Here is a 144179-nt window from a genome sequence, read left to right as displayed (position 1 = left end):
TATTCAATTCAAAAGTTCACATTTAAGGAACATATTTTATAAAGAAAACAAAACATTCTACATTTTAGGACTGATCTTACTCTGTTTTTTGGTATTTTTAGGACTATAATATAGGACTTTTTATATAATTAACTGTTTTAAATATTCTTTCACCATCAGAAGTTTTTAGAAAAGAGATGTCAAACTAGTGGTCATATTTATTACAATGGAAAAGGCTTGCTTAAAAAAAAAAAAAAAAAAAAAAAAAAAAAGAGTGTGCAAAATAGTATGAACTTTTGGCTGTGACAATAAGGCAAGGATGAGGTATGTGAGAGGAGATTAATGAATGTGTCCAGAAAGCAATGAGAAAGAATGACTTTAAAAATCTCTTTTTCCATGTGGTAGTGTGTCCTGTTGAAGTTATGATTAGCATCTTAACCTTACTGAAATTAATAAAGGTTTTATCAAATCAAATGGAGAATAGTTTTCAGCCTAATTGTGATGTCATAATGTCTATACGATTGGCACAGGCTACTGCCTTTGCAATATGAGAGCCTTTCCCAGTAGTGGAAATTCATTGTAGACTAAAGTCTTCATATATAATATCCTGGGACCAAAAGCAGCCCAACTTTACCAGCACACTGCTGTATCTGAATTTTGAATCCATGGTGGGAGTGCTATGCCAAATCATATGGCCTTTTTGTCTTAGACAGAAGCTAAAAAGGTTTCTGTGCATTGCACTCCACTCCAATACTCAGTTTAGTCATGCCTTACATGTGAACTCTTAACTACTACATTCATCATATTTAGGACATTTCATAAATATCAAGTAACATACATGGCTCTTTACAAACTCCTAAAATCTCTGTTGTATGCAGTTATAAAGACTGACCACACTAGTATGTTTTGGCAAACACCTCACTCAAAAATAGCTTAAATGAATCACAGAATTACAAAATGTTTGAGTATGGAAAGGACTTTTGGAGATCATCTAGTCCAACCCCTTTGCTCAAATCAGGACTGGCTGGAACAGGTTGCTCAGGTCTGCATCCAGTTGACCTCTGAATATTTCCAAGGATGGAGACTCCTCAATCTCACTGGGCAACCTGTTCCAGTGCTCAGTCACCCTCAAAGTAGATATATACATATTTCTTAATGTTTAAATGTAATTTCCTCTATTTAAATTTGTGCCATTGCCTCTTGTCTTCTCCAGGCTAAAGAATCCCATATCTCTCAGCTCTCTTAACATGTCTCTCTTCTCATGTGAAAGACACTCCAGTCCTTTAGACATCTTAGTGCCCCTCTGCTGGACTTGTTCCATTATGTCAATATCCTTCCAGCACTGGGCACAGCACTCTAGATGTGTCACACATGGTCTGAATAGATGGGAAGGATCACCTCCTCTGACCTGCTCCTGGGCCTAATGAAACCTGGGATGCTTTTTACCTTTACTTCAAGATCCCATATTCAACTTGGTGTCTGCCAGGTCCCTCTCTGCAAAGCTGCTTTCCAGCCAGTTGTGCCCCAGCCTGTGTTGGTGCATGGGGCTATTCCTCCCCACGTGCAGGACTTTGCACTTCCATTTATTCAACTTAACAAGATTCCTGACAGTCCACTTCTCTAGACTCTCAAAGTCCCTCTGAATGTCAGCACAACCATCTGGTCTATCAACTGCTCTTCCCAGTTTTGTATCGTGTGCAAGCCTGTTTTTATAGATTGTCCCACCATTTACGTCAATAATGAAGACGTCTAATAGGATTGAATCCAGTACTGACTGTTGAGTTGCATCATTAGTGAGTGGATGCTGTCTGCCAACCGTTCACAGTGCTTTGAGGCAGGCAGTTCTGCCAGTTTTCCATCCACCTCACTGTTCACTATCTAGTTCATACTTCTTCAGTTTGCCCTTGAGTGTGTTATAGAAAACAGTATCAAAACCTGGCTGAAGTCAAGATAAATATCTACTACTCTACCCTCATACAATAAACTAATTATTTTGTTATAGAATGCTACCAGGTTGGTCAAGCATGATTTTTTTTTTTAGTCTATTTATTTATTTATTTTAATATATGCTAACTACTCTAAATTACCTTATTGTCCTTACTGTATTTGGAAATGATTTCCAGGAATATTAACTCAATTGTTTTCTCAGGGACCAGGATAAGGTTTATTGACCTTCCCCTCCTTCATTTCCTGAAGATAGGAGTGAAGAAAAGAATTTGGGTTGAGGATTTTGGAATGAGAATAAACTATTATCCCCAATGCTACAATATATTTCAAGACAAAAAGCAGCATTGTAACTAAACCTGAAGCTTCTGCTTATCTTTTTCAACTGTAAAATGTTATTTATTTCAGATGAATAATTTGAGTCAACATAAATATCAACATGTATAACCTACTATTTCAAATCTCTCAGATTGCAAAAAATAATCCATCGAATTTAAAATACTTGCATTATGTAAGCAAATATACTCTTTTTTTCTCTTGAAGACTGTAACAGTCATTTAATTTAGTGTCATCACAAATAGCTTAGCCTTATGATATTACTGAATTCTTTCTTTAAAGATGACTTTTTCTAGAAGAACATGCCTTGCAGATAGAGAAGATTTATATGTCCTGTAGAACTGCTGCCCTATAACAACAATGGCTATTATTTCTAACTAATGCTCTGATAATGAAGAAAAAGACGAACATTATAAGATAATATATACAAATGGAAACAAAATACAGACTCATTTGTACCCTTCTGACAGCAAATAAGAGCCAGGGAACAATGACAAGACAATCCAGGGTCTAAGGAACATCCCTCCAAGAGTTTAATCTCATCCAGCTTTAGACATGTAAAAGGATAGCAAATAATCTAGCCTTTCTCTAGATCTAGGGTAAAAAAATAATTTTTTATATATTTATTATATATATTACATATATTTATTATATATGTATATATATACACACACACATATATACATATGTATCATATATATATATGTAGCATTGTCTCTTTCACAGACATATCTATTTTGGAGTGGACTCAATCACATTCTAGCTAAAATTAGAAGATATGAATCTCACCCCTCTTTTGCAGCTTCAGGGAATTGTTTGTATTTCTTTATATTAAATTTAGAGCTATATGGTCAGGATAACATATTTTGTCTCAAAAGATCGGGGAAAATATGTTAAAATGTATGACTTTTTAATATAAATATAGTGCATCCAAGATGAAATGAGAGCTGTTGTTAGCAGAATCCTGCATAAACCATTCAATATGTGCCAGCAGATCCAAATGCAGGAACAGGACCAAAATTAATACCAGAGGTTGTGATGGTACCAGCTGTGCTTTCAACACTTTTATATTTACACACAAGCAAGATGAGTGAATTACAAAGGCGAAAAATAAACCATTACATTAATAACAGGCTACAAAGCACTTAGACTGCCTAAGGAAATATGCAGTTGATGGATGATGTAGATTTCTGATGACAGATGAATTGTCTACATTTCCATTCTAGATTATGTTTCCTAGGTAAATGAATACTGTCACTGATTTGTCTCATCAATCCTGTCAGTTTGATGAAACTGGCCACAGCAGGAACTTACTTGGCGAAATTTTAAAAATATACCTGAAGCTAGTTGTACTCTCAGATATATAACTCCTTCTGAATTCTGCCCTAGTTGCTCTTGTGTTTTTCAGGAATTAACTTTGCCAAGAATAAGATATTTTACAGATATTCTATAAAGATATTAGTTAATTTTCCTGTGCATTTTGTTTATCTTTTCAGTGTGTGATATAATAAGAAGCAAAACAAAAAATAAGTCATCAAAACCAGACTAGGCAGTGGATAAATCTCCCAATCCAATCTATCTAATCTATGGATCCAAGATGATCCAATGCGATCAACTGAAGCCCTGAGATGGCACTCCTTAAACATAAATTTTGGAGACAGCTCTGTTTTATTATTCAAAATGCAAGCAAATACACTGGGGAATGCTGTTTTTGAGACAGCTTTCATAACTACCCCCATAACACAAAGAAATTCAAAAATTCAAGCACTTTGTATTTGGAAAGGGTATTTCTAAGCAATTAATCCAGATGTGTCATTCCAGTCTCTTTGCTAGGTAGGTATGTTTTGTTTAAAAATTCATTATTTCTAGGCTTTTTTACAATTTTTTGAAAGTTGATTTTTAATTATTTTTCAGGATCAGTAAAGAGCTGTTATCTGCCCCAAAACAAACTTTGTGTTGCCTTCATTAACCTCTCAGATCCTTCTTCCCTCATTAACAGCATCTGTTTCCCTTTTGTATTTTTTATGCTGAAAGTCATCTTCCTCACTCCCAAAGATTCAGTAGGTAAATCAACACAAACCAGGGGATCAAACAAGCTGGAAAGAGAGGAGAAAACCGTAGCATGAGAAGATTCTTCTGAAGCTTCAGTACATTATCATTGTTGGTCCAGAATGTCTTCAGTTTCCGACATCACTCTTCTGTTATTTTGGAAATGAAAATGAGCACATATTTTTCTTTTTTCTACCTTTTTTTTTTTCTTCAATATACTCAAACAATCTGCATGTTTTCCCAGGCTTTTTTGTTGTTGTTGTTTTTTTTTTTTTTTTTTTTTTTTTTTTTGAGTCTTTTAAGAGGCAGAATGATATAATGATGGATAAGGAGAAAAATCAAACACTGCATTATGTCATAGAGTCCTTAACAAGATGAGACCTGATGTAGACAATAATTATTGTCTGACCAATAATTAGTTGACCCATGTTCCAGATGAAGCTACAAATGAAAATGAAGCCTAAATAAATAATAATAATAATAAAACATTTTACACATTTTCCATTAAATTAAAGCTCTAAATGCAACTCCTAGGAGTTGGGGTCATTATATCAATACTTGATATTCTCTTGGGGAGTCGCAGTTTATAAACTAAGGAATGAGACCCAAATACTGTGCACAACTTTAATCTGCGGCAATTAATCTGCCTCCAGTATTTTTCATGCTCTTTAATAGAAAGCTGTATCCATATTATTTAGTTTGGATCTTTAAAGATCAGAAGCATTTCTCAGTGTGATTAAACTGTGAAAAGTATTTGAAACTAATTGCTTCTGACAACTGCCATTAGACATATATTTGCAAATACATTTTTTAATTCCTTAATAGTGAGAAATGTCTGTTATCTTTTGAACTTTTGAGCAATGAGAAAAGAACACTTTTGTTTTAACTGTTTAAGCACTAGCTAAGAGAATAAATGATAAACTTCTATCAAAGGAAGCAGTACCGGACAAGCAGAATGTGCTGACTGACTATATGTTGGTGACAATGAGACTATGAGAAGACAGAAGAAATGACACCTATGTTTTTACAAAAACCTGTTTAAAGACTTGCTCAATACATAAGTCTAGCAATCCCATTTTTAATATTGTACATGCAAGACAAACTTTGCTGTTTTGCTACTATTTATCAATTTAATAATTCAGAATACATTACATTCTGATGTCTCATAAAATATTTTTACACCTTTTGCCAGGTGATGCACCAAACCATAGTATGCATTATGGTAAATAAGCACTACAATTAAATTACCAGGTGATATTTCTCAAATGAAGCAATCATTCATTGTATTTTCTGAAATGGAATTTCTGTACTTTGTTAATTTCTTGTGCTGAACTTGTAGAAGACTGGGTTGCACAGTTACTTTAAAACCTCCCCAAATTTACCAGCTAAGGTTTGTTGACATAAGTATAAATTATTTAAAACAAAACAAAACAAAACAAAACAAAACAAAACAAAACACAAAAGTTATCTTCTTCAAAAATTTAAATGCTTAACTAATGAAACAAACAAACAAACAAAAACAAATATACACCAAAGGAAAAACAAACAAACAAACAAACAAACAACAAAAGGTAGAAGAAAGGGAGAATTATCATTCACATTTGAATTACATGGAATGAAGCTGAGGAAAAAAATGTCATTATGAGACAAATAATGAAACAACCTTTCCAGATGCTTTTCTCTCCCCATTGATTCTAGATGACTTTGATTAGTTGCCTTACTTTTAGATGGCAATCATTAACTGGGGTGCATCTCATTAAGTGATTTCCCCTAAATCAGAAAGTTTCTATCTCTACCAAGTATTGGTTCAATACCTGATGCAGCCTTGCTCTTTACTCACAGGTCTTTCTCTTTACTATTTTGTCTCTAAACTGTTTCAAGTGATGAACCAATGGAGTGCCCTTCATCACAACTTCTATTGAAGCTAAGTTACTCTACAGACAGATTGGACATTACATGAAGAGTGATAGTGCCAAAAGAATGTAAAGTGAATCCCTTTTTCAATGTGCACTTAAAAAGCCTAGATAAAATAAAATGGGCATCCTTGCTTCCTCATTTCCAGAGACCTTTATTTAGGTCATAAGAATACTAATTTTCTTTGGAACAAGCAGCGATAATCCTCAATGAGAAGAAATCTATTTCATTGCCAAGCTTCAGATCCTATCCAGGTTATTCAAATAAAGCAAATATTTCAAAAGGAAAGATCTCTTTCCATCCTCTGCCCAACCTTCTCATGTCATTCTTTAAGTAGCATTTGTAATGAACCTGATGGAGAGATGTATCTTGAGTCCCTATGGATTAGGATCAGCAGGAAGGCCAACAAGGCAAGCATCCTGGTGGGGGCCTGTTATAGACCGCCAAACCAGGATGAGGAGACTGATGAGGAGTTCTATAAGGAGCTGACAGAAGTTGCGCTTGTTCTTGTGGGGGACTTCAACTTCCCAGATATATCCTGGAAGCACAACACAGCCCAGAGAAAGCAGTGTAGGAGGTTTCTGGAAAGCATGGAAGATAGCTTCCTGACGCAGCTGGTTAGTGAGCCTACCAGTTTAGGGAGGCTCACTACCAGGAGGGAGGTGCCCCCGCTAGACCTTCTGTTCACAAACAGAGAAGGACTGGTGGGAGATGTGGTGGTTGGAAACTGTCTTGGTGTCGTGGTTCCGCTCGAGTGGGCAGCCGAGCTCCACCACAGCCGCTCTCTCACTCCCCCTCCTCAAAGAGGAATGGGGAGAAAATATGTGAAAAGGGCTCAAGGATTGAGATAAGGACGAGAAAATCACGCAGTAATTATTGTAACGGGCAAAACAGACTCGGCATAAGGAGATAGTAAGATTTATTGCCTATTACTAACAAGCGAGAGAAGTGAGAAAACAAAGGAAAAAGCAAACCAAAAGCACCTTCCCCCCCATCCACCCTCTTCCACCTCCTCCCCCTGAGCGGCGCAGGGGAACAGGGGAATGGGGGTTATGGTCGGTCTACAGCACTTCTTCTCTGCTGCTCCTTCTCGGTCACTCTCGTCCCCTGTGCTGTGGGGTCCCACCCACAGGATGCAGTCCTTGATGAACTGATCCAACGTGGGCTTCCCACAGGCAGCAGCTCTTTCAGAACTGCTCCAGATATGGGTCCGTACCACGGGGTCCATCCCTCAGGAGAAAACTGCTCCAACCTGGCTCCCCTACGGGCAGCAGCTCCTTCCGGGTCACCTGCTCCTGCGTAGGCTCCTCTCCACAGGCTACAGGTCTGGCCCGGAATCTGCTCCGGCAGGGGTCTTCCACAGGCGGCAGCCTCCGTCAGTGCAGGGCCACCTGCTCCACCGTGGTCTCCTCCACGGGCTGCAACATGGAACCCTGCTCCACCGTGGTACTCCATGGGCTGCAGGGGGACATCCTGCTTCACCATGGTCCTCACCACAGGCCGCAGGGGACTTCTGCTCCGGCGCTTGGAGCACCTCTCCCCCTCCCTCTACACTGACCTTGACATGTGCAAGGCTGTTCTCTCACTCCCTTGACTCTCCCGGCTGCTGTGTGGCGCAGCGTTTTTTCCCTGTCTTAAATATGCTCTCACAGAGGCGCAAAACAACATCGCTTATTGGCTCGGATCTGGAAAACAATGGGGCCCTTCCCAAACATGGGGCAGCTTCTAGATCTTTCTCACAGAAACCACCCCTATGGCCCTCTGCTACCAAAACCTTGCCACGTAAACCCACTACACTTGGGCAGAGTGACCATGAAATGGTAGAGTTCTCCATTCTTGGAGAAGCCAGGAAGGGGACCAGTAAAACCCCTGTATTGGACTTCCGCAGGGCCGACTTTTAGCTGTTCAGGACACTGGTTGGTCGAGTCCCTTGGGAGGCGGTTCTGAAGGGCAGAGGAGTCCAGAAAGGCTGGGCACTCTTCGAGAAGGAAATCTTAATGGCGCAGGAGCAGTTTGTCCCCACGTGCCCAAAGACGAGCTGGTATGGAAGAAGACCGGCCTGGCTGAACAGGGAATTGTGGCTTGAGCTTAGGAGAAACAAGAGGGTTTATAATATTTGGAAAAGAGGATGGGCCACTCAGGAGGACTATAAGGATGTTGTGAGGCTGTGCAGGGACAAAATTCAAAAAGCCAAAGCTCATCTGGAGCTCAATCTGGCTACTGCCGTCAAAGACAACAAAAAATGTTTTAACAAATACATCAACATAAAAAGGAGGACTAAGGAGAATCTCCATCCTTTACTGGATGTTGGGGGGGGGACTTAGTTACAAGAGATGAGGAAAAGGCTGAGGTGCTTAATGCCTTCTTTGCTTCAGTCTTTAGCAGCAAAACCAGTTGCTCTCTGGATACCCTGAACTGGTGGAAGGCGATGGGGAGCAGAATGTGGCCCTCACTATCCATGAGGAAATAGTTGGCAACCTGCTACGGCACTTGGATGTACGCAAGTCAATGAGGCCAGATGGGATCCACCTGAGGATACTAAGAGAACTGGCGGAGGAGCTGGCCAAGCCGCTTTCCATCATTTATCAGCAGTCCTGGCTATCGGGGGAGGTCCCAGTAGACTGGCAGCTAGCAAACGTGATGCCCGTCTACAAGAAAGGCCGGAAGGTAGAACCGGGGAACTATAGGCCTGCTAGTTTGACCTCAGTGCCAGGGAAACTCATGGAGCACGTTATCTTGAGTGTCATCACGCGGCACTTGCAGGGCAACTAGGCGATCAGGCCCAGTCAGCATGGGTTTATGAAAGGCAGGTCCTGCTTGATGAACCTGATCTCCTTTTATGACAAAGTGACGTGCTGGGTGGACAAGGGAAAGGCTGTGAATGTGGTCTACCTTGACTTCAGTAAGGCCTTTGACGCCATTCCCCGCACCATTCTCCTCAAGAAACTGTCTGCTCGTGGCTTGGACTGGCATAGGCTTTGTTGGGTTAAAAGCTGGCTGGATAGCCGGGCCCAAAGAGTTGTGGTGAATGGAGTCAAATCCAGTTGGAGGCCGGTCACTAGTGGCATTCCCCAGGACTTGGTACTGGGGCCAGTCCTCTTTAATATATTGATCAATGATCTGGATGAGGGGATCGAATGCACCCTCAGTAAGTTTGCAGATGACACCAAGTTAGGTGCGTGTGTCAATCTTCTTGAGGGTAGGAAGGCTCTGCAGGAGGATCTGGATAGGCTGGACCGATGGGCTGAGGTCAACTGTATGAAGTTCAACCAGGCCAAGTGCCGGGTCCTGCACTTGGGACACAACAACCCAAAGCAGTGCTACAGGCTGGGAGATGAGTGGTTGGAAAGCTGCCTGGCTGAGAAGGACTTGGGAGTATTGGTGGATAGTTGGCTGAATATGAGCCAGCAGTGTGCTCAGGTGTCCAGGAAGGCCAACAGCACCCTGGATTGCATAAGAAGCAGTGTGGCCAGCAGGTCTATGGAAGTGATTGTCTCCCTGTACTCAGCTCTGGTGAGGCCGCATGTTGAGTACTGTGTTCAGTTTTGGGCCCCTCACTACAAGAAGGACATTGAGGTGCTCGAGTGAGTCCAGAGTAGGGTGACAAAGCTGGTGAGGGGTCTGGAGAACAAGTCTTATGAGGAGCAGCTGATGGAGCTGGGATTGTTCAGGCTAGAGAAGAGGAGGCTCAGGGGCGACCTTATCACTCTCTATAAGTACATTAAAGGAGGCTTTGGCGAAGTGGGGGTTGGTCTATTCTCCCATGTGCCTGGTTGAACTTAGTGATATAGTATAGTGGAGGACTTGTTAGTGTTAGGTCAGAGGTTGGACTCTATGATCTTGAGGTCTCTTCCAACCTAAACAATTCTGTGATTCTGTGCTTCTGTGATTACCCCCATTGTACCCCTATTTTTTATTGCTTTCTAATCCCTATATAGAAGAACATAACTAAATGTGTATACAATGCTAGTACTGATACCAGAATCTACTTCAAACTAATTTTTATTTTTAACCTTTCATTAAATAAGTCATTAACATGTTGGACAAAAAACACTAAAATGGTTTCATCCCATGTAAATCTGAATTTACCATGTGTAGATTTGAATTTTTCAAGTATCCAGTGTCTGATCACTGATTCTAGAATATAATTTTGTTTCAGTTCAGTAGAATTTTCTATGAGCATTGGAACTAATAAAGCTCAAATTATTTATTAATCTATGTCTTTTCCCATCTCATTGGATTATAATATTCACATGTTCTTTCCTCTAACATTTTTTCTAAACCTCTGAGTCATTCTCACAGGGTATTTCCACACCTGCCTTCAACCCAGCCTCTATTTCTCTTCCTTCTATATTCCTGACTGTTAAAACTTTTCTCACTTCTATGTCTTTTTTCTTTCAGAAAAGAAGATATAAAGAATTGTGGAGACGTGAACTGACTCGTCAGCTAGTATTCTGATCATCCAGCCATTTTCGCTTAGAATGAGTAACAGCCAAATTCTTTGGACTTTTCTCCATAGAAACATTAATTTAACCCTTTATTTTAACCAGCTGAAGACATTTATGAAATGTGTGGTAACTGGTATCTCTGAAAATTATATGTTAGATTTGCTTGAACTTGAAAATAGGGTGAAGTGACAAAAAGATCTTAGTATCAGGCAAACCCCATTTTTAGACAGTTGGACTAAAAACCAAGCAAGCAAGAAAGCAAACACAAAAATAGCTTCCCAAAACAAACCACTCACCCTGTAAAACAAACAACAACAAACCAGTTAAAAATCACCAGAATTCTCTGTTAATAAAGCAATTAACAGTCAATTTAGCAAGAAATATGCCAGGGTTTGGAAATTGTTATGTATTTAGGAGAAATAATTTTGATGCTTGCATCTTGGTTTTGGCTGGAATAGAGTTTTCTTCCCAGTAGTCAGTATGGTGCTGTGTCTTGGACTTAGGATGAAAATAATGGTGATTACACACCGATGTTTTAGCTGTTGCAGAGCAGTGCTTACAGAGAGACAAGGACTTTTCAGCTTGTCATGCTGCCTTGCCAGCAAGGAGGCTGAGGGTGCAGAAGAAACTGAGAGGGGAGAGACCCAGACTAACCAAAGGGATATTCCATATGATATGGTGTCATGCTGAACAATAAAACTGCAGGCAGTTGGCTGGGGAGAGGTTACTGGTTCTCAGAGGCTGGCTGGACATTAGTTGCATGGTGGTGAGCAATTGTATATTGCATCACTTGTTTTGTGTATTTATTTCTTCCCCCTCCACTTTTTTTTTTTTTTTTTTTTTTTTTTTTTTCTGTTAAACTGCCTTTATCTCAACTTACAAGTTTTACTTGTGTTCTCCTCTTTCTCTTCCCCATCCCACTGAGAGGGGCTGGTGGATGGAGTGATTGAATGGCTGTGTGGTGCTTAGCTGCCTGTCAGGTTAAAATGCTATAGTTTAATATTGACAGAATGGAGACATGAAAAAATGCAAAAGATTGATTTGAAGAAATCCAAAGATTGAACGATAGATTCCTTTAAGAATTGCATGGAATAAACCCTAAAGGGAAGAGGCGCCCAAGAATGGTGGTTAATATTCAAGGATCCTCCATTCGTGAGACTGGTCCCTCTCAAGAAGCCAGATGTCAGTCAAAAATTCCGTGAGGCCTGAATGGAAGAACAAGAGCTCCTAGCCAAATTCAAACATAAAAAGGAAGTATACAGAAGGTAAACATCAGGGGGAGAGTCTAGAGCCAAGAAGATATACCCTTGTGTAAGGGAATCCGGTCAGGAAACACCTGAAGAAAACTGGAATTACATAAGCCGCTGCGCCCTGATTGAATAAATCTACAAGTGTTGAGGCAGCTGGCTGATGTCACTTTGGGCCATTTTCAATATCACTGGGATATCCATGTAATATTGAATATTCATGAATATCCATGACTGTGAGAGGTGCTCAAGACTGGAGGAAAGCAAATGTCACTCCTTGGGGAGCTGGGAGTTGGCCTCTTCTCGCAAATAACTAGCAACAGAGAGAATGGCCTCAAGTTGTGCCGGGAAGGTTCCAGTTGGAAATTAGGTGAAATTTCTTCTCAGAAAGAGTAGTCAGGCAAAAAACAAACAAACAAACAAACAAACAACAACAACAAAAAACATCTTAAACATATAATATTGAAGAAAAAGCACTAAAGCACTAGAACATTTTTTTCTTTTTCCAAACAGATTCCAATTCTCAACATTTTCATTAATATGAACTTTATCAACTACACACATTAGTTCTGTGCATAGTTACATATGTGGTGAAAGCACAAGACAGTCTGACCTAGGGTAACATGCATTTGCCTTCACCTCACTTGCAGAAGTTATTTTTGTTTGTTTCTTTTTATATCTGTTTTAACATAGAGTCTAGAAACCTGGCATAGTATAAACTGACTTAATTAAGTTTCATTTATGTCAGCTGCATCTGATATTGTAACAGACTCAATTTATTTACTGTGAAGTAATCACATTCAGATTTCTGGAACATAATTCGCAATACTTTCTTTCCAAAGAATTTAAACTGTCACCCATCCTCTCCCCTGCCCTCCGCCCCCCTTGGGATAATAAGAGGGTTGGCCTCTTATTGCAGATAACCAGTGATAGAACTAGAGGGAATGGCCTCAAGTCATGCCAGGGAAGGTTCTGGTTGGAAATTAGGAGACATTTTTTCTCAGAAAGAGTAGTCAGGCATTAGAATGGGTTGCTCAGAGAGGTGGTGGCTTCACCACCCCTGGGGGGTTTTAAGAAGAGGTTGGACTTGATACTTAGGGACACAGTTTAGTGGGTGATATTGGTGGTAAGGGGATGGTTGGACCAGATGATTTTGTGATCTTGGAGGTTTTTTCCAAATTTAATGATTCAATGATTATATGATTCTATGATTCTTTATCCTTCCTTCTTATTTATCCAAATAAAAGGCTTGATGCAATGTAGCATATTAGATTAAAAAAAAAAAAAAAAAAAAAAAAAAAAGTGAGAAGTAAGTAATTTCAATCTATTTGACCAAACAATAAAGTTCTTGCACTTTTTTTAACCTGTCTTTAACGACGGTAACCAATAGAAAGTACACACTTCTCCAATGCTTTTGTGAAACTGATAACATGTGGATCCTTTTTGCAACTTTAAATTTCTTTCACATCTTATGTGTGCTGTCTTATCAAGTCAGCTGCACAATAGCTGTGTGAAAACATCAAATTAACTGGATTTCAAACATTTCCCAAAGCCTGCTAATCACATCCTTTATGAAGCAGTCTCTTTGTAAGCATGCTTAAATTTAATAAATGCTCAAAATACATAGTTTTACCTATTGAGTTATAGAATCATAGAATATCCCGAGTTGGAAGGGACCCATAAGGATCATCAAGTCCAACTCCTGGCACCGCACAGTTCTGCCCATGTGATACATAGAGTTTAATCAGAAAAGAGGATGGAGTAGATGGCATTAATTCAGTATGACCATAACAATTCCTTGAGCTTTGCAATATGACCACACATATCTCTTCTATACATGGTGATCCAAGTGGGGAGCTGTGCAAAGATGAACTGTCAGGGAAGCTGTGGTCATACTAGCTTTAAGTGATATGTATGAAATTATCTTCCCTACTCACTAAGACTAATACTGAAAATGAAATAAATAGGTTGATAAATAGATAAATAAATAACATTTATTTACAAGAACTAATTCCTTTTATTCACAAGAACTAATGCCACCTTTGCCTTTCAGTTAGTCCATCCTAACAGTGAGCATCTGGGGACACTCTACCACAATTCCTTCTAGAAGTCCTTCTAGACTAGACCAGTTCCTTTTGTTGGCCATCTTCCTTTTGACTTCCCATTGCAAGGGATGATAGTGTGAACTTGGATAGTCTTGCAGATTACATTTATGGCAAATAGAGACCAGGCCAACTCACTAAAAAGCTGTAAGAAAGAATATATCACTGAGTAAAAACCCACAGTGAAAGAGTGACTGCTTGCCTGGTTAAAAAAATAAAAAATAAAAAAATAATAAAAAAAATCATTTCTACCAATGAATGTGCTTAAATGTAACTTTTTAGCAAACAACTAACTCAATCTCCCTTGTGGGAGCCTCCTCCCAGTGCGATATCTGTCTCCATCTCCTCCATTTTGTGTAATTAAGCAAAATACAGATCCTTGGGAATCTCCTGACTTTACATTTCATTTTTAGTTTCCATTATTTCAAATACACTGTTTTGGACTTCTCTGTCCTTTTCCACTCTGTTATTTTCTGTTAAAATCATATCCAACTGAATATCCACTGTATGCAAAATATTGTCTGTTTGATGGCTATTTGGATGGATATGCCACCCTTCCCACATCTCTTATTCTTGTCCAGTCTGTTTCTTCCATTCTTCTTCCTGCAACATCATTTTTATTTATGTTTTTTCTTTTCTAAGCCAGTTTTATTTCAATTCTTTTCAGCTTTTATTTCCCACATTTCTTCCTTGGTTGTTGTGATTCTTGTTCTTTATTATCTGCCTTTCATCAATGACTTGAAGCTCTCGTTTTGTTACAATCTTATCAGTCTTTGTGGAATACTCTGTCATTTTACTTTTTTGCTTCCTTTTACCCTTACTATCAAACAGAAGAATTAACATAAGAGACAGCACTGTATATCCATCCTGTTCTTGTCTCTCATTTTTAACATCTTTATTCCAGAAAACAAGTATGTCACTGCATTTTTGCCTTTGTTAAGAATATGTCTTTTCAAGGAACAGCAAACCCACCAGCTTGCTCTAAAATCATCCAATCTAACCTCCTCCAGTTACATTTATTATTCAAATACAAAGAGACCTAAAGGGCCCAGAATCCTCAGTCTTGATTGTTTTGGATTGATTTTTAAGTAGACATTGCAAAAATACAGTCCCGTATATATATAGTCCTTTGAAGGCCTGAGAAGATGAGCATCGCAAGAGAGTAAAGGACATGGAAACACCTTACAGGCACATGCACACATATGCATCCATACCTACACAATCAGAGTCAGAGCTAACAAACCCCATTATCACAGTCAAACTTTGTTCTCAGAAACACCCTGTGTTGCAGCAAGGAGGCAGAAGAACTCTCAGCAGATAAGACAACATGAGTACAATCCCTTTAAACATTTTATGCATTGGCTTTTGTTCCCATCTCAGCCTACTTGAAATTGTGAGTAAAGTAGCAGTAGATAACAATTAGAGAGCAGGCTATTTGCTACTATATGAGAAAAAATGCTAACCCTTCCACTTCTCTACTTTTCTGAGTAAAGGCTTCCTCTCCAGACAATATGGTGAAAAAGTACATGACCAGTAATATTAGCAATTGTAAAAGTAATAGTAGACTTTATAGACAAAAGAAACATCATGGTTAGCATGTTACTAAAAAGGGGGAAAAAAGGTAATTTATGATCCTAAAATTACTCATCTAAACATGAAGAGGTGATAGAAAATAAAAAGAAAACTCAAAACAGAGAAATAGCAAATATTTCTAATAGGCAGAAAAAAAAACAAAAACACATCGGTTTTGTTGAAGGAAAAGAGCACATTAGTTTTCTGGATTTATAATCTCATAGCACTAACTGGTCAGAGGAAAAATATCAGGCCCCTGGTGATGGACAATAATGTTCATTTTTTTTGTTTGTTTTGTTCTGTTTTTTTTGTTTGTTTGTTTGTTTGTTTGTTTTTCTTTTATTTGTGTCTGAGAAAAATGGTGTTCTTTCATTTAAAACACAAAGTTGTATTTAAAATCATAAAATTCCTATGCCAACTAGATTTTTTTTTTTTTTTTCCCCAGGATAAACTAAATTGCTCCCTCTCTTTCCGTCATGGCCCTGCTGATGTCATATCTGCATTTGCACTGGCAGCTGTGCTATTTTATGTTGTTTGTGTGACAAGTGAGGCACATATCCCAGCGGTCAAATACACGCAACTTCAAAAAGCAGCAGAGGTCCTTCAAATATTGCACCTGAGCTAGCCAAAGGTCCTCAGGGATCCTCTGCCATATGTGTTTACAGGTATGGTTAAGAGTTTTATTAAAGGGCATTATTTATTATATATTTCATGATTTCTCAGAAATTGGCTTGTGCTGTTCTATTTCTTTTTGTTGATTGTGCTGTGTTGGTATGCCTGACATTAACCTTATTTAGTAGTCTTCCTTTAACACACAAAAAAATCTTGCATCCATCTTTAATAGACCATTTTCAGATCTCAATATTTCCTTTCTAGGTACAGTATCTTTGCTCTTCAGGGCAACTGGAGCTTTATTTCATATATGTATTACATATATTATATATTTATTGTATTATATGTATTACATATATTACATATTTACAATAGTAGCAGCACTCCTGAAAGATGTTGTTCTTCAGATAACAAGCATAAGAATCTCTTGTACCCCAAAGAGATTCTGGTCTGCATTAACTGTTCTTACAGTTACACACAAAAGACACACTAAAGGAGGCAAGTCCGAGTAAAACACTGAAAAAAAAAATGAACTAATTGTGCATCTCAGAAGCTGTATATCCCACTGTTATAATGAACATCCTGGCCCTTCATATTTCACTTTTCCATCCACTGAGCTACCAAACCTGTTTTCAAACATGGCTGAATTCTCTCTATGCCAGGAAATGTGCCTGCATATCCACCTGACTGTGGATATGTATTCAGTAAAGAAAGGTGAGGAAAAGAAAGGAGAAAAACAAGTTTTACTCTTTGGCTTCCAGCAGTGCATTACATTCATCAATATAGATTCCCAGTATAGCACAGTATTTCCTCTTCTTAGTCCCTTTACTTTAGGAGGAGATTTGTCAGAGAATTTGTCTCTGCAGCTAAAATCACAGCAGAGCCTTGTCCCTGTTGCAAGGCCAGTACAAAAGAGTACAAAGCCCTTCCATTCACGGAAATGCAACTATGTTGCCAGGCTTAGGATCTTTTATAAAGGTGAGACAATAACATAGTGATGGATATATTGTTAGGCTACAACACCATGTTCTGGAAAGACTGGGAACAAGAACAGGAGAATTAGCTGCAGGACTATACATTGTTGTACTATACACCATTTAGTACATCGTTTAGTATTCTCTACTACTAATATAGGATACTACCTTTAGTATCCTCTACTTTTTTTTTTTTTCCTGACTTATCACCAGAAAAGGACTATTCATAAACTAAGTACAAACCAATGCAAATGACTAATATAAAAACAACAACAACAAAACAGCTGTAGTTCAAAAGGACAATGGCTTCTTTTGCTACATCTCCTAAGTAGAGCCCATCATCATGTCCAGTGTAAAGTCAAAACAGGTATACCTATGCATATTTCTTCAAATCTTTGCATCTGGGTACAAAAGAAAGACAGGGATCTCCTGGAAAGAGTCCAGTGGAGGGCAACAAAGATGATATGGGGCCTGGAGCATCTCCACTATGAGGAAAGGCTGAGAGACCTGGGTATGTTCAGCCTTGAGAAAAGAAGACTGAGAGGGGATCTTATTAATGTTTATAAATACTTTAAGTGTGGGAGACAAAGGGATATGGTCAACCTTTTTTTCAGTGGTATGTGGGGACAGGACAAGGGTCAATGGCCAAAAGTGGATCAGAGGAAGTTCCACACCAATACGCAAAAGAACTTCTTAATGGTGAGGGTGACAGAGCACTGGAACAGGCTGCCCAGGGAGGCTGTGGAGTCTCCTACACTGTAGATATTATATATACATATATAGATAGATAGATAGATAGATAGATAGATAGATAGATAGATAGATAGATATAGATATCTATCTATCTATCTATCTATCTATAGATATATGTGTATATATATATATGTACACATATACATATATATTTATATACATATATATATAGATATAGATATATACATAGATATATAGATATAGATGATATAGATAGATATAGATATAGATAGATAGATATAGATATAGATATAGATGATAGATATAGATATAGATATAGATGATATAGATATAGATATAGATAGATATAGATATAGGCACCCACCTGGATACCTTCCTGTGCAACCTGCTGTAGGGAATGCATTTTGGCAGGGGGGTTGGACCAGATGATCTCTTGAGGTCCCTTCCAACCACTAAAATGCTGTGAGTCTGTGATTCTGTGATACTCTATACACTTATAACAGTCTTTTCATCTTACCTATTTTAGCTTTTTCCACCTAATATTCTTATGCATTGCCATAATAATCTACCACTGCAGTTTGTTTCATGATCTCCTCTGGCATCACCAACCATAGAACTGGTTTCTTCTGTATGTAGAAGATTTCTAATTACATTTAACAAACTTAATGGAAACATTACCATAGTCCTTTACTCCTTCATCAGCCATCAGAAACAAATGATTCTGAGAACTACTTCCTAATATGTATATATATAAGTATAAATAACTATTTTATCATTAATTCTATTTTCTCAGCCAAAGTGGATGAGTGACCTGCCAGAACAGGAACTGCATATAAAAAATAATAATAACAATAAAATAATAATAATAATAATAATAAGAAGAAGAAGAAGAAGAAGAAGAAGAAGAAGAAGAAGAAGAAGAAGAAGAAGAAGAAGAAGAAGAAGAAGACGAAATAAGAGTAATAGTTAAAATCAGTGGAGAGATGGATAGATGTTTAATAGATGGTTTGGTGAGTTTCTAGTTTTAAAAATTAATCATAATTTTTGACTGTACAAACAATAGTGTGAGAATGATAAAATTTTATTATTATCTAATTACTATCTAGATTGTTGTATTCTGTTATGTTTGAATAGCAAACTTTCAGTCTTAAAATGTAAATTTGCAGTATTTAAGACAATAAATAGTATTTCTGGACAAACTGGCAAGCCTTGTCTACTGCTAATGATCATCTTGCATTAATACGAAGGGTAAAGAATTGAAAGTTTTGGTACAATATGCCCCATTGTTAACACAGTCATGTCTATGAAACTGTACTCGAACAACATTATTTTACATCCAATGTGAAAGAAATACAATGGTATCACAGCATGACCTTATGAAAGTATTTCTCAGATTTATAACACTAATTTATCAATTTATTCTTTTTGAAATCACTCTGTAAAATAATTTATAAGTAGACTTCACAAATACTAAACTAATTTTGCTATTTTTTTTGTCACATGACCTTCTTTCTCCAAATAACTAAAGAATAATAAGACCCACAAAAAGAAATCCTCACTTTGAAAGTTCACTTTTTTTTTTTTTTTCTGTTTGCAAACTTAATGTAGCCTTTGTGAGTGTGTTTTTGTTAATTATTGCATACACTGATTTTCATAAAAAATATGATTTAACCATCAGTAAAAATATAAATTCTTTTTAACACCAAGCTCCACACATATTATTTCACTCATGATTCAGTATCTTACTTTTTGAAACTGATGTATTGGTCCTTTTACACTAAAATCTCTGAAACGGCAAATATTAAAGTGCAATAAACTAACTTGAAATGACACCTTAATAGATTGTAATTGGCATGTACAAATGTCTCCTGCAGGAGTGGCAAGTTCTACAAGACTGAGATATTGATCATTAACACAATGATCCATGTCAAAAGCACCTCAGTTTATCATAATTTCATTTCCCTAATGACATAAGTAAGCATTTTAATTCAGCAGATACTCAATAAATCAGTGTGATACTGCATCTGAATGCTGTCAGAAAGAACATGACTTTGTTGAAGGAAAAGGTAAAATAGCTTCAGCAAACACTATGAGAATAGCAGAAAAGTACGCCATAATCATGATAAGATGGTACAGTTAATAAATGTCTCTATTTTAACCAAGGAATTCCAGATTTTTTTCATGATAGTACAACTCAAAATTTGATTCTTTGTCTTTTTATTTTTTTATTCTCAGAGAACCACTTGAAGTTGTATAAATCGGTGTATCTAAGTGATAACAGCAGAGCTGTGTGTAAATAAACATTTTTATCCTTATAACTGCTGCTCAGTCACTTTGCAAAATGGCTTCAAGGGTGAAAAAAGAGTTGAGGGTAAAAATGCTATGTCTAAACATCAAGAGTAGGAAAAAACAACAGTAGTAGTAGGGGAAATCCCTCTGCTCAGATTTACACTACACTATCACTTTAAAATGAGGAGATAAACTGCACTGTGATCTGTGCTGAGGAAAGAAGAGGCAAACAGACTGATAGCACAAAAGGGTGTACACAGAGGTGTGTGACCAAAGTGAAGGTTTGTCACCAGTGGTGCTCTGACAAGTATCCATCATTCAAGAGAGGACAAGTGTTAGCCCTGCCAATAGGGAACACTCAGACATAAGAGATTGTATGAGAGAGTGAAAGCCACAGCAAACAGGCATTAGTTGAGTAAAAACACATTCTGTAGAGAGTGAGTGAGCTGTTCAGAGAGAATCGTCTTGTCAGAAAGCGATGATTCTCTGAAAATACTCACTTTAACACCAGTTTACAGATACTGAGATTATATGTTTCAGCAAGTAAAACTAATAAAAATTATTTCAACCTATTGGGAAATGTTATCTTCAGACTCTCCAGTTTTACATGATGTTTTTTTCATTGATTACAATTATGTAGTGTTTTTGTTTTTTTTTTTTTTCTCTCTCTCTCTTTTTTTTTTTTTTTTTTTTAATTGTAAATTATTTACATAAGGAACCAAAAAAAAAGGCAGTCAGCCCTAAATCATCTTGTTATTGCTGTGTATCAGCAACTTTTTAAACATAAATTCTGATAATTATAAAATCCTTTGTTTATTTTTCTTGTTTGAAAACTATTAAGCTATGGATTCATAATTAAAATCAGAGTACATGTATTAGATAAAATTGCCATTAATATCAAATGGCATTTTTAAATTCTGGTGAAATCTTTACTTGCATCCTTTTGAATTCAGTTAAGAGCAAAAGTTTCTTGAGGAACTTCTAGAGATAACCTTGTTAGGATCTCAACAGTGGACCTAAATACTGTTAAAAACTTTCATACAATACAGCTCAGAAAACATGTAAACATAACATGCTAAATTGTATTTAACATGCTAAGCTGTGAAGAGCTGCAAGTCTATTGATTGAATTGTTCCCACTGAAAAGACCAATAAGCTCTTTATGGACTTTCAATTGTATTATCAACATGAAAAAAAATTGTGAAACAGTTTCAGAAAGAAAATGGCATTTCTAATCTTGCACTGCTGAGGACAGAGATTTTCAATTTTCCGCATTATACTAACTTCTTTAAGTAAGCTCTGCATTTAGGCTGGCAGGATGCATGAGCACCAATTCTCTATTGCTCAGAAATTGTAGTTAACTCTAACAATACATGTTTCCCAGCTATTGATTTCTGTGCACTTGGATATTCAGACATAGAGAGGACCTATAAACTGTTGTCATCACAAGCTCTTTATATGATTTTAGTTCTTTGATAGAAGCCTTTGTAAATATATATATATAAATAAAAATAATAAATAAAAATAAAAAAAATAAAAAGAAACTTATATGGGTGGTATTTTGTTACAAACTTATTATTCTAAAATGAAAATAATTTATTTATGAAAACATAAGAAAAATGGCATGCAGTTCATTTACATTCTATAAGTGCCAGGGAAAGACTTGGAACATCATTAAGTTGGTACTTTCATTTTAATATGAAAATATAAATGTGTGAGACCTTTATTTTAAATTGAACTTCTCTTTCTTTCTTTTTCTTTCTTTCTTTCTTTCTTTCTTTCTTTCTTTCTTTCTTTCTTTCTTTCTTTCTTTCTTTCTTTCTTTCTCTCTCTCTCTCTCTCTCTCTCTCTCTCTCTCTCTCTCTTCCTCTGTTTCTCTCTTTCTTTCTCTCTCTTCTTTAAGATTTGTCTTTTTACCTCTGTAGATGATATTTAGCTGAATTGACCTGAAGGTATAAATATATACCTTTTTTTTTTTTTTTTTTCTAAGTATGTGAAAGGGAGTGTTATAAATCCTGAGTCAATTTAGCTTTATAAAATTTATTTATGGGGTCAATAAATTCAAGTAAACAGCGCTTGGTGTGTGGGGAGTCAGGGCTCCTCCAACACACACACACGTTACATCACGTTGCTGGTTTTTATGCTCCTATGCTAATACGTATTCATTACTACTTCTAGAAAAGGCAGGGTTATCATTAGTTCCCAGAATCTGAACCCTCCCACTGGAGCATGCGTATCAGTCTCCGGTGGTCCCTCTGTGGGTCTCTCATGCTGAAGGCTCATAGTCTTCCTCCCATGCTTTGTCCTTCTCCTTTGTACATCTTGGCTGGATATCAGAGACTTGCGCAGCGTCCCTTGTAAGCTTTGTCTTTTAGTTGTCCTTCAGCTTTCCCCTTCTCCTTAATCTCTTGGCCAGATATCAGAGACTTGTGTAGTGTCCCATGCAATAGTCACAATAGTTAGCTATTTCAAAACCCCCCAGATATCAGAGACTCAAGGTTTACCCTTCAATTCCTCTATTGACATGAATTGCTGGAACATTCTTTACAGGAGTAGATTATATTTAGCAATATTGTTTTCCAAGTTGTCTTTCTTTTTTTTTTTTTTTTTTAATCTATATTTTTGAAAGGTTTAAATACATTGCTTCAATCAAAGACTGAATATTAATTTTTTGAGGCAGCTCCTTTTCATATTTCATTCTTGCAATTCAGTGCAAATATTTCATAAAAACTTATACCAAATCTATTGGAAATAAAATATAAATAAATTATAAACAATTAAAAAAAATATGACTGAGCTTCATTTCTCTTCTCTGCACACATTCTAGCAACTCAATATCCTTGTAGTGAGGTGCCCAAAACTCAGCATGATGTTCAAGGTGAAGTCTCACCAGTGCTATATGCAAGAAGACGATCAAGGGAAATTGAAGTAGTTATGGTATAAGTAGTTATGGGATAATTAACCCCATAAACACTTAGGAATACTTCTTTCCTGCAAAAATGTGCCTGCAGCTCTTCATGAAGTAGCATCAAATAACTCTGAATAACAGACTGTAATGTTGCCTTGCAGGGAAAGAAACAAAGCAGAAAACTGTTTTTCCAAAGATTTTTTTTTTTTTTTTTTTTTTTTTTTTACTGTGCATTAAGAGCATGGTCTGGCTGATGTGCTGTAAACTGCCATAATTCTTGAACATGAGATAATTTATTTATGTGCCCAATCACTTAATGATACCTGGAAAACCACACACAGAATTCAAAATCTACTGCTTCCCAAAACAAACAAACAAACAAAAAGCAACAGGCTGCTTCTGAGTGAGAATATCTTATACTTAATTATACTTACTTATAACTTGTTATACTTTATTATAAAATTGTTGCCTGTAAGACCTTCTGATGCCGTTGGCACAATGCCCTGGTTTCAGCTGGGGTAGAGTTACTTTTCTTTCTAGTAGCTTGTATGTTTCTGTGTTTTGGATTTCATATAACACACTGATGTTTTAGTTGTTGCAGAGCAGTGGTTACACAAAGCCAAGGAGTATTCAACTCCTTGTGCTGCCCTGCCAGTGAGGAGCCTGGGGGATCACAAGGAACTGGAAAGGGACACAGCTGGCCCAAATTGGCCAAAGGGATATTTCACCCTTTGGTGAAATGACACCATATGGTGTCATGCTCAGCAATAAAAGCTGGGGGGAGGTTCCTGGGGTGGTGATGGTGGCAGCAGCAGCGGTGGCGGCAGCAGTGGTGGCGGCGGCAGTGAGGGTGGCAGTGAGGGTGGCAGTGAGGGTGGCAGTGAGGGTGGCAGTGAGGGTGGCAGTGAGGGTGGCAGTGAGGGTGGCAGTGAGGGTGGCAGTGAGGGTGGTGGTGGTGAGGGCAGTGGTGAAGGTGGTAGTGAGGGTGAGGGTGATGGTGAGGGTGTGGGGCTGTGAGAATGGAAGTGGGATCTGCCCCTGCTGGGGAACTGTCAGGGCATCAGTTGTTTGGTGGTGAGCAATTGTATTGTGCATCACATGCTGTATTTATTCATTTTGTTGTTGTTGTTTATTTTCTATTTCTTTTCAAACTCTTCTTATCTCAACCCACAAGTTCTTGCACTTTTCAGTTTTCTCTCCTGTCCCACTAAGGGTGGGGAGTTAGTGAACTGCTGTGTGGTGCTTAGCTGCCTGCTGGCTTAAACCACAACACACAAGAAATTAAGCTAAAACTAGGCCAATGGAGAAAGAAAAGGACATTATCAATGGTACAGTGCTTCCTCAATATGTGGTTCTTACATCAAGAAAGACCTTTGTATAGTCTCTTTTGGTAATCTTAATCAATTTTAAAATTCTGCTTTAACACTACTTTGTTTTGTTCTTGACCTCATTCTCACTCATTAGAGTTAGCTCTGAAAATAATTCTTCGATGCCAAATAACACTTGTAGTCTGTTGTTTACAGATGTCCAAAAAAAAAAGGCCATATGGTTGATTCTGTCTGTGCCATTTGGGAAGTATATTATACCTGGACTCTCTTGCTAAAGAAATGTCTTCAATTTTTCTATTTGCTACTGTTCTATTGAAGAAAGAGATTTCCATTTCTAGTAACCCCAGACAAAAATCCATGGCCTGTACTCCAAGAAATTAAACTAAATCAAGCAGTGTTCTTCATGTATAACTGCAAAATATGTGAACTTCACCCCAGACAATTTGCTCACCAAATGTCATCCCATTTAAATGGAAATACACAGAAGTATCCTGTCACTCTGCAACATCATGTACATCTTGTCAAGCAGAGCCCTCAAATATTATCTACTTTATTTACTTCTCAATAACTTCACTAATGCAAGTGAAACTTCCATAAGCAAAATAATGAACAACATATCTATAAGAATATGAATTTTCTTCTCATTTTTGAGAAGAAAATCTTTCATCAGATTGCAACATTCAAAGCAATACATTTAAGTCCTGTAGATACATAGCATTTAACACCTGTAATAATCCACTGTTATCCCCTTTCTCAAGAACATTTCCTACCTACCGTTTTGGGGATATATAACATAAAAACAAGCGTCAAGCCAAGTGGATTAGAAAGATAAACCCATCCTTAAGTCCCACTGATTTTCAAGTTCTTACCCTAGAACAAAGTCTCATATCTTGAATATCACTAGCTACAAGAACAGAATGAACCTCTGCCTCTAGCAGTAAGTGATAGTGAAGAACTACAGGGAAAAAGGAAAAAGGAAAAAAAAAAAAAAGAGAAAAAAGAAAAAGAAAAAAAAAATGTGTTTTATGCTATCTAACAAAGAATAGTAAAAAAAAAAAAAAAATGTTTGTTGTTTGTTTGTTTGTTTTGCCTGGCCATTACTATTCCCTCCCAGCTCATCTCATTTACCCTTCTGTCCCTCTCTGCTTTCTCTGTTTTTCATTTTTTAACCCCTGATTCCAAATTAAGAGTTTTGATTTTACTCATTTATTTTTTCCATAAACTTTACAAGTGCCTCCTGATCCCCAAAAGGAAATCTACTTGAAATCCATTTGTCTCCTTGTATCTTTTCTCTCTTTTGCCGGAGGCAGTGCATAAGACATAACATAGTTTAATAGTTAAACAGCAGAAACACCTTTAATTCTGACAGGTTTAGACCATGTAGTGTTATCAGAATCCTTGTGTCTTCTCTCTGTTATCTCCTTTAATTTGTGATTGGGAGAAACTAACAATTCAAAAGAAGAGCTGACCCACACTCATGCCAATATCCCTAATTCAACCTGGTTATTCTTTTATTCTTTCTCTCTCTTTTTTTTTTTTTTTTTTTTTTTTCCTGAGACTACTGTTTTTTTGTTGTCATTGTTGTTGTTTTCCTAAGCTCCTATGCTGTATTTCTGATCTCTCTTCATAATAATCAATTCATAGTGGTTTTGTGCTAATCTCTATCAATCCTTCTATATATTTCCTTCCTTAGACCCATGGCTGGTAATCACATATTTTAAAACAATAAATGACTGATGTTTCATCAGTCTTTAAAATCTTTTCAGAATTATCAGATAGTTAAAAAAAAAAAAAAAAGAAAAAAGAAAAAAGAAAAAAAAAATAGTGGCTAATAATATGATCATTTTCTTTTGTATAACCTGAAAGATCAGTTTATTCTATATGCTTTCACACTGTTGACATTTTGCTAACAACATTTTCTTTTCTGTGGCCTTTTTCTGAGAACAAACGTGTGTTTTTTTGGCAAGGGTTGTTATTGCTTTAATTATCTGGGTTTTCTAAATGCTATTAGGACATGCAAGCACCAACTAGAGAAAATGCAAGAAAATCCAAAAGAGATCCTTTGCAGGACGATCAGGATTTCATTGATGGTAAATGTAATTCTTTATGTTTTCTAGAATTCCATACTAATTTGCCTATATTGATCTCATTTTTGTTTGCAAGCATCAAGTACTGTCAAAAGTCTATGCAGCAGTGTAGCAGTTTTCAAAAAAAAACTTTTATTGTTCGTAAGTTATGAAGAGGCCTGATATGGTTGAATCCCTCTTTTATCCCTTAGAATATATTTTTTATAAGTAGTAGATAAATTTTCTTTACCATATAGTCAGAAAATAACAAGAATAAATCCTCAATAAGTAAAACAGACTCAAAAAAATATGAGGGACTTTTTGGCAGTTTGGTTGGTTTAGTTCATTTTGGTTTTCTTTGTTTAAAAGGAAACCAGTCCATACAACTTAAAAAGATTAAACTTCTCCTCTACAGACAAGACCCAGAGCTGATACCAAGTAGGAATTAAGAGTGCTTTATCAATCTGGACCTGGTGAAAAGATCCCATTACATTAACAAAAATAAAAATAAAAAAAAATAATATTCATTGTCTCACTTGGTGCCTTGAATTCCTGCTAACAGTAAAGATGAGATTGAAAGCATACACCTGACTTAGTCTTAATTGACAAGTGTCTGAAATACTGTGTGGAAACCAGAGAAGATTTTTTACTTCTTTTTTTAAAAAGGGAAAAAAAATCAACAGTATCAGACGGTGTGTAGTAATTTTGGATTTTTTTGTCTCTTGTCAACTTAATTCCAGTTAAATTATTTCAACAAGTTCCCCACCTTCCATTGCATAATATGAGCATCATGAGATAAAGAGTTGTTAGGATTTTATGTTTTTTTTTTTTTTGTTTGTTTGTTTGTTTGTTTTTTTCCCAGTTAATGACACATGTCTGCTTAGTTGAGATAATACAACTCTATATTAGCAGTGAAATCAGTTTCTGGCTGACAGTCTAGTATTAGCTTTTTTTTTTTTTTTTTTTCCTTAGCAAATTGATCCATTTCTTTTAGGGGGTGCAGCAATCCTGTTCCTGTATGGATAGTTAAGCAAACCTGCCGTTGTGCCATTAGCATTATGCAAATTAAGCTAAAACTCTTAATGCAATGACACGTTGACTATAAAATGTGCTGTGGAGGGGAAAAAAAGGAAAGGAAAGGAAAGGAAAGGAAAGGAAAGGAAAGGAAAGGAAAGGAAAGGAAAGGAAAGGAAAAGGAAAGGAAAGGAAAGGAAAGGAAAGGAAAGGAAAGGAAAGGAAAGGAAAGGAAAGGAAAGGAAAGGAAAAGGAAAAGGAAAGGAAAGGAAAGGAAAGGAAAGATGACAACAAAGCAAGCATATTCAGGGAAAAAGAAAAAAAAAAAAAAAAGAGAGAGAGAGAGAAGCAGTTAAATAGTTAAATTCACTTTTTTTTTTTTTTCCTATGTCATAACCATACTATGTAAACTTCCAAACAGGCCTTCAAAGTCATACTTTAGCCTAATTACACTATAATAAGTTTTCATGTTGTTAGTGCTTTCCATTAATTTCTAAATCTTACACAAAGTTGAGTTTCACTGGCAGTAAACATCTTCCTCTACACTCCCTGCACTCAAATCAAAACAGTTTTAGTTCAAAGGATGGTCCTTAAGAGCAGTATGTAAGGACGAATTTTTACTTCCTCTTCTGCCTGGTTTTTGCTTGCTGGCTCCACTATGGCCTGAATCTTTGCAGAACATGCTGCAGCACCTGTGCCAGTGGAGGGCTCTGACACTTCTGTGGGGTAGTGGTGGTGACTCTGTGTAGTGCTGCCACAAGCCTCACTCAAGTCTTTATTTTTTGCTAAAAATAAAAATCAAATAGCTTCTAACAACAACAAAAAATCCTTTCCATTACTGCCATTTCACAGATAAAGTTAATTTTTTTCAGTAGCATAATTTTTACAGAACAATTTTACCCTTATTGATCTTGGAGAATTACATTCTCACTTTAAAGCAGTGAGTATGGAACAGTAGAATAAGTCAGGTACACTATATGGTATTATCTGTGGAGCTGATTGACCAGCCTTGTAGTGCAGGTTACCATCTGTCTCTTTCTGATATTTTATAAGATAAAGACAATTATGATTTTACTCTACCTTCAAGCTCCTTTCTGTTTATTAATGTCTTTCCTGATGAGAAATAACCAAAACTCTAGGCAAGTGCTGAGCAAAAGGGGATAATGCCATCCCTCTATGTACTAGCCGTGTTCCCACCAGTGCAGACCAGAGGGTGTTAGTCCTCTTTTTTTCCCAGGTACTTCTTTCTCATACTCAGCTTGCTGTCTGTGACAGCCTCAGGGGCTTTTTTGCAGAGCTGTTCCCCAGCACTCAGTCCTCTGTCTGCATTGTTGCAAGGGACTTCTTCTCCCCCAGGTACATTGACTGGCATTTGTCCCTGTTGAATTTCATGAGGTTCCTGTTGGTTAGTTCCTCAACCCTGCACAGGTCCCTCTGTATGGCTGCCCTACCTGCTAGTATACTGACTGGTTACTACAGTTTGGTGTCGTCTGCAAACTTAATAAACAAGTACTATTTTACCTCATCAATTATGAAGATGTTAAACAAGATTGGCACAAGGAGAGACCCATGTGTTGCTTCACTTGTTTTGGTCTCTGAAAAGAGAGCTCATTAACCACTTACTCTCTGTGTCCAATTATCATGCAATCCATCTAGTTGTCCATCTATCTATCTACACCATGGATGGCTCATCCCAAAATGGATAGAAGAATATTGTAGAAGGCAGCGTAGAAAGTCTTAAAAAGTGACATGACAAATGACATCCCTTGCTCTCCCTTCAATCACAGTTCCATCACAAGCCGTTTATCTTAGAACACAACCAAATTAATCAGGCATGATTTACCCCTAAAAAACCCAAGATTTTCATGGGGACTGAAATAAAACTGGCCTGTCTCTGGTTTCTCAGACTGATCGGTGGATCTTTTTTGGAAGATCAGTGACAAATCTACATTTCTCCCAGTCATCAGAGATCTACTTAATCTCCACATATATCTGATAGAGAACTTGCAAGGACCTTGTCCAATTCCCTCAATTTTCTTGGACTCAACCCATCAGATCCCATGTACTTGCAAAGGTCCATGTGAATCTTGCTATCAAAAGGTTTTAATATAACGTTAAAGTAGAAGCATACTTCTGAATATTTTCTCAAAAATGTTAGATTATCTCACTTTTCCAGTGATTAAAACTGAAATATGAAGCTGTGACTTTTTGTTGTTATTGCGTTTGGGTATTTTTATTTTATTTTATTTTATTTTATTTTATTTTATTTTATTTTATTTTATTTTATTTTATTTTATTTTATTTTATTGTTTTTTGTTTTGCATGTTTGTTTGTTTTGTGCATTTTTTTGCATTGTTTTGTTTTGTTTATTTTTGGATTAGAATTGGAAGTGTATCATAGAATGGAACCTCATGAAGTTCAACAAGGACAAGTGCAGGGTCCTGCACCTAAGAAGGAACAACCCCAAGCACCAGTACAGACTGGCGGCTGACCTGCTGGTGTGCAGCTCTGCAGAGAGGGACCTGTGAGTCCTGGTGGACAGCAAGCTGACCATGAGCCAGCAATGAGCCCTTGTGGCCAAGAAGGCCAACAGTATTCTGGGATGCATTCTGAAGAGTGTTGTCAACAGGTCAAGGGAGGTGATCCTCCCCTTCTAGTCAGCCCTGATGAGGACACAGCTGGGGTACTGTGTCCATTTCTGGGCTACCCGGTGCAAGAGGGACATGGAGTTCCTGGAGCAAGTCCAGAGGAGGGCTACTTAAGATGATTAGAGGCCTGGAGCACCTGTTATATGAGGACAGGCTGAGAGAACTGGGCCTATTTAGCCTGGAAAAGAGAAGACTGAGGTGAGACCTCATCAATGTGTATAAATATCTGAGGGAAGGGTGTTGAGAGGATGAAACCAGTCTCTTCATTTGTGCCCAGTGAGAAGATGAGAGGCAACACATACAAACTGAAGCACAGGAAGTTCCGGCTGAATATGAGAGGGCACTTCTTTACTGTGACAGTGACAGAGCACTGAACAGGTTGCCCAGAGAGGTTGTGGAGTCTCCTTCTCTGGAGATATTCAGTACCTGCCTGGACACAAACCCCTCCCGGTACAGAGTCCGTTTTGTACTTCACTTGAGCTACTGAATAGAATTATACCAGTTTCCCTGCTAACAGACAGTATATTAAGAACCTTTAATAAGAAATTTGTAGTTCATGTTCTGTACTCATTTTTTATTATTTTACAGTACCTGTTTACAAGTATTAAAATATAAAGTTGTGTGTCAGGAGAAAAACTACAGAACAAGAGGCTGGCTTCATTGAACCATTAATTTAGTACTTCAGATATGACAGTTCTCAGTGAAAATCATCACATGCAATAGAAAACTCGACAGAAAATGACAGTAATAGTTTGTCAGAACTTTCAAAAACTGTTTCTGTCCTGCATTGGAATGGCTACAAATGTTCTAGTGAGAACAGATTTACATAGATTTTATATACATGTATATATATAATAAATAATTATATATATATATAATACACAAGGGTTTTTTGTTTGTTTGTTTGTTTGTTTGTTTGTTTTTAATTCATCTCTTTTTCGCTTTCTTTTTCATTAAAGGTGACCAGGCAGCCCTGGACTGCAGAAAATTTCCCTTTGAACAAATCATTGAAACCAACATGCCTCTCAGGAACCATTTTGGTTTCTATAAAATTGCATTTAGTCACAGCTATTCCAGCCAGCTTTAATATTTTAATAATGGTACTATAGAAGAGCTGTCTAGAACTTCCAGCATAACGATGGAACTAGTATTTATAAAAATTTGAATTTCTCAGACTAATAAGAGGAATAGAAGCTAGAATAGTAAGAAAAGCAGGTGGCTTAAAATAAGTAAATCTATATCTGGTTTCTAACACCACATAAATGAAAGAAAATAGTTTATTTAGTTTGTTTATTTATTTATTTATTTATTTGGGGGGGGGGGAGAAGAGAGGGGGATGGACAGGTTATATCCACAGGTTTACACATTCTAATAATTTTTCTGAAATGTGAAAGCTTTCAGCATTGAAGATTTTGATTTGATTTTTAAATTAAATGAAAATGAATTAGTGAGTGACAGGGTCACTATGAGTTTCTTCATATAACTGATTTCAACATTTCAACAATTAGCTAACTTGTTGTATATTGAGAGTTCTGTACTAGAAGAAAATACCAGAATGCCTCATGATCGTATGTGTAAATGGTGTAGGAACTTATCACATTCTTACCACACAGCATAATATGTTATGAGCATAACTTGAGTGTACCACTGGGAATTTTCTCCCTTACATGTGAGTTTGCATATCAGTTCATATATTCATATCATATCAGTTCATTTATCTAAAAGTAATTAAAATACTTTTTTTTTTTTTTAATATTCTGTTTCCACCAAAGAAATAAAATGCAACCTATCTCCAGGTTAATGTTATTTTAGGAAACATTATTTTTTATTTTTATTTTTATCATAATCCCAGTAAAATCTTATAATGATTGAAAACAATTTGTTTTGAAAATATTCTTCCTGGATAATAACCTCATATTGTCATAACTTTAACAGTGCAAACCAGTGCTGGACTGATGGAGCATTTCTGTTATAAGCTTTAACTCTTACTTGTTAAGGATTTGGGCAAAATTTCTTTTTGGTAAGATATTTCTTATGTCAGAATGAGATGTAACTTTCTTCTATGGAATGTTCAATCAAATCAACTTCCAATTATGTACATGTATTAGCCAGTAAACTTAAGAGAGTGAGATATGTGTTAACAGAACTTGAAAATGATAGTGAAAAGGGGAGGCTGTATTATTCATTGATCTACACTTGATAAGAAAAGAAGTATAAATCTCTGCTAAAATAGGATAGTAATAATGACAATTTTTCATTCAGTTTTTCTGAAGAGTAAGGCAGTGTCACGTTAAGGGGTGTAGCTGATTAACTGTTAAGGGCCCGGTCAGATTCAGGGTACTGAACCAGTCAGACATTCACCAACAACGCGTTAACCGTCTGGGGGTCTGTTCAGACATTCACCAACAACACATTAACCATCTGGGGGTCTGGTTGGATTCAGAACACTGAACTATCACAGATAACCACACTTACTCTAGTTGCACTTAATGAGGGCTATCACAATGCAATCAAGTATGGTTTATTACAGCAACAGATAATCAGGTTCTTTTGGATTGCCAGCGATAGTGACTGTCTGCAGAGCAAGCTAGCAAGCATGAAATACACAGGTGTTACAGGTGTTACGGGTGTTACAGGTGCACGGCCTGGAAATAAACGTGTTAAAAAGATCAAAGACTCTAGAGAGATTTATAAACAAGTATTCAGATCTCACCCAAAGGCGTCCCAAAGGGGGGGGGGAAGAGAGGCTCAGCCCGTCAACTGATCCCAGGAGTCAAGAGGTCCTAAGGATGTTGTATTTCCTCGGGATGGTATCTCCACTGACGGTGGTATCTTCCCTGACATCCCCTCTTTCTTGGGCCAATTTATATTATTTTCTATCTTTTAGGTGGAGCCTGAGTGGCTCTAGTTAAGCATATCTTAGTTATGACTGGTATAAAGTTCTCCTGTCTCCGTTTAAAGTAATAGGCTCCAAGAAATTCAGGGTGCATGCTCAGTGAGGGCTGGTTGAACCTTAGAGGTGGATAGCTTTTGGGATGGAGATGTGTTTTGGTATTATAATGATATTATAATGAGCAAAAAGTACACTAGGGTACAGCATTTGTCAAAACATGACAGGTCTTTGGCTCAGGGTGGCAAAAAGTGCAGCTTTGTGCACAAGAACAATCGAGTCCCCACCTGATTACAGAGCCTAGCTGTGGCGTCTCCACTCCACTCTACACTCTGTGCTGTTCCTTAGGGCTAGCACACCAACTTTCCCCAGTGCGATAGCATCTCAGGTTGGGAGCCTAGGGAACGCTCAGGTAATGCAGTTATGCCCTACCCTGCAAGCCTCTTCAATGCTGTACCTTTTCCTTAAAAATGTGAATGTTTTATTTTCCTAGTTACTTCAGGCAATTACACCACAGGCAGTAGAAATTCTGACCCTTAAAACTTATGTAAGTAACTCTGTGCTCCCCTTATATATGTGTGCCTAGATCTACTCCTTGCAGAATACAAGTCTTTTTCAGTCCTGAATTATAGACCCTGGATCAAACCATAGACTTATGTTAGCTGTGACTGGTCATGTTAGTCCCTGTTTGTCCAAAAAAAGGCTACAAGGGCTATAAGTGAAGGGCCTAGAGGGGAAGACATATGAGGAATGGCTGAGGTCACTTGGCCTGTTCAGCCTGGAAAAGAGGAGGCTGACAGGAGACCTCATCATGGTCTGCAGCTTCCTCACGATAGGGAGGGCAGGGGAAGGCACCAATCTATTCTCTTTAGTCACCAGTGATAGTATATGCAAGAATGGTGTCAATCTGAGGCAGGGGAGATTTAGGCTAGACATCAGGAAGAGGTTCTTCACTGAGAGGATTGTTGCACACTGGAACAGGTTCCCCAGTGACATTGTCACTGCACCAAGCCTGTTGGAGTTTAAGTGTTTGGACTGTGCACTTAGTCACATGGTCTGAATTTTTGGGTAGACCTGTGTCGTGCCAGGAGTTGGACTCGATGATCTTTATGGGTCCCTTCCAACTCAAGATATTCTATGATTCTATGAAAATGATAGGTGTTTGTACTAGCTGGATTTAATGTTGTTCTTTACAGAAAATGACTGAGATTTTAATTGGCAGTAATACTGATGAAACCATATGCCTTAGTACAATGTTTTATACCAACAATATTATGAAATCCTTTTCATTTAATTTCTGAATATCTGCAGATCTGTCTAACATATCACATGTGACATTTCTAAGAAGCAGAATGTCCTCCTTGCTGTTCTCTGGCAGACTTTGCAGTAAGCAGACAATGAAATGATGAAATATCTTTCTCTCAGTACTCCTATGAATGTCATCTTTCAGTTAGTAAACAGCAGTCATTTTTCTTGTTTCTCCTTATTTCTATCAGTTGTTTATTGATAGAAATGTACAGTAATTTCTTACTTATGTATTCAAATAAATACATCTAAAGTAAGTAAATTCAGTAAATTTTAAGGCAGGGCCTGAATACTTGGAGATCAAAAATAGGGGCCAGCTTGTAGCAGTCCTTTTTCATATAGAAATGGAGGCTACCAAAACTACATTTTGGGGTAGATTCAAACAAAAAAAAGAAGGATTTTCTTCTAATAACTTGGAAAAACGTTATGGTTGCCAGAATTCTTACAACACTCTGCAGGAATTCAAGCAAATTGTCAGGTATCCACTGTGGAGTTACAAAGTAACAAATATCATGCTTAGAAAATATCCAAAGCTGACAAAAATTAAAGCCTTGAGAAATGTAAGGGGTAAATATCACATATGTTTTTTATTATTCCCTAGACAAATAATAATGACCACTTTTGAAGGAAGAAGTCTTGGCTATATGTATTTTGATCTGGATCACTATAACAACTTTTGTGTATTTGCATATGAATTTAAGAAAATCATGTTTTCAATTTCTGTTTCTGAGGAATTTATGAATATCAGTTTTATTTTGTAAAGAAATACATTTTAGTTTAGGATTTTTTCATGGAATTGAAAATTTCATATTTCACTCTTTTTTTTTTATTTCTTATAGTACTTAGACTATTGCTGAACTGAAGGCTCAGATAGGTAGATGGATGTTCATGGCAACAAAAATTGAAATTTTTGATTACTACAGGGTATTATACAGACAACACTGTATCACAAAACCACACAGCAACAGGTCAAAAAATCAATTAAAAGTAATCCACAGTATCTGTCTCTTTGTCAGAAAAGAGCCAAAGAGAAAACTTGGTTTGACCAGGCTTGAACATTTATATCCAAGTAGAAGAGTAAATGAAAACTACAGTAAATAACAGGAAACAGATGTAAAAGAGGTACTTGCAATCTGTGAGATTGCTGACTATCAGCTGAGTAAAGTTGATGCGAATTTGCATGACAGAAGTAGGTAAATTTTTACTTGCAGATTGACTTTGATTTTATTGAGTATTTGTAGATCATAACATGTAGCAGCATAGTAGAATACTTTAAATTGTGGGTTACCACAAAAATTTATTCATATTAAACTGGTAAGAGATAAAGACCTCTGATTTCTGTTTTCCTCTGTTATTCATTTCAGTAATTCTCTTTGACTTTCATTGAAATTGTGCTGTGTTATGCATTTGCAGTGAGCAATCACACTAGTAAAAATAGCAGAAATTTTGAAGGAAATTGAGCTCTGGTGAACTCATAAGAAATTTACTTAAGAATAACTAGCATACTTCATCAGATCTCACTTAATAAGGGAAATGGTTCAGAAGGATAACAAGATACATAACATAGCTTCTACAGTAGAGACCATCAATATGACAAGGATAGAAAAAGATGGACAAAAAGTATTTTAGGAGGAAAAAATGTTAAACTCATTACTAGAAATGTATTGGTTTACTGAAAGCACATTCATGGCCATTTCTCCTTCTCCTTTGGCTTTTCTTATATAGGCATCTCAAATGGTAGGTAATAAGAGGCTGATGTCTGTCTGCATCTGTGACACCAACAAAACTGTACCGGGGAAGAACAGAAAGTCCAGCTGCCAGTATTCCAAGTTATTTTCTCTCCCGTATGAAACATTTCTATCATATTAGCTCTTTTCTCAAACACATCAGAAAATGGATACAGGCTATCCCAAAAACACACCAATTTCTAGAGAGCTAAAAGCATGAGGATACTCCACACAAACTCAAGAAAGAAACCTGTTGATTCCCTTTACTATGCATTGTATCGGATATTTTTAACTTTTCCAAGTAAAAATTATCTGGTCTAATTACTACAGAATCAATATTAGTTCTTCTTGTTAGAAAACCTTGAGAATAGTATATCTTACTTGAATACATAACATTGTAGTTTACCTGCCTTTGGAACTGTGATTCTTTAGAATAAATGTCTTCTTTTCCTGATATTTGTCTCTCAGTTGGGGATACGTTACTGTAGTAGTAACAGTTCATTGTAAATATAGAATTAAATAATAATTCAAGAAATGGTTTTGGAAACAAAAATTTTCAAAGGACCAAAGAAAATACTACTCTAACATAAGAGCACTTAAAATAAGCAATCTACACTTCTAATACAGATAGCTTGCACTAGGAGTTGGTTATAAGAAATGTGGAGTGACAGAACTGTGTACTCTGGTACTTCTTTCCCAAATATCACAAAAATATCCAGCATACAAAAAGAAGTTCAACAGTACCTGTGGCATAATACATTATAAAAGTAAGGCCCCGGTATTTTGTCTCACAAACAATCAACATTAGATTTCTCAGCTTCCAGAAGTGAATGTTAACCGTTGTGCTTCAAAACATTACTACAGATTATTGTGTATGACTACAGAATATTGTATATTAAGCCAATGTTATATATGACTTATATGCTGACAATACTGACTTATATAAACCAATATAATATCATATATTAGTTTAATATGGAGGAACAGATGACTTAGAGAAAACTGTAAAATTGCCATAATTACCCATTAGTTAATTCAAATAAAATAACTAATTTTTAATATTAGTTTAATTTTAGAATGATAAGACATTTCAGAAATTATGTGATTTTCCCCATATAACTACGACTACAAAAAAAGAAGAAAAATAAAAACACCACTGTCTTACTTGGCATTCCTGAGAAGAAAAACGGGGACCACATGGTAACAATCAAAGAATAACTTCTGTGTCACTGAACTTATAGTGTGAAAATGAAATAACGTGAATGTACTGATTTAAATAATAATGTGTCAGGGCTCACGGCATGATAAAAACTCGTGCTGTGAGTATTCTGCCTTAACATTTTCCATGCCAGATTTTGTTATAAGAAAAAATAATTTTAAAAAAAAAAAAAAGGCAGGTGACATGAAGGTAAAAAGATTTTTTCCATAAATCTGTATTACAGATATAATGACAGGCTGCAGATTTGACAAAAACATTTGAGTAGTACATGAAATTTTTAAAGATTTATTTCTGAGATTATTTTTAATTTCTGGATTATTTAATTGCTAATAAATCACTTGCACAGAGGAAGAAGGATCTATAATGAGATGAGAGCAGAAAAACCATTGTGTTTTAAAGGCCTTGGTGCGACTCAGCTTTCAGGAGAGGGTTGACAACAGTGATTACAATTCCCACCCAAGGAACACAATCCTTTTCAATTATTAATGTTTCAATTGTTTGGTGTAACCGATACACATGTTACCCACCAAAGAGCTATAAAAAATCATTTGGTTGACATTAAGTCAACTGATTAAATCAACTGCGCTGTCTGGCTCTGAGTTTCAGAACAGGTTCTCTCTCTTTTTTTTTTTTCTTTTTTTTTTTTTTTTGTGTGTGTGTGTCTTTATTTCTTTTCTTTATTTCTTTTACTCTGTAACTGTGTCATACACACTTACATATTCTGTGTACATATTGCCTTACATATTCTGTGATTTTCTCACAAATAGATTTAAAATTTTAATGCCTTCTAAAAGACGTTAGAGGACCTTATTAAGCAACATTTAAATAATACATTAACTCTTATTATAAGGAAGTTTCATGGGACAATATAATCTCAAATGGCTTCCAAGAGAGGTCTCTTAGATATAGTTTGTTACAATCTAGGATCAACAATTTTACCATTTCTAGATTTTTGACACAGTAAATAAGGGTGGGTGTGTGAATCAGATTTCAACATCAAATTTTAAAAGAAAAATAAAATAGACGAATTAAACACGTAAAATATTTCTCTCCTTCAAGTCCCTCCTCACACATGCACAAAAAAGAAACTTCCATATTTTGTATTTTTAAAGGTAATCTCTTTATGTATTAAGTTTTTACTGTGGCAAATCTTGTGTAGCGCAGCCTGAATGGAACACAAAAAGGTGCTGAGTGGTTTCCTTAAGGACTTAAGCCCTCCCTTCCCTCTCCTCCCCCCCCCCCTCCCGCCCCTTCCCGCATATGTTTAAAAAAAGTCATTTTAAAATCTTACTAGCCTTATATTGTGACTTCCTCTTGGCATGTTTATTGAATTATTTTCCACAGACATAGACTACTTTCTAGTAGACTAGAAAATACCACTTTTCTGGTATCTTGTGTCATTTATTTCACAGAAACAGCCTTATTTAATGTCCCTAATTACTAAAACTACTTTGAATAAAGAGATATGAAACTTATCTTTCTTGGCATCCTCACTTGTTCAAGGACAACCCCCTGCAGTCAGCAGTTTTGTTGTTGTTGTTGTTGTTGTTTGTTTTGTTTGTTTGTTTGTTTTCTTTTTTTTTTCTGAGAAGGCCAGTAAGGCAGACAGCACCTGATAAGGACAGGCTTCTAGATGCAATGTGGAATGTGCCACTGGAGTCTGGTCTCTGTGCAGAACTGCATTAAAACAGTAATACTTATTCTTCTTTTATACTACAGCAGCCATTTTAAAGGACAACACTGCTCACTTTTCTTGAGAAGGGGGGAAAAAACAACATTAAACATAACTCATTACATAATTGATTTGTTAGACATCTGGTCCTAACATTTTTTTTAGTGATACTACTACTACTACTACTAAAAATATATATCATTAAACAAACACTAGGTATACCTTTGTGAAACAAGTTTATCGTTTCTGACTGTGATGGTACACCAATGAACAAGGCACTCATTGAAAATAATTTGCAAAATATTGTATCTCGATATCTGCATTATGTGGAATTACTCCCAAGAAGATTCAGTTTGAAGAAAGATGGTGCAAATAAACTTTTTGCAAAATTAACAGAAAAAATCTGGTTGGGTTTTGCAGGTAAAATGTTAACTGTTTGCTGGGGGAAACAAAGTAGTAACTCAACCTTTACTTAAATTTAGTGCTGTCTTGTTATGAAACCATTGCCACTGCATTGTTTACCCATCCATAGTCATAGATGCAGAAAAAAATAAAATGAGGAAAGCCTACATAAAAAAGTAAAGATGATCTTTAAATAAACTAGTTAAATGTAGCCTAAATACAAGTCATGAACTTTGGTAAAAGGTAGTCGAAATTTGTGCCAGATTAACATTTTAGGGGGAAAGGATATGTAATAATCTAATCCAAAAAACCTCCTAATCTACCATAATTTCCTGAGGTTGAGTCAGCCTGTCACTTTACAGAGACATGTGCAGTAGTTGTTTCTGTGAAGACAAAAAAAAAAATGAAAAAGGGTTGCTGAAAGAATGGTGTGACAAAAGTACTTCTACGATACACAAGTGTCCAGCATATGCATAAATGAAAGAAAACAGAATATCATTCTACAAATCAACAGGAAACATTAAACTTTGTTGAAATTAATTTAGTGGAGAAAGAAAAGTTGAGAAAGAAATTCCGATAACTTACCCACTAAATTGATATCTACTTGAGGATTTGTAACAGGTAAGAAATTAAGTGATACTTGAAGATGCAAACAACATCCGTCTAAAGAAAATGGAAATCATTCATCTTGAAACAATCATTGTCATAGTTTGTTATCGACTACAGCTGGAAAAATAGCTGTTATACATACGCAAAATTGCTGAACTGATGAATTTGCAGCAATTGCCTTACAGAAGTTAATGTAATTTCATTCTGAACATAGTAAAATTGGTAGGATTTCTCTATATGTCTGCATATCCAAGAGAAGTGAGTACAATAAAGGCCAACGTACAGAAGGTCTGATCTCATTAAAACTTCAGTAAGTCAAAATATTTCAAAGGTATTTGTTTGGCTGTAATAACTATGACAATGTCATTGTTTCTCTTCATACAGGAACGAAAGTTCACGTTCTCTATCACAGAGATGATTTCCAGGATCTTTTGCTACAAATTTAAAGAAAGTACTTGTGAATCCTAGTATTATTTGGTTTCCTTTTTCCATAAGTTCTCATATTTAGAGATATGGGTTGTGGCACCTAGACTGAAATACAGGGTAGAAAAACTTGCAGCAGGTAGGAAAAAAAAAAAAAAAAAATGTTAACACAGACACCCAGTGGAGGAAATGAGAAACATGTTGAATCCTGAAAATCATTGAAAATACTGATCTGGACAGCACAGCTAGAAGAAAAGTGTTGCTCCTCAGGGCAGTGAGAATGGGGAAGATTTACATTTCTTCATCTACCTGCAGAAAGACTTTGTCTACCTGCAGAAAGATCTGAGAAGTTAAAGTAAATAATTAAGAAATTATCTTATTTCTTAATTATTTAGATAATTATTTTAATATTTTAAAATTTAATTATTTTAATAGCATGCTATTTTCTTTCAATAAAAAGTTAACTTTATAATTTTAATAATTTTTATAAGCCTTTGCTGTCTTGTGTTCACTCTTGAAAAAAGTTGTAAGTTTCCTTCTAAGTTTGAGCTGAGTGCAGGTTATTTTTACATATGATATATTTGTTGACATGATTTCATGTGTAGTAACATAAGGAACAATGCTTATAATGCTATAAATGGAAAGGATACATGTTGAATCTGCTAACAAGATTGCTATTTAACACAGTGTTGCTGTTATCACTTAATGCCTACAAGATAGAGACCATCTATTGTTAATGTAATAAACACCACAATCCATGCAATTTATATTTTGCAGGAACCAGATAATCAGTGACATTATAGAATGTTAACAATGAAATATTACAAAATTCTAATGTGACTGTCATGACAACTGAAGCACAGATAAAATAATGAGATTATGTACTTGATTTGCTTGAAGCCATCTTGATAAGGATCAAGGCAGAGCAAGACACTGTTTGAATGAGAAAAATCTGAACACAATAAAGACAAAGAATGTTGCTTGCAAGGGCCAAAAATGTTGTGCAACAGAGATTAATTGGTTTTTTTAATGAAAAAATACAAATTGAAATACACACAAAACAGAATGAGAAATACTGAAATTAAAGAAAAAATATTCTGGTAACATCTAATTTCACTTTTAGTCTGTGGTATTGTATAACTTGTGGCCATCACTTCTCTCTTCTTAAAGTTCATCTGCTCTGCTCCATTGAGGTGTAAGCATAAAAGCATTAGAAAAAGTCATCATGGCTTGGAATGATCACCAGCCCACATCTCCCTGAAACAGTATTTAATGTCAGGGACTGTAAAACTAAAAGACCTTCTAGGTCACTGAGCTCTATTTCTGTATTTATTTATTTATTTATTTTTACTTCTAACTCTCTACCATATAATTTCTTTTATAAATGGCTGTTGTTTCATCCTGAAAGCAAAAGAGGTTTATTTCTTCCTGATGAAACACTGGTCTGGATGTTCGCTGCTTAAGTAAGTAAAAGTATTTTTTTCACTGTCCTTGATTAAATTCTTGTGCCAACACTTTATACAATTCTACTTTTTTGCTGATATTTATTTAATTTACATTTAAACACCACAGTAATATCTAAATATAAACATAATCCTTTGCATACATCTTGAGGCATGTGCTGAAATCGTGCATATTTATTTTAGTTCTTGTATCTTCCCAGCATTCACTTTAGAGTGGAAAGACCATTATCTTCATTGCCTATATCATTTGAGAAGAACATGCCTGTTTGAGTGAATGATCATGACGACCAGAACAACATGTAATACTCCAGATGCCATTTTATAATAACTTTTTCCAAGAAAAATATCACTGGCATGTCCTTACCTTTATTGGTGGAACATCTTGGGTTTGTGTGTTGCATAACTACCTCACTCTTGCAACTGAAATCTTTCAATGAAATTGCACTTATTTATGTATTTGTTTGTTTGTTTATATTTGAATGCTCATTATACATACAATAGACTTATCAAAGTATTTTGAAGAAAACAGGAAAAAGAAAATAATTCACTGAGGTACTTATTTAAATATGCATTTTACATACTGATGACTGCATATAAATATGTAGAAAATCTTATATATTTAACAAGGCTTTTATATACATCTGTAGTCACAGGTTAGATAATGAGAATTCTAGGATCCTAATTATACAAATCAGAAACTTCATGTCTAATAGACTTGAATCAAAAATGACTACAGAGTGAAGTCAACAAGTCCTTGAAGAGTAAGAATTTAATAAAATATCACCATGACCCACTAGAGTTTAAAGAGGCTGTGATGTAGCTTAATCTGTCCTGAATGCTCACCAGTATATAATACAATGGCTAATATGAAATCTAATGTCTTTCTGTTCTTTTGCTTCATAACAGTAATTATATACTCCCCTGCAAATATGATCTACATCTAGTTTGGGCTTCATTTGCAATTGCAGCCAGACCAAAAGTTATCATGATCAACATGTTACAAAACATAATAGCAATCATTTATAGTCATGTAGAAAGACCTTTTGAAAGGCAGTACAAACCTCTTAAGACATTAATTACACAGAGACAAGTGACCCATGTGTTTCAACAAAAGGAAATCCTGACCTCCTGATCATAAGCCTGGAAGCTACCTGATTAGAACTAACTCAGACCCTGAACTCATGCTGAACAAACTTCATCTATATAGTTATATATGGATATGAGTCTTTTGTCCTATTCAGTAACTGATCTGTCCAAGTACTAATGACAAATCAATAAGCCATTTACCAGCCTGGAGATAATATTGCTACATTAAATGCAAAGACGTCTTATTAAGGCACCTTCCAGAGGAAAAAGGAAGGAATTAACAATTTGTAACTTCAAGTCACTGCTTCCTCAGATCAGCATTTCTAAATGAATGTATTGAACTTAGAATCACAGAGTCACAGAATGACTGAGGTTGGAAGGGAGCTCTGAAGATCATATAGTCCAATCCCCCTGACAAGAAGGATCACTTTGAGCACATAAAATTTATAGATTTTTCAGAGAATTTAGTCACTGCACAATCTGACCTTTTCACAAAGGTCACAGCATCAGCTGTGTTCATCTTGCAAAGTGGAGGCTTTCCAAGAAAACCCTACACTTCCCTGTGGTCAGCCAAACCATGATGGATACACTATACATGAGGTTGAGTAATCCAGTATTAAATGCTTTGGCAGGATTCACACACACTAAGTCCTACAATAAGTTGGAGACAAATGAACCTTCTCAGAAAAACTGCTCTAACTACTGCGATGTTCTTTTTATCAAGACAGAGCCCAGACAGCAGGCTACAACTGTGCTCCTGACTGGTATGTCTATTTCACACAGCAAAGAAAATAATGACTGAAGACTTCAACATAGAGTCACACTAGATGTCTTCAAATTTGCTGCATTTAGTGAGAAGTTTAGCATCATTAATTGACCCAGGAAGACAGCTGTTACAGGGAAGCTATTTTTGGTCTCCTACCTGAATCATTTAGAGATTGCTTAGGCATCTTTGCACAGCAGTGATCGTAGATACTTTAAGTCTACCTTAGGAACACTTCCTTCCTTTTTGGAAGAACTGAAACTGAATCTTTGGCCTGTCTGAGTTATGTTTGTGCAGCAGCAGATTTAGGATACAAAAGTGATTTCAAGCTGCTTTGACCCCACAAATGACATGTCATTTTAGATGCCCAGTTCAGAGTCATCCCATCAAATATATTCTGCTATTTGAGGTAAGGAAGAACATCCTCCCCATTTACCAAGTACAGTAAATATATAAAACAGATTAGAAGTCTCATTCTTCAGTAACTGGTGTTAAATAACACACAAATTGATGTGTATCCACTTCAGATCATGGAATGATTGGGTGTGGCTAGAGGCAGGCTGAACATGCAACTGCATTTTCAATGTTATTAGTAACCTAAATACACTTTTAGATTTTGTTTGTAAATTGCATGCACAAGGAATAATGATTACTTTCAAAACACCCTTTAGCATCTTTATTTTAAATTATATTCCAAGCAATATTAATTGCTACCAGTGATTAGAAAGTTACAGCATCACTTTGACATTTTATTTGAACATTTTTTTGCTAAGGAGAGTGAAAAGAGGAAAAAATTACAAAACAGCACATTTGCAGATACTCACAGATACAATACAACTAGTAGGAGAAGCAGCACTATAAAGCAATTGTAATTTCTAATTATCTAATCCAGACATGAGTTTATTTATTTTTAGCCAAAAAACATTCATTCATATACAGTTTCTGAAGACAATAAAGAATGGGCTTAACATTTTGTGACTTCTTCTCAGCAGACTGTTAACCTGAAATTCATAGTGAGCCTAACATTGATGTAGTTAGCAAGCCAAACACTGATAGAGAAAGACTTTAACTCTAAAAGTCTGCTGTGGTAACATGTCTACAGTAAATTACAAAGAATTTATTTTCCGCTGTGTGTTTTCTTTCCCTCTAGTGGACAAGAAGTCCAAAATAGAATGGTGTGAAATTAGGAAAATAGTTATCTACAATATTCTAAAAAAGCATGCACTATTTCATGAGCTTTATTTTGCACTGCCATAAAAAAGTGTCTGAGAATTTGGCTGACAGTATCTAACCTATACCAGCATTTTGAATGATGGTTAAAACTGTTCAGTTAGTAGTTGCTCTTTTTAGAATTTTTATCTACCAGAATCAGAACAAAAAAAAAATACCCAAATTTCTGATTTTTTATGGGAAAAATAAAATAAAATAAAATAAAATAAAATAAAATAAAATAAAATAAAATAAAATAAACACATTGCTTTGAATTCTAGCCTGATTTCTGTTTTTCTACAAAAATTTCTGTGTGAAAAAAAAATATTATTACTAAATAAAAACATTATTTTATTATGCAAATGGAAAGATTTGACATGCAAATATCATTTAGTTTACATCTCTATGACCTATAAAAAAGACATCGTTTTCTGTTGATGGTCAGAACTTATCTTGAAAACTGCATCCCTGTCTTTGGAGGGATATTGCAACTTATTTTATTTATTTTTTTAAAGTAAGAATATCTTTTCAAACATTTTTTTTTCTTTTACAGAATGCTTTTGACCTTTTAAAAAAGTATTTGTAGGACTATGATTCAACTTTAAACTTCGTACATTAAACTTCCTACACTGGCATATTTTAAAGTTAATACTTAACATTAAAAAATAGTTCTATTTCTAGGCATGTAATTCAGTTGCATTTTTTACGTGTATAGTTACTTTTCTATAAACAAATAAATTATTTTCTTAATTAATAGTAATTTAAATCTGAAGCAGTTCTATATAACCTAAACTCTAAAATCACAGTATTGTAATTTTTAAACATATTACGTTTCACTTATCAGTTGTCTTTTGAGTCATAATAACTGAACGATAATATATTGAATATATCTTGAATAATAATATATTCTCCAGAACTATACAATAATACTAGATTTTCTCTGCAATTGATAATAATGATAAAAATAATAATAAAACAAACAAAAAAGAGGTACAAATAGATACAGGAACAGCAGTACAGGTTTAGAGTTTTTTTATTTGTTGTGTTTATCTTCATCAGATTTGCTGAGTATCATTTTAAACCTCACTATTAGTTATATAGTTTACTTAGTTTAAAATTGCTTAGTTTAAAATTACATTAATATTGCATTTTGTATCTTTTTGTTAAGGGCCATGTTTTATTCAAATGTATTTGCTTTATGTTAAGGATAGAAATCAATGTTATTAACTTTATTATGCTATTAACTATTTGCTTTCACTAGTAGCTTTCTGAAATGCTCATCATACAGATGGAGACTGTTCATCTTTTCCCTCTTAAAAACAAGGGAATGATTGAACTGTAGCTCCCATGCACACAAGACCTTTTTTTTTTTTTTTTTTTTTTTTTTTAAGACTTCATCCATTTCAGTGAACTTACTGATTACTCAAGACTGAACTTTTAAGTAAATGTGTTTTTAAGTAAAAACAGTTAATGTTGAAGGTGCCAACGTGGTTTCAAGGCCTTTCTTTATTCGACTGACACCCTGATGTGGAATAAGAAATTCTAACTTCTGATCATCAGTAGGGACAAAAAAAAAAAAAAGAAAAAAGAAAAAAAAAAAGATTAAAAAAAAAATTTTTGAAAAAGAGGATGAGGGGAAAAAATGAGGACATGTTAAAACTTTAAAAAATTTAGTGGACCAAAAATCATTTTGTAAAACACAACTAAAAGTAGTACTTGGAGTACTGTGGGTGTCTGTATATGATGGAAAATAAGCACAGTGAATAATGTCTGCCCAGCAATTTAGTGTCCATGTGCCAGCATAAACAAGAAAATAATCTTCCTGTAAATCAACATACAGTCATGTTATAAAAACACACATGAGTAAGTGTAGTAAAGGGCACTGGAAAAGGTCATGATTTTTTTCAGGAGAATGTGTTTTTTTTCTCTTTTTCCTCTGAAAATGTCAGTTTGTCAAAACCCAAATCACTTGTGTGGGAAGATTTGTTTTTGTGAATTTTCCATTTCAATTTTCTTCTTAAATTAGTTTTGACATTGCTGAAATAACACATTTTATCTGTTTGATGAAAAGTTTTGGTTTGGAATCCTATGACTATTTAAGGACATATATTTATAGTGAAGATGAAAAAAATGACTATTTAAGGATAAATATTTACAGCGAAGATGAAAAAAAAAATCAAACAAATTAGACTCCTTTGAAATTAAAACGGATTTATTTTTTTTCATTTATCTGAGGAGATGAGTGGTTTGTTCCCCTGAAAGAGTCTTTTAGCTTGAATCATAATGGAAGAAAAATCCCATACAATAGGAATTACTTTTTGCTTAGTCTATGAGGAAAGAGATTATGATTCTCAGAATCACCGCTTGATGTGACTATCCCTTAGTTTTGGATTAGACCTAGAGAGTACAGTACACACAAAATTTGTAATTCAATTAGTTGATTTATTTATGTATTGATTTATTGATTTTTAAAAGGGGGAAATCAGTGAACATTGCAATTCACTACATCCAATAAATCCACGAAGTAATGAATGAGATTGTACACATGCAATCTTTATTTGGGTGGCTGCTCAACTTGCAATAATAATCATTTTTAAATGTCTTTTCCAGGTTGATCTGTACAGCCCATATGCATATTTCCAGCAGTTCAGCTCACTAGCATATGGATAAATTGCTTCTGACAACAAAAGTAGGAGAAAAAGGACAATGAACTTCTTTGGCTTCGACAGCAGCAGAGCTGCTCAATCTTTGCAAAAAGAATGTGGAATTTATTCTGCCAATTAAACATTTAAAGAGTTGCAAATGTATGAGAAAAATGAAACTAAGTGAATGGGAAAACATTGGCAACTTCAGATTAAAAACATTTTGTCATGCTCAGCTACATAATGTTCACAATGGTTCATTTCATTCTTCTCTGTTTATGTGAAATGAAGGGAATGTTCACCCCATGAACTATGCAATGCTAAAAAAAAAAAAAAAAAAAAGAGAGAGAGAGAGAGATTTTTTAAGAGAGCAATTATCAAGACAGTTATTTAGCCTGTGTTATACATGTAATGAAACTGGAAACTTTCACTGCTAAAGATTCTGTTTAACGGGAGTTATCCTATCCTATCCTATCTGATTCATGCAGATACCTGGAGATTTTTTATACACAGAGACAGAAGATTCGGCTTGTCCCTTCATGTGGGCAGAAACTCAAGAGACGAGAAAAAGACAATTTAAAAGGAAACAAGAAATATTCTGAAGAAAAAGTTGAAAGATTCCTCTCAAGAGGGCTAGAGGAAAATCAAAGCCAAGAAAATTTTGACAGTTAGATAGGTCAGTAACTAAATCCAGAATTTTTATACACATATTTCCTAAAATTCTGAGACAAATGCAACTTGTATTGAAATCCATGTATCTGGTTCATAGCTCCTTTGATTCAGTTATTCGTATTTCCCATTTCAAAGTTCATGATGAATATTTAAAACAAATGTAATGTTAACTTTGCACATATAAATATTTGTATACCTTCATGCACAAATATTCATAGTTTATTTGTATCCTGTCAGAGTAGAGCAAAAATGCCAGTTGTCCACCAAAATCAAAAAGCAAGACATACAAAAACTTAACATGAAAAGTACAGGGGGGAGAAAACAGGAAGATCAGGAATGAGAGAGCTCTGCGTCCAGACTAGGAGATTGCTTACTGATTACCATCATGGGTAAGAGAGATTTGACTTGGAGAAAAAATGATTTAATATATTGCCAACTAAAACAGGTAGTGATTAGTGTAGTGAGAGGCAAAAAGACAGACATTAAAATAACACCTTTTCTCCCCACTTTCCCTGTTTCCACTTCTTCACTCCTGGCTCCTTTACACCCTTTCCTCCTGAGCTGTGCAGGGAATATGGTCAGTATATATGGTCAGTACGTACAGTCAATACACAGTGGTTTCTTCTGCCCCAGCAGCATGGGTTGTGATGAATATCTTCTCTGGCACCTGGACATCCTCCTCTTCCTCCAGTATGGGACAGCACCAGCCTCTCCTCACAGAGAAGCCCTGTAGCCCTGCTGCCAGCACCTGGGCATGGACACACAATACAGACTCCAACAGTCTGTTGATTTATGAGAGAGCAATCACTGTCTTTAATTCAACAGTTTCATACTGCAAATATACTGTTCTACGCACTTAGCTTAAAATTGGTCACAACTAATTCACTGCAGAAAATTACACAAAGCTCTGCTATCAATAACACTTTAACCTTGTTATCTAAATCACAGTCTGCTGGGATGAAAGAGGCTACTTGTTCTTTTGAAAACTGCTCAGCTGTAATCAGCTTGTTAACATGCAACAGAATAACAATAGTTCTTTCAAACCTTTAAATATAAACAATGTGGATATTATTTTTTTTTTCCAGGGGTAAGAAAGTTTCCATGTCCCTAGAAGGGGGTTTGTGATAAATCTTTCATAACACTATTCCATTGCCACTTGATCTGATCTGGTACAAGAATCAGTAGACAAGGCAATCTGTTGAATTTTTAAACAAATTGAAGAGTTTGTTGGTGGTGGTGGTAGCGGTGGTTTGTTTGTTTCAGAAATAACACCTCATCATGGTAACAGCAAGGGGAAGTTTCTGTGGATTTTTTATTTTTTTTTTTCTATACATAAAAAAAAAATCCATACATGGATTTTTGTGTGTTTGTTTGTTTTGTTTTGTTGTTGTTTGTTTGCTTGTTTGTTTTCAATTCAATCAACTTTTTCATTAAGAAATGTTTACTTTTTCCTGGAAAATTTCAGTCTTTACATTTTCAGTCAAAAAACAAATCACTTAAACTAAACCTTAAAATACTTATCTTGAAAACGGTCTTATTGCTAAGAACGCCAGTGTTCTGGTAGCTCATTAACTGCTCTCTCATTTTGTTCTCAAATGATAAATAAATAAATAAATAAGTAGATAGATAGATAGATAGATAAATACAAAATGGTGGACAGATTTGAACAATGTGTACCTAGTATACAGGAGAGTGCAAAAAAATCATATCTTATAGCTGTCTGAATTAGCAGTTTAACATAGTCAAAGAGTATGTCTAAGTATCTATAAGTATATGTAAGTATCTATATTGTCGTTGCCTGAGATTTTGATTTCACTCACATGGAGCTTGATAGCAATGTTTATTTAAATTGTTTCCAACTCTGTTGTATCACCTTTTATTGTGCCCACCACAGTGTGTTTGGGGGATGCTAAAAGGAAATATTACCATACTTTAGGCCATTATTATTTTAGGCTTGATTCAAATATGTTGTAATTTGAAATCATGGCCTTTAGGACTATGTGTCTGCTATATTCCATTCTGAAGTATAGAGGTACCAACAATGTTTATTTTAAGACCTATGTAAGTTTTTGTCACATGAAAAAAATGTAATTTTTTTGGTGGTGGTGGTGAGTCTTTGTTTGATTGGTTGTTTTTGATGGATCTGGAAAAGTTTTCTGCCTTTTAAAGTATATTCCATTGTCACCCTAGAGAATCTGCTAATGCAAACATAGCAGGCTCTTTTACTGAGAGCTAGTCAAGGAGAAAAAATGATGATGTTTGATGCTATATTTTTTGCTTGATTTCTTGAGTATAACCAAAGGATGTCTACATATTAGAAATGTTTCCAAACATAATTATTTATTAGAAAATAAATTTTGGCAACTCAGGTAAAAAGAAATAAATTATTTTCAACCCCAACTATAAAGTCTTACTGTGGAATCATAACAAAAGTATGGAAGATAAAATGTAAGTTTAACAGCCATTGGAAGTGATTAGAAAAAAATAGACATCGTGGCAAAACCATGATCCATTCTTATTTTTTCATTATTTGCTATTATGCATGTAATCAGAAGTAATCAGCTTCTTCAGTTGAAATATACTATATGTTACACAGCCACGACTGTAATTTGTTTCCAATCAGTATGTTTGAAGTGCTGTTAATAAGGGATTGTTAATAAAAACATTCTGAGAAAAGACAAACACTCGACCAGGTTTTATAATATTCATGAATAGTATAGTAATTAGAATTATAGACTGATACTTTCCTTCTTTTTTTTATTTTTATTTTTTTTTCCTCTTTAGAGAAAGCAATGGCATGGATTGTACCAGTAACATTTCTGTAAAACTGAAGCACATTTATAAGGAACACACAAAATGCACTTTCAATCTAAGACTTAAATTATCTGAGTCCCCAGCTGAAGCCTCACTGAAAGGACCCCCACTGACTACCTGCTGACTAACAATTCTCCATTGTCTTTTTATGATATGGACATATCATTTACGTGTCAATGGTTTAAGATTACCAAGTTATTACATTCTCTTTCCTTGTATCTTTCCTTGTAACGGTAGCCATCTTATGTCACATAGTATTTGAGAAAGGCAGCTGGAGATACCAGTAGTGGATTCATCAGACTAACTATACGTGTTTCCATCTCATTTAGTCATTTTTAGTTCCCAAAAGAAAGAAAATTAGATCTTTATACAAAATGATTGTTCTTATCCAGATGAAAGAGTTTCAGTCAATTATTCCCTTAAGTTGTTTATTTCTCTCAATTGATTATACCAGCTGTGTCTTCAGTTAAGAGAGATGAACCTTACTGCCACTATCTCATATCCTGTGTAGTTCAACACCTTTCTAGCGAGAACTGATTTGTTTTGGTTTGGTTTTATTCGATTGCTTATATATATATCAAATATTTTATGAATATAAAAAAGGGAAAGAAGTGGAATTATTCCTAAAAAGTGCTTTTAGGCACTACCTGCTGTAGGCTGGGAGGTAGATGTTTTTTGCAGCAGAAACAGTTGGCTACCTCTGAGCTCCTGATGTGGAAAGGTCACTTGTTTGCACATGGGCAAGTGGGAAAAACGCAGCACAGCAGCTCTCATTGTCTTTGAAGGCTGGAATGGCATGGATATTCAGCACATAGTCTGGTGATCTCCTCAGCCTCTCCAAAACAGTGGCATGCAGGACCTCTGCAGCTACTGGGAGGTGCTTGCCTCTGCCTCTCACCTGGGTAATGCCTTTTCTGTTTCAGAAGACAGTCACCTGTTTCATTTCTTAATTTGCTTTCTATTAAACTGTCCAGTTTGCACAGGAAATCAACTGAGGTCTAAAAGAGGTAGTAAAGGTGAGTAAATAGGGCGCATTTTGCTCATACACCCTGTAAGCAGCTGTGTCGTCACCTTTCTGTTTTTGGCAAAGGTAATGTCAATGCATGTTACTCATCATTGCATTAATACAATTTATATCTATATCCTCCTATCCTACTAAAGAAACCGATGAATTTACAACAGTGAAAAACTGGAACATTACTACAATGAATCATTCTCTTTATTATGGAAACCCATCAAGATTTGGCTCAACATTACAGCAGAAATTGGAAAAATGAAGCCTCTGTGTTAATTAATCATTGATCCCTTTTTTTTTTTTTCTTTTTTTTCTTTTTTTTTTTTTTTTTAAGGATCTAATTAGTACTTAAACTTAATCTGGAGAGGGAATAACTTCCAGATGAAAACTAGTGTACAGCAGACTGAGACAGGTTTCTGTCTTAATCGTTATTTTAGAACAATATATTTCTCTTTTCTAGTTTCATATTTACTATTCATAATGGAATGAAACAAGAGTGAGCACTGGAGATGATCACTCGGACCTCACCACATGCAAAACATAGATCACTGTTAAGTTGGATTTTTGTTTTGTGCTGTTTACCTGTATGCAGGAGAAAACACCTAAACTTTGAGGTCACTAAGCTGGGAAGCCATGAAATCTGGTCAGTCTGGGTAGCTTCAGATAAAAATTCATCTAAGCCACCTAAAAGATCAAAGATGGATTTACAAGTAAAAGTCAAGTGTTTTTTCTTTGTATTACAAATATCCAAAGATATGTAACGCATATTCATAAAGCTATTAAATTAACTTTAGCAGAATACATAGTTGTTTGTCTTAGTCATGTTGATTAGACATCATTTTGTTTGTTTTCTGGTCACTATCAACATTTACAATATAAATATTTTACTTTAACATAAATATATAATAAGGATTAGTACCAACTTTTTTGATACAGAATTGTTAAAAGACCAGCTAAAATCTATTTTAAAACATGGTACACATAATGTACACATTGAGATGGCTGGCTGCTTTTTCTGCATGTTTAACAAATAAGAAGCAATGGCACACCATGTATAAAGCAGCTTATATATGGCCACAGAGAGTAACATGTACTATCAAGAAAAGAAAAATCAATAATGCATGCTTGAAAACAGCATGAAAGTACTCTTTGAAAATGATGAACATAATCTACAGAGGTCAGGAAATATTCTCTTCATTCAAAAAAGGTAAAATAAGCTTTCTGTGCAAAAGCTTAAAGAATGCATAAAACAACAATAGCTCCATAACCAAGAATATTTCCTAATGAGAGGTTGCAAGGTGAGTAACAGAGCTTTTCAAAATCTAAAAGCAGTGTCAGAAGATTAGGGGTATTTTATTTTGTACATACATGAACTAAGCCTAAACTAAACTAATTTTATAACAGAAAAAAAATGAAAGAGAATGAAGGATGCTCATGTCCCCTCCTTCAAATACAGAATTTCATAAAAATTGCAGATTTTGATATGCAACTATAAAGCAGATTTTTGTGTTTTTTCAAAGCACTCTGAGGATGTACTTATATGAACAAAGGAGAAAGGTGTGATTAAATTTTTGGTATTTAAATCTGAGAATTTCAAAGCAGAGATATGTAGACAACTTGATGATTTATATTTTTTTCACATTGATTGTATTTAATTATTATTCCTTATCATTCCAAATCCTGTTTTCTGTGAAATTGTGAAGCGAATTAAGCCTGTTATCCATTTCTAAGGGGATTTTATTTATTTATTTTTCTAATAGATATTATCTTGGAAAAAATATTATTACATATGATATTATAACCAACGTTATAAAGACTGAAAATTTACATAACATGAAACATTTTCAGTACATTTAACTGTACTGAATTCAATAAAGGTAAGTACAAATGACATATTTTAGTTCAAATTATAACAGCAAAAGCAACATTGGCAGTACATTACAAATAATAAAGCTTCAATAATAAATAATAACAATAGTTAATTATATGTAATGACAATAGAGAAAAAGTCTCTACAAAAACATCTCATAGTAACAGATATGTTTTGTCTATTCCTTAGATTTATTTAATGGAATACATGCTAATTAGAAGCTTGAATTAAGCATGTTAATCAGCATACTGAAATATCTGTTCACTGCATAGTGCTGTGAAAAGAAAATCAAGAGAAGTTATTTGTGCATCATTCATAATACGGGGGTGTGTATATATATAGATTTACATATTACTGAATCTGATTTAAAGGTATATTGTAGATTAGATAGTATAAACAGTACAGGATATCACTTTCAGTGACTTGTTCTTTTCTGAAGAGATGAAAAAATTGATTGCAAGATGCAGCTTGCTGTGTAGAAATACTCAGTTAAGTTCACTTATATCTGATATCTCATATTATTTCTGAGTATTAAATTGAATTAAAATGAATTTTAAGATGAACATACAAACTGTTTAAACATACAAACTATTTAAAAAAATTCATGAACTAACCAAGAACATAAAAATTCAACTTGAAATAAAAACTGTTTAGGAAGAAACTCATACTGTGAGTTGCAGGGAAAAAGCTTTTAACAACCCAACTGAAAAAAATTTTGACCACTCCCTTCCTAACCCCCCACCCCCCCCCAAGTAATTAAGAGTTGCTGTACGTAATTTAGATTTTTTAAAACATATTTTCTTCTAGTGGTCTTTTTCAGATTAATTTTATGTGAAATTAACAAATTCTACATTTAAAAATAAAAAGTTGCCAGAAATTTATTTTTTATCTTCCAGAGGGGTAAAAACACCTACCCCCTTCCACACACACTCCAAAATCAATTCCATTTGGTTTCAGTGTCAAAGTAAAAGGCGGGTCAAGATATAAATTAGTTCATAGAGGAGCATGCAGATGATTTTAGAACATCAAAAACAGTCAGGAAAAGTAATGAGTACCTCAGAAAATATAACTACCATTTGAGGCTCCATTTTTAAGCAAGTATGATACTCTGTTCTTTATCCTTTTGAGTTCTGTAGACAAATGTTCATAATGCATTGTATGTTCCCCCTTAAATACATTTTTATTTTCCACTATCTTCTATGTAAGTACTTTATAATTGTCTTCTTACAGAGTATTTCTGTTTAATTATTCTAAGTTATTTTTAGTTTTTCCTTATTCTTCTTTTCTATTTTGCTCTCATTCATTTTTAATCTTCATTTTTAAGACTGATCTTTGGCTTATCTCAGACTATCAATATTTAATTCTACTAAAGAGAAGCAAGGATCAGTGACTAGGTCACATGCTATGGTGTTCTTATTCAAATAGTCATATGAAAGGTCAGCTCCTGTTTGCCTTTTGGTCATGTGAAAATGTCATTCAAATGAATAATTTTTGGCTAACCGATAGTACTTCCATCTCAATTTAAAATATTATTTATTTGTTTGTAAATTCTAGATTTCTGTCTAATTTCCCTTTATTTAAATGGGAAGAAATATTCAAATGTTACAAAATGCTGAGAAGCACTATCTCTGTTCATATTAATATAGTATTTCTATAATATAAATGTATGTATTATAAATGTGACAGAATGCACTTAGAAACATCGTTATATATACTATTTTTTATATGTAATATTTTATACATATATGTTCACACACACACTCACGTATTTATATACATAACTACCTCTCTCCGGTAGCTGATCCTAATTTCTGGCTTTACCAATAGCCGATGCTCCCCACATTGTAGTTTGAGCAAAAGATGGCTTACACCTTCTGGTTACCCTAGTAGTCAACAAGGGAACCTCTGGTCTCTACAGGCTACTTCTCAGATTTATGGCTGCTTCATAACTTGTCTCCCAAATCCTTGTACTTGCTGGCTAAACTGTCTTGATGTTTACTAGCTGTAACGTGCTGACCTGCACACCCATGTGGTAGGCACGTAATCTGGTCTCTCTGGGTGTAGACATCCCAGACACACGAACCCCTGTGTCTCACTTGAGTTGATGGCATTTAGATCTCTGCAGAAACACATGCACAAAGTGTGCAGTCCCTTAACCAAGAAAATAGGGTTTAAACAGGTTAGACTGCAATTATTCAGTATAGGGAACGGTGAGACAGAGGAATAGCAGCCTGTTTACACACAACCAAAATTTTTTATCCCCCTTTTTTTCAGTATTTTTCCATACTCATTGGTCTTTCTCATACATTTGGTCCTTCTCCCCATAATAAATCTTGTCTAATTCTCAAATGTTCTTCGCATAACAACTTCAAACCCCACTCCTCAGACTGTATGGTGATCAAGGGAGCCTCTCCTGTTGTCTCAGGTTGGTGAGTGTCACACTAGGGACTTGGGCTGAGGTTCTCCTGGGATCACGTGACAAAGGCCCTGTTTAGGGACTCCCTTTACTCTCATGATGTTGCTGGGACCCACTCCAGTTGCTGTTCCTCTGGGTTCCTTTGGATTCATGGAGATGAGCCCTAAACCAAGGACAGTCAAACCTCAGACTTTCTATTTGTACAGGAACAGAAGAGACAGAATGTTTCAGGGCACCCCGTCTGTGGAATTTCAGGATTCCTTTTCAGGGAGCTATTCATGCAGCCAGAATCAAATGTCATGCTTGCTTATAGGAATAAGAACACATAGTCATCCTGGCCGTTGACATGAACTACCATTTTCTAAACTGGTTTATTCTTTTATTTCTCTTTCTTACAGCTACCTAGAGGCATAGATGTATATCTATAACAGCAAATGTGTACAATTACATATATATAATATTTATACAGCTAGACATATAGATACATATATACAGACATATATACACTTAAAATGTACATGGATACACAAGACAGATGTGGCATGACTAACTGTCTCTGAACAATCTACAGAAAATGATACCAGCATTTCCTGATGCTGCAGAATGAGTGATAAGTCAAATCCACATTATTCTGCAAATGTGACTAACCATCTAGAAATGTAGGAAAGGAGATTAAGGCAGTTGGATTGGGAAGAGACTGGTGTGTTAGAAAAAAATGATTAGATTAGGTCTGGAGCATGATAACAAAACAATAACCATTCTGTGGTAGTGAAACCCTTTTAGGTTGAGATGACTTCTCATTTTCTTCTTTTCTCTCTTTTTTCTTCTGAGTGGTAAAATTACCAACCAGCATTACAAGGGAGGTTTAGGTCACTTACCCATTTTCCCAAGTTATAAATTAAACAAACAAACAAACAAAACAACAACAACAAAATAAAGTTATGTTAAAATATTTCTACTTGATTCGAATCACAAATTTCAACTCAAACTCCATCATTTTTTTATTTTTTCCCCTAGGGAGCCAGGAGAGAGTTAGATGTACCACCATCTTCTAGCTAAGTGAATTACCTCACAACCTGTGAACTGGAGATCATGTCAATTTAAAAGTCATACTGTGGTTCTTTCTACTTTGCTGACACTAGTCTTTTTGCATAAAACACCTGAGTGCAATACAGTCAATACTGGAAATGTAATACAATGGAGGAGAGATTGAGAGTGTAGAATCCAGATTTTCTACATCCTGAGTGGCTTAACCCACAAGATGTGCAATCATCCTTAAGCTTGCTGCCCAGATCGGACACAAAAATAAGTCAAACATGAGCTAGCAGTGTTTCCTTTGTATGCTCTCTCCTGGTGTTTCCAGGTGATTACACTCTCATTTTTGCTTTTATGTGGCTTGTCATAGGGTGGACTACCTGATATACTTTCCTAACTTGATTTTAATTGGGTACATATCTTTACACTGTGAGTACTTTTTCTTATAATATTTTGGATTTTCTCCTTCATCAATTCTATTCTAGAATTTCTCAAGTTTTATTTTACCTACACTTAATTTTGCATCACCCAATAATGGTCTATCATATCATACCTGATCACATATTTTAATGCCTCTACATCTTCACTCTCACTAAATATTTTAATTTTCATTGTTCCTGGTATTTTAAGGGGTCTAGGAGTTGTTGTGGCTTCGAAATGCTTGAAATAAATCCTCTTCACTGAACACGGGGAAAACACACCATAGACTTCTGATTCTTCTTTGTAGATGTTCTGTCTCCAAGCTAAGCCACTAGAAATGCGGTTCCCAATATGTACCTGGCAAACATTAAAAGCAAAAATCATCTGTCCTGATCTAGATATCTTCATATGAGTGAATCATGGTCAAAGAAGAGGAAAAAGCCTTATTTCAGGAAGTGGCTTCTCTATTCTTAAGACAGACATGTAAGAACCATTTAAAAGGTTCTATTTCTTTCTGTCAACTGTTAAAGGAGCCTAGACAGCTAGTTAAAGAGTCTAGATCCCTCAGTATAGGTGAGATCAAATAGTAAAATACTCTGAAACTAAAATGAGCACAGCAGAAAATATATCTTTGTAATTATAAAATTTTAACATAATTATAGAAATACATACACTTTTATGTACTTTTTTGGGGGTGGTTATTTATATGTTATTTTGTGATACACCTCAATATGTCAATAGATATATTTTAAATAATCTTTAAGAAATAACAGAAGAAATAATAAAGGACAAATTCTGATGGTTACTTATTTGACAAATTAGATTTCCTACATCAGACAGTTTTCATCATTTGATGTACTGAAAGTTGGACTTTACTTAATGATCAAGAAATAATATTTTTGTTTAATTACCATATTTTTCATACAATAAGCTGAAAGTACTTTGAGATAGGAAAGATATTTAAGATCATGTTAAAAATCTGGCCTTTATTATTTTTAATTTTTATTATTTTTTATAATTTTTATATTTTTTATTATTTTTATTTTAGAAAATATGTTTGTCCATATAATGTAAAGTTTTATAATATTATAATGTTGTAGAATCCTAGAATCACAGAGCCATATAATTGTTTGGGTTGGAAGGGACCAGAGAGATCATTTAATTTGGAACCCTCTGGCATGGGCAGGGACACCTTCCACTAGATCAGGCCCATGCAGCTTGGTCTTCAAGAGTTCCAGGGACAGGGCATCCACAGTTTATCTGGGCAACCTGTTCCAGTACCTTCTGAGTAAAAAATTTCTTCCTTTAATCTAATCTAAAGCTACCTTCTTTTAGTTTAAAGTCATTACCCCTTGTTCTTTTACTACACACCTTTGTAAAATATCCCTCTCCAGCTTTCCTGCAGGCTCCTCTTTAAATTCTGGAAGGCTGCTCCAAGGTCTCCCTGAAGCTTTCTCTTCTCCAGGCTGAACAACCCCAGCTCCCTCAGCCTGACTTTGTAGAAGAGGTGCTCCAGAACCTTGGTCATCTTCTTGTCCCTCCTCTGCACATGCTGTAATAGGTCGTGTACACATTGGGGTCCCCAGAGCTGAATGTAGTGCTTCAGATACTATACACTACAACAATTTCTATGTTGTGGAAAATTTGGAGAGTGTCTGTTACAGTTCTTAAAAAGAAGAAAAATAAATTTAACAATATTAAAATTCTCCATGTATTGAAAATCTTTACCATTATCTTGCTCTTCTTCCTGTTTTTAAACATGTTAGGAACACTTTAGCATTTTTCAATGATAAAATAGGGTGAATTAAAAATATGTCATGTAAGACATCTCTGTACTGATTAATCCACAAATGATTATTTCACTTTTCTCATTTTTTCCATATATTTTAAAAATGAATAATATTATCTACTGACACTCCTGAGATAAGGTGTCAGGAGAGTAATATGTATATAAATGTTTAACACAAAAGATGATATTCCATAGTGTTTGGTTCAGGCTTGCTGGAAAGTGGGAAGTATAATTTCTGTTTCAGGAAAAAAAAGGATGACAGAAAACATTTTTACTCTGATTTATCTAATGGAATTTATAACTTCAGTTTAACTGCAGGGCTTATTTTAGTAGTAAAATGACCTGAAATTTCCATATTGTCAATAAAAAGGAGGTTGCCTTTTCTCACTTACTAGTTGAACAACTCCCTGGAGAGTCTGGCTGTTCTCTCTGGGGACTGCAGGTTGAGCACCAATTATTGACTTAAGCTCCTCAGTTAAGTGCTTAACAATTAGGTGTGGGGGGGGGGGGGAACAGAATGTCTTCTCATTTCTTACACTGTTTTTTGGTTGAAGAATAGTTATCATTAAACAAACAAACTAACAAACCTTAAAAACCTTCCACTGTTTTTTTTTTTCTTTTTTTTTTTTTTTTTTCAGGGGGAAGGGGGGGATGCGGGAGGAAGTGCTTTTTGAGTAAGGACTAATAATTATAAAATTGCCTGAAGAAGGGAAATGAGAGATATCTCTGTATCAAATAACTAGAACAGTTTGAAGCATCAGTGTAACATCCTTTCCCATCAAGTTATGCGAATTATATTTTTTTCCCACTTTTGAATAAAGCCTAAGCCAAGTATTTAGAATTTGCAGGATCATAACCCATGACTGATGAATTATCACTGAGCTAAGAGAAACTGAACTTACATGGAATCATAAGGCTAGAGAAATGTAATTTTTCTTTAACCAAAGTACAGATGTATATATTGACATATAAATTCTCCAGTTTCCTTCCTTCCTTTCCTTTCCTTTCCTTCCTTCCTTCCTTCCTTCCTTCCTTCCTTCCTTCCTTCCTTCCTTCCTTCCTTCCTTCCTTCCTTCCTTCCTTCCTTCCTTCCTTCCTTCCTTCCTTCCTTCCTTCCTTCCTTCCTTTCTTTCCTTCCTTCCTCCCTTCCTCCCTTCCTCCCTTCCTCCCTTCCTCCCTTCCTCCCTTCCTCCCTTCCTTTCTTCCTTTCTTTGTCTTTTTACCCCTCTCTCTCTCTCTCTCTCTTTCTTTCTCTCTCTCTCTCTCAATGGTTGTCAATTTCAATGGTTATCAAACTGGTCAACTGCTTTTTATTTTCACATCCTTCACAAAATGTGGCAAGTAATGTCTCTCAAGGATTTTATCAATGAGTGTCCACTTCAAATGCATTAGAAATAAAAGTAAAATCAAAACACTCAGACATGCAACACAAAGCATAACCCACACATTTCTAGATTTCTGAACTGATCGTAAATTAAACTAGTTTTACAGTAGTATCCAATGAGCTGGAGAAGATAGAGGGAAGGAAGGAAGGAAGGAAGGAAGGAAGGAAGGAAGGAAGGAAGGAAGGAAGGAAGGAAGGAAGGAAGGAAGGAAGGAAGGAAGGATAACCTAAAGTTTTTTTCTTCTGCAGAAAAAAAAAAAAAAAAAAAGCATTAAAAATATTTAAATTGAATCACTTAACATGAAAGATATGACTGTGTTTGTCATGCTCTGTTTTCATGTTCTAATGGCCACAGAGAGCAAACATTTATTTAACTGCAATAGCAGCTAAGCTTGTAAACGATACCACAAATTATAGCAGTCTGCATTCAAAACACTTAGTTTGATCCAACTTATTGTATTTGTTAAGAACTTGCAGGCGGATTGGTTTTTATGGTCACCACAAGGGAAAGCTCCATACTCAAGCAGTCATTGTGTTTGTTGGTGTATAATTTCTGAAAAGACTTGTGAATTTTATTGCTCATCTAAACTTTTTCTAAGTCCAGACTTCTTAATTTTCTATAAAGTGGTAGTCAATCACTTTACTGGTCAAGTAAAAATTGACAGGGTATTCATAGTGAACGAGAAAAACAACAATCTTTCTATCATGTTTTATATTTCTCTAATGGTAATATTATCAGTATTAAAATGCAAACATCAGAAATGTTTCCTAAAGGAAGGAAAATCTACCCACACAAACTTCAATGAGAAATCATTCTCAATAATTACAACACATGTAAATATACATGCCCCAAAACCAGAGACTTTGTAAGAGCGAGTACCTGGTGAGATCTATCCACCTCCATCATTCCTGAACTTTTGTGAGACTGTTATGAATAAATAAATAAATAAATAAATAAAATTACAACATAAGATTACAACTAAGATTTAAAAAATAAAAATAAAAGACTGAAACTTCCCTTTTCAAAGGAATTCTTTTCTCCTTTACAATCACTTCTTTCCAATTGCACATAGAAGACTTTGGCCATACAATACACAGCACTGAAATACAGGCTACTCTCCTAGCGTATTGATTTGTATTTGGTAAACAAGATTATCAAATACATTTGTACACTTCAAAAAATACAGCATTGACTGAATGAAACCTTATTAGTTGAGTATTTGGTGTAAACATTCAAATAAGTGTGTGGTATATCAGAAGTAATAAGGATGCTGCTTTGCATATGAAAGGAATATAACTTTATTCATATATTCAAATGAATATATTCATAATAATAATTCATAATAAATATTCATAATTCATATATTCAAAGGAATATAACTTTATTCATATTGGGGAGGAGAAATATTTTTGTTTTGCAAATTAAAAAGATTAATTTCAAAGGGTGAAAAATTGTAGGATTGATTGTGAGTGTTTAAAACTCTGCATATGTCAGAGTTCTCCTCTGTTGCAGCATGGATGGGTTTCCACTAAAATATTCGGGGATTTTTTAGAGGACTGAGGGAGAAATTAGGAAATCTGTTTTAGATCTGCAATGTGCTCTGAACTTGGGGAGTTGTTTTGAAGCAGACAGTGTTGTTGCTGCCACATTTTCATACAGCAGTGAAAATACTGCCCCAAACTTGAGCTACTCACAAACAGTGATGAGAAGGTAAATACAAATACAAATAACTGTCACAGGCCAAGAGGAAAAAAATGAGGTTCTTAATGTGTTTCTGAAAGAACTTTCAGTGACTTCCCATGGACATAAGAAGACAATCTAACATGAACTTTCCCTCAGGTTCTTCCTTTTAACTCTGTATATATAAAAGAGTTCCCTTTAAGAGGTAGAGCTATGACCTAACATAAAACTCCGCTGACTTGTTGACTTGTTTGAACAATAAGATTATCAAGCAGGGGAGTGAATGAGCTGTTGGCTATCAATTACTGATTTTCAAGTCAGCTTTCTTGCAGTTTATCAAATCTTCATTACAGATGGGAACCCAAATTCCAAATATTAATATTCTTAAGTAGTAAAAAAAAAAAAAAAAAAAAAAAAAAAGAGAGACGAATGATGTGGGTTGTTTTTTTTTTCTTTTTCTCTAAGAATAGCTGAGCTGTTCATTGTTCTTTGCAAGACCTATACAAATCCATTAAAAATTCTACTGCTGAAAATCAAATCCTTTGCCCATATATCACTGTTCCATGTAAGACAGATAAATGTTAAACATATTCTTAATTCTTACTTCTCTGGGCAAGTAGAAGCTCATTTGTTCTTATATTCTCCATTTCCTAGGTATAATAAAAGAACTAGATGGAGATCAGTATTTAGGTTTATTCCAGTTTCTCTAACAGCTATTTGAAAGCACATAGAAGTGATTCTATAACTTACTGTTCAAGAGCTAAGATGTTTTCCATTTGTTGTGCTAATAATCCAAAACATCTAATTCAGATTTCATTTTTGTGTGAAAAATTGGCAGTGTGGAAATCAAATGTCTTGCACTATAAGCGTGGAAGAGGAAGTGACGTTGGGAGATAGGCATGTATTTGTATGTCATGGTGGACTGTAGTTTTTTTTTCTGTTTTTTTTTTTTTTTTGGTTTGTTTGTTTGTTTGTTTTGTTTATTTGTTTGTTTGTTTGTTTTGAGAAGAAACTGCAGTTTTTTTCTTGTGGTTTCCACTGGGAAACCACAATATCATGTGGTTATATGTGTTACTCATATAGTAACAGCTGACTAGATTGAGTTTCCTTTTCTCTGTCCCTGAATTCTGTTGCAGATGAATTACACCTGTGAGGAAGGAGGTTTAAAATTGAATCATGATCTTTGTGTGCTTGTGCATGTTTGAATTTTCAGTGAAATGGTCTATTACCTTTTTATTACTAAAAAGTTCATAGAAGTTATACAATACTTGCTTGATTTTTTCATAAATGCTTTCCCAAGATGGTTCAGGGAACACATCCAGCGTTGGACTATGCATTATACAAAAAATACAAGAGCTCAATGCCTAAGTATTTCTGGGTTAAAAACACCTATTATTGTGGCAAAAGCTTTCTAAATCAAGATATGGCAGGTGAAGTAGGAGCCATTCAGAATGATTTACCATCAGCTGAAAAGCCAGCTTTTGAAACTCAGCCACTCTGCTATGAGTTCCTTTGAGGGATGAAGGGAAAACGTGTTTCTAAACCTATTTTGCCCACTGAAAGGAAACAAAATCTGTAGCATCATAATCAGTGCAGCTCTGCGTTCAGCAGTGGTGAGGCCTGCAGTTTATCAGCTCCACTCACATGAATAAGTATCACTTCAGTCCATAGAAATTCTTATAAAGGCAATCTGCAGGTTTGGAGATAAATCAAGCAGCTAAAGAGGCATTAAAAATGTGCAAGGATGGCAGAAGGATACAAGCAGTTTAGAATCTATTTAGCTAGCAGATAAAAGAACAGAGCTTGAAGCTGGCATGGTTTAATGTAATGAATGCTGTAAACATCCCTCTTATACCATCACCTTAGTGATATGGACAGGGGTGGGGAAATTTGAAAAATTGTGTTGAAAATAAAAAGCTTTAGACCTTTTTATTTTGTTAAGGCTGCTGTTGTCAGTTATGAAATGGCAGGTAAAGCACAGATGGTTATTAAAAATATAAGCTATCCTCTTGTCCTTTTCAAGTGGATTTTGTCAGCTGTGTCATTGTTAGAAATGTATAAGAACTGTGATGTTGTTACAGGCATAACCATCAAAAATAAAACCCCTAAAATTAAATTATTAAATCAGTGATTTTTTTTTAGTTTATTATCCAATGGAAAAAAAAAAAAAAAAAAGTTATTTAAGAATAATTGAATAATTTACCATGAGTACCTAAACAGAACCATTTTTACATGCACTGATTGGTATATATCCTTTCACTGTACTTAACGTTATTGTTTCTTAGTTATTTTCAAGCATTTTCATATTAAAACACTGCCAGAAAACAAAGAGTTAATAAAACAAGTTGTTGCTCCTTATTCCCAGCATATTCTTACAGTCTAACTAGAAATGAAACATAAATACCAGAGAAGAGGTTTTCTTTTTTTACATTGAAGTTTATTTGTTGAAGATTATGTCCAGAGACAAGGTGAATAACGTGGTTAGGCCCCAGAGAGTTATAGAGGGTTTCCAAATGTCCCAAATAAATAAAGGCACTGGAGGATTCTAGTCTATCTTCCATAATGACGTCATGGAAAAAAACGATGCACAGTTTAGATAAGTGGAAAGTGGTGTAAACTGAAAACTGATTGAATGACCAGGCCAAGAGTGTTCTGATAGCTTCATGAAGTCCCGTTGGAGGTTGGTCACCAGTTGCGTACCCAGGAGTCAGTACTGGGACTATTGCTGTTCAACATCTTTATTAATGAGCTGGATCATGGGACAGGGCGTATAGTAATCGTGTAGATGATACAAAGTTGGAAGGAATAGTTAATGCACTAGAGGCCTGTGCTTCCATTCAGAGGGACCTCAGCAGTCTGGAGAAATAAGTTAACAGGAATAATCCAAGGTGCTGGTAGAGGCTGGGACAGGAAAGCAGCTCTAGGAATCAGAGCAGGATCTGTGGGTCCTGGGAAACCAGTTGAACATGAGCCAGCAGTGTACCCTCCTAGCAAAGGCAGACAACAATATCCCGGGTTGCACTGGGAAGAGAATTGCCAGCAGGTCAAAGGAGGTGATCCTTTCCTTCTTCTCTAAGCTAATGGAACACATATGGAGTGCTGTGTCCAATGCTGGTCTTCTCAGTACAAGAAAGAATCAAACATACTGGAAAACATCCACAGAAGGGTCATGAATAAAAGATTGGAGCATCTGAGCTATATGGAAGGACTGAAAGATGGGATTGTTCAGTCTGGTGAACAGAAGGTTCAGGGTGAGTGTGTAAACATGTGATTGGGAACAATAAAGACAGACTCTTTTTATTTACACCCAGTGACATGAGAAGAGCAATGGGCAGAAACTGAAATACAAGAAATTTCTTTTAAACAGAAGAAAAAATATTTTTACCATGAGGTTGTATGGTCACTGGAACTATTTGCCCAGAGAGACTGTAGAGTCTCCATCCTTGGAGCTATTCAGTACCCAACTGGACGTAGTCCTGCACAACATGCTCTAGCTGGCCTTGCTTTGAACAGGGGATTGGACTAAAGAATCCCCAGAGGTACCTGCCAAACTCAACTTTTCTGTGATTTGGTGTCCACTGTGAGAGGAACCCTTTCTTGTAGTCTTTTAGAACATTTTTTCTTGTGACCAGCATGCCTTTGAATACATTTTGCAGTGTGTATAGTCCAGTGTTTTTTCAGTTTTGTTGTTGTTGTTGTTGTTGTTGTTGTTTTCCAGCCATAAGTGATCAACCTCCACTGAGACTTTTGAAGAATAAATGATCCTTTTTAGAAGACAGGGATGAGTATTTCCTCTTGGTATCATTGATAAGTCTTCTCTAGGAGTTGGCAAGGTACTCTCTTATACTTATGTGAGAGCATCATGGGTATATGCAGTTCTGCAGCCCATTGGCTATTCTGATATGACACTGGTCAAAATCACATTGAATAGGATGAAAAAGTAAGAGTCCTCATTATTGCTCTGTGTCACACACAAATTTCACAAACAGATTTTCTCTTTGATGTTCTCTAAGAAGTCAATCAGACGAGGTTTGCTGAGAGTAAATTCTGAATAGGTGGCAGAAATTAGTAAACACTGGCAACTGTACACTCAATGGGAGGATGAAAAGGTGCTGAGAGATACTTAGCATGTACTACTTTAAAACAAAAGGACTTACATGAATAGATGTTAAGTTGTCCATTCCTATAATCATTAAATAAAATCAAACCTGAAGAAACTACTTGATCCATTTCAAAATATTATGCTACTTTAAATTACTTTTCTCTTTGGTTCTTGTGCTTGGCAAAGCAAAATAAATTCCCTCATAAAAACTAAATTATGAAAAAAGAAATTTAAACACCTTTACTGTTTTAGATCATTTAGTTTTCTCCATGCATGGACAACAGTTGAATAATGTCTACCAATGTGAATATTATCCTGCAGTAAAGTCAGCCACAAAGGAAGTCAAGATATAAATAATAAATGAATTACAGACCTACTCTAAAAGCATGTTCTTGGATAATTCTTTTTTTTTTTTTTTTTTTTTTTCAGGTAAATGGAGTGGTTATCAGGTGTTTCAATCTCATATATGCATTATTTCACATTTAGAATACCTACCTGATACAAATAGAAATTTATTTTAAAACAAACTAACATTCATGAATACGATCGATAAAATCTATTAGAGTGCTATGTAGAGGATTTCATTTTAATTTCAAAATATGTCTTCTTTCTTCTCATAAAATAAAACTAATACAAACATACATGCACCAAAAATGGAAATGTTCAGTCCACTAAAGCAGTTTTAGAATTACAGATGTTTTTTATTACTTTTCAGCTGTTATCTTATCCCTTCCCAGTACCCAAATTCCTACTGTTCTTCCTTTGCATCCACAGTTTCACTCTAGTAACTGCAGCCCCTACCTATTTCCTCAGTCATGATAAACCTCAGGAATAGAATACATGAGGTATGTGACATTATACCATTAAAAGTGGTAAGAAATAAAAAAATCAGAAAGGCTAAATTCCAGCATGAGCTCAGCCTGGTGACTATGGTTAAGGATAACAACAACAACAACAACAAAAGATTTTACAAATGCATTAATGGTAAGAAGAGGGCCAAGGAGAGTCTTCATCTGTTACTGGATGCAAGGGGGAACATGACTATGAGGATAAGGAAAAGGCTGAGGTCCTTAATGCCTTCTTTACATCTGCCTTTACTAGTCAGACCACTTTTCCTTGGGGTCCTCAGCATCCCTAACTGGAAGTCCAGAACGGGGAGCAGAAGAAACCCCCCACAGTTCAGATGGAAACAGTTAGAGACCTGCTGCTCCACCTGGAATGTCACAAGTGCATGGGGCCAGATGGGATTCACCCAAGGGTGCTAAGGGAGTTGGAAGATGTGATTGCTGGGCCTCTTTCCATCATCTATTGGAAGTTATGGTCAGCCGGAGAGGTCCTGGATGACTGGAGACTTGCTATTGTGATGCCCATCTCTAAGAAGGGTCATAAGGAAGACCTGGGGAACAGGCCTGTCAGCCTGACCTTGGTGCCAGGAAAGGTGACGGAACAGGTCATCTTGAATGCAATCATACAGCATATGCAGGACAACTGGAAGATCAGGCCCAGTCAGCATGGGTTAATGAAAGGCAAGTCCTGCCTGAATAACATCGTCTCTTTCTATGACCAGGTGACCCAATTGGCGGATGAGGGGAAGACTGTTGACCTAGTCCACCTAGACATCAGCAAGGTATATGCTTTGCTGGGTTAAAAATTGGCTGGACAGCCAAGCCCAGAGAGTGGTGTTGAACAGAGTGAAATCTAGCTGGCGACCACTCACCGGTGGTGTTCCCCAAGGGTTGGTGTTGGGGACATTCCCTTTAATACCTTTATTGATGATTTGGATGAGAGAATTGAGTGCACCCTCAGTAAGTTTGCAGATGACATCAAGTTGGGGGAAGTGTTGATCTGGCAGAGGATAGGAAGGTCCTGCAGGAAGGAACCTGGACAGGATGGGCCGATGGGCAGAGGCCAATGGGATAAGGTTCAACCTGGAAAAGTGCTGGGTCCTGCACTTTGGTCACAACAAACCCATGCAGTGCTACAGGCTTGGGGCAGAGTGGTTGGAAAACTGTGCAGAGGAAAAGGATCGGGGGGGAGGGAGCAGAGGGGAGGTTAGGAAATGCTCAGCCAGCAGTGTGCCCAGATGGCCAAGAAGGCCAATGGAATCCTGGCTTGTATCAGGAATAGTGTATCCAGCAGGACCAGGCAGGTGATTGTCCCCCTGTACTCTGCTCTGGTGAGGCCACACCTGTGTTCAGCTTTGGGCCCCCCACTACATCAAGTCCCTGGAATGTGTCCAGAGAAAGGCTACGAAGCTGATGAAGAGCCTGGAACACAAGTCTTATGAGGAGAAGCTGAGGGAACTGGGATGGTTTAATTTGGAGAAGGCTCAGTGGAGACCTTATTGCTCTCTACAAGTACCTGAAAGGAAGCTGTGGGGAGCTGGGGAGCCTCTTCTTGCAGATAACTATATAGGACAAGTGGGAATAGCCTCAAATTTCACCAGGGGAGGTTTAGGTTGTAAATTAAGAGTCATTTATTCTCATAAAGAGTAGTCAGGTACTGGAACAAGTTCCCCAGGGAGGTGGTGAAGTCACTGTCCCTGGGGGTGTTTAAGGAAAGGTTGGACATGGTGCTTACGAAAATGGTTTAGTGGGTGATATTGGTGGTAGGGAGATGGCTGGGCCAGATGATCTAGGAGGTCTTTTCCAACCTTAATGATTCTATGATTCTTACTAACCACTTTTGGTAAGTATTTGTATTTCCTTCTCTTAAAGAATGGACATTAGAGATGACAGTTATAACTATTAATCATTTGCAATAGTAACGGGGGGGGAGTGGGGTGGAAGGAGGCACATGTCCAACTGTTACAATACTGTTAAACTTTCAGTCACAATAGCTTTGGTGGTCTCAGTAGCAGTTCCCCAGCTATGTTGTTCTTCCTGGGAAACAGACCTCCCTGAGGGACTTCATTTCATAGTGGACTTCATTTCATAGTGGACTTCAATGCCTTAAACTGATGCTGAGGCTCCCTCTTCCTCTACATTTATCTTTAGATGCTGCAGTCTTTTAGCTGCACAACCTCCCTGTTCACTTCCCTGTCTCTTAGGATTAAAGTCAATATGGAGATTATTGTTTAGAGGAGTGGTAGCAGCTGACGGAGGTGATGTACCCTAATTTTTCATATCACACCAATATGAAAAAATACTTTAGAAATGCCTGTACTCCTCTGAGATGAAGTCTGAGGATTGTCTTCACCTTTCTTCTTCCACACAGCTGCTTCTGGCCTTCAGGGAACGGCCTCTCTCCCTTATGCAGGCTTCTTTCCAGAAACCACTCAGCTGCCACTTCCCCTGTTCCCTAATGAATATTCATCCTTCTCTCTCTTTCTACAGCAGCCAACTCCAAGATCATCGTTGAACAGCTGAGGGGAAGTTACAGCAGGAAAAGCTGCAGCCAGCTGCTGCTGCTGGGACTAAGGTCGTCCAGGCCCTGAAACACTGAAGATGGAAAATACTATCTTGGTTTAGGGCAGCTGCTGCTTGTTGGCATACAGTGCCATAGGACCAAAGCATATTGTACATTCCATAATGATTCTTGAAAACCGAGTGTATCCAAGCCAAAGCCAAACTAGCCCTTTGACAGCAGTTAACACTGTTTAAATTTTTTAGTCTGTGAACAAAGTTAAAGAACATCGCCTTTTTTTTCACCATCCTACACTGTGTTTTACTGTCATCTGGAACAAATATCCCTCCCTACCTCCCTTCCTTTTACAATGAAAAAGCACATAAGCATTTTTCAGTAAGTTCTCTCAACCCTCTTCCCACCTACTCCATCTCTATATTCAAGTTTATTTGCTGCATTTATTCCAAGTATTATCCACAACCTCTTAAAACTTCCCTGTGAGCAGGGCTGCCCCATGAAGTTCTCAATTTTTGTGCTAGAGCTGGGTGTTCTAACCTAAAGATTTTCAGTAGAGGTTATTATAGTCAGGAAGTTTCTGTGTTACTACTTATATTGTTTTCATACACATTTGTGCATATCTGTGGGAATAAAAAACATTTCAATGTAATCACTAGGTCAAAGTGGAGAACAATTTCAAACAGAAAGTAAAATACAGTTTACATCTACAGATATTCAATATTAATGCAGCAAACAGTGTTAAGTAACATAAAAGAAATGCATAAGAACATAAAAAATAAATGAACTGTTTTTTGAATCAGGTGAAGAGTGGTTTAAAACATTATATTTAGGCTAAAAATAGCAAAAGGGAAAAAAGACATAGAAAGCTCAAACTTGAGATATATAATATGCTACATTCATTTTTGCTGTTCAGCGCCTGTAATGGTAAAAAGTTGCAGATCATGTTCCAAACAGCCATTCTTTGATTTTATGAGTCTGAGGGAGAATTGTACTGAGTGCAAATAAAATACTCTGAAATTCTGTTAGAATTAAGTCTTGTCTCTTCCTCTTTGGGTTCTTTTCTTTTTACATGAAGTCCAACCAAATAACATAGAGCTAAATGCCTCTAAATCTAAATTGGGAAATTCTAGAGCTTCCACAAATGATCAGCACTGGCCATAATGATCCCTGATTTTCACAGAATCTCAGAACGGCCAAGGTTGGAAGAGACTGATGATCTGGATGAGGGGATCAAGTGCAACCTCAGTAAGTTTGCAGATGACACCAAGTTAAGTGCATGTGTTGGTTGGCTTGAGGGTAGGAAGGCTCTGCAGAAGGATCTGGATAGGCTGGACCAATGGGCTGAGGCCAACTGTATGAAGTTCAACAAGGCCAAGTGCCGGGTCCTGCACCTGGGGCACAACAACCCCAAGCAGCACTAAAGGCTGGGAGATAAGTGCCTGGCAGAGAAGGACCTGGGAGTATTGATTGATAGTCAGCTGAATATGAGCCAGCAGTGTGCTCAGGTGGCCAAGAAGGCCAACAGCATCCTGGCTTGTATCAGAAACAGTGTAGCCAACAGTAGGGAAGTGATTGTCCCCCTGTACTCAGCTCTGGTGAGTCTGCACCTCGAGTACTGTGTTCAGCTTTGAGCCCCTCACTACAAGAAGGACATTGAGGTGTTGGAGTATGTCCACAGAAGGGCAACAAAGCTGGTGAGGGGTCTGGAGAACAAGTATTATGAGGAGCTGGGATTGTTTAACCTGGAGAAAAGGAGGCTCAGGGGTGACCTTATTGCTCTCTAGAGGTATCTTAAACAAGGCTGTAGTGAGGTGGGGACTGGTCTGTTCTCCCATGTGCCTGATGACAGGACAAGGAGGAGTGGGCTAAAGTTGTGCCAGGGGAGGTTTAGGTTGGATATTAGAAAAATCTTCTTTATCAAAAGGGTTATTAGGCATTGGAATAGGCTGTCCAGGGAAGTGGTTGAGCCTACATCACCATCCCTGGAGGTCTTTAAAAGAGGTTTAGATGTAGAGCTTAGTGATATGGTTTAGTGGAGGACTTGTCAGTGTTAGGTCAGAGGTTGGACTAGGTGATCTTGGAGATCTCTTCCAACCTAGATGATTCTGTGATTCTGTGAGACTTTCAAAGGTCATCTTGTCTAGCGCCCCTGCCAAGCATGATCACCTAGAGCACCTTGCACAGAATGGCATCCAGGCAGGTTTTGAATATTTCCGGAGAAGGAGACTCCACAACCTCTCTGGGCAACCCATTCCAGTGCTCTGTCACCCTCACAGTAAAGAAGTACCCTCTCATATCCACTTGGAACTTCCTGTGCTTCAGTTTGTGCCTGTTGACTCTTGTCTTCTCACTGGGAACATCTAAAAAGAGACTGGATTCATCCTCTCGACACCCTCCCCTCAGATATTTATACACATTGATGAGGTCTCCCCTCAGTCTTCTCTTTTCCAGGCTAAACAGGCCCAGTTCTCTTAACCTGTCCTCATATGACAGGTGCTCTAGTCCCCTAAACATCTTAGTAGCCCTCTGCTGGACTCACTTTAGGAGCTTCATGTCCGTCTTGTACTGGGGAGCCCAGTACCTCTGGTGCGTCCTCACCAGGGCTGACTAGGGGGGGAGGATCACCTCCCTTGACCAGCTGGTAACACTCTTCTGAACGTAATTTTCTTAAAATTGCATTCTTCCACATGAAGTGTTCTGGATAAGCACTGCCATATTTGCGCATTATCTGACTCTGCTCACAACAGCTGGATGAAAGACTGAAGAAAAATAACAAACAAACAAGCAAGCAAATGTGACTGACTATAAAAATAAATTACAGTCCATAACAACATGCATGTACAAAAAAAAAAAAAAAAAAAAAAGTGTCTGACTGAACCACATTAAAAGGGTTGCTCTGTCAATAAAATATCTTACAATAGTTCAACATTCAACAAGCCGTTTTTGAAAATATGAGTCAGGCAATAAGAAACTGTAGTATATGTGGTGGGAGTCTTTGTGTATACTGGAGCATCTCTTGAGATCAGTCCCAAGCCTTGTTTGACATCTCCATCAGTGACTGAGGAGAGGGAGAAAATTGAATATTAATGAATTAACAGATAGCTTTGAACTGGGAGGAGTTGGGAATACCAAGGAAGAGATAAAGGCTGTGGTGGTTTTATGCAGGTAGGCAGCTAAGCTCCACCAAAAGTGCTCTCTTACTCCCCCTCCTCCAAAGAAAAGGGGGAGAAAATACAATGAAAAGGGCTCAAGGATTGAGATAAGGGCAAGGAGATCACTCAACAATTACCTTCATGGTCAAACCAAAGTCAGCACAGGGAGACTGGTAAAATGTATTGCCTATTACTAACAAGCTGGAGAAGTGAGAAACAGAGGAAAGGAACTAAAAACACCTACCCTACATTCAACCTCTTCCACTTCCTCTCCTCGGCTGGCACAGGGGAATGGAGAAATGGGAGCTGTGGTCATTCTACAGCACTTCATCTCTGCCACTCCTTCACGGTCACTCTCTACCCTGCTCCACATGGGGTCCCTCCCACAGGATGCTGTCCTTCCTGAACTGAGCCTGCAGGGGCTGCCCACAGGCAGCAGCTCTTTAAGCACTGCTCCCACATGGCTCCGTACCACGGGGCCCATCCCCCAGGAGCAAACTGCTCCAGCACAGGTCCCTCACAGGCGGCAGCTCCCCCGAGCCCCCCCTGCTCCTGCGTGGGCTCCTCTCCACGGGCTGCAGCTCTGGCCCGGGGCCTGCTTCTGCGGGGGCTCTCCATGGGCCGCAGCCTCCTCCAGGCCACATCCACCTGCTCCACCGGGGGCTCCTCCATGGGCTGCAGCGTGGAGATCTGCTCCATGTGGGACCCATGGGCTGCAGGGTGACAGCCTGCTCCACCAGGGGCCTCTCCACAGGCCGAAGGGGGACTTCTGCTCTGGCTGCTGGAGCACCTTCTGCACTGACCTTGGGGTCTTCAGGGCTGGTTCTCACTCCTTGCTCTCCCAGCTGCTGTTGTGCAGCAGGGTTTTTTGTTGTTGTTTAGTTGCCTTTTTTTTTTGTTTGTTTTGTTTTGTTTTTCTTAAATATGCTCTCCCAGAGGTGCAAACAACATTACTTATTGGCTTGGCTCTGGCCAGAGGTGGGTCACTTTGGAACCAGCTGAAACTGACCCTTGTCTTACATGGGGCAGCTCCTGGATTCTTGTCACAGAGGCCACCCCTGCAGACCCTCTGGCTACAAAAACCTTGCCACGTAAACCCCCCACCTGGGAAACACAGATAAATACACAGCTATTGCTACAGTGTTTTGGATTCTGCTAGCTCAGAAGCAAAATGTGTCTCACTAGCTTTTGGTATTTACTGCAGAATGGTTTTCAGTGAAGAGCTGGAAGAGGCAATAAGCTGTAAGAAGCCCTAGACAAAGGGACAGTTGCAGAGAAAAAAGTGTAGTATAGATTGGGAGAGAATGATTTATGGACTCAGTAACAAAACCGAACCCTGAACAACTGTTGTACAAGAAGAAATGGAAGGAGGGTAAAAGGGGAAATGTTCACTGTACTAAGGTTTTCATGCCATTTATCTCTCCTTTTGAACTAGTGTCTGCTAGGTGGAGCAGAGAGCACTGATCATTAAAATGTCTAAATATTTTTATATGTATTTATTTATTTATAATATATGTATTATTTGCATGTTTTATTATAAATATTATAAGATTAAATATATAAAATAAATATTATATAAATATATTATATATATAATATTTTTTCTGTATTGTTGATTACAGATAAAACAGGAAGAAGGAGATATGTAAAGGGATGGCAACACAATGCCGTTGTAAGATAACTTAGATGGCTACATCATGTAGGTGTAGGAGATATACTGACAGGAACTTATGAATTATGAAGTATAGAGGCATATATAGCAAACTTCAGCAATGTATTCATTTGAATTTAGCATAGCATTGCCTCTCTCCTTGCTACTTCAGCCAAAAAAAAAAAAAAAGAAAAAAAAAAAAAGGCAATTGCTATCTGATTTGTTCAGGCCTTTATCAATACCTATGAAGTTCAACTTCCATGGCCTTTGGAGGAAGTCATTTTATAAAGTCACAACCAGAGAAAACTGAGCCTTTAATATCTATTATCCATTTAAATTTAATATCCATACAAGAGGAGTGCAACCTCCTCTTGTACTCAGCCATTTTCTCTTAGGTTTGCTTTAAGATCTTAGTAGTTTCTGCATGTGTCAGCCTTTCCATGGCAATATAACAGTATCAACTCCTTTATCAGTCCATTAGATAATGAACGTCTGCTTCCAAAATGATTACACTGAACCATCTGAGAAAGTGGTCAGTTTTAATTCCTGTACAGTTTTCTGTCTGGTGATTATGGTCATATATAAAGTAATCACTCTTTTTTTTCTATAAAATAAAATCCCAGAGTCATATCCATTTCTTAATGCTTAGATTTATTTACCTCTACTCCTCATTCCCAACTGACCTTTTCTTTTAAATAATATTAAAAATATTAAAAATAATAATAGTTAACACCTTCAAACTGAATACCAACTTTGAATAAAACAGAAGTTATATAGGGCACTTGATGCTTATTATTTTTAAATATAAAGGGTAGGATAGCAATAAGATAGCAAATGGTATGAGGATCTCAAGAGACCATGTCTGAACAAAGTAGAATAAGTGAGAAGTTTGGCCTTTAACAGAGATGACAAATCTGTTGCTAGTAAGAATAATTTAATGGTGCATCTCCCAAAGGAGAAGAAGCAACTTTCTCCTGAACATCCTTCAGAAATGTTCATGTCCAATCCAAGTACTCATGTAGCAAAGCTGTTCACATCCTCCCTAAAGGAGAATTTGACTTGAAGACCTTTGCCCTTGAATCAACCACCTGGCTGTGAAAATTCTGGTCAGCTATGCATGGTTTCATGGTTAATGGTTTAAAACATATAGGTCTGATTCACGGTTAGTTAGCTTGGCAGTTTATTAAAGAAAAGAAACAAAAACAAATAAATATTGGAGTGCCAAAAGCATGTTACTCACTTCCTCCCAACATACGATGTTTTAATGTGAACAGATTACAGTGACATCCAGCGGACAAGCTTAAAATGAATATTAAATTGTGCAGAGAAAATCGACATGAAAGAGATATCCTTGGTATGATTTGCTGGAAATGCTCTCTCCTACCAAAATGTGCCCTTTTTGAAAACTCCAAATTTTGTGGGATGGGGGAGGGTATAGATCACAGAATCACAGAATCACAGAATTTCTAGGTTGGAAGAGACCTCAAGGTCATCGAGTCCAACCTCCAACCTAACGCTAACAGCCCTCCACTAAACCATATCCCTAAGCTCTACATCTAAACGTCTTTTGAAGACTTCCAGGGATGGTGACTCCACCACTTCCCTGGGCAGCCTGTTCCAATGTCTAACAACCCTTTCAGTGAAGAAGTTCTTCCTAACATCTAACCTAAAACTCCCCTGGCTCAACTTAAGCCCATTCCCCCTCGTCCTGTCACCAGGCACATGGGAGAACAGGCCAACCCCCACCTCGCTACAGCCTCCCTTGAGGTACCTAAAAAGAGCGATAAGGTCACCCCTGAGCCTCCTCTTCTCCAGGCTGAACAAGCCCAGCTCCCTCAGCCGCTCCTCGTAGGACTTGTTCTCCAGGCCCCTCACCAGCTTCGTCGCCCTTCTCTGCACCCGCTCAAGCACCTCGATGTCCTTCTTGTAGCGAGGGGCCCAAAACTGAACACAGTACTCGAGGTGCGGCCTCACCAGAGCTGAGTACAGGGGGATGATCACCTCCCTCGCCCTGCTGGTCACGCTGTTCCTGATACAAGCCAGCATGCCGTTGGCCTTCTTGGCCACCTGAGCACACTGCTGGCTCATATTCAGCTGACTATCCACCATCACTCCCAGGTCCTTCTCTGCCTGGCAGCTCTCCAACCATTCCTCTCCCAGTCTGTAGCTCTGCTTGGGGTTATTGCGCCCCAGGTGCAGGACCCGGCACTTGGCCTTGTTGAACTTCATGCAGTTGACCTCAGCCCATCGGTGCAGCCTATCCAGATCCTCCTGCAGAGCTTTCCTACCCTCGAGCAGATCGACACACGCACCTAACTTGGTGTCATCTGCGAACTTACTGAGGGTGCACTCGATGCCCTCGTCCAGATCATCGATGAAGATATTAAAGAGGACCGGCCCCAGCACCGAGCCCTGGGGGACGCCACTAGTGACTGGCCTCCAACTGGACTTGGCTCCATTCACCACGACTCTTTGGGCCCGGCTATCCAGCCAGTTTCTAACCCAGCGAAGCGTGCGCCAGTCCAAGCCAAGAGCAGCCAGTTTCTTGAGGAGAATGCTGTGGGAGACGGTGTCAAAAGCCTTGCTGAAGTCAAGGTAGACCACATCCACAGCCTTTCCCTCATCCACCCAGCGCGTCACTCTGTCATAGAAGGAGATCAGGTTCGTCAGGCATGACCTGCCTTTCATAAAGCCATGCTGACTGGGCCTGATCGCCTGCTTCCCCTGCAATTGCTGCATGATGACTCTCAGGAGGATCTGCTCCATGAGCTTTCCTGGCACTGAGGTCAAACTGACAGGCCTGTAGTTTCCCGGGTCTGCCCTCCGGCCCTTCTTGTAGATGGGCGTCACGTTTGCTAGCCGCCAGTCGATTGGAACCTCCCCTGATAGCCAGGACTGTTGATAAATGATGGAAAGTGGCTTGGCCAGCTCCTCTGCCAGTTCCCTCAGTACCCTTGGGTGGATCCCATCCGGCCCCATCGACTTGTGCACATCTAAGTGCCGTAGCAGGTCACCAACCAGTTCTTCATGGATAATGAGGGCCACATCCTGCTCCCCATCGCCTTCCACCAGCTCAGGGTACTGAGTATCCAGAGAACATCCGGTATTGCCGCTAAAGACTGAGGCAAAGAAGGCATTGAGCACCTCCGCCTTTTCCTCATCTCTTGTAACTAAGTTTCCCCCCGCATCCAGTAAAGGATGGAGATTCTCCTTAGTCCTCCTTTTTGTGTTGATGTATTTATAGAAACGTTTTTTGTTATCTTTAACGGCAGTAGCCAGATTGAGCTCCAGATGAGCTTTGGCCTTCCTAATTTTGTCCCTGCACAGCCTCGCTACTTCTTTAAAGTCCTCCTTAGTGGCCTGCCCACTTTTCCAAAGCTTATAAACCCTCTTTTTCCTCCTAAGATCAAGCCACAATTCTCTGTTGAGCCAGGCCGGTCTTCTTCCCCGCCAGCTCGTCTTTGGGCACGTGGGGACAGACCGTTCCTGCGCCATTAAGACTTCCCTCTTGAAGAGCGCCCAGCCTTCCTGGACCCCTCTGCCCTTCAGAACCACCTCCCAAGGGACTCCACCAACCAGTGTCCTGAGCAGCTCAAAGTCAGCCCTTCGAAAGTCCAATACAGCGGTTTTACTGGTCCCCTTCCTGGCCTCTCCAAGAATAGTGAACTCCACCATTGCGTGGTCACTCTGCCCAAGACAGCTCCCGACGATCACGTCCTCCACCAGTCCTTCTCTGTTTGTGAAGAGATTTTCCAAACCGGAAGGAAAATATAGAAATCGATTTTTCACAGGGAAGAATCAACATGACTGCACTGAGACTACTTTCTTGGAAGGTTGTTGGCTAAGAACTTTCTTTGCAGTTGTTCCCTAAATCTAGTATCTGAAGATTAATTCTGTTTTACATCAGGCAGAAGTAAATGAGGGTCTGCAGGATTGATGACAAACTGTAATACCCCTTTTAAGGTCGTTATCTTTAAAGAGTTTAGTTTGTTTGTTTGTTTGCTTGTTTGTTCATGCAAAATCCCTTCCAAGGAGAAAAATGTCAAGTCAGCTGTTTTGATTTTGCTTATTCATGGTGAAAATGGGGAGCAGAGTGGAGCAGAGGGGAGGGGAAGGGAGGAAAGGGGAGTGGAGTGGATTGGAGAGGGCAAGGAATAATGAATCTTATGCTCTATTTTTGAAATCACTTTATAGTCATTAGAGCCACAGCCTTATGCCTTTCTGCGTGATCTGATAAAGGCCATTGTCACTGGTAAACTTAGCATTTTGAATCAAACGGATTTGGGATTTGATCCTTGTTAATTCCTGGGTATTATTTTTTTCAGTTCCATGTGTATTTTTCCCCCTGAAGACAAGCTCTAAACAGATAAACATTAAACAAGGAAATTATTTTCAAAGCAGTCATTTGAATCCACAAAGAGAGGTTCAGAGCTCTATGGACAGAATATAACTTATATCACACCACTGTCATAAAAACTGTATTCAGAGTGGCAAAACTTCCCTGCCTTTCTGCCTTGATGGCAGGTGAATGCAGGGATAGTGACACAAAAGAAAGTGATTAAAAGGAGCTAGCACTTCTTCACATCATTCTTCACAGGTTGATATATATTCATTCATCACTGAAGTTGCCAGACTAGAAAATTCTTATTCCAGGCATTGCACTGCCAATGGCTTTAATACCAACACCCTGACATTACCATTTCACCTCCATATTTCATTGTTGAGATCTGGTGCAAGGAAAGAGCTGAATAATACCATAATGTCTATGTGGTCTGATATGTACAGAAATAGGACTTTGTAAATTGCAGATTCACAGACTTGCAATGCACCTTTAGCACCATTTCACTGAACAGTCTTTTTCCAACTTCAGGTAGTGTTAGACTAGAAGGTTTGGACATGAACAATGTCCATTCAAGCCTTAGGTGACTGAAGATGTATACTGTTGCTTTTCCTCCATTAGTGAGGAGAAGTGGTGTTCCTTGTACTACACAGGAAATAAGCCACACTCATGTGGCACTCTCCACTCTCTTTTTCCATCTCAGAATAGATACAAGAGCACCTAGAGAGACTGTACCCATGGAAACACTGTCACAACAGGAGGGAAGATCTTTGATTTCTTTCAGGTCATTCTTGGATTTTTGACTTTTAGTTGGATACAGTGATATTTTAAGTTTCATATTTTCTTTCTTTTAGAAATAGTTTGATGCTTACAAATATATTACAACCCTGTAAAGGAGTAAGGAATTTTAGTATGCTCCAAGTAAAGTTGAATTTAAGATTTCACTTTAGAAGATTTATTCAAATACATAAAATTGCTCTTTTATTGGAACTGCTTACCAGAATACTTTTTTTATTAGGTGTTTAGATGGAAATCAGTTAAGTCGTTAGAGGGCTACAAACATTCAAAGTTGACTGAAGTGGAATGTGTTTTGCAGCCTTAAAGCTCAGCAGAAGTACTTTCTACAAGAAAATTTTGAGTCACTTCTTTTACAAAGTATTTTTAACTTCAATTCCATGTTGCAGCAGTACAAAAAAAAAAAAAAAAAAAAAAAACTCTAACCCTGGTAGGCCTTAGGCACTCCTCAAGTCAAATAACCTGGATTCAGAAGATTAAAAATAGGTGGTTATTAGAAAGTTCACATGAAACAAGAATTGCTGAAATGAATGTGCCCAAAGCAGTGTTATACTTTAATGCTTTATGTGTGCATGCAACCTAAGACAAGATTAAAACTCCTGAGACTAACTTTCAGGTAACCAGTGTTGACAGTGTAGCACCGCAGACCTCAGGCTCAAAGCCAGGCTAAGATGTTGGGTAAATACCTCTCTGCTGAGATCTGCAGTGCCATGGGGACACAGATATTATTGTTTCATACAACCAGGCTAAAACTGTCTGAGATGTACTTAGAAAAAAAAAAAAAAAAAGTAATAAAATGTTTATTACATTATAAATAAACCATTAATCAGAAATAATATCTCACAGGAGAGGAATAACATTATCTAACTTTAAATGCCCTCACTGTAAACCTCTACATTTGAACTAGCTATCTGATGCTGTCTTTGTAGTCAAATTTAGAGAAATAGGTTACAATTGATCCATCCTATTTTGGAAGTCCACTTTAGAATGAAATGGATCACAGGCATTAAAGTGCCCATTCCTTCCTTTTTGTAAAGGAGACACACACAGGTGGATACCGGTTCACATGTCCTCGCCAATTATGTCTGCATTTAGTTCAATGACTACTGTCTACAATATGTAACAGCTAAAAACAGCCAGACAACCAGAGAAAGAGTATACAGAGAAGTTTCAAAATACAGATCTTGATATATTTTTTATCCTTGCAGATGACGAGGTGTTTCAATAATAGTTTCTGACAGATGCATTCTATTTTCTTTCCTGAGGAAGTATAAAATAAAGGGAACCTGCATCCATTTATTTTATTATTATTATTATTTTTCCTTTTAAGGGACAGTCTAATATAATCTGTCTTTTAGGTGGTATTTGTCAATCCATTTAAAATTTCTAATTGCCTAGTCTAACCTAACCATCTCTGCCAGGAGTGGACTTGATGATCCTTATGGGTCCCTTCCAACTCAGGATATTCTATGATTCTATGATCTTGATGTCCTCTTTAATCAAAGGAAAGAAATATGTGCATTTGGAAGACAGATATTCCACAAGTACTGGACATATTCCAAAGGTCTCCATAGACTATAGAGAGCTTAGTCAAATAACTCATATCAAAATATCACATTTTAGATACCTGGATTTGAGGAAGACTGATTCCACTCTTCTTTAATTCTAACAATATATATAGTTCTTTTTTTTTTCTCTATGTATTTTATTTATTTATTTATTTATTGTCTATTAAATGCCCTTAAGCACATAGAGGAAAAGAGAAAATCGTTACTTATTTCAAGCATTTCTTGAAGATTTTAAAAAGTTCATCAAAAACCCCTATTTAAATATGCAGACTTCATCCTGTACCTATTTCTCTTCATTGACAATTCAACAGTTTCAGCATTCACTGTCCTTTCGAATAGTGTATTAGCAACTGATCACTGAAAAAAAGAGTATCTTATCATTCACTCTGCTATGTTCAAGGACCTAGGAAGGCTGTGGAGAGCTCTGCTTATGCTCTTACATTTTTTTATTTTTTTTTTTAAGATGAACAAGACCTATGGTTAAAGATTAAAAAGAACAAAAGTGCTTCAAGGCATTAAACAAAGGGAATGAAATGATGTATTACTATGCATATTTGTACCAAATCAATTTCCCACCCAAGAATCAGATAGTGATTCAGCATCAAGAGACTTGATAACCATATAAATGCTTTAGCTTTATAGACTCTGAAGAGCAAAGGAAATTAAATGGAAAGTAAAAAATGCAGTATCAAAGCTATCATCTTAAACATCCTATTAAGAATTTTGTTAAATAAAAGTCTCTAAAATGTCTGGGTTGATCTGTTTTGGATACAGTACAAGGTTTGTCTGAGTGGCTATTCATGTTATAAGGCACAGCAACAAAGAAATCAACACCGGTGTTTCTTTATATTAATTTAGAATATAAATACATTTATAAGAAGGCAGCTGGAAACAGCATGACTTTTAAAATGTTTTGCATCTCAGAAATAATCAGAGAAGATCAGAAAGTTTTTATCAAAATAATTTTCTCCAAAGCCGTGCCATTGATAAATAAATATTTAGATAAATCTATTTTATATAATGACTATTATTTTAATTAAGTATAATGAATTATACTTCATCTGACTGAAGGAACCAGTATGAAATGCTGTAAAAATGTCAAAATATTCTGCTTTGATATTTATGGAATGGAATGTTTCTGTCTGAAAAAGAGAGAACTAGGAATTTTAGGAATTCAGAATTCTTCTGTCTTCTTTTAAACTCTTACTTCAGAACGAGATGGGCCAAGTCTCAGAGAAACCTAGCTTTTTCCATTTATTATAGAAGTAAGGTAAATGAAAATGTCATGTCAAATGCTGTCTGGAGTAGCATCAAAACAAAAATTTGTCTTCAAAACATCAGAATCTTGGATCAAATGACAGAACTGAAAGCTAGAAAAAATACAGAATCACCCATTTTCATACGGTATTAATTCTTAACTTCTACAGAAAGAACCAAGATAGATTATGGGGATATTTTTAGTACCTTGTAAAACCTGCAGCTAATCCTTCATTCTTTGTAACTTGGATTAAAAAATGCTTATCCTTTAGTTATGTTTGGAAATTTCTTAAGATGCTCCATGTCTTTCTGGCGAAAACTTGCAATACATGTGGATTTCTCACTGAAAGCAGTGAGTAAAATAAAGAGTAGCTTACGTTATCTGCCTGTGCATTCATGGGATCATTATGTCACAGATTAATGCACAATTTTAGGAAAAAATAAATAAAAAAGGAAAAATAAACTGTTTTGTCTCTAAACAAAGTGAAAGAAAAGTCCTTACAGGAATTAGTCAATGAAAACTCATGAAACCATCTATATACAGAAAAATCTGAATACAGCTCAAAGGGAGTGAGTTGTTAAGAGAGCATGTGATTGCAGCAGAAAGCCACAGCAGGAATTACAAGCAGTGCACAAAGTTAGGCCGTATGTCAGCATCATTTAGTTTCCTCATTCCCACTTATCCAGAAACATTTGTCTTGTGTCTTGCTCTTGAATAGTTATCTCAGATCTTTACATTTAATATCATCTGTGTGTTTTATTAACACTCTCATCTTTCTTCCAGTTTATCAATGAGTACATTAAATGGAGGTCAGAACTCTGTCCCCTGGAGTTAGCACAAGATATTACATCTACTTGTTTCATTGTTAATTTTCATTACTCTTTGTTATAGCCTTTTAGTTAGATTTCAGTCCACTGACTGTGTTCTCTGAAGGATAATTTATATGAATTTTTCAAGAGATATGTGATAAATTTAGAGTCTCTTCTATTGCAGAAGTTTATCTCTGCTGAAGCTCTTCCAAGATCAACATATACTAGCAAATCAAATCTACCTCAATGTGTCTTTGACACATTCAAACATTTCATTCTGATTAAAAACAAATAAATGCATGTATATGGTGTTGCAATCATAACATAATTAAAATATTTCTTGAAATGGGATGTCTAATTTTTATGAGTTAATTTCTTTCCAGTCATTGGTCCTGTAGATATTAAGATTGTTCAGCCTGAATTAACTTCCATAGAATTGACAGTGCTGAGCACTCCATTTATGCATCTAATGATTTTTCTTTAAGGTTTTACTGTAGGAATTCACTTAACTATGTGTGAAATGGAAGAAGCAGCCAAGAAATGAAAGAACCATCCAAGCCATGTCACTAAAGTTAAGATTTCTGCTTACAAGTATTTTTACACATAAGGGTTAAAGTCCTGGTATTCACCTAAGGTAAATTAGTATGGCTTCATTTAATTCAATAGAACTAAGATAGTTCACTTCATCTAATGATCTGCCAGATCATGCTTTTTTAATAACGATATGATATAGACCTACTTTGAGAATCATTCCTTTATTCTTTTCAAAAAATGGGTTAATACATTTAAAAGATTTTGACAGCTTTTTGGATTTTTCAAATTGTATTTTTTAATTTTTCTTCCTCTTGCAAGTACAATCTCACACAGTAAATGTTTACCTACATATATATATATATATATATATAAAATCATGTATATTAGTAATATGTTATCATTTGTTTGATACATACACTGAGTAGACTGGATTTAATCCTAACTCACAACATATATCATTTAACCAATGTGAGACTTTGATCTGGATAGATTTCTAATAAAATTAGAACACACAGATGCAAGAGTGTCAGCTGGGAGGTGATTCAATATTTAGCTGGTAGTTGTCTCTTGTTGTATCCACTGAACAATTTTGCTAATACAGAGAGCTATGCTAAAACATTTAGTTTTGAACTGGGATAGTTTAGCTTTGAACTGAGAAAGTTTCACAAGCAGTGCTGCTCTTGACATACTAATTAACATAACAGTGTCCCACCCATATGTGCAAGTATTTTACTATCTCAAAAAAAAAAAAAAAAAAAAAAAAAAATTAATATCTGTGGTTTCAGCTAAGTTATGGGATTTTTGCATGGACAGGAAAAGCATTTGCTGGATATCACCATTCTCAGCTAGCAGGAAAGGACCAAGAGCATTCCTTTATCTTGCTCTGAAATATCAACTTTCACTGATAGTTGGTACTTGAGGTACTTGAGGACTCTAATTAAAATCCAGTGTAAGGATAATAAATGTGTGAATAAGCAGTGAGATAAAATAAAAACTCAAGCTAAAATATGTAATAAATAATGAAAAAGTGCCAAACTAGAAATATATCTCAGCCAATGTATGTTTGCTGGAGATTGCTAGAGAAAAGCAGAAAGTGATCTTCTAGGGATTTAAAGATCTCTCATTTTACAACATGCAGGCTATTTTTTTGTCCTCAGTCCTTATGTTCTGCTTCATTTGTTTTCAAGTGGAATATCATGCATCTATATATGTTGCGTTAAGAGGTGTAGCCTATTAACAGTTATGGGTCTGGTCAGATTCAGGGTACTGAACTATCACAATCACAGTCATCAATAACGCATTAACTGTTAAGGGTCTGGTTGGATTCACCAATAACACATTAACCGCTAGGGGTCTGGTTGGATTCAGAGCACTGAACTACCACGGTCACAGATTCACCAATAAAGTATAGCCAACCTTACTCTAGTCGTGTTTAATGAGAACTCTCATGACTAGGAACAATTCAGTCAAGTGCAATTTATTACAGCAACAAGTACACAGGTTCTTTGGATTGCTAGCGATGGTTATTGTCTGTAAAAGCAAGCTAGTATGCATGAAATACACAGGTGACACAGGTGCGCAGCCTGGAAATTAATGCATTAAAAAGCACAAAGACTACAGAAATTTCTAAGTTTCCACGGAGACACACAGTATAACCAAGTGTTCAAATCTCATCCAAAGGCATCCTAATGGGGGGGAGGAAGAGAGGCTCAGCCTGTCAATAGACCCCAGGGGTCAGGAGGTCCTCGGGGTGGTGTATTCCCTTGGGATGGTCCTAACGATGGTATCTTCCCTAACGGTGGTATCTTCCCTAACAATGGTATCTTCCCTAACATCCCCTCTTTCTTAGGCCGATTTCATATTTTCTATGTTTTAGGTGGAGCTTGAGTGACTCTAGTCAAGCATATCTTAGTTATGATTGGTGAAAAGTTTTCCCGTCTCCGTTTAAAGTAATAGTCTCCGAGAAATTCAGAGCACATTCTCAGTGAGGGGTGGTCGCACCTTGGAGGTGTGTAGCTTTTGGGATAGAGATGTGTTTTGGTATTATAATGATATTATAATGAGCAAAAGTACACTAGAGTACAGCATTTGTCAAAACATGACAGGTTGTTGGCTCAGTGTAGCAAAAAGTATAGCTTATCCATCTCAGTGTGCACAAGAACAATCAAATCCCCACCTGGTACAGAGTGTAGGCATGGTGCCTCCACTCCACTCTATGCTCCATGCTGTTCCTTACAGCTAGCACACCAGGTTCCCACAGCACGATAGCATCTAAGGTTGGAAGCCTAGGGAACGTTCAGGTAATGCAGCTACGCCCTACCCTGAAAGCCTCTTCAATGCTATACATTTTCTTTAAAATGTGAATGTTAGTTTTATTTTCCTAGTTACTTTGGGCAATTGCACCACAATAAAACATCATTTGGTTTCTGACCTGTACATTGTGAAAAAGCATTTTTTATTTATTTTTTTACCCTGTACAAATGTATTCCATGATGCTCATTTTCATTCTGCCCAGTACAAGCTCAGCATGGACACTATGGTTAAGGATAACATTTTTTTTTTTTTTAAAATATATTAACAGCAAGAGGAGGGCCAAGGGGAATCTTCATCCTTTACTGGACTCAGAGATGAACACAACTACTGAGGATAAGGAAAAAGCTGAGGTCCTTAATGCCTTCTTTACATCTGCCTTTACTAGTCAGACCACTTTTCCTTGGGGTCCTCAGCATCCCTAACTGGAAGTCCAGAACGGGGAGCAGAAGAAACCCCCCACAGTTCAGATGGAAACAGTTAGAGACCTGCTGCTCCACCTGGAATGTCACAAGTGCATGGGGCCAGATGGGATTCACCCAAGGGTGCTAAGGGAGTTGGAAGATGTGATTGCTGGGCCTCTTTCCATCATCTATTGGAAGTTATGGTCAGCCGGAGAGGTCCTGGATGACTGGAGACTTGCTATTGTGATGCCCATCTCTAAGAAGGGTCATAAGGAAGACCTGGGGAACAGGCCTGTCAGCCTGACCTTGGTGCCAGGAAAGGTGATGGAACAGGTCATCTTGAATGCAATCATACAGCATATGCAGGACAACTGGAAGATCAGGCCCAGTCAGCATGGGTTAATGAAAGGCAAGTCCTGCCTGAATAACATCATCTCTTTCTATGACCAGGTGACCCAATTGGCGGATGAGGGGAAGACTGTTGACCTAGTCCACCTAGACATCAGCAAGGTATATGCTTTGCTGGGTTAAAAATTGGCTGGACAGCCAAGCCCAGAGAGTGGTGTTGAACAGTGTTCCCCAAGAGTTGGTGTTGGGGACATTCCCTTTAATACCTTTATTGATGATTTGGATGAGAGAATTGAGTGCACCCTCAGTAAGTTTGCAGATGACATCAAGTTGGGGGAAGTGTTGATCTGGCAGAGGATAGGAAGGTCCTGCAGGAAGGAACCTGGACAGGATGGGCCGATGGGCAGAGGCCAATGGGATATGGTTCAACCTGGAAAAGTGCTGGGTCCTGCACTTTGGTCACAACAAACCCATGCAGTGCTACAGGCTTGGGGCAGAGTGGTTGGAAAACTGTGCAGAGGAAAAGGATCGGGGGGGTTGGGCAATGCTCTCCTGAATATGAGCCGGCAGTGTGCCCAGATGGCCAAGACAGCCAATGGCATCCTGGCTTGTATCAGCAATAATGCAACTAGCAGGACCAGGGAGGTGATCATCCGCCTGTTCTCAGCTCTGGTGAGGCCGCACCTTGAGTACTGTGTTCAGCTTTGGGCCCCATCGTACAAGAAGGACATTGAGGCCCTGGAATATGTCCAGAGAAGGGCTACAAAGCTGGTGAAGGGCATGGAACATAAGTCCTGTGAGGAAAGGTTGAGGGAATTGGGATTGTTTAGTCTGAAGAAGAGGAGACTCAGGGGAGACCTTATTGCCCTCTGCAACTACCTGAAAGTAAGTTGTGGGGAGCTGCGGGTTGGCCTGTTCTCACAAGTAACTAGTGATAGGACCAGAGGAAATGGCCTCAAGTTGTGCCAGGGAAGGTTTAGTCTGTAAATTAGGAGAAATTTCTTCTCAGAAAGAGTAATCAGGCACTAGAACAGGTTGCCCAGGGCATCACTGTCCCTGAGCGTGTTCAAAGATAGGTTGGAAGTAGTGCTTAAGAAAATGGTTTAGTGGGTGACATTGGTAGTAGGGGGATGGTTGGACCAGATGATCTTGGAGGTCTTTTCCAACCTTAATGATTTTATGATTCTATATTCTGCTAGGAAACTCATGAAAATATGTGCCTTTTGGTTTTCTTGTACACAACCAATGGCACATCAGTCTCATTTCCATTCCAAACAAGTATAACAAAATTCCATAAAACAGTACCTATTTCATTTGTACAGCTCTTTGTCTGAGTAAATTAATTATATTGGAAGCTTTTAGTCACTTGTCCCGACTTGAATTAAACTACACGGGGGTAAATATCTTGACAACCTGAAAAACACAAGAGTATCAAACAGCTTCCATTTCAAAGTATACTTTCCTTCCTTCCTTCCTTCCTTCCTTCCTTCCTTCCTTCCTTCCTTCCTTCCTTCCTTCCTTCCTTCCTTCCTTCCTTCCTTCCTTCCTTCCTTCCTTCCTTCCTTCCTTCCTTCCTTCCTTCCTTCCTTCCTTCCTTCCCCCTTTGATTCTCTTTTACCTACTGCTCTTCAGACCATTGGTCATTTACCATAGCAGCAAGTGTTTTTAGGAAATGTTTGGAAACATTTCCATATTCTTCCATATGTTCCTGCAGCTCAAAGAAATGTATGGATACAGTTGCACAAACATCAATAATATTCATCCAAAAACTAGTATGTTAGGAGTTAGAAAGTTAGTTGGAATTATTTTGATTTATTTTATGCCAGGAAGTGAACAACAAACTCCATAGAACTGGAACTAATTCAAACAAAATAGTTTCATTGATATATGAAGCTGATGGATATTGCTTGCTCTGTATATTATGATTTATAGTTAAATATATTTTGAATGTTGAATTTACACTGTTCAAAAATAATCTTCAGCTATTTTAGCTGGGAATGGAAATCAAATAAGGTTGCAATCTAACCAAATGACTGTGAAACAATAATGTCTATATAATATAGCACCCAGAAAGCAAAATCTGCAATTTTGCTCTATACACTGCCAGATTTTAAGAGCACCTAGACAAACATCATTTTTGCACGAGATGGAGGAAAAAAGGAGATACTTTCAGTACTCAGTTTTGACATCAAATACTTATCTTGATTTTTAGATATTGCCATTTTTTTATACTTGATTTTTTTCTCAGTTTGCATGACAACAACCATTTGTGCATATGCAATACCACGGCACATTTAGCCATCAACAAGGCTTATTTTGATCCATTTAGAGAGGAGTGACGTTTCTGTAAGAGCACTAAAGACAGTGTGGAAGAGTTTAAATGAAAATTGTACTTCAGAAGGCATAAAAATTTCTCCCTGGTGTCCAGTAGCTTTTATGAGTTCTTACAAATCAGCAGCAGGACTTTTCACAGACAATTATGATATGAGAAATGTGTTGTATAATATAATTATTTTATGTTAAAACATTGTTATGATTCATTTTAATAAGGCAACATAATACACTGCTAATTGATAGTGCATTATCTTTTATGGGATGTGGGATAAGGAAGTACTGAGAATAAATAAGTATATGCTGTTCTGTTATATACTAACTTCTACTTAACATGTATGGAGGTATATAAATAAAAGCTTTGAATTACAGTAAAAGTGTCAATACTGCTTCTGCAAAGGTTGTGAAATGTAAAATATCTTTTCAGCTCATCTGTTTTTAGCATAATTTAAACATTATGGTGTTCATTCAGAAGTTCTTGAAATACTTTTATAGATATTATAAATAATTAATTATTCTTCTGCACTGGGAAAGTGTATAGCTATACTATGAATAAGGGTATGTGCTCAAAAGAAGGACTGCAAAGTAAATCAGACTTGCATTATATATAGGCCAGACTTTTTAAAGTTAAAGTTTATGACATCAAGTGTCTTGAACCAATATAAAGTACAATAAAATGACTCACTCTTTTGAAATAACCACCTCTAAAATACCAACTTCTGTGTCAAATTTTAGTTTTAATAACCAAGTACAATCTTTACATAGCAAGCCAGATAAATTAATATGTAGAAAAACATAGCAAACATTATGGAAGCAAAATTGTAGCTGCTGCTATAGCTCAATGAACCACTCTTGAAACTCTTTAAAGATAATCTTTCTAAAATAAAGTCAGTGATCTTGTGTCTTTATTTGGTACTGAAAGAAGTGGAAGAGCTGGGAAATGAATGGTTCTGCAACAACTTGTCCGTTACGTTACCAGAATTTACATGTGTCCTTCCCTGTTCTAGATTCTCTTCAACTTATGTAGTCATACGGGCACTACAAGTGTAGATTCTGACCATCCCTTGCATTTTAATATTTTTAGCCTGCTCTCCTGTACCAAGCAGGGAGATGTCATGATAGCCATTGCCACACAAGAAGATTCAGCAGAGAGACTGAGAAGGACTAAAATAGGGCTTTTAGCATACATGTGGCTTTGCTGTGCAGAGATGACTTGTGTGATTCAATGACTGTATTTTCATTGCACTTCTCCTATCTCATTTTTTGAGGATTATCGCAAGCAAAACCCACTAGAATGCCTCTGTGCCTAGCCCTGTTGCACTGCCCAGAAACCAGCCTGAGGTATTTCTTAGTGCTTTTTAATAAATAGTGAGGTAATCGGGTTCATGTATACTTAAGTCTGTAAATGATGCACAGTTCAGCACAGAACAGACTTTACTAGCAAAAGATTAAATGTATTATCTACATTATCCTGGTAGTAGTGTGATGTTTTTTTTCAATTAAAAAGCCCTAGATTTCTGTTTAGTAGCTTGAATGCACTATAGCATTCATATGGCTAGACTGCAACTGTAGTTGAGGTGTTAAAATTTGCACCCTGGAATCATAAGGATTACTTGGAGGTGCTTTCTCTCCTTATATGTCTGCCTCCTGAAAATACAGAAGGAATTTTATGGGCTATGAAGATAAAAATGTAAGATGTCTATGCTCAGGTGATATTGCAACTAAATTAGAATTTTCAGGGTTACAGCTTCTGATTTAAACACTTAGAATTCATCTAAGTGTCAATGCAGTAGTCTGATTTTTTATTTTGTTATTATTTTATTTAATGTTTGGCCTTAGGAGAGGTTGTAATATATAGCTTGCAAGAAAGTTAGTGTAATTATTGATGGACAAAAGTTGCTAATTTTCCTTGACATAAGCCTGCTGCACAACATCAAAGGCAGTAGCAACCAAATGAAAAAGCTGAAAAGAAAGATGAATGAGGATGTCACTGCATCAATCTTGTTTGCAGCCAGCAGAGCTTCACACAGACAGGAGAACTTGTTTTAGGTCTTAGCTTATCTGACCCATCTATTCATTTGGATCACAAATGAGAACCTGCAATTTGCCGCTCCATCTGATCCCTACTTTTGGGCAAATTATTAGATTTTTACAACCTTTCCTGCCAGATCTTAATTGTATGGTTGCTAGATTGATAAACGTTAATTATGAATGTTGTCTGCTGCACTCATTTCCTTCTTCCCCTCCTCCTGTTCTGCTTAATCAAATTTTAACTTTGGATTAATTATTTTACTACACATTTTGGCAATACTTCAACCAAAAATAATAAAAATGCACACATTTATTAAATAAATCATATGCTTAGCCTACCCTAGTAAAGTAATACAATTAATTCAAAATGTAGCCACTTTGAAAATTGCACAGAGTTTTGGCTAGTTTTTGAACATTTCAACATTTGCTAGTTTTTGAAGGCACACTGTCACACCTTTTATTTTTATAGTGGCAGAACTTTGAAGCTCACCCTCCCACACTCAATACACCAAGTACAGCTTGATATGTGCTATCAGGTGCAGTAAGTTGTAAGACTGCTTGGTATGAACTGCCCGCCTTACAAAACAGATTCATGCTATTGCTGCAACTGAGTCCTTGCAAGTCAGGATGTTTATACATAGCGGTTGCAGGGAACGTATAATAAAGAAGAATAACATGGAGATTGAAAGAGATACATACTTTATTGTTATTATTATTTGCTTAATCAGATATTGATGTAAAACCCTATTTTAAAATGAGGACACAAGTGTCCAGCAAAAAGTAGGTAATACATTTTTAAGTTTACCTCTGTTTCCATAGATTCAGAAATTGTTTATTGATATTTTGAGAATAGCCCTCTGACATTCTTTTCATACTGATGCTAATCACATTTCTTCATGTTGAAGAAATTAAGTCAACTAGAAGTATGACTGCACAGTAAGAGTGGTTGCAAACTCAGATTCCAAGAATAAAGTCATTTCATTTGCCTTGTAGATGAAAAGACTGAACCAAAGCTCCAACTAGGAAAGGGAGATTACTTGTTTTCACATGACCAGCTAACATCTGACAGACAGAAAGGCACAGCTTCCTAAAGCACACCTCAGCAGTAAATGATAACATGGGCATTCCCAAAGAAATGAAGTCGATGAGTCAAAATCATATTGATTTATAAAAAGTATAAATTCCTGTATTTGTCTGGATTCTGAAATGAAGATTCTCACACTGTTTCCTGTTTAGGAATCCTTTTTTTTTGCTGCTTCACCACTGCTATCTTCCAAATGCTAACTAAGACCCAGGGACCTCCAGTATGGGTGTTTTGTCTCCAAAAAATAATGTGTTTCAGCTGAGGCAGAGATCACTCACTATTTGAACTACAATTTGCCAGCATTACTTAGTTTGCTTTTTCCCTCCTAACATCCCCATGTAAAGACGACTCTCTTTTTTTGCTCCTGTAGGCTGTTGGCAGAGTAGTGATAAGCACTTCCCCATGTGTATACTTCATTTTAGCAGGACAGTGGCAATCTGTAGTAACAGTAGTATTTGGCTGTTCCTACTGCGTTTTATCTGGGATTAATGTCTGACTTCATGGTTTAGCCTGGGAAAGAACACATGAATAGTAAGGATAGCTGAACTGGTGCCTAAAGCACCAAAACTATTTTAGAAATGTTCTCTACCACCTGCTGTTCTGCTGTTAGATACTGTGTCACAGCCTAATTATAGGACAGGCTTGCTGTGTGTTAACTTGCTGAATGTAGAGGAACTTCTGACACATCAGGAACTGTTCTAGAGCATCAATCCATCTCAGACCCAGAACTGTGTTCCCATCTTGAAGAAGATGTGCTGAATGCTGCCCTGAGTTGGAGGACCATGACTGCAGGAACAATAAACTCCCAGTTAACCACAAACTCCAAACCTGTGTGGGATTTTCTGCTCACCTGGATGTCTATAAGTACATGGAGCCGATGGGGTTAATTCTAGAGTACTCAGAGAGCTGGTTGATGTCATCGTGGGACCTTTCAATTATTTTTCAATGCTCTTGGGAATCCAGAGAGGTCCCAATTGACTGGAAGCTGGCAAATGTGATCCCAGTTTTCAAGAAGGGAAAGAAAGCAGATTCTGGCAATTACAGGCCTGTCAGTCTCACTTCAGTGCCTGGTAAAATTATGGAGATGGTTATTCTGGGAGTTACTGAAAAACACCTAAAGGACAATGTGGTCATTGGTCAGAGACAACATGGGTTCACAGGGGGAAAGTCATGTCTAACAAACTTAGTTTCCTTCGATGACAAGATCACCCAGCTAGTTGACCAAAGGAAGCCAGTCAATGTAATCTTTCTGGATATCGGTAAAGCTTTCAAAACTATCTCTCATGACATCCTTCTGGATAATATGACCAGAATATGGTTGGACAAAAGCCTAATAAGATGGGTGAACAATTGGCTGACAAGAGGATTCTTGTAAATGGGGTTACACCAGGCTGGTCCATTCCCCGGTGCTCCATTTTAGAACCAGTTCTCTTCAATGTTTTCATAAATGATTTGGAAGGACTTCAAGGTTTTTGGAGCAAGTGCATGGATGATACCAAATTGGGCAGAGCTGTTGACTCCACAGAGGGTGGTGAGGCCTTGCAGAGAGATGTGGACAAATTAGACAGCTGGGCAATCACCAAATATATGAAGTTTAATAATTGCAACTGCCGTATTCTGCACCTGGGAAGGGGCAAGCCAGGTTATACATACAGACTGGGGGATAAGACACTGGAGGGCAGCCCTGTGGAAAGGGATCTGGGGATTTTGATTGACAGCAAGCTGAACATGAGCCAGCAGTGTGCCTTGGTGGCCATGAGGGCCAACCATATCCTGGGGTGCATCAAGCACGGCATTGCTAGCTTGTAAAGGGAAGTGATTGTCACACTCTACTCTGCACTGGTGTGGCCTCACCTCGAGTACTGTGTGCAGTTTTGAGTACCACAGTATAAGATAGATATAAAATTGTTAGAGAGTGCCCAAAGGAGGGCAACAAAGAATTTAAAGGGTCTATAGGGGAAGACACATGAGGAGAGGCTGAAGTCACATTGATTGTTCATCCTGGAGAAGAGGAGACTGAGGGGAGACCACATCATGGTCTACAGCTTCCTCATGAGGGGGAGTGAAAAGGCTGGTGCTGATCTCTTTTCTCTGGTGACCAGCAATAGGATCTGAGGGAACTGCTTGAAGCTACGACAGAGGAGGTCAGACTGAGCATCAGGAAAAGGTTTTTCACCAAGAGGGTGTTCAGGCACTGAAACAGGCTCCCCAGGGAAGTGGTTATGGCACCAACCTTACTGTAGTTCAAGAAACATTTGGACAACATGCTCGGATATATGATCTGATTTTATTTTTATTTTTTGGGTGGTCCTTTGGGTACCCAGGAGATGGACTCAATGATCCTTATGGGTCCCCTCTAACTCAGATATTTTATGATTCTATGATTCAATGTGCAAGCAAAGATTCAATGTGTATGTGAAAACAAGACTGTCCTCAGATTATCATAGAGATCTTTATATTCCCTTTCTAAATATGTTGTGACATCTAAGAGTAGACATCCTTACTTCCTACTTGGTTATTTTGATTATTACTATGTCCATAATTCATTATATGAATTTATTTGGGGTTGTTTTCTTAAGCTTGGCTTCAAAGCTTGAAGGGAAAAAGTGAAGAGCAGATAGTTCTGTACATCTTCCCAGTGGGATTTCCTGCCCTGACCAGCTGAATCATCTGCCTTAGATGATTCATAAACAGAACCTTTTGTTTTGCACTGAGCTCTCTAAATATATCAGTATATAGGTCCAGAAATGGCAGAATAAATGGTATGCTGCTTACCCAGGAGTAGGAAACAGAAGTGGGAAATCAAAAGAGTTAGTAAACTGACAGACTCAGCTGATCTGGGATCTAAGGGTAAGTATTTGTCACTTGTAGTTGTCATGTTCCCTGCTAAAGCAAAACAGAGGGAGAGAAAAAGATGCTTCTGGGATAGAGCAAAATTTAGACACTGCAATTTGTGTTCTTATCTATAGGTTGATGTATCTAAAGCCCACAATTTAAAATGTTTTACACATAAAAAAGTCAATAGCCTTGTCACAGGGTGAAACCTACCTGAAAGCACAGCTCAGATAAAATGAGGACTCTATCTGCCCAGCTCCAAGTGATTCAGTGAGTCTGGTATGCTCTGGAAAGACAAAGCAGCACAGATAATTATCATGACAAAGGACTACCTCAAACCACTGCTCAATGAGATCTGAACTACATCTGCCCTCCTGTAGTAATTTAGGTATGCATCTGAAAGAATGAGAGATGAGTTTTTAATCACTTTACATCCTGGTAATACATTTCAGGCAGGAGATCAGAAGGCAGTGTTATCCCAGGCAACCACCGCTGATTGACTTTAGACAAGCTGCAAGTCAGAGACGAGGGATATATGACCAATGAGGGCTGGTCATTGGCAGGTGCTGCCAACTGCATAATTTAAAAGGCAAAAAGGCAATAATGCAAACAGTAGTAGTCCCTTGGCAAGGACATATTCACAGAGTTCCATCACCCTGCAGCAGGCCAAGCCTGGGGTGGGACAGTCACATGTGGCAGTAAGGCCCCCACCATTCCCACACCCAGAGATTCATGGACTGGACTGGTTAGAATGCACTTTGTCTGTGTCATTAGGACAGATCTCCAAACAGAAATCAGTACCCTCCTGCTATACAACCCTTAGACAATTAGCTTTAGATTCTATGTCACTAAGAGGAGTGATTCCCACATATACCCAACCTCAACCCCCCATGACAAACTTACATAATAAAAAAGTGTCTATTGATAGATATGATTTTGTTGAGGGGGGAACTTATTTTATTTTATTTTACCTCCCATAATCCTTTACTCGGAGAGGCAGAAGGATAAAGAAATGAAAAGTCGAGTGAGATTTTTAATATATTGCCATCCTGACTGGGAGTTCGGTGCTGGAAACAGGGTCACCAGCCTCTCCTAGCTGAGGACTCAGTGTCATGTCCTACACATTTCCATCCAGTAGAGAGGACACAGAGGTTAGTGAAGTTTCTACAATACCTTGTTAATAAAGCTCCATAAAAATCCTCTTCACATCTTCAGTGGCAGAAATTGCTTTGAATTGAAGACATGGCTTAGCTTTGGGACGTATACTTGTTTCAGTGTCTTGAGACTCCTAAAGCATCAGAGATGAGCTATGCTGTTTACAAGTTCACAGAAATGCATGCATACATACATCCTCCTTATCTGAATCTGTGGATGTTGACTATGTTGCTAGCCACAGCCTGTGGAGTGAATGCGATTTTAAGCATGCAGCGTGAAGTAGGATAAATTAAGGAGAACGATTTTTTAAAAAACTGCCTGTGAGAATGACAGAATCATAATCTTTTAAAAATGTGAAAAATAACTGGACATCAATCTCTCTCTATATATACATAATATAAAACATAAAAATGTAATTATATAAAAATAAAAATGTTTAAAAATATAAAATATATCCTCACCAATCATTGTCCAGGAAAATGCTGTGGGTGACAATCATAATTTTATGTTGCCTACACAGACACAAAACAAGCCCAAACCTCCCACTTCAACTGTGACTTAGCAAGCGCTAATAACATTACTATACAGTTGTATGAAAAAGAAACTTAGATAATGCTGACAGTCAATAATAACAGAGTGTTCTTTTCTGAGTGATTCTGATTTGGTCCTGAAACAGTCAGAACCTAAGGAGTATAAATTGTTCATGTATGAACAATTCATGTAGTGAAGGACAAGAAAGATAGATTAGATTCTTCCTGAAACCATGTAAACATAAATATATCTGATCTCATGAGACCAATTTTAAGTAACTGTAACAACCTTAAGGTGACTATGAATAGAATTGCTTAGCTCCCCTTTTCTTAATTTTGTAATTCTACAAATAATTTCCAAGGATAGTGAGAACTTGAGTGAATATATATGTGTGTGTGTGTATGTGTAGTGGTTTAACCCAGTTGGCAGCTAAACACCACACAGCCGTTCGCTCACCCTCCCCCCTCCCTCTCTGGGATGGGGGAGAGAAATGGGAAAGTAAAGCCCGTGAGTTGAGATAAAGACAGTTTATTAAGACAGGAAAATAATAATAATAATAATAACAATAATAATAATAAAAACAATGATGATAATAGTACTACTATTAATAATGTGTACAAACAAGTGATGCACAATGCAATTGCTCACAACCTGCTGACCGATGCCCAGTCTAACCCTGAGCAGTCCAGTCCCCCTCCCCTGGCTAGCCACCCCTATATATTGTTTAGCATGAGGTCAGATGGTATGGAATACCCCTTTGGCTAGTTTGGGTCACCTGTCCTGGATCTGTCCCCTCCCAGCTCTTGCTGCACCCCTAGCCTGCCCATTGGCAGGACAGAGCAAGAAGCTGAGACGTCCTTGGCTTGGTGTAAGCACTGCTCTGCAACAATTAAAACATTGAGGTGTTATCAGCATTCTTCTCATCCTAAGCCAAAACACAGCATTCTACCAGCTACTAGGAAGAAAATTAACTCTGTCCTAACTGAAACCAGGACATCTGTCCACCCCTTATTCCATACCATTTATGTCATGCTCAGGTTACACTCTTTCCAATACATTCTAATTAATCACCATTTTCATCTAGGGTATATAGTAGTCATGGTAGTGATGACATACAGTATTATATAGTAATTAACATGACACAATTCAATTCATGGGCTATTCTCACCCAGTATTAAATCCCCTTGAGGTACGCATCAGACCTCTCTGTTCTTTTGCATGACTCACCAAGTGTATCCAGGTCCGTGAGCAAAAGCAATTCCACGAATGGGTTTGCCTTTTCCTGAGGCAGGAGTAGCCCAGACTGTTTTACCCAGCATATTTCTTATGTGTACTACAGGAACTTGATCCCCTTCTACAGTACGTAACAGGTTTGATTGTGCAGGTCAAGCTCGGTTGGCAGATCCCCTAGTATTGACTAACCAGTCAATAAATAACTAGTATTGACTTTGCCAAATGTGTATCCCAATTTTTGAATGTCCCAGTGTCCATTGCTTTCAATGTAGTCTTTAACAGTCCATTGTACCATTCAACTTTCCCAGAGGCTGGTGCATGATAGGGGATGTGATACACCCATTCAATACCATGTTCTTTGGCCCAAGTGTCTATAAGGTTGTTTTGGAAATGAGTTCCATTGTCTGACTCTATTCTTTCTGGGGTGCCATGTCGCCATAGGACTTGCTTTTCAAGGTCCAGGATAGTGTTCCAGGTGGTGGCATGAGGCACAGGGTATGTTTCCAGCCATCCGGTGGTTGCTTCCACCATTGTAAGTACATAGCGCTTGCCATTGCGAGTTTGAGGGAGTGTGATGTAATCAATCTGCCAGGCCTCTCCATATTTATATTTCAGCCATTGCCCTCCATACCAAAGAGGCTGTGAGATTGTGCTCCATCTGCAATTGCCTTGTCAATGCCTGCATCTCTAGCAAGGGATCCCAGCTGTCTGGCTTCCCTGCCCCCTAATTCCACACAATTGGTTCCGGTGTCCCAGCACCAGAACAGCCAGGTGACAAGCTGCTCACCTATGCAATGACCAAAATCTTTTTGCACATCTCGTAGCTCACGCTGGTATAGGTTTCGGGTAGTTACTGTTGATTTTTCGGCATCCTCATCTTCCTCCTCCTGAATTCCTTTACCAAGAGAATATTTCTCAATTTTTATATGGTGGAAAGAATTCACCAGAAGAGGATGCAAGAGTATATTCAGAGTATAGAAGAGTTCAGTGATTTGGAGACCTGAGTTTGCAGCTGTATGAGATGACTCATCAATAGTGTGAGATGTTACGTTCCTTGATGACTTCTGCACACATAGATTATATGTCCTATATCTATGAAAAAAAAAAAAAAAAAAAAAAAAAAAAAAACACTTTATCACCACTCTCCAAGCCTCAGTAATCTGAACAAATCTAAACATTCCAGATATGTGAAGATGGCACTGGTAAGCCAAAACACAGAAAGATATTCATATCCACAGAGGAAGAAATAAAATCTGAGAACATTTAAATGTTGCACTTAAGAAAACAGCACTGGAATGTCTGCATGGCTCAAAACTGAAAGCAAATAATTTGATGATGTTTGTATTCGGGCTAAAATTTGGGTGACCCATATTACTTGCAGGTCTAAGCAATGGTTCAGCTTAAACCATTCTCTGTCGTTTTTTATTGCTTGGTATAAATATGTCCTTAGGAGCATTAGTTAAATGGGAAAAAAAGATGTTTCACATATTAAATATACAATATAATAAGCACAGACCTACATAGCTGTTATGTACAATCTTTTTCACTTGATTATAAAAGTGTATCAAGACAAGACATACAACAGCATTTAGAGGCTGCAACATGGCTCTTAGTACAATACTTCACACATTTCCATCTAACAGTCTAAAAATGCTTTGGTTATCCACCATCAACTTAGTTCCTGAAAGATAATAAGATAAAAAGATAATTAGATATTACCTTCAAACAAAATATTTCTGGCAAGTAAGTTGTTAAAGAATAGAATTCTCCCTGCAAATAGGCTGCACTTAGGTTATAATAATAGTGGATTCTTTCAGTTTTTGAACGACTTGCCCTTTCTGATACACCAGACAAAGGAGAAAAGTTAGATTTATTCATTCTTCTCCCACCTTGTGGAAAACTCTGATCCCATGAAACCTATTCTCCACTCTCTTCCTTGACATTGTGATCTATCTAAATTTATCTTAATCTACAGTGTTGTAAAGGCAGTCACAGTCCTGATTGCAAGTCCCAGTTCATCCCCTAGATTTAGGTAAGAAATATGGGTGTTACTGGCTTCTGTTGTAATGAAAGGAGACAGGCAGGCTGTTCTGAAGGCAATTCATCCTGCCTAAAATCAGAATCATATTCAATAAGTGCCAGAACAGCACCTCAGACATATATATTTCTAGCAATTACAGGTCCGAAATTGATTTTGATTAATTTGATTCTTGAAATGAAGTTTGTCTGAAGTCCGAATGAAAAATTCTGTTGGAGCTAAAGGAAAAACCCCAGATAAAATGATCTGAAACTCAGAATTTGTGTTCCAATAAAAAATTCAGTCTCTTAAAACACTTTTTTTTTTTTTTTTTTTTTGTGCATTGGAACAACAACAAGATTCTCCCTTCTAATTTAATTACATGCAAACAATTATCCCTAATTTCTTCAGTCAAAGTTACCATTGTCATGTTTTGTTTTATTTTGTTTTATTTTGTTTTATTTTGTTTTATTTTGTTTTTCTCACTCTTAATCTGCACACTACAAGCAATTCACATCTATATTATGTTTTACATTAGTTGTTCCATTATGAAGTTGAGATAATAAACTCCCTGGGATAGTAGCTTTGTCATTTTTTTTCAGGAAGCAGATGGCGAAATTGTCAGATTGTCACTTACTCTGGACTGCTGATGATGTTTCTTTACAGTGAGAACCATTAAAAGAGGGCATTTACTGCCTACAGGAGGTGACTTACTGTGACTGTGTAGCATTTTCCATTTTTATATGCCATGTTTTTGGCTGAGATAGAGTTAACTTTCTTTGTAGAAACTCACACAATGCTGTGTTTTGTATTTTTGATGAAAATAGTGGTGATAACACACCAATGTTCTTAGTTGTTGCGCAGCAGGGCTTACACAGAGCCAAGGACTTTTCTGCCAGGAAAAAGCCACAAAAAGTGTAATCTAAATTTAATGACTTCTAAAATAAAAGCAGCTATTGTTTGCAATTTAAATATTTTTAAAAATAGATACTTACTATGCCTTGGATTTATATGATGGAATCATAGTTTGAATACAATGATTCTATTATACTTGATTATTGCCTGAGACAAAATTTGTCATGTGAACATAAATTTGGCTTATGCAAATATTTTCATTTGCTTACATTAATATTTGTTGTTTTTTTAACTGCTACACAATTTGTTTAAATGATTAGCTTTTAAATCAAATTGTGATAGAAGGGAATCAAAAATATATCAAAATATGTATCGCATTTAAACATTTAAAAATATATAAAGAGGGAGAGCTTTAATTCAAGTATTTTCTTTCATATTCCATTCTGTGCATCTGACTGAATCTTACATTCTGTTTGCTACTTGTTTTGTCTATTATAATTCAATTGATTATTTGGAACATTTAGTTTTCTAACTGTTCAAAATATGAGAAAATGTGATTTTTTCCCCTTGATCTTTCAGAACTTGCACAAGTTTTAAGATGAGTGCATGAACACAGGCTCAGTCTATCTTTTATAAAAATGAAAAAAAAAAATCAGGCTATAGGAGCAGGACAGTTACAAGATGGAACAATACTTCCCTCTGTATCTTAATCTTGGAAATATAGTAGGATACATTATATTTAAAAGGACAAATAGCAAGGTGGTGGTGATAGTGGGTAAACTTCAAGGAAACATATGTTTATGTGAATTTAAATTCATTTCCTAAGTTGTCAGTTCTATAAATAAGGAGACCCTGAGTAATTTTGCTTATTAACTTTTCAGTTTACCGCATAAATCTGTTTTAATATGCAAGGCACCAAAGCCCAGTGAGACAATTCTCTAGTAAAGAAAGAAATCCATTTCACAAAGTTCCTGCTAGAGTTGGTGGAGCTGTTAGAAGGAGCTGAGCCAGTTTTTTGAAGGGAGTCACATGCCAGATCCTTCCTTGTACTGCAAACAATGTTTTGATAGTGGAAAATTTAAACACACCCCAATGTAACCATTGTGAAGGTATCACCCCAGAGTTAATGGAAGATAAAGCATATAATCCCTGAGATCATTTTTAAGCATGAAGACCTAATTAACAATTAAAGTCATTCAACTGTAGACATGACCTATTAGTCTATCAGGACTCACTAAGTCATTTACAAGAGAATGACAGTTGGAAGTCAGAACGTACCCATCTAGAGAATTGCAGTGAACCTAAAGCCTCTAATTTAACAACCAAGAAGCAACAGACTCTCAGATATGACTCTGGATTATATGGATAAGAAGACTTCATGGTGAGAAGGAAGGAGGGAATTTAACAGATAGAGTAGATATAGCAAAACACAGGTTTGTTGCTATTTTTCTGAGGTTTCTTTAAAAGGAAACTTTCAAGTTTTGTTTCTAATCTTGAAATAATTGTTTTTATTAAATAAAAATAATGCTCTTCCACAAGATCATCATTCCAACCTGCCACAATTGTTGTGGCTCCACATCTGTCCAGAATAAAACTGTGCTATGTTACCAGGTCGTTGTCTGCTTTCTGGAAAGTAAGTAAAGAGTGATTCTGCACTGTAGTGCATTCAAAATCAATTCTGTCTTCAGTTCTCAGCTACCTAGATATGCAACAACCATGAGTGATTGTTTTTTTAACGTGATTTGCCCTGAGATCACTGGACATATCAACTATGTAAATACACTGATTTGAGAAAGCCACTACTCTAGCTGCTATGAATATATTCAATCACTTTTTTGAATGTTTGGCCTTCTAAACATCTTGTGGTGCTAAACATCCACTGTTGATGAATATAACATGCAGAAATATGCACTTGAACTGGCTATCCAGACTCTCACAATAGTCATATAATTTAGGATGCAATTCATCTCAGTCCAAACTAGGTTTCTAAAACAGATCGAAAGAATCCATTCTAGGATATGCTTATTTCTCTATACTGAGGGGAAAGGAAGTCTAGATCAATAAATCATGTGTTATTTTTGTGAGACACTGAGGTATCTCACGAAGTATCATCACACAGTAAAGGACTGCAATGCTAAACTTCAAGATCATCGAAATGGCGTAAATTAGGTTATCCTGCATGAACACATCATCCCTTTCTGATCCTTTGGTTTTCATAGCAGCATGCAATGGTTTATTTCACAAATGAATTAGTGAAAAAAAAAATGCAGGCAATAAAACAATCAAACATTTTAACAGAGAAAAAAAAAAAAAGAAAAAAAAAAGAAAGAAAAAAAAAGCTCCTCACTTAAACAGTTTTCCCTTTTTTATGAGAGCTTGTGACCTAGTAATGTCACTTGGTGCTCTCACTGCCTGTATTGGGAGAAATGAAGAATGGTCATTTTCCACTCTCATTTTCCAAATCTTTCATAATTTTACAGAACCCACGTAGATACCACAGACTTCATTCATATTTTAGTAAGTCTGTAGCTGACTCTTTTTTTTTTTGTTTGTTTGTTTTTGTTTTGTTTTTCTTGTCCTGTGACCCTTGGAGTTCCATTCTAATGGTTTTAATCAGAGTGACCAGAACTGCACACTGTTATGTTAGCTGTGGGTGCTTCAGGGATTTACACAGTAAAATAACACAAGCTGTTTTGTCTCCATTTATTATCTACTAATTTCAAACATATCTGCCACTTTCAACTGCTAGTGTTCAGAGAATAGATGTTTTCAGAGAAGAATTCACAAAGGCTCAAAGATTGTGTTCTGCAACGGATTTGTGTGGCAAGGTTTTGGTAGCAGGGAGGCTACAAGGGTGGCCTCTGTGAGACGAATCCAGAAGCTGCCCCATGTAAGATAACAACCAGATCCAGCCAGCTCCAGAGAGACCCGCTGCTGACCAGGGCCGAGCCAATAAGCAATGTTGTTTGCTCCCCAGTGAGAGCATATTTAATACAGGAGGAAAAAAAAAAAAAAAAAAAAACTTGCTGCACAACAGCAGCTGGGACAGTGAGGAGTGAGAAGAAGCCCTGCAGACCCCAAGGTCAGTACAGAAGAAGGGCAGGAGGTGCTCCAGGCATGCAGCAGCAGTCCCCCTTTGGCCTGTGGAGAGGCCCCTGGTGGAGCTGGCTGTCCCCCTGCAGCCCATGGGTCCCACATGGAGCAGATCTCCACGCTGCAGCCCGTGGTGGAGCAGGTGGATGTGGCCTGGAGGAGGCTGCGGCCCATGGAGAGCCCATGGAGAGCCCCCGCAGGAGCAGACCTCGGGTCACACCTGCAGCCCATGGAAAGGAGCCCACACAGGAGCAGGGGATCTGGGAGGAGCTGCTGCCCTTGGGGGACCCATGCTGGAGCAGTTTGCTCCAGATTTTTACTCTGAAGGTCAAAGGTGGCCACAGAAGAAGTGATTTACTGTATAGAATAGCTGCAGCCATACTTCAACTCTCTTTCCATACCCCTTGAATTCTTAGAGGGATTTAGCTGTTCTGGGACTCTCACAGAGTTATCCAGAGCACAATGAGGTAATATAACATTACTCCATGTATACATTTTGTTATCTGCTTCTTTCTCTTAGGATCCATTGTTCCATTAAACATATTCTCAAGATTCCAAGTCAGTGCTTCTTTGGTATTTACCTAACTTGTTTTTTGTTTTTGTTTTTGTTGTTTTTTCTTCATTGTGTTATATAGAGAGGTGAAGAGGATAACAGATAGGTAAATTTCAAGAGCATATTCAAGGTCTTTCATTTTTATTTATAATTTATTATATTAATATTAATGGGAAACAACATCTTGAGCACTATTAACATATGCTTCTTCATATTGGTACTAGTGAGATAGCTAAATACAGAATTCAATGTAAAAAAAGATTCCCAAAGGGATAAAACCGATAAAAGGTCTATATGCTGTGCCTGAAATTATGTAAATTACCAGTTACTAATCATTTTTTGTTGTTAAAAAAAATAAATAAATAAATAAAAATAAATGCTCACTAACCAAAAAATTTTAATAGTAGGAAAAAAAAAAAAAAAACAGCAACACACACACACACAAAATAAATAAATAAATTAATTAAAGATAAATAAGTGTGCGGCCTCTGAGATTTGATAGAGAGAATCTGCAAAATTAAAATTAAATAAATAAACCTTGGGATAAATACGCTTACTACTTAGACATAACTATAAAAACTATACACAACTATAAAAATTGTGTGCTTAGAGAGTGGTCTCAAGAAAAAGCCAATCATATTTGATGATATCAGGGGTACAGTTTGAACAATCAAGAGATAAAATGGAAAGCTATTTGATCCACAGCTTTGGTGAGAATCCAATAGCAAAATGTCACCTGCTAACCAATCTGTAATATAATGCTTTTGGGAAGTAAGTATGATCCTACTTAGAAATGGAGATTTTTAATTATCAAATATCTTAACTTCCCAGAGAGTCAAGTATCTTAAATTATTTTAATTCAGAAACTTAGGAGAATCTGAAATGTCTATTAACTATAAGAGATTAAGAGATGATAAGAGTCATCATGGGATATTATGCTAGTTTTAACCCTTCGGAAACATCAAATTGCTAATAATGAGACATGCAGAAGGAGAAATATTAAAAAAATATAGAGTCTTTATTTTAAAAAATCCATTATATACCAGCACCATGTATCATTAAATCATTAAATACCTTCTATAGCTAAGAAGGATACTGGGCAGTATTTACTAAGGCAAAATATTTTAAAATCAGTAGACCCAGAGAACTTGTATGTAAATCTGCAAAACAGAGTATTTTTAGTGTTTGTTGTTGTTGTTTCGTGCATATATATTTTTTTTTGTTTTCTTTTTAAGAATCTGATATATATCATTTAAAAATCACTCCCAAATGTCCCCTTTCAGGTGAAAGAGACATTTTTCACTATTCCAGAATACTTCAGAGCTTAAGGCCTTACTTTACAAATACCCTAATTTATCATTTTTTTGACATGTTCCTTCAGGCAGTAAGTGACGCTAAGCTTCCTCCTCCCTTTCTGAGGTTGCAATGTTTTTTGAAATCCTAAGTATTATTCACCTTCCTAGATGCATTACATATAATCTCATTAATTCCCATCTATTTTGTCCCAGGTGTGAGTCAATCTCTGTTCAGTCCTTGTTTCTTTATCAAGTAAGGTAAAATACAAGAAGCAACTCTATTACTGGAGTTTGACGTTACATTTTTTGCTCTCTGTGGTCTTAAAACTCTCTGTGTTGCTTTAGGGTACTGACTCATGGGATTTCCCCACATTCACCCACAGGAAGTAATCCTTTCCTAAACTGCTTCCTCATCTGATTACACCTACTACCTGTCAGACCTCTACCTTCCTAAGCCTTCTGCCCTCTCTTTCACTCTTCTTGCCAGCTATCCTGATTCCTTTAGCTCTTTCTTTTGATTTGTTATGTTTGGTAACCCTTTCATCCCCTATTTTTTCTCCTATTCTCTTGAAATCTGGCAATTCTTACCAGCCCAATTCTAGAGTTTCAATTTTGTTTGGGTGGTATATGTTTTTAAACAATCATGGAGGAAGTATACCATAATTCTAAATGTGAATTTAATACCCTCCCTCCACATGAAGAAAGTTGATTATATGCCCATACTTTCTGATATTCTGAAACTAAAGAACAAATATGAAAATGTATATGTTATTAAAATAGAGTTTATTGAGATCATTTATTTGCATTTGAATTACAAACACAAATGCCATTAAGACCATTTAGGCCTTTGTTCATGGTCAGAATATAGCAATTCAAAGTGTTTCTTAAACAGATGACCATCCTTACTCAGAATGAGTATTTATTTTAGCATTCTTTACTGTATGCAAATGTACATTCCAATATACTGATAACAGTAGATATTGATGTGGCTTTCTGTTCATTGCCTTCAATCAATGCTTATGGAGAGATATAAATTTTGTAAATCAGTGCTGATTAATACTGCACTATTGTCTATATTCTGTCTGTAATCAAAAGACAGAGTACACTTGAACTGGAAAATGGGTTGTTTTCTGTTCCTATCCATACTCTAAAGGCTTTTAAGGAATTGAAAAAGCTTCAGGGATGCTTTAATCTGTTCCCACAGATAATAGCTGACACGGAATTACTGTGCCAGACAGTATCAGTGGTGTAAATTTGCAAACTGGTCAAGAAATATCCCAAGGAATTCAAGATAGCACATTATTAGAATATAAACCACACAAATAAAGTAAACATAGTATTTCTGTGTCTCCAAAACCTTTTTGTTTTTAGAACTGTCACCCTTAAAATTTGGAAGTTAAACCAGAAGATCATCTTTATTTCAGGTTCTTACTGTCGTTGCTACTGTGATGAAAAAAAAAGTATAGGAATTTCAATAATTAAAAAAATAATGAAGTATTTGGTGTAGACAAGGGGGCATATGTGGTGTGTAATATTCTTAAATTGGTTGTATTTGTCAAACTAGCAATAAGCTGTTTAATTAGGAAACAAACAAATAAAAAAATCCCCCCAAAAAAAGTAAAAAGGTGGATCAAGCAATTAAAAAATGTGTTCAGTTCAGAGGTACAGAAAGAAAAAGACATCTCTTCAGCACAGTCTTCACAGGATGTAGCTGGAACATCTATTCCTCTGAAAACCTTTCTTTAGAGAGTGCAACACTGATGTTCCATCAAGCCATAAATAATGAGAAACAAAAGATACCAAGAAGCGCAAGCCTGCCTTCTTTTCACCCGTAATTCAGGAGAATTCAGAAGGAAACAGAATCTTAAATTAGATAAAAGTAACTGGTACTTGATTTGAGTTTTCTTCTGTGTACACTCTATACCCATACTCTTGTGTGCCTAGAGCAGACTCTTTACCCTGGTAGACCTGACAGAAAAAAAACAATGTTCTCGAATTACCAAGATAAATTCTACTCAACTACTTCCAGAGTTTTCTTAGAATTGCATAGCAACGTATTTCCCAGTGTCACAAAATACTTTCGGCATTCTGAGCCCTAGAGTGAGCACATCAAATCAATAATTGCTTAAGCATATGCTTAATTACCCTAAAAAGCATATGCATTTTGAAACTGCTGCATGAATTCTTAAAAAATAATTTAGTGGTTTCTAGAGCATTACCTCCCTCCTGTCTCTCCTGTACAGTATTTACTGAAGCACAAAAAATGTTCATCTTAAAATTAACCCATGCATCTGAGTCTAAACATATTCATTATTTGGATCACAGCATATTTTTCTCTGTGGCAAAGATAGTTTTGCTTTTATTTGCCTTTTTTTGTGTGTGTGTGCTTATATAATGCCTAATACAACACCATATGAGATTTTCCATGATCTGGAGGTTAAATCCATTATGATATATTGCAGAAAAGAATATAAAGGGATTAATTGCTGGACACCTTTTTCCAATAAAAGAAGAAAAGACCAGAAGAAAAGCCACCAAACTACAAACAAAGAAAAGAAAGTGGATCTTCATGCAAATACTTTTATGGAACAGTTATAAATTCAAAATTTGTTAACACCAGCTATTTATATCCTCCATCATCAACTAGAATTAGAAAAAGGGAAAAAAAAAAAAATAGATACATTAAAAATAAAATTCAAAAAATAGCATAAAATTTGCAAATCACTAAAGAAACTGTTCCTAAAGCATGATCTGAATAACATATGTTGACTTTTTTTCTTCTTTTGTCGCAGGGCTGAAAAACATATAAACTAGTCTGAGTTGATCTCTAACCTTTCATCATGTCACTTCATATTATTGCGTATTTTCTGTAGGGTATGGCTTTCTTTTTTGGGAGGAAGGTAGGGGGTTTTAGAGTAAGAATCATATATTTTTTTCTTCTAGGTCCTATTGTTTTATGGTTGATACTGTAATTTTCTTGCCCTTGACCTCTGTCTTAAAATTTACATGTATGGCTATTGCATCTTTACTGGCATGCTTTGAATATTGGCAATTGGGAAGATGCTAGGGGATACTAAGCAGAACACTCTTAGTACTCTGCTACTTATCAGCTTGAACCAATCTTCAGTTATTTGTTGACCAAAACTGTTGTATCCACTTTTGATGTATCCACAATCTTTAGCAAAATTAATAATTTCTCATTTCTGCCCTGTGTGTCATCAAATGTCTTTGTCAAATGAATAAAGCAACAGATGATCTTACAAAATGTTGCAGTCAGTCTGGTCTGCAGTCAGCCTTACATGCTGGATTTGCTGAACCATCTCACTGTCTTTGCAGAAAGCAATTCTTTTTTTTTTTTTTTTTTTTTTTTTTGTTCACTGAGCTCATTCTTCAAGTAATTATATCACATCCAGTAGTAAAAAACAGTTATGTTGATAAAGCAAACTCAGCTAATGCTTCCAATTGCTCTGAAATCCATTCTTAATTCACGTTCAATTAAAGACAGTTTAATAAAAGGCAATCGTGTATCTGGAAAGTATCCCTTGAGAGCTATAAGGAACATCCTGTTTATATGTATTATATATTAAATCTTCATACTTACACACGGCCTTTGAAATATATGGATTGACAACAATGAAGTTGCATGCTAAGTTGCTCTCAGATAGGGATCCAAGAAAAATTAACTCCCATTTTTGACCATCATCTCCCTGTATTGAATCTAACTTTGAAATTCACAGAATCACACTGAATCACAGAATTGAAGGGGTTGGAAGGGATCTCGAAAGATCATTGGGTCCAACCCCTCTGCCAAAGCAGGTTTCTTAGAGCAGGCTGCCCAGGTAGTCATCCAGACGGGCCTTGAATATCTCCAGAGAAGAAGAAGAAATTGACCCTGATTTGAGCAGGAACTTTGGTCAGGTAACCTCCAGAGGTCTTTTCAGAGTTAAATTATTCTGTTATTCTGTGTTGTCTTTGTAGAGCTTCTAGACAGGAGTTCCATGAATCATCTTTTTGAATGAACTGTCACAGAAGACATAAGCAGTCTTCAGTGGTAGAGAGGTAAAAATGGTAAAAAATATCTCCAGCGAAAGACACTTGACATTGGAAAACATATGCAAAAAATGTTAAAAATCTTTTCAGGCTATTACATGGGGATATTTTCAAAAGCCTTCTCATCAGTTATAAAATCATTCTGGTTGGCTGGTCTTGTGAATAGGTTTATTCATTTGATTCTTCATGTTGAAACTTTTTCCAATATCTGAGGAAAGTATTTATCCCTGTATTTTTTGCCTCAGAGGAACCAAATTCATGCAGCTCTCAAGAAAGAACACAGTGACTTTGAAGGAGAAATGACAATAATTTATAATTATAATTGACATTCCACTCTCCACTGACTAGAAGACGTAGGACACAAAGCATTTCATTGTATCAGGAAATCTGATTGATGTAGCAGTATACTAGCTTGAACTGGACAAAATGTTTTGCATCTGAAAATGCCAATTTATCTAGTGCAAAGTATTTTAGAGGCATCAGTCTTTGAAGAGACTGTATTTTGGAAGACTCTTTAAAAGAGTCTTCACATTTATGGCGAAAAATAGAGTGGTTTTTTTTTTGTTGTTGTTTTGGTTTGGTTTGGTTTGGTTTGTTTGTTTGTTTTTAATCTGGTTACTGAGCATTCCTTGGCAGCAAGTAAATCCAAGCTTATCCATTTTCCATTGCAGAACAGAAAGAACAATGGTTCCCATTGGAATATGGGTATTCAGTAATAAGTATATGAACTTAGAACAAGTTGGAACTCCCTTTTTCCCACTCCCTCAGGCAAATAATAAAAATAATAATAATAATAAATATATAAATAAATAAAAAAGAGGAGTATAAATTTGGTTTATGTCAAAATGAAAGGAAATTCTGAAATTATCACATCAAGAAAAAAGAAAAAAAGATAGCTTTCAGCTAATCTGTTTTTTCCTGTCTTTGTATATCACCCTCTTTTTCTCATTTGCTTTTCATAAACCTTAAATTTTCTTAAAATTTTCTTGTAAACCCTAGATACTAGTTTGAACATGGTTTCAATTCCTCACTCTATGAGGAATTAAAATAAAAACATATTCTTTTAACCAAGGAACATAAATTGAATGCAGTAATTCCTTTTACCTAATCCCCACTCCAAACATTAGATGTAAAACTGTCAGATGTGACTGTCACACAATCAATTTATTTGGACATTCATTCAAAAATGTCCAAAAGTTAATTCATTTTTTCCCTTGATAAGAAGCAAAACCTAAATCTGATCTTCCGCAAACACAGCTGTCTCTAGTCCTGAGAGATATCAGACTTGGTTTGTATATGCACACAAATACCACAGTCTGCAGAAGCATTGGCAGTATGCTAGCACAATGTTTAGGATTTATTTTATTATTTTATTTCATTTTATTTGTAATATCATTATAGCATTTAAACAAAGTATTGAAATGTTTTTGATTTGATTGATTGATTTTATTTTGATTTAACCAGTATGAAGGAAAAAATGTAAATCATAGTAAAAATCTTTTCAAGAGTATAAGAATATATTTTTCCTTAATGTCAGAGATTTTGTTTTGTTTTGTTTTGGGGGGTGGTGTTGTTTTTTTTTTTGTTTGTTTGTTTGGTTGGTTGGTTGGTTGGTTGTTGCTGCTGTTCTTGTTTGTTTGTTTCTTCTGTTATCTGTGGTATTAATTACAGTACTGTTGATTAATCATGGCATTTCCTTTGTTGTTAATCTTTCTATATATAATAAACAAGAAACATATCTTGATGACAAGCCTGAGAGAAATTCTTCATCCTTCTCATTTGATGAAAAGACATTTTCACTGACTTTAGTGTCTTTGAAGTTTATCATTCATGTCCTGCAGCCAATGGGAAGCTTTTCCATTTACTTCAGCTGTGACCAGACCAAACTTTTCTGTGCAGTGGCAAATCTCAGGGCACTGGAAATAGGTAAGTTATCTTCTTGTTTCAAATTTGTGCTCAACTGAGAAATAATTCCATATGTAATTTTTATTCTCCTTTCCAAATAGCCAATCCTGAAATCCTTTTCAGAGGAGGACTGAGTCCGAACAAATAACTAGTAGTAGTTTGGACCTCAGTTCTTCAAGCAGAAATACTTTGATAAAGGAAGCCCCATTTTCCACAAAAACATCTATCTGTGAACTGCAACCATTTCATAGAACATGTCCCTAGGATCTTCAAAATGTAATGCAATTCATACAGATTTGCTGCTACTGATAACATGAAAAATAATACTATATACAAGATTTTCAGACAAGCTGGGAGTGATTCATTTGTATGTTATACTAGCTTGACCGCTGTTTCTTCAGCTAAAAGGTAAAAGAAAGGATAAGTGTATGTAAAACTCTGTATGTAAAACTACTGTTATGCCAAAGTTTTTGAAGAAAGCAAAAACTCTGCAGTGTTCTGTACATGAGACAACAGAATCCATGTGAAGATAAGTTTTGCTTTTCCATTTTCTTCTTTTTCATCTTTAATACTGTGGATTAGACAGAACATTGCCAAATTAATAGAAGTGGAAATAAACTAATGGGGAGCATTTGATTGTCATTACGTTTGAATATCATATGCAGCAGAAGATCTTTAATAATGTTATCTGTAAATTTTGTGAATCTGTTACATTTATACTTACAGTGCAAAAAATTGTTTAGTCTTTCATCCTTATGTCACTAACAGTTCACTAGTACAGAGTGCTTTTTACCAATATGAATATGCTTACTGAATATGTAAAAATAATAGATTTCTCCAGGTAAGCCATCACTTAACCTCTTTACTTCAAGCAGTGAGGGAAATATATTTTATATAATATTTCAAAGAGCTTTTCTATAAATGTGCTGGTAGTGTCATGCTTAACTGTTTTCTGCATCGCTCCCACTGCATGAAATATCTGTTCATAGTTTTCACAGTTTCAGAGTTTCAGCTCTTTCTGTCTCTCTTTCTTCCTCTGACTCTCATCCTTTCTAAAGAATTAAAGTTATTCCTATTTTTCTTTTTTTCTTTTTCTTTTTTTTTTTTTTTTGAATTATATTCTAAGCTCAATTCATCAGAAATTCATCTGGAAATTCATCAGAATTTATTTCTTTAGGCTGAGATACTCAACCTGACATTGAAAGCTAACTTCTGGTATAGTTTTGTGTTAGTGTGCATATCTGTGCTGGAACTCAGCAGTAAATGTGAGATTTTTGTATATATTTTAAGTTCATATTTTGTTCTATAAATGCAACACTCTAGGGTGAAAGTAACAAAGTTTTGAGCACTTTGAGGACCTGTTTGTGTTTGTGAACTTTGGTACAAATGAGAGGCATTCAAAAATAACTGTGGAAGTTTTTGTTGAAGACCTGTGAACAGTGTAAAAAGGAGAGGGAATCTGGCACAATACAGAGTTTCAGAGTAAGCTTTATAGAACTGAAATACCTATACAATCATAAAAACATAAGAGATGGGCCTGGATGAGTACTCACCTAAATTGACTCTATTTTGTTTATCAATTGAAATAGGTTAATATTTTTTAACTTTCTATTTCTTTTGAATGGATAGTCATCTGTCTGGATTTAGAACAGTAAACAAAGTAAAAATGCATAGTTTGACTTAAAAACACATCACGCTGACTTGTGCCTCATAATGAGTTCTGTTACAGAAAAGGTCCAACACACACCTCAGAATTTAATTCTTTGTTCACTGATCTTAGATTCCTAGCTTACTTCCAAAATTTTCAGATTTCTGTAACCAACAGATTTTTCTTCTGTCTAGTGGACGCTAAATCAAAAAATATACTTTGATGCAAGGGAAAGAAAAGGCATTATAAAATACAGTTTATGTACTTGAACTCCAAAAACATGCAAATTAGTCTGTTTAGGTTCTTAGATGTCTTTGTCATATAATAATTCTTACAAAAAAAATCACTTAATCATTTAATATACAAGAATATTTTTTTGCTTATCTCAAAATCATGGTCCTGGAAACAACATTCTTCTTTTGCACAATATAGTCATTAAAACATATTAAAACTCCTTTTAAAGTGAGATTTAGTATGGGTCATTCCCAGACTGAAAAGGTTTGCAACTACATCCCACTAGCGTACTGAATATAGGGCACACTAGAGAAAAAGAAATGTGGAAAATAAACCACACAAAATGTAAGAGCTTAAGTTTGTGTACAAGTGAAGATAGATTCCTGTTGTTTTTCAATAAAGATAACTTGATTAAAAAATACATAGTTCTGAGAAAACCTATTTGTAGCACTCAAATGTCTGTTTTACCTAATCCCACGTGTGACAATGAGTTCTTGAATTCCACTGTGCATTTTAAATAAAGCTTTGTAATACGTCTTTGTAATAAGAGGTATATGTATTCCAGACTTGGTTTTAAACTATTTGGGTTTATAATAGATAATATCAAATTAGCAAAGAGCTAACTATTAACTCACTTAAGAAGACAGAGATCATATTGAATAAATTATGTTTTATAAAAGAACACAACCTACCAACATAACAAGAAGCACAGAAGGTTCATTTTGTGTGTTCGTTTTGTTCAGTGAATGTATTGGAAAAGCTATGTATTTAAATATTTTCACATTAGTTTTGCCAGGCTTTATTTTTGCTGTTATTCCTTGGTTATCTATTTTTCCCTTCAAATGAATTGCATTCTTGCTTTGCAAACTGTTGGAATCACATACAAAAAGGACAAGAGCTTCTTCATGTTCCATCAAAAAGTTTTTCACCAAAACCTTTCAATATCCTTTTGGATGTCTTTTCATTTCTCTACTCATTCCTCAGTGGATAACCGTGTAGCTGTGTTCTCTTTTAGTCCACAAGTCCCATGATTTATATCCTACTAATGTTTCAAAAAATAATTCATTCCAAGTAAAACTTGTTTTGTGAATTGTTGTATCAAAACACTGCCTATGGGAGCAGGAGAGAGGTAGGGGGGAGAGATCAAGTAAGCAACAACTCTGAAGTTATAAAAAAGGATTAATTTAAGTGTACGCAAATGCCAGACAATAAAACAGTTTTCAAAGTTAAAATAATTCATAGTGCAAAAATAAATGCCATATTGCCATCAAGTAGACTGGAAATACATTCTATATATCAACTAATATATTAATCTGTGCATCAATTCCTTCCCTGTTTTAATGAATGAGACGCCAAAGAGAATCCTGGAGAGCAGATCATGTTAATCATGATCTGCTCTCCAGATCATGGAAGCAGAAAGGAATAATGATAATTCCTTTGCTATCAGGACAAGGCTGCCTTGTCCTATTAATCAGGACTCTAACATTGGGAATGTGAATTTGTAACATAAGCTTTTTTTTGAAGTGTCAGCAAATAATGCATTGGCATAAATTTGATTAGAGAATTCAAGATACTTAATAAGCCCTTTAATATTAAAAACTTTTCAAGTATGAACAGACTTTTTTACATTATGTGTTCAGTAAATTATATATTTTGTATTAATATTATTGCATAATTTTTAGTTGTCTTCAGCTCCCCAGGACGTTTAAACAGATTAGGAAGTTAATCCACAGTGCAAACCTCTTTAATATCTCACAATGAATCTGAGGCTGAGTTGAGAAGTTATATCTATGCTTGTATGTCATTATCCAACAGCTTCAAAATGCTCAGACAAAAACCTGAATTAAATAACTGAGGAAATAATGTGAAAGGAAATTATATTTTCTTAAATAATATCATTATATACCTAGAAGAATTGGTCTTTCTTGCTGGTGTCTAATGAGTAAAAGGAAGGGTTTATTTTTTTGTTTAAAAATAATAACAATGATAAAATAAGCTTAAACTTGAATATGAAGTAATAATTTAAAATTAATCCTTTGATATTTTAATATTAATCCCTTGGAAAGAAAAATATTATTGCAGTTCAAACGTTAGATAACAGGAAATACTTTACCATTTGTTCTGAAAATTGACAAAATTACCAACAGATATTGAATAACATCAAGTTCTTAATAACAAACTTTTCAAAATTAGTCTCTGTTATTACTTAGATAATTATTTTTTTTGATGTTTTAAAAATCAGACTTAATTGAGTTTCTGATGAAAATCTCTATGTGCTGTAAAGCATCTATAGGAAAGAATTAGCTTTTAAAAAATGCATGTGTTAGTGTCATTCCTATAGAACTATAATTTATTGTATATTTATTTTAGATGTTTTAAATAATATGCTTTTGTTATTTTTTCCTTTGTGTGAATAAAGAAATAGTGAAATAGCTGTTCTGGAACACATTTTCTGAATCACCTGATTTCTGATTTTTTCCCTCCTCCTAAAGTTTTTAACCCATAATTCTGCTTCATGAGTGAATACATGTAAAAACAAATAAGATTTTATTTTACATTTTTCTCCTCTTGATACATTTTTTTTTTCTTAAGTTTAAGTTTCTTTTGCCTTCCTTTGAAGGAAAATTCTGAAAGAATACTATTGAAGACTATAGTCTTCAATAGAAGACTAGCAAGACTATAAGCAGAGAATATAAAGCTACTGGTCAAAGGTCAAAGAAGAAAATTAACCCCATCTGAGGGCAGCAGTTTCCACAGATCACAGAGCTCTTAAAAGGGAATGAATTTTAGGCATTTGGATGCATTTTTTTTCCTCCAATGCTTAAAAAATATCCTAAATGATTTCTAGTCACTCCACGCTAAATGAGGTATTTAAAGATTTAAAGTGATATATTGAAAAGGGAAAAAAAGGTTAAAAAAAAAAAAAAAAAAAAAAAAAGGAGGGGGAGAAACCCCCAATTGAAGATCTTTGATTTATAAGGGAGTATTCTGTTTCATCTACAAAGAGGAAGGCAACGGACCTGGAGCTATACCTCCTTCTGCTCTTTGTGTAGTCTGGCTAGAAACACTTGTTGTGTTTATTGAATTTATTTGTACTTAAATTCACAGAACCATTGTGATTGTATCACTGTTTTCAATAAACAGTGGAAATTTATTGAAATATAATGTGAAATTGATATGCAATTGTTTCCAGATGAAACAATTATATAGCAGAAATGCAGTTAATTTGAGGGTTTAGGGAGGAGGGGCACTCTCTAAGAAACTGTAGAATGATCTTCCAATGGAGATTTCCAATTGCAGAGTATACTCATTTTCGTTGTCTTGAAAAGAATATTTCCTTCATGCCAAATTTTTGTTACCCGTTGCCCTCTCATCCATCAGCCAACCATTTTGTCTTCATCACAAAAGAAAGTATCAAAAATGTTGATGTAAGGACAGAAAAGTGTTGATCAGTGATATTTAAAAAGTAACAGAAAAGACAGTAACAGCAAAGTCAGAGTTTTTTTCTTCACCAGAGACTAGTAAAATATCTTTACAAGAGGTGTGTTCTATGCAAGAGCATGGGCTCGACCAGCTGTTTTGGTGGCTGAGTTCCATAGAGGGTGTGGGAACCCTCACAGACAGCAACTGTTTTGAAAGTAAATATCAAACCCCTCTGAAGTATAGCACTATGAGAATGTTCTGATGATATGAACTACAAGGATGAAGTTTCAAACTGCTTTTCAAAGTTATCAAATTACTGTCAGTAAATTCTTCCTATTGATACTGAAAACATTTGCTGGATTTTCGTAAATATGATACGTCACCTAACAGGCCTTTTATACTTTGCTAATGATTTGATATATAACATATGTATATAATGATCAATTAATTTACTCTATCTAAGAAAAACTGTTACTATTTGAAGTTATTATTGAGAATTGGAACAGAGTGAAGGAAGTTCTGAAGCACTGGAAAAAGTAATTATCTTTAAAATAGGAAGAGGAGATATAGGGCAATACAAGACAGCTTAATTTTCACTCCCAAATAAAGGACTAGAATAAATGAACAGTTTGTAAGCATCTGAAAGAATAAACGAAGATGAGCAAAATGAACATGAATTTGTGAAAAATAAAATTATTCAAATAAATCCAATTTACTCCTACAAAAGAGTAACAATCCTTGCTGATAAGGCAGAAACAACAGCAACTGTCATGTATATTGATTTTATTTGATACTGTCACATGCAATACATTTATATGAAAATTAGAAAAATGTGGATGAGATTAATTATTTTCACTAAGTGAATGGGGCAAGACAAGCAGAGAAATGTGCTAAAGGAACAGGGTTTTTTTTGTTTGTTTGTTTTGTTTCTTTTTAACTTCACACTGAATGGGTATACCAGCAGGAATTTTGTAAGGATATTTTCTGGAACTTTCTAGTGTTATTCAAAACTATACTAATGGTGGGTATGTAAAAGAGGTTGCTTTCTTAGTGGTAGAACAATAAAAAACAAACAAACAAAAACTCTGAAGAGCTGCAAGTCTATCAGGGAAGAGGATGATAATTAAAATAACCTTATAAACCAAAGAAAGGTTTGGGGAAAATTGTGCAGTTCAGTAAGAGCAACTGCAAAGTTCTCATAATCTTGTAGGAACAATCAACAGTTAGAAGACACAGAATGACTGTCTAAAGCAGTCTATGAAAATTACCTAGAGAGCATAGATTTTCGAACTGAAAGAGACATCATGCAACTTTGAAAAAAAGGCCAATACTGTTCCAGGACATACAATGGTATTTCTATAAGACCCACACACTTCTTTTCTGCTTGAAGTGATAGGGCCTCCAATGCCCAGTTTTGGAGCATGTTAGCCCTCAGTATTTGCAATAACTACAAAGTCCACAGAAAGCAACAACAGTGACAACATGGGTTGTGAAAATGTTGAGATTGCTCTGATTGCTTAATATGAAGAAGAAAAACCTTGGGAAAGATCTTATAATTAACTAAAAAATTGAAAAATATAGTTCTGAAGTATAAACTGAGAAAGAAATTTCTTATGTCACTAGTAGAAGTAATTGACAAAGGAGACATTAAAGCAATAGAGGTTTCTATTAAGCTAGCAAAGCCATTGGAGCACTAGGGCAAACTGCTTAGGGGGACAGGGAGGGTGTGTGTGGGGGGGGTGCATCCTATTGGGGGTTCAAAAGAACCTCCCGATAACCTTTCCATATCTTCATTGTTTGACTGGTTGTTTGTGTTGTATAGGTGTCATCAAAGGTTATGGCAGGAAATCTGTTCATTCTGGTGTAACTAAAGCACATATCAAGGCATCGTTAAAAAAAAATGGGACAGACTCATAGCTCAAATAAATTAAAACACTTCTCCAAGACCAAACAAAACAGAAGTATTCTATGATGAACTAGCATCTTGTTATACAAAAAGGACTGATATAAAATGTGTGTGCGGAGAATTGTAGCAGTTTGGATTGAATGAAAATACAGTTAAGTCCCTGTTCTATGTATAAAATGTTCCCATATTTTTTCTTGCCTAAAGTGAATTAAAACATTTTCATTGATAAATAACACTTTAAATTTATTACAATTAGAATATTTACTTATATTTTCTAGTAGAGAAATCTCATTTTTCTTCACTTTCTTTTCCTATGGAAAATAAAAATAATAATGATAATTTTTTTTTTTTAAAAAAGAGGAAACATAGATTTCTTCTCTGCCTGTTTCTATAATTCCACTTACACATTATTTTGAATTTAATATTTGATCACTGCCTGAAAGAGTATGAATTTAGAAATTCGGATGACAAGTAATGAAATACTTATTATTGACTTTATGTTTCAAATCCAGGTAAGTTCACACATGAGAACAGGCTGTTAATAACCTGTAAGTAGCCATTAACATTAATCACTTAATAGGTGTCATATTAAAAACACTACTTTCAGTTCTTAAGCTACAGGGAATATTACACTATGTTAGAAAACCATAAGTACTGAATTGCACTAGTGAGCAAATTCTAAGCAAAACAAAGTGCAAGAGGATTTATTTTTACTTTAGAATTCTGTGATAAAAATGCACGTATTTGTAGCTAGGTTGCAAAACTCCTTTTATAGCTAACAAAGAGAGATGGACACTTTCACAGTTTGACTCAAGGTAGACTAAAGGAATCACTCTGGAAGAATATAGTTCTCTCCATTGATTTCAAAGGAAATACAAAGTAGCTGAAGAGATTTTGATATGTTTAATTTTTAGCTGTGTAATGTAAGGTGAGAAGGATCTCTAAGCTGTTTCTGTATCATGAAAGCAATATAGCCCTGGAAAATAATTGGATCAACGGTGGTGGCCTTACAGTGACTACCAAAACAACAACAACAACAACAACAAAAACAGGAATTCTTAGAGCTATTTGTGTACACTTTTTCTTTTCTCATCTAAACTGAAGAATTTCATGATACCGCTACCTGATACAATAGCAACACCATTTCTGTACTAATTAATCCCCCAAACTTACTACAATTTAAAATGTAAATTCCTTATGGTCATATCGTCTAGAACAAGTCTGTGGAAGAGAAAAAAAAAAAAAAATAAGCATTTATTTCTTCTTAAGGAATATAAATACAGAGATATAGAAGAACAGAAAATAAGAGTGAAATGAGTTTCAGTGAAGGCCTCATCTATTTAAGTTCTCAGGTAGCTAGTTACCCCTGGGAGTTGGCTCTTAGAGGAGCTATGGGTCCATTACAGCCAATCACTTTTCAAGAACCACCTTTTAAAAGCCCAGGAACAAGCAATCCTATTTTGCTGCAGGTCAGGCAAGGCAGGTGAGGCCAATGAGGCTGAACAGGGAACTTCTCTTGGAACCACAACAGAAGATGTATAATCTCTGGGGATTTTTTTTTTTTTTTTTTTTTTTTTTTTTTTTTTTTTAAAGTTTGATTTCACAGGTTGATGGTAGAGTTGACTTTTTGACTTTTGCATCTACAGAGAGAAAACAAGAAACGACAAAGTTCAACTTGAGTTGGATAGTGTGGTGTGACAACAAAAAAAGACTTTTTTAAAATATGTCAGCAGCAAAAGGAGGTCTAAGGAAAACATTGGACTGATACTTCAAGAAGATGGTCACCTAACAAGTAACGCTGAAGTCTTACTGATGCAAATTACATATGCAAGTCAGAGGTATTTAAGAAATGGAGAGGAGATGCCAATTTCTTCTTCCTGATAACCAATAATAATAGAATGTGGGAAAATTGCATAAAGCTGCAGTAGGGGAGGCTTAGATTGAACATTAGGAAAAATTACTATGAGGGTGGTCAAACACTGAAATAGTCTTTCTAGAGAGCTGGTTGATGCCCTGTGGCTGTCAGTGTTCAAGAGGCATTTGGATGATGCCCTCTTTAATATGGTTTTACTTTTGCTTATCTAAAATTTCTTTAGGCTTTAAAACACAGCATACGGTCAACAAAAGCAAACAATGTACATATGTGTAAAAAGTATTATGAATAGTTTTTTTTAAACCATGGATACTACATACATCTTCAATTAACAACTAATTTTTGAGTGTTTCCTTTTGGGATCAGTTGGATTGGGTTTGTTTTTTTTTGTTTGTTTTTTTTTTTTTTTTTTATTATTCCTTTGTGGGGGGGGGAGGAGGAGGAGTTAATTTTTTTTCTTTTTTTTGTCCATTTTCCCGTACCTCCATCTCCTCTGTGAATGTCATAAAGTCAGGCAGTTGGACTAGATGATTTCTGAAGGTCCCTTACAACTGAACTATGCTATGCTATTCATTCTTCTGCCTGAGGTAACCAACCTCTTTAGCATAGTATAGAGCCTACATAGTTTCTTCCATTGTTCTCATTTCTTAGTTCTTTTCACAATTTTGCTATTTGCTTTAGTGACTAAATGGGAGTTCTGAAATCCAGTTCTTGAATTTTTGATAATTAAAAATTTCTTATTAGCAAGAATAAGAACAAACAAACAAGAAAAATAAAGATATTAATTATTTAAGCAAGTGGCTGGGTATTAAATATTGAGATTATCTTTTTCTCAGTGTTCTACTGTCTATGTATTTACCTTTAGATGCATATAGTGAACTTTCAGTGGAATGTAGAAGTTACAAGGGATATTTTTTTCACAAGAACAGTGTGGCTTAAGGACATTGCTTTCCTAGATGTTTCTACTTGGTTTAAATGCATATGTTCTAGTTTCTTTTAAGACGCACTAGTGTAATAGACAACTTAATTCCTGAGGTTCTAGTGAGGTAAAATGCATTTTCATACTGTGGAGGTTGTTACTGATTATCTAACAAGTGTCTAACCACCATATATTCTTTCCAGTTAATTACAGTGTTCTCTCAAAATCCTTTTTCTGGCTACACTTAATTCCTTAGTGTAATCATACTTTCCAGAATCTCTACTTCTAGAAATGAAATCACGGTATCATCCAGATAGCAAGGAGCTTTTATTTTATCTTTCTTAATCAAAATTTCAGTTAGAGAAAAAACACAGTTTTTTATATCATTCACAATACACAGATTGTAAAGACAAAAAGTGATTAGCGCATACATTATCAAGCTCCCATTCACAAAGGCATACAACATGAATCTAGTTTTCTCTGTTCTTTCTTCATTTTCTGTCTAACAATCTGTTTATGGCATGCATGATAACAAAAGTGTTTATCATTCATGGAAAGAGAAGTATGCTGTACTGATTCCTACACCTATCCAAGGTGTATGACATCAAAAAATGTGGTAATAGTATGAGGATTCAAACTAACTTTAAGGCAAAAAGTAAAGTACCATACTGAAGTTAGCAAAAAGATTCTGGATTTGTATTACTGCAAATGATATCAGAATCTTTTTCATCATGTCTTTGTCTTTCCCAAATAATAAAATATGATTTTAACATAAATTGAATTGGATACAAAGCTTGAGCAAAGTGGATGAATTATTTCCTTTATTTTAAATATTAACAAAACTAGGAAGTCACAACACTACAGCATGTTCAAACATCTTTTATTTATTTATTTTATGGCAGAGTTTATTTATGAAATTAATTTATGAAGGTGCCCTCCCTTTCTTACACTGAAGCATTTAGGGATAACCAGAAGGGCCAGGCTTCTTCTTATCTTTTCTATTTTTTCAGGGGCCTTCATATTTAGGGGTGTTAAATAAGGGATAATGTTTCAGATTCAAAAACTCAGAAAGTAATATCTTGTATAGGAAAGAGAAAAAAACTGAACTAGCTACAGGACACGAGTTATGTTCTGCTTCAGGTTAGCAATGAAGATTGAGAACAAATGCCGCATTTCATACAAGTAATTTAATGAAATATAATGGTTCTATATTTTAACTGAAATATTTATTCTCTTTTACTATATTTCATTTCAATAAAAAACATCAAATTATTAATTTAAAAAAAAAAAAAAGAAAAAGATTGGTTGCTCTCTGTTAAAAGATGGTATCAGCTGAAAGAAGATTTTTTGTATCAACTAAATGATGTCACCCTTTTCTTCTCATTTTTCCAATATGTCTTTTTTTTATTCTGTGAAGATACTAGTAGATTTTGGGGTCACACAGGATGTCCTTAGAGTTATTTTGAATATTACCAACTTTATTATGCTATTAGTCTTTCCATATCTTTACTTAGTTTCTACTTTTGACAGTATCACCTGCTGTGTCGTTTCACCAGCATGATTTTTGTTACTATTCCTGCAAAATGATTAACAAGACATGATTACCACTTGATTATTAAAAAAATAAAATTTAGAGATAAAATAAAATTAAAAAAAAAAGGTTTGCTTTCTTCAGCTTCTTTTTGGTATTTTCAGGATCTATATGGGAAATTCCACAACCATGGAGAGTATTAAGCAAAGTTCATGTTTACACCTCCTTTTTGTGGTAAATGAAATTACATTTATGGGATCTCTCTCCATTTAGTAAGTTCTCTACTATTTTTACTATTTAAAATACTTCTCGCTATTGATCACCTTTTTTTTTTTTTTTTCCTAATGTGCCATAAGATACAACTTTTCAATATCTTGTTCTAATGATAAATTTCATTTTGACCACATGTCTTGAACTTATTTCTGCAATTCTTATTCATATGGGAAGGGAAGGGAGAGCTAAAGTTACTGTAAGGAACAGAATATCAGACATAATATTAAAGTTTACATAAACAAATAAATGTGGGGGTTCTGGTGTATGACAGGTTGGCAATGAGCCAGCAGTGTGCCCCGGTGGCCAAGAAGGCCAATGGGATCCTGTTGTGCATTAAAAGGAACATGGCTAGCAGGTCAAGGAAGGTGGTCCTCCCCCTCTACCCTGCCCTGGTCATACCTCATGTGGAGTAATGTATCCGGTTCTGGGCTTCCCAGTACAAAAACGACAGGATCTCCTGGAAAGAATCCAGCAGAAGGCCACAAAGATGATACAGGGCCTGGAGTATCTTCCTTATGAGGAAGGGCTTAGGGACCTGTGTCTGTTAAGCCTGGAGAAGAGAAGACTGAGAGGGAATCTTATCAGTGTTTATAAATACCTGAGATGTGGGAGACAGAGGGATTTGGCCAACCTCTTTTCAGTGGTTTGTGAGGACAGGACAAGGGGCAATGGCCATGAAATGGATCACAAGAAGTTCCACACCAGTATGTGAAAGAACTTCTTCAGAGTGAGAGTGACGGAGCACTGGAACAGGCTGCCTAGGGAGGCTGTGGAGTCTCCTTCTCTAGAGATATTCAAGGCTTGCCTGGACACACACCTGTGCAATCTGCCCTAGGGAACCTGCTTTGGCAGGGGGGTTGGACCCGATGATCTCTGGAGGTCTCTTCCAACCCCTACGATTCTCTGATTCTGTGAAATCACTAGAGGTTTAATTATCCATCTGTTTCATCATTCTGTCTTAAGTGCTTCTGAGGAGACAACATCCATGGTATCCAAGGACCATACAGGTGTTTATTATAAGGTATCAGTACTTTCAAATAAATTATAAATGAAGGGAAGGCTTTCTTGGCTCTTTTTTGTAAATCTAGGAACGCAATTTTCTAATAGATCTGACAGCAGATATTTCACACATTATATGCCCAGTCAGAGCTTCTTTACACTCCCGCTGCAAATTAAGCATGCATTTACTGTGGTTCTTTGTTTACATTTTTTGTATGTTTGGAATTCTTGTCCTTACAAGCTGACCCTCGTTTGGAGCCCAACCATGTCTTAATACAGACTGTAATTTAGTACATGCTGTATCAAGTACTTAATAAGCAAACTACCAGCTATCAATTTCTGGGTAATTACACTATATTCATTGACTAATTTTCTGCCCAACATTTCTTGGAGCTGGTACTTGTTATTCACCATATGTAATTTATCATGGAATTCCATTTCATTCTTTATTTGTAATGTAGCAGAACTCACATATTCCCATTGGATCACAGTCCATTTGCATCAGATACAGTAAAACACAAATCACAACCTCTGTCCTGACCAACCCATTAAAGATGAAAAAAATCAAATGTACAAAGATGATTGAAAAGTTAGACTGTAAGTTCTGGGAAATTTACTTTCAAAAACAACTAAGAAAAAAAAGTTCTATTAGCATTATTTTTTCTCAGTATCCTCTTTTAATTAGCTTGGTTGCTGACTACATCTAGCCAAGGTATAAACTCTCCATATTACGTATTACAGTCCACAACTACATATTCCTCTGCTGTTACTCACTGACAGAAAGATGCATGCAATTTGTTTAGGCTGCCAAAAGCACTTCAGAGGCCTATTAAACCTTTAGCAAGAAAAGAAGTTTTTCATCCTTGCTGTATATTATGCTTTACCAGTCATAACTCACATGGTAACACTTTCTTCTTTCTGTCTGTTTTTTCCTTGTATTATCTTCCTTTGCCCTTTTTTTATGCCTTTTTACAGGTTGTAAAACTTTATCTGAAATCAATTGTTTTTATTTCTACACATGCTTTTTTCTTGAAATTCAAGTTCTTAGAATAGCAGTGATTCACACTCCATCTGTTCCCTCAGCTTGTTTGTTCACTTTTCTTTCTGACATTTGTCTATGTTACCTATTTAATTTCCTTGCTCATTTTGGCATGTCTTATATCTCTTGATAGCACATTTGATTCTAAGTTTCACATGGCTATACAAAGGCTTTCTCCTATATGTTCCAACAGAGATTGATCTACTTACAATCTGAATCATATCAGCATCTAGCAATGTTTTTGACATGTGAAAACTTTTACTATCCTGGTTTTATGCAACAATGTAGAATAAGCAATTCAAGCGAGATTGATCTAGAAATCTCCAAATCTACTTTCTTGTGCTATCATATTAAAATGCACTGTCTTCAAGGATGAACAGAACTAAATTGAATGAGTTCATTGATCTTTACCAAATTATGTCTCTCTATTCCATTCTAGTCAATAACATCTTCTCCCACTTCAGCACTGAAATGCTCTGTAATCAGTAAAAATGTGTGTTTTTTAACACAGCCCTACTAAGCCTCTTTTGCTACATTTAGAATTAATTCTTCAGTATCATCTTTTGTGACTGTTGCACTGTGTTGTTTATCTGGGTGATCCTGAGGTGGACAGGAACAAACAGCAATACCTGTATTTATTTATTTATTTAGTCAAAACGAGTTCCAGTTTCAACTTTCCTAATCAAATGTTTGTCCTTTTCAGCTACAGGATGTTCTTTCCTTGAGTCAGAGTTTGAAGAGAGGTACAGAAGCTTTTGTGGTCTGTCTTCAGAAGAATGGAATTAAGTTATTACACAAAGAATTGTATGTAATATAGTTTAGATTAATAAGGAGACTAGGCTTCCTAGGCTGTTAGTTTAATTTTAATTTCCGCTGCTGGAGAGTAAGAAGATTTGAATATACAAATTGGCTGCTGATTATCCTACTCTGAATGTTGTTTGGGAATTACAGATTGTAACTATTACTGTTGCATCTTTCTGACAGTTTTTATTACCCTCCATATTCAGATGAGCTTGCTGACTGAACTTGTCACTATTTAAATATGTTCTGTACTTAAGTAGCCCAAGTTTCAAACCCAGCTGAACTGTGACACTTTTGCTGAAGAAGGGATTTTCAATCCCTTGCAGGGCTGAACAGTCCAGTCCAAGTGGTTTCTTGAAGTTGGACGTCTCTTTTAACTGTTGTGCTTAAAAATTGAAAGCATTTGTAGACAATCAATACATTATACAGCCATTATCATTTCCAGGCACTTACTGTTCATTGAAAATCCATTATCCATAAACGAGCATTCACCAGACAGCATGTAGCATTAGTTCACAGCATAGTTCAAATTTATATCTGAGAAAATTATATCATAGCAAGTAGCTTTGACCCTGTCACCATTTCATCCTCACCTTCCTTATCTATAACCAAAAAAACCTTCTTGACTGCTCTTTTTTAAAAAAAAACATTCACACTTTTTTTTTTTTTTTTACTTTTTTTTTTTTTTTCTTCTCCGTATTTATTGTAAGCATAGAACAAACAGGTCATCTTCTATCATTCACAATATTACTGACTGCTCTTAGAGAACAGAAGTTATAATTCCTCTTCCATGCTAATTTGTTTGCTTTTCATTACACAACATGGACATAAATTACAAAGCAAATGTGATGTGATAAGAGTACCTAACTATTTGCACCTAACCTATCATAACCACTGATTCTAAACATGTATTTTCAGGGCTGAGAATAACTAATAAAATTGGAGAAGCTTATTGGATGCCTGATTAGTTCATGATGGAATTACTTTTGTAAAAATAGATGCTTGTCCTACTCAATATTCAGATAGTGAGAACAGCATTGAATCACCTGGAGGTAACAAACAAACAGGTATGTTTAAGAACAGGCCTGTCTTGTTTATCTAGTATTTTATGAAGAGGACAGAGTGTTATCTAACTGGGACAATCAAGTATCTTTATCTGACTGAGAGTTATTACAAACAGTTGCTTTTTTTTTTAGGATGAGAGAGAAGATATACATATTAATTTCAGCATTTACCATGCATATTAATTTCAGCATTTGTATCAATCAACAAACTAAGGGTTACTTGCATGCTTGATATTCTTTTCTCTACCTAATTTAAAATCCTTAATTTAATTCTTAAAAGCCTTAATTTAAAATCCTCTATAATACAACTATTCTTTAATTGTTCTACTGTCCTTAGCTACGCTATCTCTTCTACTATAACATTTACAAAAATGCAGTAATCTTGTATGCAGTTTTACAATATCTTGAACCGTAAATATTTGTGTTTGCATGTGTATAGAGCACACATGTGTATTTATGTTTAATGTGTAATTATATACTGTAAATATAAAATTACCCACATATAGATCCATGTCTAATCTCTAAATATAATCTCTAAATTTTATCTAGCTATATTGTTTATGAACTTATTAAGTTAAATTAATAAATCTTAGAAATACATCAATCTTATGTGTTAAGCCTTTACCAGTGAAACCTAAAAAGCTAGATTTATTTATTTATTTATTTACTGGGGAGGAGGGGGGCAAGACTTCATGTTATATTTATACTTCTTAGACTACTGCTTACTTCTTAAGGTACTGCTGACTGGTCCAGTCTGGAAAGGCCTTTGAATCAGAAAGCATCAGCAGTAGACAGATATGTGACAGTGCACTTGCAGTGTCCATACATTGACTGAGCACAAACACTTTTCAGATGAGAACAGATTGCAGAATCTGATCAAAAATGAAACCAAGAATCCCAGAAGAGTATCTGATCCTGGTCATAACAGTGAAATCCTCAGTCCCAAGTGATGTGCTCACAGTAGCACTCAGCCTGGAATCACACTGGCTTCAGAAATGGGTTTGTAGATCTACAGGTATGAAAGAAAGTATGTGTTCTGAATTCTCCATACACAATTAGGTACACATTTTCCAGCAATAATACAGAATGAAGGAGAGGGGAAAAAAGGCAGTGTCCATCTGTGTGCAAGACTGTTAGTAGATGTATTTTATCAGACACCATTTTAACACAAAATAAAAACCTCTCTTTAATGCTCAGAGACACATTCTATCTTATTTACTGTCTCTCTCAGTCTTACAGTCTTATCTGCATAGTGACCCAAATGAAACAAGGATGGTGAAAAGGTCTGATTAGTTCATGATGGAATTACTTTTCTAGGATTTTAGACTTCATTTAGAGTATTTATAGCATTCTGCTGGGAGATTAAAAAGAAAATGTTTGCAGTAACATTATGCAATTGAAAGTTCAAGCTTCCACTTTTTTGAATGCTGTGAAAACAGTAGGCTTAACTTGGGATTTAAAAAAAAAATAAATAAATAATGGACATGGCAACCACCATTTAATTGATTGTATGTTTTTGTACATAATTATTTGGAAGGGATCCCTGCCTCAATTCATGTAGTTTCTCAAAGTCCAATTAGTTTATGTGGAATTCTGTTTATTTCATCTAAACTATCAGAAGAAAGACAAAAAATAAATCACATCTTGATTCTTTGATCTGGATGATACAAAATATCATTTGTTCTGTTTTGAATATATACTTCTCCATGTGGCTGATCTCCAAACTGGAAAAATTTTGTCCACTGACAGGAATGCTTTTTATATCTTGAGACACTATTTAGCCTATGCTAAATACTCATGCTAAATTTATGTATTTATGTTGTTTAATTTTTGTCTGTCTGAGTACAAAGCTTTAAAGGACATAATTGGCAATATGATAACAGAAAATTAATCTTATATGGGAATGTGGGAAGTGCTGAAGAATGGAATATATGATTATGGATTCTACTTATTTTTTAATATTTAATGTACAGTGCATTTTACAAGCTTTCTGCATGCATAATAACAACGCTATTTTCCTCTAAATGCCCAATATATTATAGTCTTTCCCCCCCCTCTCTCTCACCCCTTCATTAATGTAAAACATTCTTCTAAGTAAGCATACGTTTTTTCTTGTGTAAAGTATTATGAATTTATCTGGAATCATAGAATCATATGTTGGTTTGGGTTGGAAGTGATCTTTACAGACCATCTAGTCCAATTTCTCAGTCTTGGCCAGAGACACCTTCCACTAGACAAGGTTGCTCAAAGCCTCATCCAACCTGGCGTTGAACACCTCCAGGGATGGGGTTGCTCATCTCTGAGCAACCTGTTCCAGAGCTTCCCTACTCACATCATGAAAAAATTCTTCCTTTTATCCAATCTCAGTCTATCCTTTCTCAGATTAAAACCATTGCCCCCTGTTCTGTCATTACAGGCACTAGTAAAAAGCCTTTCTCCAGCTTTCTTATAGGCCCCCTTTATATACTGAAAAACTGCAATAAGATATCCCCAGAGCCAACTCTTCTCCAGGCTAAACAACTACAACTCTCATAACTTTCTGCACAGGAGAGGTATTCCAGTTCTCTAATCATTTTCATGGGCTTCCTCTGGACCCACTGTAACAGGTCCACGTCTTTCTTGTACTGGGGAAAACCAGGTTAGACTTCAGTAAATTTTATTGATCTCAGTATTTTGATTCTATGGTGTAGTCAGTGACATGATGTCATGGCATTACAGTAAAAAATAAATAAATAAATAAATAAATAATAAAAAGTGGACAAGTATCCAGCATCTGAATGGTCAGGAAAACTTCAGACGACCCAAGGGAAATTACCCTTACTTATTGTACAAAGACAGCTTGGTATATCTGAAATCACTTTATCACTTTTAAATTGTTACAGAATATTGAGGTAGATATAGGTGAGTTGAATTCATATTGTTGACAAAAGAAGCTTAATTTCTTCTTGCACATATACTTACAAATATACTCCCTGCACAGATGCAAACAGACTGAAGAAGATGATAGTTACTTATTGTGACCCAGTCAGTGTTCTACCTCCAGGATCTTTCACAAATTCCTTAGTTAGACAGAAACTACTCACAGCAGTCTACAGGTTACATTTTCATATAAAAAGTGTGGTAGTGTTTCCTCTACACGGTGCAGTTAATTGATCAAGGTTGTTAAATGAATGATTATTATTATGAGACTGGATACTATATAAGTAACAAAATGTAAATAAATGAAAAAAAAAATAACAAAAGAAATAAAAAAGAAACAAAATGAAAGTAAGGCATATTTAGAAAGACAGAACAATATTTCAGCAAATGTAGTAGACTAAGAAATGAGAAACTTATGAAACTACTGACTTAGCCTCCGGAGAGTCCTTCTTGTGTCAGACTGCTTTGTGACTGGTGAGCCATGTAACCTTACAGTATTTCTTTCACTGTTCTGTAGTTCTGTAAAAATGGAAATAATGAGTCCATTCTATCTATTCAGATGTTGATACTGGTGTGGCGCAGGGTTTGTCCAATAACATTATTTAATAGTTTGTCTAAAAATATATGGCTAAAGATACAGTTCCTAAAGTATATACAGTGACATTAATTATTAATGATCATCCTCCTCAGTATTTCTCAGAAAGGAAAAATGTCAGAAGTTCCGTATAGCCTCAGAGAAATAAGTAGTTAAGGCATATGCCTTGAAAAACACCTTCTGAGAGGAGATAAGTTAAAAGAGCACAGGTTCCAGGGATTCTGATTTAAGCTTTCCTTTCCATAAGGCATTCACTGCTATGTGGTGAAGGCACAGAGCACTTACAAAAACAAGACAGATGACCTCTGGGTGGATAAGAATAATCCCATGTAAGTCTGTATTGCACTGAACAACACTTATCTACAGTATTAAAATGCTGATTTAAGTTTGCTGTTCTGGAATTGTCCCTCTGTATAAAATTTGCTTTCAGTTCTTATGTACCTTTTATAATGATGTCAAGTTTGATTTCCTGCCTCATATTCATGATTTCAGGTTTCATTATAGGAATTCAGTTTCTGCTCTATTGAATAATCAGAGAAAAGATAGGCTAAGTTTTAAAAAAAAAATAAAAATCTGTGGAAGAGAATAAAAAGATATGTATGTCAAACTAACAAATTCTGAAGTGTAGACATTGGGAAGACTGATGAAAAAAATTCATAAATACTCAGTATTTAATAGTAATGACTAGATCTCTGAGCCTGAGGACCGTGACTGGATGAGCAGTGACTTTCCTCCATATGTGGTCACCAAAATTGTACAGAAATAGTTGTATCAGCTCAACATTCATACGTCCATGGGTCCTGACACAGGGTACTGAAGGAGTAAACAGAAGTTATATCTGGACCCCCCTCAACAATTTACCAAAGGTTGTGGGAGTATGGCCAGGACCCTGCTGACAGGAAGCTAGCCAACATTATCTTACTCTGCAAAACAGACATGAGAGAAGACCCAGGAAACTACAGACCTCACCTTTTAACCTCGTAGCTTGGAAAAGTTATGGAGAAGATTATCCTGGGTGCAGCTGAAAGGTGCAGCTGAAAGGCATTTAAAGAACAACACTATAATCAGACATAATCAACATGGGTTCACAAAGGGAAAGTCCTGCTTTAGCAATCTGATCTCCTATGATAAGGTCATCCACTTGCATGGATGGAGGGACATAATCTTTCTGTATTTTAGTAAGGTCTTTCATACCGTCCCTCATGGCATCTTTCTGGATGAACTGTCCGACTGTGAGATAAACATGTTCATGCTATGGTGGGTCATGAACTGGCTGAACAGCAGAACTCAAAGAGTAGTAGTGAATGGGGCTGCATCTAGCTGCATATATACATATATATATACATGTACACATGGTTGTTTTCAATTATTCTTTATCTACCTAATTTGAATATATGTTCAGAAAAACATTGTTTTTCAGATTTAACATGCCTGAAAATATTTTTCCTACTGCTTCAGTAGATATTCTTAAATTATTATAATTCAAATCAAAATAACAATCAAAATTCTCAGCATGATAACACTTTTTACAGTGTTCAAATTAATATTCTGAGATAAATTACTTGAAGAATAAAAGAATTATTTTTCACAGAGTAGCTTTAACAATAAAAAATTGTTCAGAATAAAATATATTTTTATCTGCTTCTCTGAATTTAGGATGACTTACTGGCACCAGCTTCCTGTTGATCTATTTGATCTTGGAAATTGAGGGAACGACTTAAAAAAAAAAAAAAAAAGATCCTACTCTTTTCTAACCTCTTCTGGTTCCACTGTGCTTGAAGAAATTTGACTTTTATTTTTTCTAAACCAAGTGTAGCTACATTCTTTAGACTATAAATTCTTTATTTCTTGATCTAATAATGGGATTGGTCATATATTTATTAAAGCTGAGAACGTATCCATGAGAACATATTTGTCATTAATTATAAGTGCTGAGTACACATCCAGAAGTGGTTGATTCAGTCCAATTAGGAATTTGCTTTATCTGATGTCAGTAAACTTTTACTCAAAGCAATTACTATTAATAGTCAGCTCTATTGATATTTTTTTCACTTTCCAGCCAGCCTGCACTAATGAAGTATGCTGGGACATGAAGTATTTAGAATGGTAAAAATATACTTAGGAGGGACTACTGAGGTATATTTTCTTGTTAACATATGTGATTACTGAAATATTTAATTTGTCTTCCATTGTTTGGACTAGCTTCACAAATATTCAGTCTAGTTTAAGATCTTAGTTCTTTTCCTCAGAGCATTTGATGAACTGGCTCTCACTTTCTTGATATCTACAAACACGAGACAAGAATATTGCTTCTCTAGTAGGGTAGGACTGCAGTAAAATTAAATGAACCTGTTCAGTGAACAAGACTTAGGAGTCACTTTGAGACTATGAAAAATGAAGGATGCACCATTTGAAATGTCGTTGTTTTCTGCTCATTGACAAAAATGTATTTATTCATGAGATTACAGGACAATTTAGGTTGGAAGGGACCTCCGGAGATCACCTAGTCCAACCCCCTGCTCAACAGGGTCACCCAGAGCCTATTACACAGGACAGCAGCCAGGCAGGTTTTGAATATCTCCACAGAAGGATAGTATCTCCACAACATCTCCGGGCAGCCTGTTCCAGTGCTCTGTCACCCAAACCATAAAGAAGTTCTTCCTTATATGGTGATGAAACCTCCTGTGGTTCCATTTATACCCGTTACCCTTCATCCTACCACTGAGAAGAGCGGCCACCACTGAGAAGAGTTTGGTCCCATTCACTTTACATTGTCCCCCCAGGTATTTGTAGAGGTTGATAAGATGCCCTCTCAATCTCCACTTCTCTAGCCTAAACAGGCTGAGATCATTTAGTCTTTCATCATAAGACAGATGTTCCAATACCTTAATAATTTTCATGGCTCTACACTGGACCCCCTCTATGCTCCTCTTGTACTGAGGAGCCCAGAACTGTACACAATATTCCAGGTGTGGCCTCACCAAAGCTAAGTAGAGGGTGAGTATCACCTCTCTTGACCGGCTGTCCACACTACTCCTGATGCAGGCTAGGATCCCATTAATCTTCTTGGCCACAAGGTCACACTGATGACTCATGGTTAACTTATCCAGCGCAATCCCAAGGTTCCTTTCTGCAGAGCTGTTCTCCAGTAGATCAGCCTCCAACCTCTACTGGTACCAGAGATTGTTCCTCCCCAAGTGCAGGACCTTGCACTTTGACCTTGTTGAGGCTCATGAGGTTCGTCTCCATCCAATTCTCCAGCCTGTCTAGGTCCCTCTGAATGATCACACAGGCGTCTGGTATGTCAGCCACTCCGCCAAGCTTTGTACTGTTTGCAGACTTGCTGAGGGTACACTCTGTCCCTTCATCCAGGTTACTGATGAATAAGTTGAGTAGCACTGGACCCCTAGGAGACACCACTAGCCGCAGGCCTCCAACTAGACTCAGCACTGTTGAGCACAATTTTCTGACCTCTGCCATTCAGCCAGTTCTCGATCCACCACACTGTCCATTCCTGGATCCCACAATTTCAGAGCTTGCCCAGGAGGATGTTATGGGAGATAGTGTTGAAAGCCTTGCTGAAATCAAGGTAGACAACATCCACTGTTCTCCCCTCATCCATCTAGCCAGTCATCTCATTGTAGATGGCTATCAGATTGGTTACAGATGACTTCCCCTTGATGAATCTGTGTTGACTGCTGAATACAGTCAACTGAATGTGCTTACAGAGCTAACAGAGCTGTTTCCTATGACTCTGTGTACATATACATATATGTATATATACATATATACCTATATATAAAACTATAAATTATATCTGTGAATATATTCACTGGAGAAAAATTAATAATATTACCATTCAGTTATACTTCTATGTTTGAGATAAGTTACCAGATTCTATTTGATTTTACAAAAGGTAAAGCTAGTGCCAACTCCAAAGCCTAAGACATTTCAAGTTTATTTTGGCCTCATAATTTGTTTTTGGAAATGTATCAGTATATGAATATATATTTATGTCTATATAACTTGTTTCATAATATTATTCAACAAACAATAATTTTACATTTATTATCTAGCAATTTATATGAAAATAATGTAGATTCCCAACTTAGATGTGCACTTTATTGTCATTGAAAGTATGAAAGGTTCTGTGCTATGTGACAGAATATCATATATGACAGTAATTTATTTTGGAATTTTTCTGTAAAATTTCCGTCCAGCCATTCCACAGTAGTGGCTGCACCAGGCTGGAAGAAAGTACTTAAAATGTGCCTTGGGAAGAAATTTTTAACAGGTAAAAAACTTTTTGCTTTAGAAAACTAGATACCAAGTCATACACTTAGTTGTAGGACTTTAACATATTTCTTACTCTAAGAGGCATATCCAGTAAAATGGGACACTAAGACTGAATCATTGAAAAAAAAGTATTTTGGAGACCATTTGAAAAGTTAAATTAGCTTTTCAGAAAATACAATCTGCTTCTCTAGATAAACTGATCTCAGCAACATTGTTTCATTGTTTTCAGGAAGATTTCCTTGTGAGCAAGATTATTATTCTCATGAGTGTGTTTATTTGGAATAATTAAAAAAAAAAAAAAAGTAAAACCAAAACAACAAAACAAAAACAAAACACACACACAAACTGAAAACAAACAAACAAGCCATAACCAAGAAACCAACTAAAAATAAAACAAACTTTTTTCATTGTAATAAAAATAAATATCAGTACTGGAAAATTAATCAGAAATTATTTGAACATTGGAATACTAGTTTCTCTCAGTAGACCAATTGGGATCAGATTAGGATGTTTCTCATTTCCTGTTTCTTCTTTCTTTAGCTTATCAAATCCATAATAACAAACCTTCCAACATTCCACACTAAAAAAACAGTTCAGAGAAAACGGCTACCCTGAGAAAGATCAAGTACAAATACAAGGATTTCTGTTTCCCTATCTGCCAGTAGGGATATTAACTACAGCCATACCAGAGATGCTAGCAAAACATTCAGGTCTGTTCCTTCTATTAGCAGCCTCTACTTATGGTAGGAATGGTTTACTTTTAATAAAATCTCCTCTGAAGAAAATATATTTCCATTATATTATTGATTCAATTTAATTAAAAAAAAAAAAAAAAAAAAAAAAACTTTCTTTATACCTTTTAATCATGTCTGTATGTATAGATGGATAGATGGGATCTCTTTTTGGAAATATATTTTTCCTGAATATATTCAGGTGAAATAAGGCTTTTTAAATATTCCAGAGAAACAGCATCTTCTTGGAAGATGCTTGAAAACAGACATTTCCAATTTTATTATGAAAAAATGCTTTCATATAATTTATTCCCATAAAATTATAATAATTATAAAATATAATTTTAATTCCCATAAAATATTCTAGATATTTCCTAGATATTTTGTCACTTTTGATTATTTATTTTTATTATTATTTGAATTCTCTGGTAAATTTGACCATATAGTCTTCACAAAGTTTGTTATTATACTGTAAAACATGCGTCGTAACTTTAATTGCCATAAAATAGCATTTGCTAATGCACAGTATTTGTATATGGGTGGGGCAAATAATTCTGCAATGAAAATGTAGTTCCAAAACCCCCAGGTTTTAGAACAATGCATATAATTTTCTGCCAGCAGTAAATCTGTAAAATCTTCTTTTAAGATCAGAACGCATGTAATTTTATCTATTTTTTCTCAGACATTCTAAGTTTTTCTTTATTGAGGACTATTGATTTATTATTTTTATTATTTTCTGTATTTTTTTCTTTAACATTTTGTTTTAAGTCAACAATCAGTACTAATATATAATTGGATTCCCAAATGTATCTCAGTCCACTTTGCTAATATTCTGTCAGGACACAGGACACCTGAACAAAGAGAGGTTGGATAACAGAGAAGACTGAACAAAATAAAAGCTAACTGTATTCTTTAAAATGAGATTAAACTTTACTTCTCTGTCTACTGAAATTTAGTTTATCTGTTTCACTAGTGGAAGAAAAAAAATATGTGCAGACACTATGTAGCCTACTTGCAAGTCTGATGAACTATTTTTTTTAATGTCTGAGTTTTTTACTCAGTATTTTCATCTAGTTGCTTTCATATAGTTGCTTTTTATTCACTGTAGTTTGTCCTGGAAGAAAATCAAAATAAGAGCAGCTATTCTTCCCTCTTCATTCTCAGATGACGCTGTGAACAGCAAAAAGCCTTTACTGCAATTCTTTAGAAATATAATGGATAATTGTCAGGCTCTACATATAATCTTATTGGAATGTTATGAAAACTTTTGTTCCATCCTGAGATAATTTTAGAGGGGTTATTCAAGTGGCCAGATACAATGTAGATATTCTCAGCTAGGTTATCTCTCATAGCTGTTTTCAGGAGGAGAACTGAAGTGAATGCATAGGCATGCTGTAATTAATAATTATCTGGAATAAAGGTTTGTAATTGCAAGCTCCTCAAATTCAATTAATAATAATAATAATTATAGTAGTAGTAGTAGTAGTAGTAGTAGTAGTAATAGTAATAGTAATAGTAAGAAATTATAGAAGCTTTGTAAAATGTTTTGTACTTTAGCTATAGAATATGAAGTATACACATTATATAGGCTGAAAAATGTAGCCAAACACTGATTCCTATACAACAATTTTCTTGACATTTTGTGATATTCAAACAAGCAGTACTATCTTGATTTACATACTTTGGGTTTCAAGCCTCAAGGAAAAGTCTGTAGTAAACAACACTAATTACTTTCCTTTCACATACCAGCACAGCTTGCTTTTTTGAGAAGCCTGCAGTGTAGGAATAAATGAATCTTTGTCCTTCATGAAGACAATAAAGAATCACAGAATCATAGAATCACAGAATCAGGGACACTTACCACTAGACCAGGTTACTCAAACCCCCTCCAACCTGGCCTTTAACATTTCCAGGGACAGTGCATCCACAGCTTCTCTGTTCTGGTACCTCACCACCCTCTCAGTGAAGAATGATCTGGAGCCTTCTCTTCTGGCAGGGGAAAAAAAAAAAAAAAAAAAAAAATTCTTCGCTCCTCTGAAATAAAATCTTTTAACATCGTTGTGTCATTTTATCCTCACAAACTGGTTCCATTATTGCATATAGATGTTTTGATCCTATCTTTCATGAATTCATTTCCTGTTTTCTTTTGACTTTCTTAGTGTTATTCTGTTTTTCTCCACTAACATCAAGCCCAAAGGGTCTACCAGGGGTGCTGAATTTGATGCTGAACACTTATGCAGGTTGAGGGCTTCCCACAAGTCTGCAAAGCAATCTTTTAATCATCGTTCTCATGGTAGGCATTCATACTTGAATTACTGTAGAAATATCCAATGGTGAATAAAAGCTGAAGCCTCTTTGACCAACAGAGCAGCAAGATGAGGGACAAAGGTGCAGAAATTGATTTTTGACCTTTTGACAATGTCTAGCAAGAAGCTTTTAACAAAGAGATCTCCAGCATCATCATAGCCATCCACCCTGAAGATCTAGTCTTTAAATTTACTGTACTGGGGGAAAAAAGAATAAAAAATAAAAATCTCAGGAAGGAGATAAAATGAAGCAACCTGCCTTTCAACCAGGTATTGGAGATATTGGATCTTCCACAATGCCCATTTCTGGTAGAAAAGAAATTCATAAAAATCTGGTAGAAAAGATATATCATGGCATGGAAAGAACAGATTTCACCTCTTCTCTTTCTGTCATATACTGTAGGTAAATTCTCAACATCGCAAATAACTCATATTCTGTTTTCTGGTAGGTATTTAGACTTTAAAGAAAAAAAAAAAAAAGCAAAATCAGATTTTAAACAAAGTTTAAAGTGAAGATTGAAGCATAAAATATCAGAAATAGCCAGTTTTCAGGTCACGCCCCCCCCCCCCAAAAAAAAAAAAAAAAAACAAACTTGTTTTCTATTTTGATAAAGGACTGAATCTCATTTTGCTGTTATGCTCTAAAATAGTGATAATATGCTCTAAAATAGTGATAATAAATAGGCTTACAGTCTCTAATAATCAATCAGGCAAAACTTTTTATTTGGCCTTCAGACTACTAAAATCTGCAAAGTGCAGATTTTAAAATCTGCAAATCAGATATACTTGCTGCTTATGAATTCACAAATTACACCCATGATAAAAGGAAGATTCGAACGGCAGATTCCAAGGTGGTTAAAAAAAAAAAAAAAAGTACTGCACAATGCAGTCTTAACTATACCTTTGTTGTTATTGCTGTATAAGATCAATATAAATGCATTTTTTTTCAGTAACTTCAGTGATTTTTTAGTGTTTATTTGATAGAAATAGTTCAAGTCTTACATGAATCCCTGTATTTCAGGATATTAGAAAATATAGCTCAGTTAAATGAGGTTCTGTCTGAAGTTCCCAAAGGCATTTTCTGCAGAAGCTTTCACTTATCCAGGAGTATCACCACTGATAAGCATTATGACTTTGTCTTTAGTGTAAACATAACACTCCATAACAGACATTAGAAGGTCCCAATTTAATAGCCCAGTTTAAAAAAAAAAAAAGTCTTCAATAAAATGCTGGCAGTACCATATTCACCCTTATAATTCTTGAGACAGTCTTAGACGTTTTGGAAAACACTGACCACCTAGATTCTCTCTGCAGCTTTCACGAGATAGGCAAAAATGTGAATTTACTGATCATCTTCTGCTTGGACAGTTACAAGAAGTTTGTAACCCTTAGCAACTATTGTAGCTTCATGTTATCAGGGAATGTAACACAGGCTACCATCAACTCAGGTATATGTATACAGCACAGTACTATGAAAGGGTGTTATGCCCAGCCCTGAGAACAGGATAACTTAGAAGATCAGCATTCCTACTATGCACCTGGTCAAGAGCCAAAGACACAGTAGAGATCACTGAGAAGTAAGAAATGACAGCAATGCCACAGGCATCCCATCACATCATTGGAAGATGGATTAGACATGAAACTGCCTGCTAAAGTGGCCAGCAACTTTTATAGTCTCAGCTGGCCTGTTTCACAGCAAGATATATGGTTGACCTGAGGCCAACTCATTAGCTTTGTCCTGTTGCCATTCTATGAAATAGCCATGATGTGGGAGCATGTATCCTAGAGGTGTTTCACAGGACACATGTGATTCAATGGCACATATTTGCTATGCTACTGGTACTGTATTGTAGTTAATATTATCTGCCTTAGGAAAAAAATCTTTAAACACAACTGCTCTATGATAATGCATCAAGAGCAGGGAATTATGTACTTTGTTCTTACTGCTGTATAGACATGGTCTTTAGTAGTGTATGTTATAATTCTGGCTTTTGCTTTGTTTTGTTTTGTTTCTAGTGTAGGTTTTTTGATTGTTTGTTTGGGGGTTAGGTAAATTAAAAGATACATTAATATAGATAAGAATATTACTCTGGGACAAGAAATTTCCATTTCCTCTGATAGCATAGAGGAAACTATGCTGCCGAACACTGAGTCTGAAAAGCCAATAGATCAAAATGTTTAAGCTAAGTTTGCCCATGCAACTTAAATTCAGCTTGTTATCAATTTCCATGGTTCTTTCCAATTAAAAAACTATACACTTTTATCTCATAAAACTTATGCCTTAGCTCAAAATGATTCACACCTACAGAACAAGCACAGAAAGAGCAACTGCATAATATTTTGTTTTGTTTTCTTAGAACCATGCTATTTAAAAATTGCTCTTATAATAGAATTATTCACTTATATATATATATATATATATATATATATATGTATCACTATATTTTCTGAATGGTCAGTAATGAATTTATCCATCACCTGTGGTATGAGATGGTGTTATTAAACCTAATGAAGCATAGAGACATTACTGTAACTAATATTGGTTATTCAATTTAAGATGCCTCTGATATGAGGACTAATATTTTAGAGGACTCATGATTTTGCATTTTTTTCTCTTACAATACTCAACATTTTATAATTCAGTAAAAGAATACGCTTTCATTGAACACACATGAAAAAATAGTACACTTGCAGATGCCCAGATTGTAAAAAAAAAAAATCATCGTCATCATCATCATAAAATGGACAGGGTCAGAAATTATTTTATGATTACTGGGAGCATTAAAATGTTGAAGTCATCAGATTCTTCTTCAACAGAAGAGTTTTCTTTTGTTGCTGATTTTTATTGTCCATACTTCCTTGCATTTTATGTTAAGAATGAGATTCATTGCCTGTCCTATATAGCTTTGTTCAGCCCTACCTGTACTTAGTTCTGTGGAATGAATGAGGCACAGATTCCATAAAGAAAGGAATGAATTTAGAAATTAGAAATTTCTACACAGGACCTATATATGAGGCATATTGTAAGTGCTTGATTTACAACATCAAAACAGTTTTAATGTGAGCATACCTTTCAAGCTATTTAAAAACAGAAATGTGAATTCTCTCCACAAAAATACCATTGTACAACACCATGTTGATTTCCCTCTGGTTTGTCATTCAAGTTCCTTAAGTATGTCACAGAAATAACTAAATAATTAGTAGATGTAACAGATGAAAATGAATATATTCCTTTCTTTGGGGCTAGACAGTAAAGGATGAAAGGGACAGTGGAGAATTTCCCACTTGCTGCCTTAAAAAAAAAAAATAAATAAAATAAAATTCTGTATATCCTGAGCTCTATTCTTACAGACACTTACATCCTTCTTCCCCTACAACTGATACTTGTTAGATCCTGAAGCACACACATTGATGATGAATTAAAACTCCCTGTAAAACAAATTTAATCTCACTTCAAGTGAGAGTCTGAGTACAGTCATTCTCACCTTATAAACAGGTGAAAACATCCCATCATCAGAAGTATTAGGCCACCCCAGTAGAGGGGTTCATGATAATGCTGACAATAAATGTTAATCCTGATATTTTTATCTATCTGATAAAATAGTGATAAACTGATTTACTGGAAACTACATACAGATAAGAAAATAAATCAATAATTAACCTTCTCTAATAGTTTCTCTTTTATTCCTTGTTAAATACCTTCTAACCATGATAAGAAGCCTAGATCAGGTGAATTCATCAATGCCTTTAATTTTCAGTTCTAATATAATGTAAGACCTGCATTCTGCTTCTTTACACTAATGCACAGATACTTTTTCCTGTTGTAAAACTCTTTCATATTTATTTGTTCATTTTAACTGTTCTTATTGTATAGATTTACAAATTTTGCAGACTGCATCACTGAAACATATTTTTTACTTTGAATTTTCCTGTAGAAAATCTGCTGCCACCACAAGAAAATGTTTTAAGGAATTATAAATTGAATGCAATATATATATATATATATATATATATATATAAGATTTTTTTTCATGTCTTTTGACTGAAAAACACATTTTGTGCATACACATATAAGCACATATGTGCACAGAGTATACCAAAAAAAGGTACAGAAAATATACCTTTATACTCCTGTAACTCTATTTTTGTTGTTGTTGTCATACCTTTATAGACTCATCTTTGCCAGATGAGTTCCTTCTGACCTCTCTTCTATTAGTTTCAGGATGCCCTTCAATGTATCATTCACTTACATTTTCTCTACGGCAGTATGTCTAGAGACATCCTGGCCAGTTCGTGATTTTCACTAATCAAAACTGAAGACCCACTCATTTTTGCTAACTTTCAGATTTACAAAATTTGACACTAGTAACATTGTAACAAAATGAGTTTTTAAATGTTCTTTCAGATATCTTATGATGAGAAAAAATGACATAAATACAGCTGATGGGTCAGGAATCGAACAAACAGAAATTTTGTATATGAGATCTCAAATTAAAATATGAATAATGGCAAAAGCTATACTGATCAGAAGAATTAAATTAAATTAAAGAATTAATTAAAGAATTCTGTGAATGTTGAGTACAAAATTTGCCTTTATTTTCATTTATTCTTAGAGTATATTTGACATACTTTTGTTGCCAGTGTCATGAATGAAGTTTTTGAGAAGCAAAAAAACATTGTATGCCCTGAAAAACAAACGTAATATGTTATAAAGATATATTTTCCACAGAAATGTGTTTGTTTGTTTGTTTTTCCTATGCTATACGTTAGTTAGCAGTAGCAGAGACTATCATCTAGGTTCGTTCCCTGTGTTTAGAGATAATATGTTTTTCATATACAGCATTTTTAAACAAAATACATTCATAGACTGCTCTTCTCTGTTCCTCATGATTTTTCCTTTTCTCCCACATGACTTCTTAGTTCCATTTCTGAATTTCTGAAGCTCCATTTCTAGAACCTCCAATAAGAATTTCTCAACCTTCAAGAAGCAGAATTCAATTGCATCTGATGTAGTCTTCAGCTTCCTGCATTAAGTATTAACTCCCACAATCTTAAGAAACCTGAAATCTGCAGTGTCAATCCCAGAACTTGGATTAAACATACATCTGTTTCCAACAATAGAATGCAAGACAGAACTTTAATGAATTATTATTTATATTTAAGGTAATACCTAGACTTTTGTCTTATATTTCTCTTATTAGCTTTTGAGTGAAATAAATAAATAAATAAAATCATTAGAAGTTGTTCCATAAAACAAATTGGCAGATTATTTTAACATGGAGATTGCAGTATGAAAGATTCATCCTATGGAAAACTAAAATAAAATCCATAAGACATGGTTTAAAATTACGCATTCAATCTGCCTTTAGCCT

The sequence above is a fragment of the Netta rufina genome (genome assembly GCF_964035555.1).
Source record: "Netta rufina genome assembly, chromosome: 1".
Lineage (NCBI taxonomy): Eukaryota > Metazoa > Chordata > Aves > Anseriformes > Anatidae > Netta > Netta rufina.
This window is presented reverse-complemented; position numbering follows the sequence as displayed.